Raw genomic sequence first — 124,633 nt, 5'->3', positions numbered from 1 at the left:
TGTTATAGGGTAGGGAAATGTTTTGGAGATATTATAAAAAAGAAATCAAGTTCAGATCTGAGCTTCCACAAGCAGGTGGATAGAGACAGCCCATTTTGAGACTCAGAACACCCTTAAGACTCCTGTGACTTCTTAGGGACCATAAGAAATGGAATTGTCCTATCTGGCTTCCTGACTGCCTTGTAACTCCTCTGTAGAGATAAGGCACATTTCCAAGTCCTAATTTCTTTCATATACCTTGCTCTCTGACCTAAAAAATATCTTTGAAACATTAATAAGACATAAATACGGTGGCCATGTAATTTATTGTCCAAACCAAGACACTTCTGAGAGTAAAGGAGGTGTTATTACTAGTTATGTCTCTTCATCCTGTTCTTCCTTCCCCTCATCTTGCCTTCCTTCTTTATTTATTTACATTATTGAGTACCTACTTTGTGCCAGCTACTGTATAGGTCCTCCCTAAGGCACACAATGAGCTGCAAAAATAACACCATCGACCCTCATGCAGCTTGCAAGTTAAGGAGAAAGTTGCAGACACATTCTTTTAACACATAGTTCTTGAGTGTCTACTACATGTCTGGTGCTCTTTTAGACACTGAGTACCACTCAATGATCAAGATAAGTAAAGTTTCTGCACTCGCAAAACTTAGAGATGAAAATAAAAACTGCATAACTACCAACTATGATTAATTCTCTGAAAGAAAAGTATACAATGCTAGGATGACCAAATAACACCCAGCCATAGAGTGGTGGTTTGGCATGACTATTCTGAGAAAATGATGTTTGAGTGCAGATGTGTGCAAGGGTTAACTAGATGAAGGGGAGTAGAAGGGGAGAGAGAGATTTTTTCAGGTAGAAGGAACAGCATGTGCAAAGGCCCTGAGGCAGAAAGAAACACGTCATCGTCAAGGAGCTAGAAGACAGCAGTGTGATTGGAGCACAGGTGCAGGGTGGAGGTGTGTGGATGAAATGAGATGAGTCTAGAGAAGGCAGGGGACAGACCTCGTAGAATTTTTTAGGCCAGGGAAAGGCCCTACTTTCCACTTAGGTTGCCCAGGGATGTGGCAGGTCCTGAGATAGTTCCTAGGGTACGACAGCAGGGAGGAGGTCAGCAAAGCAGTTGCATAGAGTGCTTAGGAAGATGATCTTGAGTGTAGCCTCACATGCAGTCTACTGCTTGATAAGACACAGAACAGTCCGATGTTTTCCTGTGTGGTCACGCATGGAAAAGGAAGCGCAGTGAAAACTGGTGGGACAGAGGTCTGTGGTCATGATAAAAAGATGTGGGCTCCGATGAACTGGCATAGACCGTGTCAGAGGGCACTGTTTATACTTACACATTTATTTAGTTTTATTTGTCGAGTCTCTGTAATGAGCTAGAAATCTTGTCAGTCATTGAAGAATTAACATTTACCATAATAGAGGCTATTTCTGCACCAAAGTAATTGCACGTTACTTGACAGACTAGGTCTATGCACTATATTTTAAGAGGGACTGTGAAAACTAGAGTCCAGACCTGATAAATGTGATAAGATGTCTAGACATTAGAGCCCATGAAGAGAGTTGAAGATTAAAGGTCAACATGAAAATTGTCTTCCTAATCTCCCTAGAAGAGAGTGCAGAAGTATTCTGCTTTATTTTAGGAGATGCGACTCAAAGTAGGAGAGCATTCTAAAGAGGTCTGTTCTGGTATGTAAAATAAGGATACTCTTTTCACAGATAGAAAAGTCTTGGGATGCAGTAAGGTCCCCATTCACAGGAAATGCTTAAAGTCTGACCTAGTGACCATCCATGATAGATACTGTAATAGGAACTGCCCATAGGACAAGAAGGTGGTCTGGAAATTTCGTCTACTAAGGGACACAGACATATACATGTAATGCAAAGAATGACATTCAATAGTGGGGAGCAGTGAGGACAGATATTTAATAGTGCAAGATGGAAGGCTCAAGCTTCCTGATTGTACTCTGGCTCACAGAGCCTTGCAGGTAGCAAGATGTCCTCTCAGGTTTGGGAACAGGAAAGTATTCTGACCAGATGTTCTGCTGCTCTATTAACTCCTACTTGGCTGGTCAATCAGATGCAAATCTCTTGGATCTGACACCTTTCAACTATAAAATTCTTTACTTTTAAGACTCAGATTTTACTAGCTAATGTTTAAGCAGTGGATTCTGCTCCTTAATGAAAGCCTGATGATAAAGTTCATTGGAGATTTTTGTTATATTTGGTACTATTCTTCATCATCCAAGGCTAGCCTTTGTGAAGGAAATATGTTCTGAAGTCACTTTGGGAAGACAAATTCTTCCATCCTTTTTAATGGAGATCTGGCAAGGAAAAGAATTGCCATTGTGAAAAGGATTTACTGTTGATGTGCAAATTTTAGATCGTTGGATGAGTGTAGCTATTTTTATAGTTACTGCCATTTGAGAAATGAGAAACCTGATGTTTAAAGGAGCCAGAGTTTTGCTCAATAATCTGCAGAAAGTGTTTGTATTCATCAGGGTAGACTGAATTATGTGGCAGTAACAAACAACCCCAATGTCTTTGGGACACCAAATAATAAAAGTTTACTTCCCTCTTACGCTACTTGAATGTGAGATTGAGAGTCCCTGGGAGGTTGGCTCTGCACAATCATGTTCCGCACTCTGGGGCCCAAAGCTAACAGGGAAGCAAGAATTGGCATATTGGGTGTCATAACAGCAAAAGAAAGAGGATGCATCTGCTCTTAAATCTGTCATTCAGACGTGACTCGCCTTACTGTGTTCACATGTCATTGGTCAAACTTAGGCTGCAACCCAGGAGCGAGAACCAGACTATCTGTGCACAGCTTTAGCAACTGCCATAGTGCTGGGGGGTGGGATTCCAACTCATTACCTCTGTCTCAGCAAATTCATGTCCTTCCCACTGAGTTCATTGCCTCTTCATGCTAAGTATGGAATCAGGACTGAAGTTGGCATAAGCAATTCAACTAGCTGGAAAACTCCTTCATGGCTTTCTTGACATTCATCTTTTCATCTTTTGGTTTCTTTTATTTTCCCAGAGCCCAGCCTTTTGGACATTAACATAAGTTAGTTTCTCCTCTCACGCGGCAGCGTGGTCTGGCAGGAAAACACTGGACGGGGTTCTTCTGAGAAGGTTTAACTATTAAAAACCTTGTTAGGTTTTCTCAAATGAATTGTTCAAAGATTTACCTGGAACACTAGTTCAAAGGAATGATAGTTATTCTCTCCACAGAGGAAACACATTCCATTTGCCGCTGAAACAACCTTCCAGCTCTACCACCAGCTTGCTCACAAAACCCTGGAACATTGTCCCTTACTGCTCCCAAATGCCATTTTTGATCCTGTGGACCCTGTGTCTTCAAGAATCTCTAGTCTGGACTGCTTTACTTTGTGTTTTTAAAAAAATAATTTGAATTATTACAGACAAGAGAATCCTAAAGTCTCTCATTCCTCCAATCAATTAGTCCCAGTATTTATAGTAGCAATGGCAGTGGGAGACACAGTGGCAGCTGAGAGAAATCAAACGTTTGCTAAGAACTTACACAATGAAAACAGTAAATAAGCAAGAGAATATTGCAGCAAAATGAAAAAATGTAAATGGCAATAACTTTAGCCTGAAGCTCCTCTTCCTTTGAACCTAGGAGTTTTCACTAGAAAATATACAACCAATGTCCTCTTTGGTGCCCTGGATGTCATAGATATCTAGATGAGATGAGTACACAGACAAAATTGTCAAGTAAATGGATATGTGTCTTTGTTGCACCTTGATCTATGGCACCTTGTGCCACAAAGCACCTTGTGCGTTTCCTCTGCAATGAGGAGGAAGAGCAAACATAAACTGGTCAGGGTCAGCGCTGGGTGGTCTACATATATTAACTTATTTAATACTATGCTCTCCCTGTAAGTTAAGTTTTACTGTCCAATAAAGAAGTAAAATGAGGATCAAAGAGGTTAAGAAGCTTGCCTAGGGCTACACAATTAGCAGAACAAGAATTTAAACCCAGATCTGGCTGACTTCAAAATGCAAGTTGTTTTCGTTAGTTTCTTTGTTTTAACACACAATGCTATATCTTGCTGGCCACAGGCTCATCCCTGAGAGGGCTAGCCAACTATTTAAACGAAATATAATTTTCTAAAGAAATGCCAACAAGGCTTAAAACTGAACAATCTCATCATGCAAGAGGGCCCAATTCATTTAATGTGGCGGAAGCTTCAGTGGCATATTGTGGCATTCTAAGTTCAGGTGATCATTTGCTACAAAGGAGGGGCTTGGAACAGGATCTCCACACAGGTTCCGTTGTGAATGTACGTAGAGCACAAACTACACAATTTTATGTGGCAGTTTTGCCTGGAAAATGATTGTAAAATGTGGGCAGCATTTAGCTTTTCAGGGATGGGTGCAGTCTAGAGCTAGCAAAGTACCAGGCCTCAGCCAAGCCTTTTGAGTTGAGAGCCGGACTCTGTTACCAACAAGATATAAAGTGATAATGAGGGAAGAGAGTAAAAATTCCTTCATATACATGAAGTAAATACGTGTAGTATAAGAATCCAGCATTTTAGATGGTAGATTGATCGTTGCTAAAAATGGAAATGTTTAGTTACTTGTATCTGGACAAATCTGTAGGTGAGAAAATGGCCAAAATAGATTATTTGCTAAGCTTCTTGGATATGGTGACATCTGAACTTAATCTTGGAGGACATGTGTGAGTTAGGCATGAAAAGTTGGGAAAGACACTTCAGCAAAAGTGAGAAGTATGTGCAGAAGCAGAAAAACAAAGATGTGTTTTGTGTATCTTGCTGAATACACAGGTTTGAAGGTAGAGAAGTTGCAAGGGGCAACTGTTGGCTGAACAAATCAAGGAACAATTTCTATTATGTGAGAATTTACACACTTAATGCTCCCTATTCAAATAATATGTAGTTCAATATGACAGAAGGAGGCTGTGCTGAGACATGACACTAGAAGGGAGGCAGGAGGCAGATCATGAAGAACCTTTTATGCTATGCAAAAGAATTCAAACTTTATCCAAGGGCAACAGGAGGTCAAGTCAAAGTTTCAAATAAAACAGTAACATAATCGAATTTGTGGTTTATGTAGACACCTTCACCATAGAAAGGTAGTTGTTGGAGATGGGAGAGAACACAGACTGGGACAGGGAAACCAGTTAGAAAATTTGTAGAAACCCAGCCCCCCAATGGAGTAATGCAATGGGTTATAGGTAGGAAGAGAAAGAGAAGGGTGAAATAAGAATTTAAATCATCATCTCATAGGCTCTGATGCTTCATAGGTAGAGAGTAGAGGGTTCAAAGATGAATCCCACATGTCTGGCTTGGGAGAATATGATAAAAGTAGTACATTCAAGCAAATAAAGGAAAAAGGAGGCCGGGCACAGTGGCTCACACCTGTAATCCCAGCACTTTGGGAGGCCGAGATGGGCAGATCACCTAAGGTCAGGAGTTCAAGACCAGCCTGGCCAACATGGCAAAACCCCGTCTCTACTAAAAATACAAAAAAATTTAGCCAGGCGTGGTAGAACATGCCTGCAATCCCAGTTACTTGGGAGGCTGAGGAAAGAGAATTGCTTGAACCCAGGAGGAGAAGGTTGCAGTGAACCAAGACCATGCCACTGCACTCCAGCCTGGGTGATAAGAGTGAAACTCTGTCAAGAAAAAAAAAAGGAGAAGGAGCAACTTGGAGGATGGAAGGAGGGAATGTGTTAAGTTTAGTTTGGGGCATGCTAAACTTCCTTGGGGTTCTAGAGTGGATACGTACCATAGAAAGTTATGCATATGAGTCTGTCGTCCATGAGAGAAGTATGGAAATTTGTATGCCTAAGATAGAGTTGAGATTCATCCAGGCACAAGCCATGGTTGAAGCCACAGCAGGGGTGAGATCATTCAGGAAAAACATGCAAACTGAGAAGATGGCCAAGAACATGACCCCAGGGAATACGAGTGTGTGCAATATGGGCAGAGAAAAAGAATTCTGGCAGAGGAGTTATAGAAAGAATGGTCAGAAAAATAGGAGAAAGGCCAGGAGAGTAGAACATGATGGAATGCCAAAAGAAGAGAGAGAGCAAGATCCAAGTAAGGAGCATGCAACATAATTAAAGGTTACAGAAAAGGCAAGTAATATAAGGACTCAACAGTTGTAAGTGCAGTTGATAGGGGCAGAAGCCAGACTGTCTGGAATTGAGCAAAAGATGAAGACATTGAGTATAGACCAGTCTGGTATTTCCCAATCTTTCTAAGTATAAGGATTTTGTTTTTAAAACTTAAGTATGTAAATTCTTACATAATAGAAATTATTCCTTGATTTGTTCAGCCAACAGTTGCCCCTTGCAACTTCTCTACCTTCCACCCTGTATATTCTGCCAGGACCCCAGATATTTACAGTTCAGAGGCTATAACTCATGGGGTGGCTGTTTTTTGTTTGTTTCTTTGTTTTTTAATTTGAGATGGAGTCTCGCTCTGTCGCCCAGGCTGGAGTGCATTGGAGGGATCTCAGTTCACTGCAACCTCCACCTCCCGGATTCAAGCAGTTCTCCTGCCTCAGACTCCCAAGTAGCTGGGATTACAGGCACCCACCACCATGCCCGGGTAAGTTTTGTATTTTTAGCAGAGACTGGGTTTCGCGTGTTAGCCAGGATGGTCTTGATCTCCTGACCTTGTGGTCCGCCTGCCTCGTCCTCCCAAAGTGCTGGCATTACAGGTGTGAGCCATGATGCCTGGCCGGGAAGGCTCTTTTTTAAGGTAGAGTCCATGTGAGGGAAAAGGAAAGGAAAAGGTTGCATCTGAAATGTTGAGTGTCTTCTTTCCCCCTAAAGATGGAAGAGAATGCTTATATAATTGTGGTAATTAATACTTTTATTATCATTGAAACCTGAGATAGATTTTCCTGTGATTTCTACAATTCTCATGGCTATAAGGGGAAGATAGTATCATTTATGTTCCTTATTCCCTGTCTACCAAATTCAAGTAGGAAGATGGGTTTCCACAATTGTGGTTTAATGTGAATAACTATGTAAGATAAAATGTTAATTTCTACTTCTATCAATAGCAACCGGCCAGGCGTGGTGGCTCATGCCTGTAATCCCAGCACTTTGGGAGGCTGAGGTGGTCGGGTTACCTGAGGTCAGGAGTTCAAGACCAGCCTGACCAACATGGCGAAACCCCATCTCTACTAAAAATACAAAATTAGCCAGGTGTGGTGGCACACGCCTGTAATCCCAGCTACTCCGGAGGCTGAGGCAGGAGAATCGCTTGAACCCAGTAGGCGGAGGTTGCATGTGCCAAGATTGCGCCATTGCACTCCAGCCTGGGCAACAAGAGGGAAACTCTGCATCCCTCACCCCCGCCCCCCCAAAAAATAAATAATCAATCATGCATTCAAGTGCATACAAGTAAACACTTGTGTGTAGAAAGTGCTGAAATAAGAGTTAAACTATCGAAAGTTATTTTTAAAGAGTTTTTAGTTAAAAAGCCTCAACTACTCATTTCAGAAAAAGAATAATTACTATTTTCTGACCATGTCTGACCATGGTTGTTCTTAGGTAAACCAGGGAAACTGATTAGGAACTAGAAAATACTGCATTGCCTCCTCCATATACATCCATTAGTGTTGTAGGGGATATAGCTTTGACAGCAGATTCTCTCCTATTGGAGCCTCAGTTTCTTCATCTTTAAGTGAAGTTATTCTTCCTACTAGGATTGTTATGAAGGGTTGTTAGCACTTCACCTGGACATAGTGGGCATTTCACTGATGACAGCTCTATTAAGTGTTTATATTGTGACTAATTGTTCACTGTAAAAGCAAAATGTTAGATTTATAATGGAGTGATCAAATTTAACATCAGTAACCATAGAGCAGCTTGACATTATGTGCTTTCTGTAAAGATATGGAATACTTAGCATCATCATTAAAGTATTCTTTCAAAAAACCATATTTAACCTGAATCCAATCAAGCTTCTATTCTTAACTTCTAAATAAGAGGAAACACAGGTAGTTGAGAAAACAGCTAAATGATGTCACAGAGAAATTCTGAGGCAAATTCAGAATGTAGATCTATTAGAAAGCAACTGATCGAGTCTCTTCAGTGAGAGGGGCTTTTGTAGAGTAAAAGGGACACGAGACATAAAAACCAAGAAAAATGTGTGAGCTTCATGGATCCTAGTTTGAAAAAAAAAATCTATAAAATTTGGTGTCAACTGGAGAAAATTTAAATATGGGTTAGTTATTAAATGATGTAGGGAATTGCTATTAATCTTCTGGATAAAATAATGCTACTGAGATTATGTAAATTAATGCTTTTGTTTTTAGGAGATGTGGGTTGAAATATTTAGTGGTGAAGTATCATAATTCCTACAATTTACTTATAGCAAAAATATAAATACATGTGTATATGTGTATATAGAGATATAAAATAAATATGGCAAGATAATTATTGAATTTAGATGGTGAATATGTGATTGCTCATTGTACAATTTTTCCAACTTTTCTGTGTGCTTGAAAATTTAGTAATAAATGTTTGGGAGAAAAATGGAAAAAAGTGACTTAGTAAGATGACAACCAAACTGATTTAATTAAAAAGTAGCAAATTTAGCAGCAGAATCACAACACAATATCCATAGCACAGAAAGATTTTTGTAAATGTTTATATGAATATGGAATGCTAAAATAAGAGATGTATAAAACAAAAAGTTTATCATGTACTATAAGCAGATTCATAAATGATTTAAACAGAAATATGTTTGGCAAGCCAAAGACTTATCTGGCGAAAATTTGAATTTCCTGGCTTTGCTCAATTTGCAGATCTTGAGAACTATCCAGGTGATAATAACTCTATTGCTCCCTCTTTTGGATAGTAATGTAGGTTTGTCTCCTTTTTATTTTTTATAATTTTGACTCCGACCATCATGGCAAAATTGGGCAGTCATTTTTAATCTATCCATCCATTTAGCCATCATTCATTCACTCAAGTCACTGAGCTCTGGGGATACAGAAATGCACCCAGCGTTGTGCCTATCTCAAGGAACTCTCAGCACAGTGTGGAAAACAGACATTTGAATAAATCACCACAATGCAGTACCATAGAAGATATTAGGAATGGCTATTAAAATGCTTTAGGATACCACAGAAGGGATACCCTATTCTGGTTAAAGAAGCTTGAGAAAGTTGAATGTAAAAATCAGTTAAAGGAGAAAACAAGGGACATTATATGTTCTCCAAATTTATCATATGAAAGCAACCTAAACATGTCCATTAAATATTTGTCTGTGTATAGACAATTCTAAGCCATAGAAAAATGAAAAATTCTCTTGAATTACTACTCACTCACTCACAGACCAGATAATCACAAAGCATCTACTATATGCCATGTGCTATTACAGATGATACAGATGAAACCTTGGGTGACAAGTTTCCTTTCTAATGGAGTTTACTTTCTAAAAGGAAGAATAAGAAAAATACCATAAATCAAGTCAAAACACAAGAAAATATGATTAACTCTGACAAAATTAAAGTGGGATATTGCAGTAGAACTACTATAGATTAAGTGATTAGGAGCAGCCTCTCAATGAAATGATATTTATTTCGAGACCTATAGGACAAGAAAAAGTCAGCCCAGCAAAAATTTAGAACACTCTAAGAAAGGGTATATACACAATGGAATACTATTCAGCCATAAAAATAATGAAATACTGTCATTTGAACCACATGAGTGGAACTGGAGGACGTTATGTTGAGTGAAATAAGCTGGGAACAGAAAGTTAAACACCACATGCTCACACTCATATGTAGAAGCTAAAAATGTTGGTCTCATAGAAATCAAAAGTAGAACAGAGGATACTAGATGCTGGGAAGGATTGGAGGAAGAGAGGGTAGGGAGAGATTTCTTAAAGTAAACAAAATTATAGCTAGATAGGAGGAATAAGTTGTAGTGCTCTATAGCACTGTAGGATAACTATAGTTAACAATAATATATAGTTTCAAATAGCTAGAAGGAGAATATTGAATGTTAAATGATGTATGTTTAAGACGATGGATATGCTAATCACCTTGATCTAACCATTATACAGTATATGTATTAAAACATCACTATATATCCTATAAATATATACAACTATTATGTGTAAATTAAAAATAAAATAATAAGGAAATAGTATAATAATCCATAGTCAGGAGTTGGCTTGGCAGGTGTGAGCATAGAGGACCAGCACGGACTGAGAGCAGTGGAGCAAGAGAGTGGGCCTAGGTGGATTAGGAGAAGGGAACAAGCTCAAATGATGTAGGGCCTTATAGGTTAAGAAGTGTGGATTTTGTTCCAAGAACAATGGGTGATTTTAAATAAGGAAGAAGACAGGCTCAGATTTATGTTTCAAAAAACTCACTCTGGCTGCCATGTGTTGAGAAGCAGAATGAAATTCTGAAGAATGTCAAGGGCTAGCATAGAGGTCCACAAGAGATGATGGTGACTTAGACGGGAATGATGATGGGAGACTGGTGTTGATGGTGGTGGTGGCGAGAAATGAAAGGGATGTGGGAAGTGAGAGGAAGTTGAGAATAAGTATGTCATCTGGTTCTAGGCTTGAGCAGTTGAGCTTATAGATGGTTGTATCATCAATGAAAATGGAAAAGCCTAGGGGACAAACCATTTGATTGCAGGGTAAGATATGGAAAAAAGAGTTCTGTTCTGCCCATGTTAGTTGGGATACAAATTACACACCCAGATGAAAAAATTTAAAAAAGGAGTGGGCTGTATAAGCTATAGTAAAGATCCCATTTATACTTGAATTTAAATTAATTTGTCAATATCCACTAAGAAAGTAGAAAATCCATATGCTCTAAGATCCAGAAATTCTGCCTTTAGTGATTCCCTACCAAAGTTCCTGCACATGTACACCAAGGGGACCTGAACAAGGACATCCATTGCAGCACTGTCTGTAATAGTGGAGAACTGGAAACAACTGAAATGTCCATTAATAGGAGAATGCATATATAAATTGTGCTATATGCTTGTGATGGAATTCAAATGTAGCTGTTAAAATGAACTAAGTCCACATGTATCAACGTAGGTGTATCTCATAAACATTATATTGAATGGGTGAAAAGTTGCAGAATCATACAGACTATACGATAGCATTTAAAAATGTATTGGGGACACATATAGATGTAATAAAATTATAAACATATGAAATAGGATACACAGTAAATTCCTGAGTGTGGTAACTTAGGGAGAGAGGAAGAGAAGTGAATGCTCTCGTGAAGGGTAACAAAAGGGACTTCAACTTTAACTGCAGTGCTATAGTTCTTTTATTTAAACAAACAGAAGCAAGACAAGAAACAACAACCTGACCTGGTCAGTTGCTTCAACTGATCAAATGGGGCATTGCGTGGTATTATGTGGACATGTCTAACAAAAAGGATTCAGGCCACAGAGGAGTTCCTATGGCAGAGTCCAGTCAAAGTCTCAAATTCCAATGACTGATTGGAGCCTCTGACCTAAGTTTCCTTGCCAAGGCATTTGCATTGAACATGAACACACATGTGTAAGTTAGATATATTGCTGCATCTTTTTGCCAGAATTTTAGCAGAAAGGTTATATTCGGTCTCACTAGCTGAAAACACAAATAATTCCAGGATTGCAAATAATAACATTCAAGGGGGGTAAATCTGCTTTCTCACAGAAATTTAGGCAATGCCAGAGTAATTTAATTCATAAATGGCTCCTGGTTGTGATTGCATTAGGGCTGTGGAACGTACCACAATGAAATGCCAATGACTGTCTGCTAAAACGAGAAAGATGGGGATATGGCCTTTCTTGGTATTTATATTACATCATGATGAAAAATATGTGATCTTTAAATTGTTACACAACAAGTAGAGCCTTGGTCAAAATTTCACAGGGCAAGTAGTTGAAATTTTCTACTTTTGATGTTTTATCTTAATTTTGATTATTATAATTTTTTGGATTAATTTTCCTTGAGGATATCAGAACAGTATGATGGTAACTTGGGATGGGTATTATATGATGTTGATGGGGTGAGGAGAATACAGAATAGTTGGTTCTGTCCAGTAAGCCCCTCTCTCCATAAGGAGAGTACCCTCAGGTAACTGTTATAGTAAAAATGTCTCCATTTTCAATCTTTAAGCATCTTGAGATTTTTTCACTTGATGCTGGTGAATTTAATTTCCTACTTTAAGTTTGTGTAATCATGCCTAGTACTCCTCTTCTCTCTCCTCCATTTTTTAAAAGACCTTGAGTCACAACTTTGCCAGCCTAATCAGACTAGTATGGACATCACATTGTCTAAAAGGTGCTGCCCTGCTGGGATTTACATTGTGGCTCTTTTTGCCACCCTGTCTGCTACTGGTTAAAGAGCTAGCAAGCCTGGAGGAGAACTGACCAGAAAAATAGAAGAGAAATAAAACCCAGTAAAACTAGTTTGACTGTCCAACTTAAAAAGATAGACACCGAACTGAATATTTTGTGTGTAATGGGACTATATTTTGATAATACTAGGGCAATGTGCAGCAATTTTTTTTTTTTTTTCATGGTGAGCTCTTGTTCCAGGTTGGCTTGTACCTTTCATAACTAGTGTCAGTCCTAGACAATTAGAACAAAGGGAGTAGAAAGAACTCACGATATGACATAGGGGACATACAGCAGTTAGAAAATAGAAGATGTGGGTGGAGATGAGTCAGAAATATCCAGATAGACATGAAAGAATTTAAAAATATGGTGGGAGGATGTAGAGAGGAGACAGTCACCAGCAACCTTGGGGATAGTAGAAGAAGGTCATATGCTTTCAGGGTAAGTCTCCTCACAAGGCTACTTTCAATATCGTGTGGGGTTATACAGAGCAGTGATGACTGGGAGGAAATAAACAAGTGAAAGATAGGGCTTTCTGCAGCTATCTGTCAGGTAATCAATCCAGAAGTTTCCATGAGCCTCGCTGAGGGGATACTGAGAAGCTGAGAGACAGCACTGTATTTAGGGGCTTTCCAAACAGGGACATATGACCACAACCATGGATTCCAGTTTTCAACAGCAGCACCTTGCTCTAGATGTGGCCAATAACACCTCAGCAGTGATCAGTTCAGGTATCAGAACAGACCGGACTCTTCCCAGTAAAGATAAGAGAGGATCCAGGGACATCTGCTGGAACTTACACCTTTTCTCTCTGCTTCGAGAGTGTGCAAAGAAGCCTTGCCATTGGATCCAGAAATCATCTCAGGATAAACAACAGGGAGGGTTCAGGACACTATAAGATGAAACACTTACCTAAAGCAAAAGAGCAGCCAGAAATAAAGAAAACTTTAAGCCATCCTGAAGAGGAAGGTGAACTTAAAATACATCCAACATTACCGGCCGGGCACAGTGGCTCAAGCCTGTAATCCCAGCACTTTGGGAGGCCGAGGCGGGCGGATCACGAGGTCAGGAGATCGAGACCATCCTGGTGAACACGGTGAAACCCCGTCTCTACTAAAAATACAAAAAAATTAGCCGGGTGTGGTGGCGGGCGCCTGTAGTCCCAGCTTCTAGGGAGGCTGAGGCAGGTGAATGGCTTGAACCCGGGAGGCGGTGGAACTTGCAGTGAGCCAGGATCGCACCACTGCACTCCAGCCTGGGCGACAGAGCGAGACTCTGTCTCAAAAAAAAAAAAAAATATATATATATGTATGTGTGTGTGTGTGTGTGTGTGTATATATATGTGTGTGTATATATATCGCCAACATTTTATCTGAAAAGAGACTAACATGGAAAAAATATTGAGATACTGTAAATTTCTAGTTCTAAATTTCCCAGCTACCTAGAGAGCTGTGGGAGGGGAATTCTTGAGAAAGAACAGATCATGAGACAAAGAGTTTCCCTTTTCTTTGAATATTTTAGTGTAATATGCAAACTTTTGACTCTACTAGATGTTTATGGCTAGGGTTGTACCTAAGTTTTTTTTAAATTGGTGGATAATATATACATATGTGTGTGTATATAAATATATATATATACACACACATACACATTCACAGCTCTCTTCATGCGCATTTCATGACTTCCAAAGAATATAGAAGCTCTCATAAAGCCTAAACATTTCCACCACTCAAGAAAGTTTCTTCATGCCCCTCCTCAGTGAACTACTGTACCCTCTTATCTGAGGCATTGATCTATTTCCTATCATTACAAAAAATGTTGTTTATCATTTCATGTAAGTGAGTCACACACTTTGTACTCTTGTGTGTCTGACTTCTTTTGCTTAGCAAAATGTTTTTGAGCTCTATCCACGTTATTGTGTACATAAATAGTTCATTCCTTTTTATTGCTGAGTAATATTCCATTAATGGATGTTTGAGCCATTTCCATTTTAGACTATTATGAATAAAGTTGCTACGAACATTCTTAAACAAATATTTTTATGGACATTTGTTTTTATTTCTCTTGGGTAAATACCTAGGAGCGAAATTGCTAGATCATAGAGTCAGTATACATTTGGCTTTATAAAAAACTGACAAACAATTTTCTAAACTGGTTTTACCACTTCATACTCCCACAAGTAATATATGAGGGTTATTGCTGCTCCATATCCTCACTAGTATTTGGTGCTGTCAACATTTTTATTTACAGCCATTCTAATGGGTATGCAGTGGTATCTTATTGTGGTTTTGACTTGTAATTTCCTCACGAATAATGATGTAGAGTAATTTTTTATTTTCTTTTTGGCCGTTTGTATATCATCCTTTGTGAAATATTTACTTCTTTTGTCTATTTCTTTAAACTGGATGATTTGACAACCATGGGAATTTGCTGCTCAGATCTCCTTTGAGAAAGCTTATTTTGGGAAATATAATTGACTGACAGTTTCCCATTGCTGCTTTCAACCAGTGCCTAAGTACTGGGGAGTGCAAGTCTAACCTATGTCCACCTAACAAGGATTCCTCTAAAGGGCAACTTTTGCTTAAAGATTGTTCATCAGCCTGATAAAATATTCTCATAGTGTGTTGCAATTTGAGGCTCTTCCTAGGCAATTTTTTCTTTCCTTCTTATCTTGGACAGGTATCAGAATTGCCCTGGGTTAGATGTCTTGCCTTGTTTGTGTGCCACCACTCCCCCACCAGTTTATCTTCACAGATACTTCAACCAATACATCTCTAGCAGTTCTAATCCATTTTGGCATCTGGAGACACGTTTATTTTTGTTGTTGTTATTGACTTGTATGAATTCTTTTTATTCTCTGGATACAAGTCCTTTGTCAGAATCTGTATTGCAAATATTTTCTTCTGGTGTTTGGTTTGCATGTTAATTTTCTTAACAATGACTTTTTATGAGCAGCAAGTTTAATTTTGATAAATACAATTTATTTAATGTTTTCTTTCATAGTTCGTGCTTTTGGCATTTTAAGTTATTACATTTATTGGCACCATGCTCATAATATTTCATTATTATTGCTTAATATTTGTAGAATCTATAGTAATGTATTTCCTTTGTTCTGATATTGGTAATCTCTTTTATTGAAGATCCTATTTTCTTGATATTGGATATTAGGATTTTTTCCTGAATTAATCTACCTAGGGGTTTATCAACTTTATTTATTTATTTATTTCAAATAATATATTTTTGCATTTAGTGATTTTTCTCTTGATTTAACCACCTCCTATTTCATGGATTTCCATTTTTCTTTATTATTTCGTTCTTTCACTGTCTTTAATTTTCTCTCTCTGAGTTTCTTAGAAATTCTAGAGCTTTAATTATCAACTTTTCTTATTTTATAATGTATTCATCTAAAGCTATACATTTCCCTCTAAGCAATGTTTTATCTCTATTCTGCAAATATTGGTATGTTGTGTTTTTCATATCATTCAGTTCAATATACTTTCTCATTTCCCTTGTGACATCTTTGACTCATGGTTTGTTTATGAAGTGTGTTAAATTTCCAAATATTTGAATATTTTTCAGATGTCTATCATACTTAATTTATTGCCTTTTATTTATACCCATTTAAAATAATTTTTATCATTTCACAGACACATAAGAAACTTGTAATAAACGTAATTACATTTACCATTCCATCATTTCTGCTACTGTTGTTGTATCTTTTACATCTACATATGTGTTAAGACCCACAATATACTGTCATCTTTCTTTTTTTTCCGAGATGGAGTCTGTCACTCGGGCTGGAGTGCAGTGGCGTGATCTCTGCTCACTGCAACCTCGCCTCCCGGGTTCAAGCGATTCTTCCGCCTCAGCCTCCTGAGTGGCTGGGATTACAGGCGCCCGCCACTAAGCCCAGCTAATTTTTTGCATTTTTAGTAGAGATGGGGTTTCATCATGTTGGCCAGGCTGGTCTCGAACTCCTGACCTTGTGATTTGCCCGTCTCAGCCTCCCAAAGTGCTGGGATTACAGCCATGAGCCACCGATCATCTTTCTTTTAAAAAGTATTTTAAAGCAATTCAAAGAAAAAGTAGTGTTTTGTATTTATCAACATATTTATCATTTACAATTCTTTTCATTTCTTCTTGTAGGTTTGAATTTCAATGTGGCATTAGCTTGAAATCTTTTTAACATTTTTTTTTTGTAGTGCATACCTACTGGTACCATATTTTCCTAGCTCTAACTTATCTGAAGATGTCTTTATCTCATCTTTATTTTTGAAGCATATCTAATTCTAGATTAATAGGTTTTGTTCTGTTTTACTTTTAGTAGTTTAAATGTACCTTTTTCTTACTTTCTGGCTTGTATTCTTTCTGATGTGAACTCAGCAGTGAATCTTATTATTGTTACCTTCTAAACAGTGTTATTTTATTCTCATTGCTGTTAAGATTTTCATTTATCTTTGATTTTCAGAAATTCGACTATTTTATCCTACGTTTGTTTGTTGTGTGTGTGTTTATTCTTCCAGGCATTCACTGAATCTCTTGGATCTGTGGTTGATATTTTCATTTGCTTTTGTGAAATATTTGATCATTTAAAAAAATTTATGTTTCTTCCCTTATATTCTGCTGAGACTCCAAGTATACTTACAATAAGAATCCACTTGATATTTTCCCACAGATTACAGAGGATCCATTTTTTAAAGTATTTTTCACTCTTAGTTACTCAGTTTGGATGTTTTCTATTAATCTCTCATCAAGCTTGCTGATCTGTCCTTCTGTAGTATTTAATATGTTATGAAGGTCAGTCAGTAAACTTTTCAATTACATTTTAATTACAGATGAAGGTCATTCAGTAAACTTTTCAATTACATTTTAATTACAGATACTGTATTCTTTATTTCTAGATTTTATTTTCCTTTAGCTCCCTTTTACAAAATAATTATTTTGATTGGCTGAGATTCCTCATCTGTTTATTCATCATGCTCATCTTGTACTTTACAGCTTTGAGTACATTTATTCTAGCTACTTTAAAGTCCGTATCTACTCCATCCAATATATGTGTAATCTATTTTCTTTTTCTGTTTACTTTTCCCCTCCCTTCATTTATGGTTTATATCTTCTGGATCCTCTACATGACTAGTAAGTTTTGATTATTTAGATTTTGTGGTTTCTACATTGTTGACAGCCTGGGTTTTGCTGTTTTCCTTTAAAGCCTCTAACAGCCTCTCTCTCTCTCTCTGTGTGTGTGTGTGTGTGTGTGTGTGTGTCTGTCTGTCTGTCTGCAATTCAGCTAATTCACACACAAGCAGATCAGCTAGGTCTTGTCAAGGCTTGATATTAGTTCAGATGCGACAGGCTTTCAAGTAATCCTTACTCTATGATTAAAGTAGTAGCACTACCCCCAACATGTATCTTTTCTGAAGATTTACATTCATGGCAACGGTGTTCACTGAGGACAATCTACTCTGGAAATATGATCTCCATCTACTGTGTGACCTCTGTGATTGCTCATCAGCTCACAGTTTGCATGTAGTTATTCTATGCCAGTCCTTGGTGAATCTTGCCATTTTTTGTCTGTCTGTTTGTTTTTTGAGACAGAGTTTTGCTCTGTCACTCAGGCTGGAGTGCGGTGGCACAATCTGGGCTTACTGCAACCTCCGCCTCCCAGGTTCAAGTGATTCTCCTGCCTCATGCTCCTGGGTAGCTGGGATTACAGGCATCTGCCACCATGCCTGGCTGATTTTTGTATTTTTTTTAGTACAGATGGGTTTCACCATGTTGGCCAGGCAGATCTCAAACTCCTGATCTTAGGTGATCCGCCTGCCTTGGACTCCCAAAGTGCTGGGATTACAGGTGTGAGCCACTGTGCCTGACCAAATCTTCCCATATTCACATACAGATTAGTATTTGGGCAAAGACTTAAAGAGATTCAATGGAAATTTCTGGAGGTCTTTTTGATACAGTTTTCTTATTTCTAGTACCTTGCCTTATAAATTCTAGCTGCCACAGCAGTCTGAATTCTGATCTCTGTTTCCTTTCTCTAGTGAGACCGATGCTTCCTGTTTGGGGTCTACTTACATGGAATATTTAAAAATATTCTCATGTAGGAACACAATATGAATGTGGAACTTACCTTGTGTGTTCCCTGCTCTCAAGATTATAGCTTTGCACTCTGTTGTCCAGTGCCTGAAAACGATTTCTTCATGTATTTTTATCTTCCTTTAGCGTTGCTTACAATGATAAGTGTAAGAATGATGCACATTAATTCAATATGGCTAAAGTCCATGACTATTGTAAAAGGTTACAAGAAAGCATTGCCATATCTATCTATTTATCTATACAGATACATATGCATATATCTTATATGTATATATGTATGCATACTATATACATGATACAGTACGTGATATGCATATATGCATGTATGATATATATGTTTATTCACATACACACAAATGTATACCAATGCATTGTTTTACACTTCCCTCAATGTATTCTTTCAGAAAGACGTTTCAAAGGGGTCCTATTTATTCTTCACCCAACTTGAACCAATCTGTAGAAGTAAAAGATGAAACTTTGGGAGAATTTTTCGATGATGCCTTCATGACTATGGGATAATGTCTAAACCCCTGACAGGTTTATGTTGAGCAATCCTCACACTCTGGCCTCATTTCCTGCCATTTCATATTCCACTCTAGTCCCCATACCATTTATGGCCCCCAGTGATCTACTTGTGATTTCCTAAATATATCATCCTCTTTCACACCTCCATGTCTTGCATATGCCATTCTCTCTGCCTGGAATGCCTTTTGTTCCTTCTTCTTTTCTTTCTTTTTTTTTCTTTAGAAAGCTGTTTCACCTTTTCTGCAAAGGTTGTCTATTCTCCACCAGAAATACGAATTATACTTTCTAAATTCTTCCTCTGCTATTTCGTATATCTCAGTGAATTGAAAGTATATTTTAATGTGTCAACATCCCTACTTCCCATCCCTATTATATTATAAAATCACAACAGGAGCATGTCTTATTCATTGGTGTATCCTCATCACATTCACACTGTCTGGCACATAGTAGGTTCCCAATGAGTGTTTCTAATTAGATACATTAATTAATATGTGTGCAATGAAAAATAGATATTTCTATTTTCTAATGATAATACTCCTAACCCCTAGATGGTAGAATCTAAAGTCCAAGTCACATGTTTCCCATGCTGTCCAACATCTACTCTGCCTCCTGGTTGCAGATCTGAATTGTGTTATTTCTCAAAGGCCATTAAGAAGCCTTCAGAGAAAGCACATGAAATTACCTACAGTCCTGGTTTGCAATAACGTCCTTTTGTTCTCAGATACTCTCCAGTTGACAGCTATCAAGGTTGTTCTAATTTGTGTCAAACGGGCCATCTACAGGGAACATTTTGGAATGGGGAAGGTTCAGGAGACAGAAAAAAAGTAATGAATATAAAGTGTAAATGCCATAGTAAAGTAATAGAGACATATAATAACAGCAAGGGAAATTTGACCTTCTGGCCGAAAACTCGATCGTGAACCAATTGGAGAACTTTAGAAAATTGGATCAGGCTCAGTAGTCACAGAGTAAACATGGGAAGTGCAATCCAGTCTTATTAAACATAATGCACACTTAATGCATAATTTTATTGCAACCAATTTCATGCTCCTGCTTTAAATGAAGCTGGGTTTACTTCCATTGCACCAGTCCACTACCATTAGTGCCTCTTAAGAGAATGGGAAGGCCAGTAAACTGTCACTGGGCTGATCTCTTCCTCAGCCCATACTTTCTGCTTCATAAATTCACCCTGCTCCCACAGCTTGTACTGAAATCTTGTCTCCATTCAGTACATGGCTTTTGAAACACTACACTGTTTTGGCAAGTTGTTTGCATACGGGAATGTTACAGCATTTCCATTTATACCAGCACGTAAGGCACTGAACCCTTGCTTTGGGAGAATGTTTGTCTGAATCCCAGACCTAAGAGCTGGGGTTCTTATTATCTGTAAATTCAGTCTGGGGAAAACCTAACATCTGCATTGTGATAAGAAAGGAGATGTGATTCTGAATCAAAAAGAGAGAGACTAAAACCCACGCGATGCGTCTTGTCTATATCTTGAGGCTTGGCTTACTTTTTTCTGTCCGTGTTAATTTCGGACAGTATGTCCTCAAATTCTGTTTGACTTCCTCTGAGGTCTAGTCTTCGCATACCTGAATATGAATAGGATAAGGTGAGGTGTTGAAAAAGATAAAATCTAGAGCCTGATGCTTGACTTTGAAGTCTTGGTTCTGCTACTATCTGTGTGAGCTTGGCACATCACTGCACCTCTCTTAAGCTCAATGTTTTCATCCATAAAATGAGGTTCATAGTCATCTTGTGATGAGGGCAGGCTGAAAAAGAACTTTATAAACCTGAAGGTGGATGCATATATTATTGTAATTAAAGAAAAACATCAAATGTGATAAATTATGAGCAAACCAAATTCTGTCAAAGTCACAATTATTTCTAAAACGTAATAGGCATTAAATTTCTAAAGATATCAAAAACACATTGCATATATTTTAATTCCTTCACAAAATTCTGAATTCCCTTCTTCAAAAAAACAAAATCTAAATAAAAATTTTGTATTGAAATAAAATTTCTGAAAATATTTTCCAGCTGCTATGGGATGAGAAAGCAAATAGTTCCAAAGCCTATGAAGACATCAGTAGCAGAAGGTCTTCACAGATCTCTGGGGCTCTTTAAATCCTGAACAATGCCTTGCTTTCCCCTTGAACAACTCACTCCCCACAGGACTCCCTTGAAAGTGCCTGCTCTTCGGAACCAGGAAGAGCTCTGACACTGGGGTTTGTAGTGGCCTCATAAGGGGCGCTCTTGAGGTGGCCACAGGAGATCCAGAAAGAAAATTACTGATCTGCATTCTGAATTTTGGATTCATCTGTGTTTCAAAGAACATCTATAAAAGAACGCAACTGCTCCCAGATAGTTAAATGCTAACCCCAGCCAAAGTTTTCTACAATTCCCAAAATCTAACTAGTGTTGTAAAGGGGAACCATGTTCCAGTTGTACATCATGAAATGGCTGCTCAAAAACATTAATAGAAGTCATTTCAACACAGGATAGAGTTGGAGGCTGTGTCACTGGGGAAACTAAGCTTAATTTGGGGAAGGCGAATCTAATTTGGGGAAGGCCAGAGTAGGTATAGACAATAGTCCTTCTACCCCCAATATAACAACATTCTTATATTATTTTTTTAAAACCCCTTATATGTGTATCAAAGAGAAAACAAATTGTTCTACCAAAAAGACATATGCATGCATATGTTTATCACAGCATTACTCATAATATCAAAGACATGGAATCAACCTAGGTGTCCATCAATTGTGTATTGAATAAACAGCATATACATATATACCATGGAATACTATGCAGTCATAAAGAAGAACAAAATTATGTCCTTTGTAGCAATACGGATGGAGCTAGAGACCATTATTCCAAGCAAATTTGTGCAGGAACAGATAAACAAATACTACATGTTCTCATTATAAGTGGGAACTAAATATTAGGTCCTCATGGATATAAAGATGGCAACAATAGACACGGTTAGAACTAATAGAGGGGGGAGGGTGTGGGGCACAGTTTTAAAAACTAACGGTTGGATACTATGCTCACTATCTAGGTGACAGGATCATTCATCTCCCAAACCTCAGCAGCAGGCAATAAACCCATGTAACAAACCTACACATGTACTCTCTGAATCTAAAATGAAAGTTGAAATTATTTGGAGAAAAATTCCCTATATGTGTACTCTGTCCAGTTCCAAATGGAATTAGAGGTTCATTGATTCATTTACCAACAAACATCACCTGAGTACAGGATACTGTTGGCTAGCCCTGTGCTAGGCATGAGGGATACAGAGATGATCCTGCACTAAAGAACTGATAATCTCTCAGTGAGATAATCCAGACATGAAAACAGCATACAACAAGATAGGGTGAAATAAAAGCCATAAGACAGATAAAATTCAAGGTTAGAGAAATCCAAAGAGAGAGAGTAAGAGAGAGAGAGGCCACCCCCATCCAATAAATATTTATTGTATACTGTATCAAATTTAGTTGTAGTAATTGATCATGATGATAACAATCTTTAAAATGCTTTCCAGATTTGAATTATAATTTTAAAAAACTGTGCAGCACACATCATCTGGTCTTGGGCACATGGAGTATCTGTCCAAATGCAAGGTACAGCATCTATGGTTCAAAAGCTCAATGTTAAGTATGTTAGTAATGATGTTACAGCTGATGGGGACACCATAAGATATCCCCTGCCACCTGTTGGTGGGTTGAAAGGATCTGTCAAATCTGGAGTTTTAATGAACATAATCTTTACTGGCAAAGTAGCTAACTTACCTCCTGGAACTTTTTCTGCAAAATTGGAAGTTATTGTCCTGCTTCTCCTCCTTTACTACTTTCTACTTTACTACTTCTCCTCCTCCTCCTCCTCTTTTTCTTACTCTAATTTCTCCCTTTTCTTCTCCTTCTTCTTCCTATCCTTCCCCCTCCTCTCCCCTCTTGCTTCTCCTCCCCTTTCTTCTCCTCCATCTTAACATTTTAAAATTAAGGTGTAATTCACATAACAGATGAATGATATGTGAAACTCATCATTTTAAATTTTACAATTCAGTGTTTCTAGTGTATTAATAAAAAAGTTGTGCAACTATCGGCTCTATCTAGTTCCAGAACATTTTTTTCCTCACCACACCCTCCCCCATAAAAAAAAAAAAAAAAAAAAGCCCACAGCTTTTAGCTATCACTCTCTAAGCTGGTCATCTCTGCCCTAAACATAAACTAACTTGTCTTTATGGATTTCCCTATTCTGGAGATTTGTATCGGTAGAATCACACATTGCAGGTTTTTTTGTTTTTTTTTTGTTTTTTCTGTCTGATTTTTTCACTTAGCATAGTATTTCCAAGGCTTATCCATATTGTAGCATGTATCAGCACTTCATCTCTTTGTATGGCTGAATAAAATACATCACAATTTGATTATCCATTTATCAGTTGAAGGACATTTGGATTATTTCCACTCTTTGGCTATTGTGAATAATGCTTCTACAATCAGTTGTGTACAGCTTTTTGCGTGAACATATGTTTTTATTTATCTTGGGTATATACCTATGAGTTGAATTGTTGAGTTGAATGGCAACTCTATGTTTAACCTTTTGAGAAACTACCAGGCTGTTGGTCAAAGCAGCGACATCTTTTTGCATTCTCATCAGCGATGTAAGAGGATTCCAGTTTCTACTCATCTTCATCAACACGTGTTCCTGTCTGTCATTTAAATTAAAGCCATCCTAATGGGTATGAAGTTGTATTTATCTGTAGCTTTCATTTGCATTTCCTTGATGGCTAATGATGAACATTTTTACATGTGCCTTATTATCTATTTGTATATCTTCATTGGAGAAATGTCTATTGGAATCCTTCATCAAGTTTTAATGGGGTTTTTGTTTTTTATTATTGAGTTCTAAGACTCCTTTCTATATTGTAGATACAAGTCTCTTATCAGATATATGATTTGCAAATATCTTCTAATCTGTGAATTGTCTTTTCATGTACTTGATAGTGTTCTTTAAAGCACGAATATTTTTCATTTTGACAAAGTCCACTTTATTTTTTTCTTTAGTTGCTTGTGCTTTTGGTATCATACCTAATAAGGCTTGCTTAATTCAAGGTCATGAAGATTAACTCTCATATTTTCTTCTAAGAGTTTTATGGCTTTAGCCTTTACATTTAGGTCTTTTGCCCATTTGGAGTTAATTTTTGCACAGTATATGGTGTGACATAGAAATCCAACTTTATTCTTCTGCATGCAGATATCTAGTTTAACCAGGAGCATTTGTTTAAAGGACTATTCTTTCACTTTTAAATGGTCTTGGCATCCTTATCAAACTTCATTTTATATCTTGATCAATGCAGGATGTACTCACACAGAGACTTCGGAGAAAGCTACCATGCCTTTCTAGATGAGGAATCTGGGCATCCAGCTAATCCTGGTAATTGTATTATATTGGTGCAAAAGATTAATTTGTGGGTTTTGCCATGACTTTCAATGGCAAGAACCGCAATTACTTCTGCACCAGCCTAATACATTCGTTATCAGATTCGAGAAATAATGACTAAGCAAGAAGTAATAAGCAAAAAAAAAAAAGTATGGCAGTTCTCTGTGAGTGAGTCCAAGTTTTTGTTACATTATCCACTCTAATACTAAGCGTATGCTACAGCCTAGAGGTTGGCATGTAGCAAAAATCTTAGTGAGACCTGAAGTAGCATGCAGAGCTTGTGCTCCCAGCAAGAAAGAGTTCTATGAGTTTTTTGGGATTGTGTGAGCAGTACTAATTTCAGAAACATTCCAAGTGGAGAAAGGAAGGGAGGTGACTTCTCTCTTTCTTAGTATCCATAGTCGAACAAGATAGGCAGTCACAGACTGAAATGACCTGTCATCCCTATGTGGTCTACAGATTTAATGTTATTTTATATGCTGATTTTAACATGATAATTGCCACAAATGTATCTTTTGTTAATTATTTATTTTTTATTTTTATTTTTTTATTTTTATACTTTAAGTTCTAGGGTACATGTGCACACAGTACAGGTTTGATACACAGGTATCTTTATATACTCTTGTATAAAGATTAAGTAGCAAAGGGACATAGGCAAGATACCACTTGTTCTGCATGACAGACATTCTCAGGAATGCTAGCAGGAAGTCTTCTGAAAGTAAGGTTATGTGCGTGGCTGATGAAACTCAAGGTATGTCCCTGGACTTTGGAAAAGCTGATTTAAGAATTTCAGAGAATGACTAGCTATGTTTCTACAACATGCCACTCGGAGCAGGGAAAGTGGAAAGAAAAAGTGAAGCAACAATCAAACAGGCAACTCTGACTGTAAACTTATAGAGGATCCCAAGAGGGAAGGAGTCAAGGAGTAAAAAGGGCTGTAGCAAAGATAGAATAAAGACCATATATCAAAGGACAGCATGAAAAAGAATTGTAGAGAAAATTCAGGATGTAGTGAAACTGTTAGAAAGTATGAAGAAGACTGGAAAAGGTTAAGCAAACATGGCTGGAGGAAATCAAAGCCAAGCCATGGTTTCCACTGTGCTCCACATCATGTATCTGCTTTCACATCCTTACCTCCCACCAATGCATCGTCCACCCACAATATGGTCTGGCCCTGCCACCTTCTATAAAATTGCTCTATCCATGATCACCAGGGACCAACACAATTCCAAATCTTGCATCCTTTTTTTCAGTGCAAACTTTGCTCATCTTCTCCATAATGTTGAAGAGATCAAACATTTCTGCATTTTGACATTCCTCTCTTGGTCATTCGCTTCCTCCTTCCTCCCTGATTGCACCCTCTTTTTCCGTCTCCCAGTCCCTTGAAGTCAGCCTTTCAGCATGTCCTGCAATTCACTCACACTCTAATGAGTCTTCTATAGTTTGTCCTATAATGAACTCATTATGTTTTCTCAAAGGTTGTCATCTTCTTCCAGCATAGATTGTTACTATAAATGCCAAGCTGGTCTCCCAGATTCAGCTTCTCCCTTCCCTATTCTCTCTAGGTTCGTTCTCACTGGGCTCTTTCTCCACCATATTTGGGACCATCACTCTCTAGTGCCTTCACTGATTCCCCATTGTTGACAGGATCAAGCCTAACACAAGGCTCCATTTCTGTTTCTGTGTCTTTAGGACAAGTTTCTTGGTTCTTAAGGTCTGAGCCCCACTGTGGACTGTAGCTTTGGGATTTTCTGATGATCTTCCTACTCTGGTCCTGATTGCCTTCTCATGACCCTACTTCTTGGATCACAAATAAAGCCATTGGCTCTTCACTCTATCATTGCATATGAAATATTATCCATTGGCTCACACTGCTTATCAGGCATTGCATGATTTAACCCAGGTGACTTTGTCAATATGCTATTTATTCTCTCTGACACACTTACATGCACACACACAATATCCCTTTTAATTGACCTGAAAACCATTATTTACCCAAATATACCCAAACCATGGTAAACCATTATTTACCTAAAATACCTTTGCTTGTATTAAACATGCACACATGTGCACATGTAAACACACACATAGCTATACATAGCTATATAAATAATGATAACTTAGCTTTGCTAGATGTGAAAAAGGCTTTCAATGGTGGTCTCTAACCTTTTTTGCACTAGGGACCAGTTTTGTGAAAGATAATTTTTCCATGGATCATGATTGGGGGATGGTTTTGGGACTATTCAAGTGCATTATATTTATTGTGCACTTTGTTTCTATTATTATTACATTGTAGTATATGATAAAATAATTATATAACTCACTATAATGTAGAATCACTGGGAGCCCTGAGCTTGTTTTCTTGCAACTAGCAATCCCATTTGGGGGTGATGGGAGACAGTGACAGATCATCCACTCTTAGATTCTCATAAGGACAATGCAATCTTGATCACTTGCATGCATAGTTCACAATAGGGTTTATGCTCCTATGAGAATCTAATGCCACCACTGATCTGACAGGAGACAGAGCTCAGGTGATAATGAGAGCGATAGAAAGAGGCTATACAGATGAAGTTTTGCCTGTTCGCCCACTGCTCACCTTCTGTTCTGTGGCCCGGTTCCTAACAGGCCATGGACTGGTACCAGCTTTCAAACTTCGGCCTTAGAAATTATGGTGACCAAGAAGCAGAATACGAATCAGCAGTGAGATGAATTTGCCAAAAAAGAGAACATAATCTTGGTTTGAATGGAGAGAAATAAATCATGCATCCATTCAACAGTCTTATCCATTTGTCTATTCTATGCTGAATACTCCAGATACAATATAGTACCTGGCTTTTTGCAGTTTAATGCCTTTTGGGAAAATACACATTAAACAATTGTAGCCATAGAAATAGTATAGAATTGTAAAGCTTGAGAAGTTCTATAAGGAAAAAGAACAGAGTGCAGGGAAAGGGTATAATGAGACTTAGATTAGGAGGTGAGAGTAGACCTCTCTGGCGAAAGTGACTGAGAACTGAAGGGCAGAGCCAGGAGATGTTTGAGAGGAAAAGAAATCCAGGTGGAGTGAAATGCCTGACAAAGCCCATGTTAAAGAGTTTGAATATTATCTTAGATTTAATGGGGACCATTGAAGACGGGTGTTGGTGGATAATCATCAGTTATTTCGTGGTGGTCACGCCACAACAGTGCAGAGTAGGCATTGCACTCTGCTTTACAAATAACCTCTTTAAGGTTATTATGAGTTGGAACTTCATTAGAGGAGCAATGTAAAATGAAGAGAGCACCTGAAAACCAAGAAGAAAATAAAGGTGATTAACTTGGAGAAGAGAGAATGTCAGAAAGAAGAAAGGAAAGAAAAACAATATTGATTGAGCATTTGCTACACACTAGTCACTGTGCTGGGAATTATCACATACATTATCTTATTCAATCCTTAGTGCAATCATGAAAGGTAGGATTAGTTCCATTCTACAGATGGAGATATTAAGAGTGAGTGAAGTCTAGAGACTTACACAATTAATAAATGGTAGAACCAGCTTTCAAACTTCTGTCTACTTGAAGTCGGTGCTCTTCTACTGTCTCATTGTCACAAGACTACTATTTGCAGATCTCAAATAGGCTGCCAAATTTTGGAAATACAAGGCCCCAGATGCCCATGAAAAGAGGACTAAAGGCAGAGAGTGCACCTGAAGGTAGAAAGTTTTATTTTGAAGCATTGTTTGTGGAGACAGGGACCACCACGGAAGAGTTCATATCAGGCAAATAGACCAGGAGGGCCAGGGGACAGTAGACAGTGTAATTCAGCTGAGAGTCTGGGAGGTTCAAAGGAGGGTCAGGGAGCTGGAGGGAGCTACTCAATGATTGAGAAGCTATAACAGTGTATGTGCACTCCCTGGACTCTGTCTTACTCCCTTTGGGCTGCTATAATAAAATATCATAGATTGGGTACCTCATAAACAACAGAGATTTATTTCTCACAGTTCTAGGTGCTGGAAATTCCATAATGAAGACATAGGCAGATTTGGGGTGTGGCGAAGACCCATTTTCTGGCTCATAGGTGGCATCTTTTTGCTGTGTCCTCACATAATGTAAAGGAGAAACATACTCCCTTAGGCCCAAGACCTAAGAGCCGTAATCCCATTCCTAATCACCATCCACAAGGCTTCACCTCCTAATACCATCACCTTGGAGGCTAAGATTTCCACATGTGAATTTTAGGGGTACATAAACATTCAAATCATAACCTCTGGTAGAACCAGCTTTCAAACTTCAACTTTTAAATTTCATCTTTATGTTCAGCACACTAAACATGGCAATATTACTGGAACCTGACCTTTTCTGCTCAGGGAATCTGTTCTAGAGCTTGGTCCTCTAAGACTTCCTCAGATGGGTATTGCACCAGAAGCTCTCCCTACCCAGTCTGTCTGCTTCCCAGAGAACCTGAATTGACATAGACTAAGAAGCTAGAGAAAAACTAGGAGCCAGGCCATTGCCCCATTATAGTAATAAGTAGGTCTTAGGTAACACTTCTTATATGCCAGACGCTGTTCTAGAAACTTTGTGAATATGAACTCAGTTAATTCTCAAGACACTAGGAGTGAATACTACTATTAGGACCAGTTATAGGTGAAGATCCAGAGAAAAATACAGAACCACTTTAAAGTCTCACAGCTAGTAACACTAACTGTATCTACACAGTCTGAAATGCAGTTGGTGTTCATAACCCTTACACTCTTTTCGGGCAACCTGCTTAAGGGGATTATAGACAAGCTTGAAAAACAAAGGAGGAAATCCTTGTAAAATGTTTGAGTGATGTATGGGGTAGCTTTCCTGACCTCTCTTCCCACCCCACCTTCTGCACTCTGCTCCATCCACACTGACCTTCCTTTCTTGCCCAGAACTCTCTGGGCTCTTTTTCTTCAAGGCCTTCACGGCAGCAATTTTCTTAGCTTGGAACTCTCCTTTTCACACTCATCTAACTTCACTGGATCAAGGTCTGCTCGATCACCACGTTCTTGGGGAACTCTGTTCTGACCCCAAGCCTATGTTTGATCCCTTTGTTACATTCATGTAAGGCATCTAGTTCTTTTCTTTTAGAATTCCCATTACAACTTCAATGAAGTAACTAATTCTGTAATGACTTATTTGATGTTTGTCCCTTTTCACAGGCTTTCTATTTGTTTTGCTTTCCAGCATATTCCCAAGTCCAGCCCCAGGCAGGTGTGAATATATCGGCTGGATGAGTCTATCCTAGCAGCCTGGGTCTCAGCCAAGTAGGAGAGAGAGGGTAGACAGAGGCCAACAGCAAACATGCATCCGTTCTCATTTAAAAAATGTGTTTGAAAATGAGATCAGGATGGTCTAGACGGGCATTGAGTGTGCCATCGCCAGAGGTATAGAGAGGATAGTGGACACTTGGTGGTGATTTTGTAAAGGAGTCAGTATAACAGGTTTGATTACAGAGCCAGTTGTATAGTACTCACATTGCTATAAACAAATACCGGAGACTGGATAATTTATCAAGAAAAGAGGTTTGATTGACTCACAGTTCTCCAGGCTATAGAGGAAACATGGTGCCGGCATGTGCTTGGCTTCTGGGAAGGCCTCAAGCCTTGAGGAGCTTTTACTTATGGTGGGAAGTACAACAGGAGCAGGTACGTCTCATGGCGAAAATAGGAGGAAGAGAGAGATGGGGAGATGCCACATACTTTTTTTTTTTTGATATGGAGTCTCGCTTTGTCACCCAGGCTGGAATGCAGTGGAGTGATCTCGGCTCCCTGCAACCTCTGCCTCCTGGGTTCAAGTGGTTCTCCTGCCTCCGCCTCCCAAGTAGTTGGGACTACAGGCACGTGCCACAACCACCAGCTAATTTTTTGTATTTTTTTTTTTTTAATTTTTTTAGTAGAGACGGGGTTTCACCCTGTTAGCCAGGATGGTCTCGATCTCCTGACCTTGTGATCCGCCCGCCTTGCCCTCTCAAAGTGCTGGGATTACAAGTGTGAGCACCATGCCCGGCCTGCTACACACTTTTAAACAACCAGATCTTGCGAGATCACTATTGCGAGGACAGCATTAAGAGGATGATGCTAAACCATTCATGAGAAATCCATCCCCATGAGCCATTCACTTCCCACCTCGAACATTGCAGACTACAATTTGACATGAGATTTAGAGGGGACACATATCCAAACTATATCACCGTTCTATCTCTCAGAGTCCCTGAGTGACTTCTCCAAGGCTGCATCATCCACGGGTGCCCTGCCATCACCCACAGAATGTGATATTTGGTCCTATAATGAGACAGCATAGTGTAGGGAAATAGCTGGCTGAAGAAAATAAAACATTTTCTATGGTTTTGCTTTGGTCTTTATTCTTGCACTGCTGAAAATAAGGCCCATCTTCTCCACACCACCTGTCTTGTTTTCTTAACTGAGAAATTAGGAGCTAGACTAGATCATCTCTAAGGTCCTTTAATTCCAAGAATTATAGGCCATATTTCTTAGGATGATTGTTCCACCGTTTCAGATTCCCACCCTCTTTCATGTCATAGGCTTTTATCCTTCCTTATTGGTAACATGGAAACATGACCCTTGTTTGTCACGGGAACAGCACAATGGAAACATGACCCTTGGGGAACAGCACAGCACAGATTGAATATTCTTGCCTCATACAGCTATCGCTTGAAAGAATTACACTAAGAAAAAATACATTTTCTACAAGACTTTGAATTTCATAAAACTGTTCCATAAAAAGTATGTCTTTTATCTCTCCCAAGAATTGTGTGACACAGGTGTGATATTATTTCCACTTCACTGATGATGAAACTGAGGTTCAAGGGGGAATGAGATAAGCCTAAGGTCTTAGCCGGAAGCATTTCTGGGGCTTGAACCAGCTCTGAAGCTCGGCAATGTTGTTATTACTGCGTGTCACCTAATGAGATCAAGTATTAATACAAGAGACACATATTTAGCAGTATTAGCTGCTTGTTTGTACACAGTGAATGTGAACATAAACTTGGTCATTGGCTTTCTATATGTAAGCTATCAGGGAATTGAAAATAAATTGTTTCTGAAAACAAATTCATTAGGAAATGTTTATTTGTGAGACTGTTGAATAAGCGAAAAACTCATACATTTTTGTGTAAGTATACCTAACAAAGGGAAAAAACCCAAGGACACGTTTCAACTATCATTAGGTTAAAAATTCCATGTATTTCAGCTTTTATTAGTAGCCACAAAGTAACGTACGTAAATGATGGAGAAGATAAAGAAATTTCAGAAAGAAAATGATTTTGACATAAATCTTTCAAGGAGTTATTAAAGACAGTTTTTAAAAAAAATTCTGAAAAATACCCTTGGTCTTTTCTCTCTTGATGGCTGAACAGACATTATATTAGAATGGAGTTGAGGTGAGGAATATTTTTCTCAAAAAGGCAACATGGTTGAAGAATACAGGTTGTGGCTGGAAGGCAGCGGACTAGGTTTTCCATGTCTTATCACTGGTTTCTGGGATATACTGAATGAGCCATTGTTACTTGTCTGAGCCTTTCTTGCTCTATTTGTAAACTGGTAGCAACTTGGCAAATGTTTAGACATAATGGCCAACATAGACACAATTATATTAATCTTTTCATGTAAGATTTAAGAAATTTTCAATACTTCCCTATGCATTATCTTATTAATTTTCTCCCAAATCCTTGTAAGGTAGGTAAAAGAGAAATGTGTATATCCCTTGAGTAGATAAGAAAGTTGTGCCTAAGCGAGGTAAATATTCTTGCCCAAGGTTGCAATGCTAGGATGGTGTTGAGCCAGGATTGGACCTCAGTCAGGTCTGATGCTCCACTCTGCTATGTTTTTCTCTCCAGCACAAGGCACTGACTGGCACAGGCAGGCCAGCTGAACAAAAACTCCATGTTTCCTTTTTAACGTACAACTTTGAGGAAGGATGTGAGGTGCCTGAGCCTGGTGAGAAAGGCATTTATGTGTAAGAGCCCTCTGTGCATTAATGCTGTGAGTGAGAAGTCGAACTAACACCTAATTTTAGTATGCAGCTAGCGCAGTGTGCCTGCTAATCGTATTCAGTCAGGCTGACTGAAGAGGAGAAAGGAATAAAATAAACATTTCACTTAACCTTTACAATTCGTATATTTTGATCATCCCACCAGCTTTAGAATACCCTTCTCTATGTAATCGTCAGCCATTTTCTATGCTTTCCACATACTTGACTCCTCTGTTGTCTGTCTTCCCTTCTCCTCCTACCCCTATCATGCTTCCCACTCCCTGCTTTCCACCCCCTGGCACTCCTCACATCACTGCCTTCAGCCCTGAGTCCCTGTCCAGCTTCTCTTCTCTTACCCTATTTGTGGACAGGAAGCAGGCTCCAGAGGGGCTGAAAGGGACCTTAGGCACGATCTGCTTGACATTCTGCATGCAAAGACCTCCATAAAGAAGAGGAGGCATGAAACTCCATAAACCATGGAAGAAGGAAGGTGACAACATCTTCAACACAAAGAAAGAGGAAAAGAAAATAATGAAGCAGTAAAGCAAAAGAATCCTTTTATCCTAACATTCTCACTTTACTTAAGTAAAAACACAACACCACCACAACATGATGCAGTCAAAGCTCTGAAATTGGAAATACGTTTTGCATTATTGTCTTCAAGATGGTAATTACCAATGCAGTGATTAAACAAGAATAATGCAAGGAAGTTGGGGTGGACAAGGTTGTGGAGTTTAATCCACAGGCATTGTCATGGTGCATTTCCTTGGTGGGCAAGTAGGGAGTTATTTTCAGGTTGATCTGAATCAGGAAGTTACATATCCCACTGAAATGTGAGCAACATGAAAATCTCTCTGTTACCATAAGCAGTTGGTTAGAACCCAAGGCCCCTAGAACAGATTTGTGCTGTGCTGTTTAATTTACTAGCCACTAGTGACATGTGGCTTTGGGCCCATGTAATGTGACCAGTCCAGATTCAGATGTGCTGTAAGTATGAAATATACACCATATTTTGGACACATAGTCTGACAGGGAAAAAAGAAAACATTCCATTAATGATTTTTGTGTATTGATTACACACTGATATGTTGGATACTATATATAGTTACATAAAATATATTATTAAATTAATTTTACCTTTCTTTTTAATGTAGCTACTAGAAAATTTGAAATACATATGTGGCTTATATTTGTAGTTCTCATTATATTTCTATAGAACAGAACTAGATTAGAGTTTCAGAGTTGTAATTAGGAGCAAACAGAAAGAGAAATCCTTTCCGGAATAATAATCAATATACTCAGTCTAGACAACACTGGAGAGTATTTGAGGGAGAAAAGTGTCTTCAGATTATTGTTGATGAAATCTAGATACTCCAAATGAACTTTGAGCAACTGTAGTTGGAACCGGAGAAAACAGGCCAACGTTAGTAGCCCATGGTAACAGAAACAACCACTTGGTGAGGAATTTGCACATGGGAAATCCAGGTCAGGCCAGCCAGAGACTTCTTCTCTTTTGCCATCTTTGTCTAAGGATATTTTTAGTTTTAGAGGAGGAATGGAAAGTTCTCATGAAAAACCCATTGTTATCTGTGTATCACATAAGGCACTGCATACATTGAATACAGCAGGTTATACTTAACAAACTAGTTAGTTCTGCACAGACCAGGCCTTCTGTGATGCTCAGTGAATCCTTTTGCAGACTTCATTAAGCTCCATTTTAAGGACTCTCTTCGGGTATTCCCATGTCTCTCCATCTCAAGTTGAATTCCACAGACCAGAGTGTCTGAAAAAAGTGAGCTGTCCCTCTTACAGAATGTGGCATCAACCAGGCCCATCTAAGCAAGAGATGCTTCACGGCCTATTAACATTCCTGTCCACTTAAAAGAAATCCCAATTTTTCAAAACCCAATGTAAAACAGAGTCCGAATTTAAATAAGATCTTTGCAAACCCAGCATTTCAAAAGGAAATGCACACATCAAGCCATCAGGGTAACCATGTAAGTGCGGTTTGCTCGCATAGAGGGGATTTAGTGAGGATTTCAACTACTCCTGTGTCCTGGAGTTACTATTTACAGTGATTGTGGCTCTAGACCAAGCTGAGTTCCCTTGGGTTTTTAGTTAAAAATATAATAATATTTGTTTTAAACTAATCAAGCAATCTAATACCAGAAACTACTCTCTTCTTCGTCTTTAGTCTTTACTGTTTCCAAATTGCAATATAAGAGTGGAAGATATGGCCGTTTTCAAACCTGGGAGAGAATAGATGACTGTGAGTCTTTTATATGTCTAACATAAACACAAACTAAAGGAAGCTCTTACAGAATGAAACCGAAAAGCCAGATCTTAGCTCTCAACTGTCAGATACAACATAAGAGACTCAATTCTTTTAGATTCTCTCCAGAGATACTCAACCGAGATGCCTTTTTTCCTTGGAGGTTTAACAGGGGAATACTCCAGGTAGGGGCTAGTCCCCATCTCTAGGTACTTGCTGCAAGCATTATGTATTACAGTTGCCTGATTCAACTATGAGCAAACCCTTGTTTGTATTGACCATTGAAGATGTCTGCCACCTATTGTTTTTCTTCTCTGTTCTGTTTTACAAAGGTACAGATACAAACACATGGTTTTCTACTTAGGCTCATCAACATAAGTTACTGAGATTTGCAAACTTTCCATTTGATAGGGTTTTTTGGTTTGTTTGTTTTTGAGATAGGGTCTCATTCTGTCACCCAGACTGGAGTGCAGTGGTACGATCACGACTCACTGCAACCTCGACCTCCTGGGCTCACACAATCCTCTCACCTCAGCCTCCTGAGTAGCAGGAACTACAGCATGTGCCACCAAAGCCGACTTTTTTTTTTTTTTTGTAGAAATGGGTTTTTGCCATGTTGCCTAGGTTGGTCTCCAACTCCCAGGCTCAAGGGATCTGCCTGCCTCAGTCTCCCAGAACACTGGGATTACAGGCATCAGTCACCATGCCAGACCCATTGGACAGTTTTTCACAGAATTCATATCATGTTCTGACCTTAGCATTCAAGTTTCTTATTTGTATTACAGGCAATTGAGTTTCCGATCTCTACCTTAAAAGCTGTAAGATCCTGGGCAGGTTGTATAGTCATTCCGAGACTTAGTTTTACTTATCCGTAAAATGAGGATAATCATATCGTGCTCACATGGAGACTGGATGGGTGAGACATGGTCTGCATAGTCACACATGGGACAATTTTCTCACTGTCTGTAATTGCCTAGCACATAGTAGAGACGCAAGTCATAACTGCCGAATAGCCACTTCTTAGACACGCTTCTAAAAGGCTATGTTACGAGACAGATGCCAGCAACTTCAATTTTCTCCCACAATGATGGGAATGCTATGTGATGTTGCCACTCATACCAACACCAACTCTGAGCAGGGGAAGTAATACTCAGGAGGGCTTTGGGTTGGTTCCTCTAAGTCAGAAACCCAAGGAATAATTGCTAAAATATGTTTAGCTCTCAGTGTGTGCTATCTTATCCCAGAGCTTTATTTTACAGGATGTTGGCTGTTGTTGGGACCCAGCTTAAAAATAGACTGTGCTATCATCTTAATATTGCTCAATTCATTCATCCTGTATTCATCAAAAAAATGTATGAAGCTCTGGCTGGGACTAGTGGCTCACACCTGTAATCCCAGCATTTTGGGAGGCCGAGGCAAACGCATCACTTGAAGTCAGGAGTTTGAGACCAGCCTGGCCAACATGGTGAAACCCTGTCTCTACTAAAAATACAAAAATTAGCTGGGCGTGGTGGCACATGCCTTTAATCTCAGCTACTTGGAAGGCTGAGGCAGAAGAATTGCTCGAACCTTGGAGGTGGAGGTTGAAGAGAGCTGAGATGGCACCACTGCATCCCAACCCGGGTGACAGAGACTCTATTTCAATTAAAAAAAAATGTATGGAGCTCCTACAGGTGACAAGCAGTGTCTAGTAACTGAGGCTCCTGGAGTTTCCATTCTGGAAGGAAACTGACATTAAAAGTAGTTATCAAAAATAAAGTCACAGACAAGGCCCATGATAAGAACAACATAGACAAAGCATATTACCTTGAAACCTCATAACAGCCATCCAGCAAAGCAGGTACAGGTTGTTTCATGTTACATGGGGATGAGCCTCTGAGAAGCCAGTAACCCCACCAGACTGCTAGGAGACAGGAGCAGAGGTGAAGTTCCGCTTTTCCATGTCCACCACACTGCTTCAGGGATCATGTGGGGGCTAGTGGTGCAAAATAAATTAATCCTCAGTTTCCTCATGGTAAAACGGGGAGAGTTCCTCCCTGTTCGGGTCATGAGGATGAAAGAAGCTAATAGAAGAAAAGCACTCAGAATTGTACCTTACACTCAAGGTTCATTAGAAACACATGGTAGCTGCCGTCAGAAAGTCCACAGAAAACAAATAGCTACAAAATGGGGTAATAAAAGTACTAAGAAAAGGTGCTAGAAGCTTCCGGAAGAGAGAGTGACTAACACTCGTTAGCCAGAGGAGAGAAGGAATCTAGATGGGTTTTGAACACAGAATAGGAGTGTGCTGTGGGCGCCAGGGCATTATGAGGAGAGGAAACAGCATGTACCATGCATGAAAGAGCACGACTCCTGGCGGGGGGTGGACTGTAATTGCTTCTTATGGCTGGAATATGACTGCCCTGGAGGAGGGGCAAGAGGTGAGCTGGCTAAGCCCAGAGAATAATCCCTCTTTCTATGGCTGTCAGGAGCTCTGGGAGGTGATGGGAGAATTGGAGAGCCAGAGAAAACCTCGGAGGCCCAGGCCCAGACGCAGTGGGCCATTTGAACCTCCATCATCTGAGAGGTAAACCCCAATCGTGTGCCAAATTGCCTCTTCAGGCTCCAGCCTCTCCCCACTGTGGACTGTTTGCCTGTCTGGAATGAGATAATTTGTCAGACACCAGCTGCTGATCATTCTTTCCTCATGGGCACATTTATTATTATGTTACAGTGTGCATGAAGAATCTTTACCATCACTGGAGTGAAAATGATTAAAATGTGGGGTTTTGTTGTTGTTATTGTGGGGTTTTTGTTGTTGTTGTTGTGTGTGTGTGTGTGTTTTTTTTTTTTTCAGAAATTCTCAAGTCTTCCCTCTGCCAGGGACAGCATCATCGGTCATGAACCGTGTTCGGGTAGCAGGCTGTGGGGAGTCATTGTCATAATTAACAAAACAACAAGCAGAGAACCCCAGGGTGTTGGGCTGGGGAAGGAGGACTGTTTGGAGCCTTTGTGATCAGAGCAGAAGTTCCGCAGCCACGAAGCTGGGCGACACGTCTCTGAAAGAGTGCCGAGGATGGGCTAGCTGGCTTCTAGAGCCGCACCATGTCTAATTATGTACCAGGAGGCAAGAAAAGGTGTAGGTCTGTCTTTCCAGTTCAGAGGGAGAAAAAAAAATCTGTGGTGTCTCGAGTCTAAGAAACGAACAGGCTGACCTTTTCAGAGCGTCTGAAAGAAAAAACCAGATGTATTTCTCAAGAGTCACTGTGACTGAAGGCTTGCATTGTGCACTCACATAAAGGGAGAGCTAACCAGAAAACAGCAGCTGATGATCTGAAGCCAGGCTGTGCTATTGTCCGGCACACAAATGTTCTACAAGGACCCAGACCACCATGCAGTTCTCTGTGCACAGACTATGGAGGTTGAGGGGGTGGGGGGGGTGAGGGCTTTTTTCCCCCCCTTCTTTTCTTTCTTCCCTTCCTGAAACCTTTTCCTTCCAATCCCTCTACAATCGCTCACATTCAACTGCTAGCAATTATTCCCATTGACCCTCTTTGCTCTCCAAATGGGGTGTGGGTCTCTGAAGGTTTTCTCTTTGTACCTGACAATCCCCTGTTACAGGCAGGCTCCAGGGAGGAGGTGAAGTCTCAGCTCCCTGGGGACAGTGACTGGGAATTGAGTGTCTGTGATTTATTTTCCATAGAGCAAAGTCAAAGCAAGGCAAGTGTGTGTGCTGGGAGGCAGACAGGAGGATCCTCCAGCCTCATCAAGGGCTGCTTCTCTATTGTCCTTGGGGAGGCTAAGGGCAAACTCTGGCATTGTTGGAGGGGGAAGGGAGAAGAAGCAGCAAGCTGAAAAAGAGTAGGCAGCCAAGTGAGATGGGGAAGCGAGATCCTTTTTCCATTCCAGCTCAGTGTTTTCAGGCTTTCTCCTACAGCATCTACCTTCCTTAGCATTAGTGGACACATTTCGACTCTTCTGCAAACTGTAATGTTCTTGAAGGCAGATACTTGTCTTCCCCTCCTTCTTGTCTTTCCATTGCCTTCAGGGTTATATTTGCACCAAGCAGTTTACTCAGTAAATGTTACTACATGGAATTAACCCTGTGCCCCTTCTGACTGGATCTGGCTCCTTCTATTCAGAGAGTACCTCCTTCTAGGAGCAGCCTTCCTTGACTGATGTAAAGTGGCTTCTGCTCCAGGAACTCTTGATCACTTAATTTAGCTGATTTTTTTTTTTTTTTTTAGGTCATGTCTATAGTTACTAATACACCATATTTATTAGCTGGTAGGTAAAAAGTAGTTCATCTAGCAAGATGAAATCATAGCTCTCTGTTCTTTTAAGTGGTCTGACTACACTTTTATAAAAGCCCACAGGAGGCAGACTCAACAAAATTCCAGAAACATAATGTTACTACTTTTGTAATTGGGATCAGAAATCCTACTACTCAATGGTTGAACACAGGACCATTTGGGTTCAGACCTCAGGTTGCTGTCCCTAAGGCTACAGGTTATAACTTGTTTTATATTTGCCATAGCACTTTGTATTAGAGATAATTCTGATCATATATATGTTTGCTTTTTGTCTCTTGCCTCCACTAGACTGTAAGTTCTATATAATAACACCAGCAAGAAAAACAACAACTAATATTTATGGAATGCTTAGTGTGTGTTGGGTACTATTTTAAAAGCTTTACATGGATTATCTTTTTCAATTTTTCATTATGTGAAAGTATTCCCTGTGTCAAGAAGAGTAGTTGGCACTACATTGAATTTAATAAATACTTGTTGAACCAATAGAAGGAATGAATGCTATACCCTTCCAAGATTGCAACTAATAAGTCAAACCAAATCCTAGAAAAAGAGATGTTATGAGAACACGAGCAAGTCCAACAAGCATCCTAACGCATTCTTGAAAATACAGGTAAGCCTTGCATTGTGCAATAAATTGCAAGGACCCTGGATTTGTCAGAATTTATTCTTAATTGAAATGCATCAGGGAGTTAACCATTTTGAGAGAATCCTTTTACAGGTTCTTTTGTTAAGCAAAGAATTATTTTATAATGCAAATAAATTATCCTCCTCCTCCAAAATAGTAATCACTGGCAAGAATGTCACAAATTAGCATTCTTCAAAGTGCTTTCCTATATATATATATAGCCAAGTGCTTACACATAGGATTTTTGTGTCACTAGAGAACTCAGTGTGTTGAACATCCAGTCACTGACAGATCTCTTAAATACTGTAAGTAAATATTCCCATTGAACACATAAGAAAACGAGGTTTAGGGAGAGGATGAAATTTGGCCAGAGAACATCCCTTTGATGACTCTATGTCTGAAGGGTCCTCTCATGACATGGGTTGATTGGAATTCAGAATTAGTCTGACTCCTTGGGTTGCTCCCCAGCCACGGATGCCTGTTTCATGCCTAGAATCGTAAGTTTATTTAAAATCATTTATTGAAAGACCTTTATATACCAGGAACTGCTCTGGAAGCTAAGAGGTATGTCAAAAAGCAAAGGGGAAAAACACTGCTTTCAAGGATTCATCTATTACCACAAGGTCCAAATGGTAGCCACTAGCTACATGTGGCTATCTAAATTTAAATTAAATTAAGAAAAGTTTTAAAATTAAAAATGCATTTCATCAATTTCACTAGGTGATCTCAAGACTCAAATACTTGAGTGTTAAGTACTTTTGTTGCCACCATACATCTACTAGCTGCTGTATTGAGAAGTATAGATATAGGGTGCTGCCTCTACCGTAAAACGTTCTATTATATTGCTCTAGATAGAAAATAAATAAATCTATAATGTGTCTGCTGGTGATAAGGGCTGTGAAGACAATTAAAGCAGGGTCAGAGGATGAACAGAGATGGACAGGGCTCATGTTTACAGGGTATTAAGGTAAGGTGCTCTGAGCCAGGGACTGAATGAATACCAGGAGCAAGTTCCATGGCTATCTCGGTGAAAAACATTCCAAGTCGGGGAGTACTTAGTACAAAGACCAAGAAGTAGCTTCTCAGTTGGAGGAGTAGCAGGGAGGCTTCTGTGGCTGGAGCAGGAATCACTGAATGTGGGAGCAATGATTGGAGATCAGAGCAGAAAGCAGGGCTGGGACAGAAAAACTGAGGCCTTGCAAGTTGCATTAAGCTTTGGATCCCCAAAAGACCTGAGCAAAAGTGATTCTGAGTTTAGTCTTTCTTCTCTCCTCTTCTTTTCACAATCTCTCTCTCTCTCTCTGTTTCTCTCTCCTCTCTCTGCACACCTCTGTACCTTATCACTCATGCCTTTGTGATAAGATAGCACCTTTTTGTCTGTAATACTCTAGGAAGTCAAAACACAGAACAGCATTTTGCATCAGGTAGCATCAAGTTCTCTTCTTAGTCCAGGACTCTGAGTCTGTGACTGTAGGACTTGGCAGGTCTGTTGCTTGTTGAGTGAGCATGACAACTGGGAGATCTGGGCTCTGTTGAGGTTTGAACCTTATGGCTGGAGAAACAACATGGGTAATGAAGGTTTCTTAAAACTAACGCTGGAGTTTATTATTCACGGGATAAAGGTGATATAGTATTTTTCTTTCTTTCTTTTTTTTTTTTTTTTTTTGAGACAGAGTCTTGCTCTGCCACCAGGCTGGAGTGCAGTGGTGCGATCTCGGCTCACTGCAACCTCCAACTCCCTGGTTCAGGCGATTCTCCTGCCTCAGCCTCCCGAGTAGCTGGAATTACAGTCATGCATCACCATGCCCAGATAATTTTGTATTTTTAGTAGAGACGGGTTTTCCAGGTTGGCCAGGCTGGTCTTGAACTCCTGACCTCAGGTGATCCTCCTGCCTCTGCCTCCCAAAGTGCTGGGATTACAGGCATGAGCCACCATGCCCGGCCAATATGTTTCATATTAATTCATTTAACACATTTACTGAGCACTTAATATGTACCCAGTGGTTTGTCCAGTAATGAGGGGAAATTCCAGGACACTGGACTTTCTATGCTAAAACCAGAAAAGTGCTGGACAAATTCAGATGAGTTGGTCAGCCTATTTGTGGTGGACATCGCGACTGCAAAGATAAGAAATAGTGTCTGCCTTCCAGACAGCATAGCCTGTTACAGAAGACAGACCATACACAATTCTCAGTGCTTTGATTGAGGGGAACACAGTTATTCTGGCATGTTGCATACCTGCAAGGCCCCAGTACAGTGAGGATAATGAGGGAAGACATCCTGGAGGAGGGGAATATCTGCTTTAATTGTTGAGGATGATTAAAGATGCCCACCTTGTGGCCCCAACTCTTAACACCTTCCCTGGGTCTTCTGTGAAGGTTCGTAACCAGTAGGTCAATGTGCACCCATATTCTCTTCTTGTTGGAGAACCAGATCACCACTGACCTCAGAGATTCTACTGCCCCCAAATGCTTCATATCTGATTGCTTTGTTTGATTAGGAAGCACTAGAAAGGAAAGGAATGACTACATATTTGTCCATGGGAGTATCAATATTTGGGCAAAAGGAGGTTGTTGATCACATCTGTCATTCTCTCCTGGCATAACAAGAACTAGAAGGCATCTACAAGAATGTATATTCATCTAAAGTCGTGGGACAGAGGAGTCAGGCGGAAAGGCTTTTCAAAGGCATGCTGCATCTTGCTCAGTGAGTGCGCATTTCTCAATTCTTTCTCAGAAGCAGACATTAAAACCTGCAGCACAGTCATTTAGAATTTCAAAGGTTTCTTCTTCAGGGGGTGGGACACAAAAGACACCACCGTTATTCACATAATGCTGGGATGGTGGGGAACAGCAGCACACCATTAATGAAGACGGTGCAGCAAACCTTTATGGAGAAAGGCAAGAGCTATTCTGCCAGGATAAAGAAGATGCCTCATTACAGTTGCTTTTAAAAAAGATTATTATCATTATTCCTTTTAAAATTCACTCCTGCATTCCACCTAGGTTGGGAGAGCTTAAGAGGGGAAAGACAATTTTTAAAAGTAGTTCATAGATCACTAAAGAATCACAAAACACTCAACATTCAGTACACACATCTCTCTCTCTCTCTCTCTCTCTCAGTGGAGGGTGTCAATCAGAATTTGGAATAAAAGCAACATCCAAATCAAGAGATTTTTTTTTTTCTTTCTTAAGGCAGGCCTCTTATGGTATTGCTCTGTGTGGTTTAAATGGTACCAAAATCCTACCCAATGGCTTGAAGGACCAAATAAGATGAAGCTTCTCACACATAATGCTGCAGGTCCTTCAACATTATCTTGCATAGCTTCGCCCTTCTTCTCCCTCTCCTTTGTTTTGGAATTACAGAAGGCAAATGCCACAGATTTCAGTTGGAAAACCAGGAGCCCAAGCTGCAGGAACAGCCAGCAGACAACATTGTCTGTGAACTGCTATTGTTTCTATTTTAGCAGCACATTGAGTGATTAGCTTGGGTAACAGTAACATCGCATTACCTTGCAAAGGCTGGAAATGTCTTTCAATAAGGAGGCAACACCGAGTCCATGTGATACAATCCCGTAGACAGAGCCAAGTGGAATACATCAAAGAGAGCCTTGATGCAGATGTTTCATGCAGAAGAAAATTAGGTCAGAGACCACTTCAATTTCAGCTTCTGCCAGCCTCGTTTGAGAGCTTCCAGTGAATTCGTAATGAATAGCTTCTAGGGCACTTTTCTCTCATTCAGTCACAGGCTGCCACAGCCAGATGAGCGTTCCATGTGGAATCTTCTCTCATTATTTAAAACTGCTACTTTGTGTTCTAAAATTCCAGAACCCTTCCAATGCACCACAACTATGGGCCTGAAACAAAAAGACTCCAAAAATACAGAGAGCCATTAATCTGTATCAGATTCTTGCGTGCTCTCTCTCTCCCCATCCATCATATACATGCATGTTTTTTAATACATCCCCAAGCCCTTTTTTTCATCTGCCTATGCAGGTACATAAACCGTTGCTGAGGAATATCGGAGATGTCGGGCTTTTTTAATCTTACTCAACTCTGAAGAAGCTGAGTGGCCTATAGATGACCAAAATGCTTTGTTGGCTTCTTGCCGGGAGTGTGCATGCGTGAGTGAGTGTGGCGTGCATGTATAAAAAAAAGCTTTTCTCTGAAAAGAGCAGAGAAGGGCAGTGTGACCTCGATGAAAGTGAATGATGCATCTTTTCCCTGCCCACCCCCCGCCCCATCTCACATGTTATTTATTATATTGGAGGGTTAGAATCTGGGGCACCCTGGTATCTTCCTGTATCCTGTGCTCTTGCTACCTACTCTTTTGGGGGTTCACACTGACAAATCCTTGCTGACTGGAGTCAGGGTGTGTGGAGTGGATCACTTCAATTCATGCCAGGAGAAGAATCATTAGATTCTAAATGCATTCGGAAGAGAGGGGGCAGAGAGACAGACTCGGAGGATCACAGAGGCTCCTCAAAGCTGGTGACGCTCCGATTTCCCATGGGAAAGGAAATGAAGTGGCAGCCCTAGCTTCAGCTCCCCGTGACACAATTGCTTTGTCTTTGCTACCTCCAAAGCACCAGGGCATTCATTAATTGGTTTTCTCAATTCTAGGTTTTGCAAAGCTGTGGCAGAAAGCCTCAGAAAAGCACTGGAAGGCTGGCTTCTGCTTCAATCCATCATGAGAAGCCATCAAGAAGATGTTGCCTTTCTTGTACTGCCATTAAAAATGCAATATCTGGCTTTAAAATATACTGGTCTTTCTGCCTTTCTTTCCCAACCTGGTCTCCTCCCTGTCAGCACTCTCCTGCAATCTTTTTTTTTTTTCTCTGTCTCTCTCTCTCTCTCTCTCTCTCACACACACACACACACACACAAACTCTCACACTCACATGCTCAATTAAAATTTCTGAGGAAGGCAGAAGTGCAAGAGAAGAAGTGGCAGTGGCGTAGAAAGATGAGCTGACAGACAAACCTAGATTTAAGCTCTAACTCCGGGTGAGTTTGGCCAAGCAGCTCTCTTCTCTAGGTTCAGTGTCCATACCTGGAAAAACATGAGTGCTACTCCCTGAGCCCCTCACAGCTTTGACAATAAATAATCTTTCTCTTGTGTTGTAGACAACTAATATCATTCTTGAAATGTCTGGCTATGAGTTGTAGCCACAGATCTACCTATTAAGGTGCTCACAAAGGTCTCGCTCATAGGATTAGCGCCGAGGCATTAGGGGCATGTTCATATCAGCAGGATATTCTGATTTTTTCCAGACACGCTTGCAATGGGATGCAGCTCGATGTAGGAGAAATAACATTGCTTTTGAGTCAAACAGACTTGAGTTTGAATTTAGGATGTCACTTCCCAGCTGTGTGACTGCAGGTGAATCACTTAGCTTCTCTGATCCCTAGTTTCTTCTACAGTAACATAGGAATAATACCCGTAATGGAAGGTTGTTAGAAGAGTAAATGCAATCATATGAAGGTAGAGAGCTTGGCATGGTGCCTGGTACATGGCACGGCAGTTACTCAATACACAGTAGGGTGATTTTTTTTGCTCCTAAAAATGAATACTGGAGACATACATGCATACATGCAGAAAAGGCACATAGGACCTAGAGCAGTGAAAACAATTTAACATACTATTTGAATTGACTGTTGCTGCTCCATATGGAGAATATTCTAAGACACACACACACACACACACACACACACACAGAGTTCAGCTTCTAAAGGCAGTAGCAACCAATCCTAATTTCCTTAAGGTAATACACTTAAAATGCTGAGTAGAGATTTTGGTACATAAGTTCTCAGTAAATACTAGTTATACTCATTTTTATTTAAAATATCTTTCAATATAGTAAATTCCAGTTTATTATATACCTCTTCCCCATTCTCCTCTCTGAAGAGGCCTGGTTTTTTGCTTTTTTTTTTTTTTTTGAGACAGAGTCTCACTCTTGTCGCCCAGGCTGGAGTACAGTGGCGTGATCTCGGCTCACTGAAACCTCTGGAAGAGGCCTCTTTTTAAGAGGCAACATGGGGCACAGAAAATCTCTATAAGTAGGAGCCTCAAGCCATCAGTCTGATGCTGAGTTCTTAATCACAAAATCATAGCACTTCAGAGCTTGGCTGGTAGAGAAACTGAAACAGAAATGGTTTACGTGATTTGACCAAGGTCGTGGAGGAACCCCAGTTCTCACAGAGTTCTCCTCATGTTCTTTGCCCTCGTAAGTTCCAACTAAGTCTATGAGAATGAAAATGCTTGACAAAGTCCAGGTGCTTTCCAAATGCCAGAGGCCCCTCTCCTGCATCTGCCAGCTCCTACACCAGCCTTGGCAGAGGGCCACGGCCACTGGAGGTATTTAAGGCTGTCTGCAGCAACCGCACCACTGTCAAAGTAGAGCACTGCTGCCCAAAGCTGGCCTTGGTTTCTGTCAAGGCATGGAGCACAACACCTGGAAAGGGACTCCAGGACCCTCATGCTGAGCAGGCTGTGCCAGCATCAAGGCAGAGGGTAGCCCAGTTGGAGCTGCCCAGAGTTAAACATTAGTCTGCCAAACTCTGGCTCTGTGTGCTGGTATGTGGCCATGGGGATGCACAAAAGCTAGAAAGGCCAAAAGAAGGAAAGAAAAACATCTCTTTTTCTTTTTCTACATTTATTCATTCACTCATTGCTTAGTCATTTCCTTATTCAGTTTTTCTTTTTTACTATCACGGAGAAAGGGCATGGCTAAGATTTCATTATTTAGTAAAAGAGACACAAATAGAGATACAAATAGAGATACAAACCAATTATAATTCAATATGGCAAGTGCTCTAATAGCAAAATACTGTGGCAAAGGAGAGGGAAGCATTCAATTTTCTTGGTTTCCAAATATTAACGGAGTAGAGATTGTGTAATAATCAAGGTTTAATCAGAGAAATAAAACTAATATATGTATATTCATAAACATATACATGTATGCATGCATACATTAATGTATACATAATACACATATATACATACACATGAATGTACATACATATATACACACACGTGAATGTACATACATATATATGCACACACGTGAATGTACATACATATATACGCACATGCACATTTAGGGATTTGACCTTACATGATTGTGGAAGTTGGTTTAACAGCCTGTATATGGTTACTGTCTTTGCTCAGATCTGGCAAACCTTTTCTTTAAAGGAGCAGACAATACATATTTTAGGTTTTGGGAGACATACAATCTCTGAAGCACAGAAGCAGCCTCAAGCAATTAATAAACACATGGATCTGGCTATGTGCCAACAAAATTTCATTTACAAAAACAGGCAGTGGTTTGGATTTGCTCTGCGGGTCATAGTTTGCAGACTACTGACCATCTTTGCCACTACTGGTTCTGGAGCCTGAAGTTAGTAGGGCAGAGAGTTGGGCAAGGAAGTTGATATGAAGCGTGAGAGAGCAAGGATGAACTGGAGCCTGCAAAGATGGAGAACAGCCTAGAATCTGCCTCAGTTTCTCATTGTCTTCCAGCCTCCAACTTTAGTAATGTTTGAGTCCTGAAGAGGTGGTGTCTCTTCATGCACTAAATTCACATGCAAGCCAGGAGTTAAAAAAAACTGAAGAAGGATCCAGTGGGAGGTGGAATTGCTGCTAGTCTGGCTGTTGGCCCAGACCAACAAGGTTTGCAAGCAGATAAGTAGCAATGGACATGGTTTGCAATAGCACCTGGTGTTCCTGCATTGACCCTTTGAATGTTAACTAACTACGGCTTCTGCTTTAATTCATCCTTCCAAAACTCATGCAAAATGTCTCCTATGACCCATGCTAACTTGAAACAATGTAAGAAAGGAAATTCTAGGAGGCATAAGTCTACTTGAACTAAGTTGACCCAGTAAAGTCCATACAGATGAGGAAGGTTTCAGACAGGAGCTTACATTGGAACTGGACCTCAAGTATGAATGAGCATTTTTACCAACTGAAAGACACCCCTAGAATCCTCAGAAAGCATTCTTTATGGGTGATCTGTTGTCACATGACTCTAACACAGAGTTTATAAGGAGAAACAACCTGTTCTTTTGCTTGCCAAGCATTTGAATAATTTATGTCCCTTTTTTTTTTTTTCACTAATTGACTACTTCCATTAAAATCCAGATGTGAGCAGGATGGTGACTTCTGTGACCATCTTGGCTCAAATTTTTCCATGAAAGTCCAGCCAGTTTGTTTGTCCATACCCGGCAGGAAAACCTACCTCTGGGAAAAAGAGGCTGCTCTGTCTAGGCAAATCATTCAATGCTCAAGCATATTCACATTTAACAATGTTTTAGCAGATAATTCCCATAAAAATTTTTTATTCTGTGTCACAGAACTGACTTCTTTCCCCCATTTTTAGCGACCTGTTCTTTCTTGTGTTTTTCTTTATTAACGTCAGATTTTACTAGATGTTCCAGCACCAGATGTTATATTTAATTCCTCCTTCTTCCAGTTCTTTCATGTTTTGAGCTTACCTCCACACCTCTTGCAATCATCCACTCATTCATTGACTTTCTATATATCCATCTTGTTATCCATCTTTGTGTTTATTTATTCGCTCATCTATCCATCTATCTCTCCATTCATTTGTCCATCCATCCACTTATCCCTGCATCTCCTTTTTTTTTTTCCCCTTTGGCTACTACCCTGAAATAGGGTAGATAGAAGACTGAAATAGTCTTCTATCATCTCATTCTTAAATGATTACAAGGCCCAATAAACTGGTTTTCCTGAGAGGCTTAGTGAATGCATAGGATGTGGAGTAACATGGGCTTACATTTGAATTCTGTCTCTGTCCTTTACTAACTCTATGATCTTAAGCACATAATTGAAACTCTCTGGGTCCATTGAGGAACTAATAATATCCACATCTCAGGATTGTTGTAGGCGTTTATTGAAAAAAGGTTTATAAGGCAAGTAGTACAGTGCTTGGAACATGCAAGACACTCAATAAATGCTAATTCATTCCCTCCTCTCTATTTCTTATATCCTAACTACTTTATAATGTTTTTTTCATACATCTTCACAAACCCTTGAAATTGTCACCTAACTCTTGGGCTTTTGCTGAAACCATCCTTCTTCCAACAACTGTGTCCACCCCAATTCCTAACTTCCTATTGAGACACATCACTATTTCTAACTTCAGGTCTTCAATCATGTAAACTTTTCTTCTTGAATTATCTGTCTTCCTATTTCTTTTTGTAGAAAATGGATCTGATTTCTTGGACTCTATCCTTCCCCCATGAAAATGCTACCTCTTTCTATAACCTTCTTGAATCCCCCAATTTAAACCTTTACCCCCACTGTATTACTGTAAGACTTTATTTGCAGGTATGAGAAAAGGGATCTTCATTTCTGAGCATACATTGTTGAGTGTGGATATACTTGTTATGTGCTTTTCACAGCAATTTCATGAAGCAATTAGTATCTTTATTCTTTTTTAGTAGAAGAACTTTCCCAAGGTCACTCAGTTAATAAAGACCATAGCAAAAATATGAACCCAGGTCCAAATATCTTAATTCAAAATATCTTCCATTTCATACTACCTTGCCTTCCATCCTCTATCATATATAGTAATAATTCTGTAAAAATGTTAAAAAACATAATTCTGACATTTATCAAAGATTATGAAAAATGAAAAGCTATGATTGACCCCATAAATAAATGATATTAAAGGATAGGGATAGTGTTTTATTTATTCCTGTATCACCTTCACTGTCCTGGTGTAAAAAACCTACCAATAGGCATATGGTAAACGTCCAACTGAAAGACATCAAAAGCATAAATAGGACCTTTCACCAGAGTCGTATTCTTGAGATTCTGCCTCAATTTCAAATGTTACAAGTGATCATAAATCCTTCAGCCATCATATTGTCAGGGTAAGGTCAATTTTGGTGTTCTTTCTTTTTTGTAAGAATGTCTGCAACAAAAATGGAATTATTATTGTTCAATTCTTATCATAATAAGACTCTTCATAAATTAGAGTCCTTGGCTATTTTGTGAAAATCCTTGGCCTGATTCCTGCAGCCAGAAGGCAGCAAGCTTCTTTATTTGTCTCTCCATAGCATTAGTAACTCTGTACAAGTTAAATTTGTTTTATTTATAGGTTGGACGAGCTTTCACCCATAAGGAGTGCCGAATAAATAGACTTTTTCTATCATTCTCCAAAGAGGTTGGAAAGGAACTACTCAGGAGGAAAGCCTGGAGGGTACAAATTGTCAGAATGAAGTATAGTCTTTTGTTCAGAATCAGAAGAGTTAACCACTCAAATCATAAAATACCAGATGAAGCTCACTTCACCCAATAGGAGTGAGCAAAGTGAGAAGAAGGAAGACATGGTGACACAGAAAACCTCCAAGGAGTAATCTCTCCAGTTTGAGTCAAGACAAGTTCACTTGGGATCCTCAAGGTTATATTTTTGCCTAAAAGGCCAAGGAAGTATGCTTTCTGATAGCACAAAAAAGAGTTATAGTTTAAAAAAACAGAGATTGAGAGGGCAATGCAGAATAATCTGTTGATCTGTGGAGTGTCTATGTCTAGTTATTTTTACTGGAGTGTGAGAAGAGCAACTCAAAGTTATTGAATTGAAGGAGTTCAAAGATCAATGCAACATGATTCAATAATCACATTGTGAATTAAATAAACATAAATAATCATATTAGACCTTAAATCTGCTATCTCTTTGGAGAGAAATGAGATGGTTATCATCTTTGATAAACCCCCAAATTCTCTGTTGTCCTCATGAAAGGAACATGCTGCTGTTTCACTGTGAGCTTTGAGAACCTTTCGAAGAGAAAGAATGGGTTTTTGTTGCTCAGTACATACAAACTTGCCTGGTGCCCCTTCTAATTAATGGCATTTATTTCCCCCAGAGAGTTGCCTAAGGCTGAAGGCAGGGATGTGGCATTGAGACAGAACTAACCTAACTGGCTCTCATGGGGATTGATCACATGCATTGACCTTCCACTACAGTGTTCTAAGCATTTGAGTTAACTGAATGTGCCTTCCCTACAAATAAGTCTCAGTCACTCCATAGAAAAGAAGATGGGATTGTCAGGTATCAGGTATAAAACACTGTATCTTTAAGACAGTGTGAAGTTTACTTTCAAAGCAGGGTGTGGAACTTTCTAAAGAGAAGCCCTGCACAGTCATAAACTATTCATGAAAGTTCTCATGTTTCTAGAACTACCTACTTTCTAGTTCCCTTAACTGGTCTTATTACTACCTGACTCATCTTGCTGACAACTCTGACCTCAGATCTACCTTTAATTTATTTTAATACATTCCCTTTTTTATCCTGGACATACGTGTATAAATTGTTGATATCTTGTCCATTTGATACCTGACCTTGACCTTCCTTGACACCACTGTCCTTACTTTTGCTAGAGATGTCAGTGTCAGACACATTTCTCACTGCCTGCTCTTGATATCCCATTCCTACCCCCATTTTTGGCTTTGCTTTCCCTGTGAAAACTTTACAACTGAAAGAGGTTCCACTCCATGACACAAAGCCAAAGGCAGGACAAGGGACTGCAAAGGCTCCCACAGCAAAGTCTTCAGTGTCATAGGCCAGAGGGAATGAGCTCCATCACCCTTAGCACGTAAGCAACAAGAGGCCTGGCCTAGTTTCATACACCCCAGAGAACCCTTAGCTAAGCAGGTGGTCACACCAACTTGAGACTGTGCTTCAACTGTATCCATGTCCTGGGAAAAGCCAACCACGTCATTTTGCATCAGCCAATGCAGTGCAATAGAATAGTACATGCTTTGGAGCCAGGGCTACTTGGGTTGGAATCCTGGTTCTACTCCTTGCTAACTGTGTTACTTCAATCAAGTTTCTTACCTTTTCTAAGCCTCAGTTTCCTTACCTATAAAATGGGGGTAACTGTACTTGCCTTTCACTGTCATTGTGAGAATTTAGAGATAATAATTATAAAATATAGGACATTGCATATAACATACGATAAATAGAGTTTATTATTATTTATCTTTCCTTGCTATTTTTGTCATTATTATTATTGTTATGACAGGGCTTTAATGTCTAGATTCTGGCAAGAATAGCAAACATTTCAAATATCCAGGCAGCTCATTTCTTGAGAGATGGACCACAGGTTTCCTCACAAACTAGGCTGGTTGCTCAGTGTTGTAAATCACCACTTGGCTTCCTGCCTGAACTTTTAATCTTGTCCCCATCTCAATTTAAAGAGGGTGAGAAAGCAGAGACATCAATCGTTTCCTTGTCAAGGACAACAGCCCCTTCCTTCTTCCTTGGATCTCTCCTGGGGACCCATCTGCCTGGTGCCAAGGGAGGGGGCTGCTGCTGAATACAAATCACCATGTGGTGGGGGAGGCTTGTGCTTCTATATCAGCCAAGAGCCATTTCGCCATCTCTGTGTGAGACTCCAATGAGCCCAACCCAGTCCTCCCACTGCTCCTGGGGTTAAGCGCCCCACTGCTTCACAGTCACCCTGGATAGTGATGTAACCATGAAGATGGCAGTTACCCAAGGTACTGGGACACAGACTTTATTGATTTGTTCTTCTAATGCATTAGGAGGAAACAGGAAACCTCAGGAAGGTCATAAGCGACAATTGTGCATTGACTGGCACAGACATTGACTTCATTCAGAAAGGCACGACTCAAGAGGCCTTGCTTTCAGAGAGGAGGGGGGCCATAGAGGCACGACTCAGAAAATAAAGACAATAAGCACGGGCTGGATCACAGGGAATCAGAAGGAACTGAAGAACCTAACGCTCAAGCTCACACTTGAGGGAAAGTCTTTGTTCAGTTCCTGGTAGAGCCAGATGTTCAATCAATGTTACTAAACAATTGGATGAAGGCATAAACCAGCAAGGGTGAGCCCCTTAGAACTTCCTCTATCGATTTTCTGGGCACCTCTGTACCATTTTCCCATTTGATTCTGTGGTTACATGCCCTTCTTTCCATCTCTTTTTCATGATCTTTAAAGCTGAGCACGTCAGAGAACTTTTAATGGACTCCCGCTGTTTCCTTCAGCTTTCAACCTCTTGCGATGCGCCCTGTAATCACTGACCACTGCAAAAATCAGAATGACACGTTTGAAGATCTCCTGGCCCTCCTGTACCCTCTTTTCTTCTAGGTCTGTGTTCTGGATATTTGGGGTCTGCCTCTCAAAAGTTTTGCCTTCTCTGATGATTATATTAACGAGAAGTGCCATCTTTCTTCAAGGGTTCTGGTTATTTCAACTTTATCATCCAATTCTCACTTTCTTGTGAGCAATGATTCCAGATGAGCATTTGAGTTAACTGAGTGTGCCTCCTCTACAGATAAGTCTCAGCCACTTCATAAAAGGGAAGTTGGGATTCTCAGGTATCAGGTTTAAAACACTGAATCTTTAAGACAAGATGAGTTTACTTTCAAAGCATGGTGTGGGACCTCGTAAAGAAAACTGTCTGTGAAGCCACATCTTTCCAAATGTTTGGCTTTAATCAATTCAGCGGACTTTTGGATAGGATCCTAAGGTCTCTTCTAACCCCATAACTACAGTCAAATCATTAATCCAGAACTCAGTGGAACATTGCAGTTTTTGTAGAAACGGTTCTCTACTGATTGTTAATACCGAGAAACTATAGACCGCCAAGCAGAGATGGAACTTCAAACCATTCTTTTGTTTAGGCTTTTGTGGGCTCTGTACAGGCATCAGCTCTCTAGTCCTGGTTTTAGTATCCATGTAAAACATCATCTTGGCAGAAGGAGACGCAACAGAAAAGTGATATCTCCAATGAAAGACGTAATGCAGGGGTTTACTCATAAGCAGCGTGGAGATTAAGGACAAAGACTTCTGTAGAGCTCAGATTCTAACACAAGGAGGTGATTAGTCCCAGCTCTGCAAGTTACTCTCTCTGTAATTTAGGCACATGACTTAAACTTTGTAGCCTCATGTTACATTTTTACTAATAAACTAATAGTAGCCTCAAGCTTAAAAGGGATTACTAATAAACTGATTTGGGGGTGCTATGAAGATAAGTAGACCATGAATTTTCAATAGCCAAGCACATAGTAACTGCTCAATAAACAATTGTAGGTTTTTTCCCTCGTCACCCAAGATTCCAGTGAGTTCTGGACTAATAATTTGGCTTCAATTATAGACCCACGGGTTTAGAAGGAACCTTAATATCATATCTTAGGGTAAAACATCTATATTTATTAACCACTAACTGTGTGCCAGGCAATGTGGTAAGCAACTTGAAAATAATATTTTATTTATTGAGATAACAGATATTATACTCATATTTCAGATGAGAAAAGTGGGGCTCCCATGTATTAAATAGTGTTCCTTAGGTCATGCACCTCATCATTGATAAAGCAGAGGTGCACATCTTGGACTTTCTCACTCAAGAGCCCATTCTCTTAACCACACTGTTGTAAGAACATTTTAGAATGAGAAAGCAGTGGTATGACTTTAATAAGCTAAAAAATCAGTGAACTGTAGAGTCCTTAGGGAAATAGGGTTTGGAGAGTGGAGGTGGAAATGCACTAAAATAATAGATTCCAGTATCGATCTAGTGAGCGGAGCTGAGGAGACAGAGATTAGTAGGATTTGTAAAGTTGTTATTAGTATTTGCCAAAGATGTTTGCCATTGCCCATGTTCTTCTTGGGAATGTTGCCTTTTGAATATTACTCTGGAAAACAGGATCACATAAAAATCCTTTCTTTCCTGTGTCCCAACATGCTTATTAAGTTTTCTCAGTACTGGGTACCATGATAGGCAGGGAGAGAACAGAGATATCAAACACAGGGCAAGTTTTGCATTTGATGTGTTTCAATTACAGATATAAGAAGCTATATCTGGAAAAAAATGTGGGGCAGCATTTGGATGAGCTTTGAGTCTACACTGAGGAGTCTTGACTTCAGCAACAACCTGACATATGGAGTTATTTAGGAGGGGACTGCTGTGAGAGCTGCAATTTCTAAAACTCACCCTGGACCAGAGATGATGCTATAGTTTGTTACTTGGTATCCCTGAACACAAAGAAGTCCACAGATGTGATGACATGAATACCTTAAATTTGTAGGTGAAAAGCCATGTCTATGTGCACATGAGCTTTCTTTTCTGAAAAGAATGTCGAAAATGTGATTCTCAAAGAGTCAGTGATGCAAAATTATTAAGGTCAAATACCACTAGTATTGGCTCAGAAGGAAGAAAAATTAGAGGAAGATACATAAGGGTTGGTGAAGAATACAGTTGAGAGATGAAGATGAGCAGAGATAGTGTCATGGAGATGGAGCTGGCAGATATAAAGGCTATGCTTCCTAGGACCTAGGAATGACACCTGAAATGGGCAATTAATCAGGTGTGGAAGGTAAGAGAAAAAGGAAAGATGAACCTCCAATGCCTCTTGATTTTCTAGCCTGGGAGATGAATCAACATACCAAGAAAGAAAATATAGAAGATACTATAAGTGTAGGGAGGAGATAATAAATTTAGTATTGGTATTGGTATAGATTGCTCCTTGGAACGTAATTATGGAATTGCAATTTTCTCTATGAAGCTTAGAACATATGTCAGAAAGTGTAATTTAACTCACTGACATACCACACCAATGAAGATGAACTTGTTGGTTTGAGATTTGTAATGCAAACACAAAAAGGATTGTTTTCTATAAAATTTGGATGTATACCTAAAATTGAAGGTATGACCCCATCTCCTATTTTCACCTCTCTCATTCCCCCACAGCCTCTGGGACAAAGGTAGTAATTCATAATGGCTTAAAAATGTTTACACAATGCCCAATGTTTAAATAAATTCTTAAGAATTGGCACAATCCAGATCTTTTCCAAACTAGGTAAAAGAACAATCCAGTTATTGCCAGAATTTTCTTTTTTTATAAAGATATTTGGTATTTTGTAGACATAGTTCAAATTATACCAATGCCTTGACCATCAAAAGTATAAAACCTTACAAGGAAGATTTTCAGCAAATACTGTGTGCCAGTACTAGATCTCTTTGTAAATGTTAACCATTCTAGGCAATTAACATATTTTCATTGCATCAACCCTATGAGGTAGATATTATTTTCCCTGCTTTACAAATGAAGAAAAATAAGAGCGAAAAACTAAGAAACTTGCCCAAATGTGTCAAAGTAGGAACTGGCAGATCTTTTCTAATCCCTAGTCTATATATTTTCTGACTACATCTGCACCTCTGGGTCATTGAGCCCATTCCTTTTTAGTGTTCCCATCCCCTTTATGCCTTCCTTTCACTCACCACTCAGCTTAGGTTCCAGAATCTGAAGCTGTAATCATCTTGCAAATCCTCACCTTCCTCGCCCTTCCGTCATTCTCAGCCAGTCAAACTCAGTCCTCAAACCCAACCATGCCTACCTCGTTCCTACACCAGGGTCACTGATGGTGAACTGGAGAAAAATACTCAACCATATTGTCTGGTCTAACCTCAAATTTGTGACCACAAACCTCAAGTGGACTTTCTATTTTCCCTGGCAACTTTGCCATGTTTTTTGATTCTCTCATTATCCAAGACAACCATAATGGAGTCTTCTCATTTCTCAACCTTCTTACTCTGCCCCCTTCTTTTTATTCTCAGATGATGACCTTGCTTCTTATCCAGCTAAGAAAAGAGTTGTGATCTGAAGATAAAAACATGTATTCTCCTTACCAGTTTTCCAACCTATCTGCATCTTAACCTCCAGAGCCAGCTTTCTCCTGTTTATATATTTATTCATAAGGATTGTTCATGCTTCTACTAAGACCAACCCTTCTCCTTGTGCACTAGATCTCATCTCACTTCTTTCTTTTGGACTTTGTTCCTGTAGTAGTCATCCCTTTGTCCTCGTGATCATTTTTTCCTTTTCTGTTGATCATTGCCATCAGCAGACAAGCATGCTATTCTGTTATCCTGTTTCCCACGTTAAGAAAATGAAATCCGCCCTTGACTCATATTCTCTTCTAGTTCTTGCCATATGCTTTTCCTCTCTTTTAAAGCAAAACTCAAGAAAAGAATTGTCCATCCATACTTGCTCTCTCCACTATCTCACTGCTAGTCCTCTTTTTAAAATGTGCCAATCAGGCATTAGTTCTCATTCTTTCAAAAACATTTTTTGAAAACTGTTATTATCAACGCCATCAAACAACGACATGTTGTCAAATCCAGTGATCAATTATCAGTGCTACTCTTAAACTCTCAAGTGCTCTGACAAAGTTATTCACTTTTTCTCTCCTCAATACTCTGTTCTCTTGGCTTCTGTGATAGTCAGTTCCAGATTTTCTTCTCCTTCACTGGTCAACCCGTCTTAGTACTTTTTTTTTTTTTGCTGGCTCCTTCATCCCTGCTCTGACGATTCAGTGTGTTTCTCTACTGTCTCCTCGCCACCTGCGTTTGTTTACGGATTTTTTCATACAGTCTGATAACCCCCAACTTTCTGTCTCTTGTCCTAAATTCTTCCATGATATGTGGGATATCAATTACCTGTCAAACATATAGAATGTCTACTATTTATCTTATATGTAATACGGCTAAAACAGAAATCCTGATCTTTTCTTCCCTCTCAAAATACTCTGATTATTTCCAGTCTTTTTCAAAATACAGAAATCATTATTGATTTCTCATTTCCCCTTATTTCTTACATCTAAGCTATCAGCAAGTTTTGCCAGCTTTACCTTAATCTCACTTCCCTCCATCCGACAGTTCTGGTCTAAGTTACTACGCTGTCTTTGTTGGACTACAATTGCCTACAAATTGATCTCACTGCTTCTACTCTTCCTTCTTTCCTCTCCTCATATCTCTTCTCTACCTCAGTAGCCAGTGTTCCTTTTAAAATGGATTGTGTTTCTGTCTCTAAAATCACTTCAATTGCTTTCCATTTTACTGATAATGAAATTCAGACTTCTTAACGACCCACCAGGCATTACCTGATCCAGTCACTGCTTACCTCTCTAATCTTATTTTCTATGACTTTCCCCATTGGCCAATTGTGCTGTATCTACATTGGCATTTTGACTTTCTTCTAACCCATACAACTCATTGTTGCTCTAAGGGTTTTGCATTTCTCATTCTCTGGACTCAAATGCTCTTATCCCAGATACTTATGAAACTCTTCCCATTAAAAAACATAGAACATCTTATTGCAGCACTATTCATAATAGCAAAGACATGGAATCAACCTAAATGCTCATCAACAGCAGATTGGATAAAGAAAATGTGATACATATGCACCATGAAATACTATGCAGCCATAAAAAAGAATGAGATTATTTCCTTTGCAAGAACACGGATGGAGGTGGAGGCCATTATCTTTCGCAAACTAATGCAGGAACAAACCCAAATACTGCATGTTCTCACTTATAAGTGGGAGCTAAATAATGAGAACACATGGACACATAGAGGGGAACAACAGACTCTGGGGTCTACTTGAGGTTGGAGGGTGGGAGGAGGGAGAGGATCAGAAAACATAACCATTGGGTACTAGTACCTGGTGATGAAATAAGCTGTAAAACAAACCCCTTTGACATGAGTTTACCTCTATAACAAATCTACCCATGTACCCTTGAACCTAAAATAAAAGTAAAAAAAAGAATGTGAAGAAGGTGACAATGTGACTAATAAAATAAAAATTTGGTCAAGACAGCAAGAATACCATAATTAGTATAAAACAAAAAGAAAACCACACACACTTGGCCGGGCACGGTGGCTCATGCCTGTAATCCCAGCACTTTGGGAGGCTGAGGTGGGCGGATCACGAGGTCAGGAAATCGAAACCATCCTGGCTAACACCGTGAAACCCTGTCTCTACTAAAAATACAAAAAATTAGCCAGGCGTGGTGGTGGGCGCCTGTAGTCCCAGCTACTTGGGAGGCTGAGGCAGGAGAATGGCATGAACCCAGGAGGCGGAGCTTGCAGGGATCCAAGATCGCACCACTGCACTCCAGCCTGGTCCAGAGAGTCTCAAAAAAAAAAAAAAAAAAAAAAAGACACTTGAACTACTTAGATAAAATTCTGCTTGTATTAATGTGCATCATATATTAGTATAAAAAGATTTATTTTTATACGAACACCCAGTTAAATATGTTAAAACAATCCATTGTTAATACTTGCCTGTGTAAGTTGTGACTTTTTGTTGTAGGTTTTACTATCAAAGAGATTGTTAACTAAAAAAATGTAGAACATCTTTTTAAAATTTTATTTATTTATTTATTTTTTTGTTGAGATGGAGTATTGCTCTATCACCCAGGCTGGAGTGCAGTGGCGTGATCTCAGCTCACTGCAACCTCTGCCTCCCAGGTTCAAGCGATTCTCCTGCCTCAGCCTCCTGAGTAGCTGGGACTACAGGCACGTGCCACCACGCCCAGCTAATTTTTGTAGTTTTAGTAGAGATGGAGTTTCGCCATGTTTCCCAGGCTGGTCTCGAACTCCTGACCTCAGGTGATCCACTTGTCTTGGCCTCCCCAAGTGCTGGGATTACAGGCTTGAGCCACCATGCCCTGCCCAGAACATCTTAAAAGCCTAGAACTTCTGTTAGAAGAGCCTTAGAGATCTATAACACAAAACTCATTTTTGCATTTTAGAGCTGAGAAAAGTGAAGCTTAGAAAGCTAAGAGACTTGCCCAAATCCAAAAAGGAAGTGATCAAGCAGAGACCTCCATTCCTCTGTGACCAATTCCCTTTGCTTTAAATTTTTTAGGAAAGCTAATTACTCTGTGTATGGCACTATTCTTGTTTTCTACTCACATTAACTGTTATTAGTTATAAACAATAGCACAATTTGTGTATTAGGATTATATTCTTTTGAATTCTTTTCACAAACTCTTTCCTGGTGCAGTATGCTTATATGGGCAAGATAGATCAGAGAAAAGATTATGGAAACTCAAGGATGATAGTATTTTAACTTAATAGATGTATTTGGCTTTTTCTCTGTGGAAATCAAAGTGCTTCACTCAGAGGTGTTAATTCTCCTGTGATCCCTCTGAAGCAACTTACAAAGACCATTGCACAGATGAGAAAACCGAGTTTACATCCCCTGTCTACACTACTGACATCAGCTGGAGGGACATTTCTAAAATATATGACTGGCTGCTTTATTCCTCTGCTTAAAATCCTTCATGACCTCCTTTGCCCTCAGGATAAATTCCAGACTCTTTCACCAAGCTAAGCAGCCCTCATAACCCATACTCTCACAGTTAACCTCTACCCCTTCCACTTCCTTTGGTACACCCACTGCTATTGCCCAGTGGTTCTTAACGCTTCAGCCACACATGTCATGCTCATTGTCTCTCACCTCCAAGGCCTTTACCCATTCTGTTTTCTGCTCTGAGCGCCCTTACATACCTGTTCTTTGTAACGAGGAACAGGTGTTACCTCTTCTCTGTATCCTCTGAGGCAGTGGCATTTGCTTTCTCAGTATTTTAAACATCTTATGCATGACCCTATTAAATAATTTATAAGAGTATGAAGGGTTTTTGTTTGTTTTGTACTTCTCACTTCTCTTCTAGCTTGAGCTCTTGATGGACAAGCATTGGGCCTTATTCCTTTTGGTCTTCATGGAACCTAGTTCAAGACTAGGCTCATGGTAGTATCTGAAAAGGTACTGGATGAATGAGTGAATGAGTGAATGTGACTAGCACCCTGGCAGGAAGTGAGAACAGCCTCCCTACAGAATGTTTTAATGGATTCTCATCTGCCACTGCCTTGACTGCGCCTCTTCCAATTCCACTGATATTTCACAGACTTTAAAGTAATCTCTCCCAGGGTTAAAGAGAGCAATTACTCTTGCCAGGCTCCTGGCAGGCACTGCCAACGGCTCTTTAAAGGCCTTCTTGAGCCATCTCTGAGACTCCAAACGTGGACACATGCTATGGAATTTACATCCATTTGTTTAGTGCAGTACACTCACCTCTAGTGTTATACAAGATGATTTCTAGGTGATTTGTGGATGTTGTAAAATAGATATGCTATGTCATTTAAAAAGAACTCTTTTTTGATTGATGATCGCAAGTTACAGGTTCTGTTTAAAAATTATTTAGGTTTAAAATGAATAGATTTAAAGAGAAATATTAAGTTCAAAAAACACAGGTGTATGGCAAAACCTGTGAAGTGGTGCCTGAATGACTAATGGTAGAAAAATAGCTGATTTCACTCCTGTAATCATTCACATACTAATTCATCAAATGTTTATGGCACGTTGCATGGTAGACCCTATTCTAAGTAAGTGGGATATAGGCAGTGAACACTTTGTTTTGGTCTCTGTCCTTTAAAATTTAGACAATTTCCTTGGGCACATTGCACATTCCACTACTGGCAAGAACAATTCGCTAGTGTTCACATTGGTGTGGGTTGACTAGATTGGATGAGAATGACATAATCACTTTCTGGAAAAAGAAAAATATATACAAATATACATGTACATCTATATGTATGTGTGTGTACATGTGTGATCTTGTGATCTGGATTACTGTTTTGCCAATTCTAATCAACAGGATATGCCAGTGGGTATATACATATACACTCACCACACAACCACCCGAATATTAGAATTGTTAAGTCACACTGCATAGGAAATGGAGCTGTAAAACAACTTGCCAGGAGTGGAGTTGAAAGGTAGACAGTGAGTAATAGGAACAGAACTGACATTGGCATCAGATCAGAATTCAAATATCAGTTTTGCTATTTACTTCAAGACTTTGGGCATGCTCACAACATTCAAGGCCTTAAATGATTAGTTATGCCTAGCATGGATGTGGGAAGGTGAATTGGATGATTAGTTATGTCTGACAGCAGCATGAAAGGGGAGAATGGCAACATGCTTGCTGCACTGCATTTACTGTTTCTGAGCTGGATAGCTTTGAAGAGATCTTTGAAGGCTAACTTTATGCAGTTCTGCAAAAATCAACTTCTCCATATTTTTCAAAAGAGTAAGTAGTGAGTGAATATGGCAAAGATGGCAGTGATGGTGCTGGTGGTAATGGTGTGGAACAACTTCAATTTACCTCCACAAAACTGGTGGTAGGAGGCCTCTAAGATAGCCCCCAATAATCCCCACCCCCTGCTGCTCCTCCCCATCTGTGATTCTCTGTCTTTCAATGTGAAAGACTTATCATTTCCCTTGTAACAAGTAAAATACAGCACAAGTAATGGAATGTCATTTCTGATATTCGGTTATAAAAAGTCTGTGACTTCTGTCTTGGGTTCTCTCTCTCCCTCTCCTTCTCTCCCTTTCTCTTTCTCTCTCTGAAGGAAGCTAGCTGCCATGTTTCAAACTGTTCAAGGGAGAGGTCCAAATGGTAAAGAGCTGATGTCACTGACAAACAGTCAGTGAGGACATGAGCCTGCCAAAAGCCACATGAGGAAGCTTGGAAATAGATCCTCTCCAAGATTACTCTTGAGATGACTGCAGCCCTATCTCACACCCTGACTATACCCTTTTGAGAGATTCTTAGTTACAGACAAACAGCTAAGCTCCACCTGGATTCCTGACTCACAGAAATTGTGAGATTGCATATGCTTAAGTTTCTAAGTTTTGGAGTAATATGTGGCAAAAGAAAACAAATACAGAACTCTAAGTTTGGCAATCACTAAGATGAGTCTTGATGGTGGCCTGAGTCCTATATTTTGTATATTAAGAATTACCTTGAGCTCAGATCTCTATTTGGATACAAAACCATCCTCTGCACATATAGACACTGGGGGACCAGAGTCACACGTTGCTGTGAGCTCCAAAACAGTATTCCAACTTCCAACTGGATATCGCTTAAAGAATGTCTCCACATGTAACGTTCCTAAATTCTCTCTAGTCCTGTTCCTCTACTGTTATTCTCTATTGTTAGGCTCAAGTCACAAACTTTGGAATATCAGCGATTCCCTCTCACTCTCACTGACTATAGCTTATCTCTAGAATCCTCCCCTTACTATCACTGTTCAACTTCACTACCAGGATCTCATACCTGGATTAGGGCAATAGCTTCCTGTCTATCTTCTCGCTTGTCCCAAGACTTCCTCTTGCACTGTACCCATTACAATCCTTTGTCCTTTTATCATTGGATCTGTAAATTTGTAATATTTAATGTGGAAACAAGCATATAAAAACAAAACTATCTTGAATTCCACCATCTTTAATCTGATTTAATTTCTGTACAGCCTTTCAGTCTCTGTCTACATGCAAAAAATATATCTCTGTCTATATGCAAAAATGTATATCATTTGATGGTAATAATATCTATATAATTTGTGTGTGTGTGTTTTACTTTTAACCATTTTCTCAATTTGCCACATTTTGTCTTTGAAATTATTATTGCCAATGACTGCACAATATTCCATGGAGGGGATATCCCTAAGATACTTAACTATTTCCCTATTGGACATTTGAGGTATTTCTAATATTTATTATTATAAGTGATATTGGATTATCTTCCTGTGAAAAATTGTTTTCCCCTTGTCAATTAGTTCATTATAGTAAATTTTCAGAAAGATAATCACTAGGATAACCATTCTGAAAACTTTTTGTTATTAGATAGATGTGCCTCATATTTTTCTGAGAAGATTGAACCTGGGGTATTTTGTGCCAAAAATGTAAAACAACATCTTTTAATTTCCAAATTTTTTGACATAGCAACATAATTATTTTAAAAATTCCCATTATAAGTGACTCATTTGACAGCATCAAAAAATTCCCATAGTAATGTGGACAGATGAAAGCATTTAGGAGGAAGGGAAGAGCAGAAGTACTTTAATTAGGACTGGACATATTTTTCTCCATTCCAATATGCAAGCAAACAAACAACTCTCACTCTATTTATTGACCTCTAGGAATGTAGATGCCTATTAATTTTCATACCAACTTTGTAAACGTAAGCCCCACTCTCAGTACTGTGCTCCTCCCCAGCGGGTGACAAGGCAGCTGTGCATAGAACCCACAGACCTCTCTTTCTTCAGAATACCCTGGGTACCTGGAATGCCAGCATACTCGGCCCAAATGGCCCTAGCCCAGATTTTCACAATCATAAACAATAAATTTAACTTTTATTCTAAATCTTCCTCCCTGTCCTATTCTTCTCCTTCCTTTTGTTCTCCCTCTCCCCTTCATCCTTCTCTCCCATCCCTCCTCATTCTTTTTCTTCTTCCTCTTCTATTTATATCAAGCTTTGTGCATAGAGGCCACACTAGTATAGAAATCAAGAGTGAAGACTGTGAAATCAGACCACCTGGGCTCACTCTCAGCTCTTACACACTTAAGCAGCATGAATATAGATACAATTGTCTCACTGTTCTTTGGTTTCCTCATCTGAAAAATGGGGATAACCTGACTGCTTCCTCCTGGAGTTGTTATGATGATTAAATAAGTCAATATATACCCGGCAATTATAACAGTGTCAGCACATGGTGAGTGCTCAGTAACTACCAGCCACTATGACCGAATCCTTTCACATCATTTCCTTAGAAAAGGTTTCCAGAAGGGTAATTACTGAGACACGGGGTAATAACACCTTTTATGCTCTTTTCATGCTTAACCTCCTGAAAGTGCAGCACTGATTTCCACTGGATGGTGACAGTTTCAAGGACTCCACCTCACTCAGGGCTGGAGAGGAAGGCATGGAGGATAAATGATTCACTGTGGCCTGGCCTGATGTCACCTTAGCAGTGGGCAGCCAGGCTTGTGTCTGAGGAAAATGCAGCTAGACTCACCCACATTATACAGTTGGCTGTGCAGTGGTGTCAAGCAACAAGCTGATACTGGAGAGAAGTCAAGGAGAAATACGATTGCCTCAGGATAGGCACTGCTCTTGTCAAGAAAATTCCTAGGAACATGAAGAGAGACGTGCTTAAACGGTTCTGTGAGTCATATCCAGGAATTTGTAGAACAAAAGGGCAATCACTCCATGGCCACGCAGGGCTCCTGACAGAGGGCTTTCATGGAAGGACCAAGGAGGGCCAGAGAACACAGAGCAGACCAAGTCATTACCTCCCTGGTGATTCCTGACCCACATTTACAGGAGCCGGTTTCCCTTTCTTCTTCTATGAGGGACATTAATAGTTCAGTTCTTTTTAGTAGACAGAGAGGTTCTGGGTATCTGAGGGGTTTAAGAAAGACTGACACACAGGACTGCAAGAAACTCGACGCACGCTGACAAGACCTGACTTCCCCAAAATAACTTACTCACCAGATCCTTGTTGCTGGTAATTTAGCAGCAGTTGGGGCGTTTTCATGGTTGTGTTGAAAGTCAGGACACTGGGTTGATGCGACTGCTACTGACAATGATGAAAAAAGGTGAGAATGTGACAATGATGATAATGAAAATAATGAAGAGAATGAGAAACTAATATGGACTGAGCATGCCAGTGCTGGGTGCTTTCATATGTTTTATCTCAACTCATTTTCATGACCTCCCTAAGAGGTGAATATAATTATCCCCATTGTACCTTACAGAGGTTAGGTATCATGCCCATGGTACCATAGCTGCTATGTGCCCACCAAGGATTTAAATTCCTGTCCACATTTAAAATCCTGGGTTTTTTCCCCCAAATTCTATGCAGTAGATAAAAACACCATGAAACAAAAACAAAAAACAAACCACCCAAAACAGAACAAAACACAATCCATCTTGGAGAAATACCCCCATGTAACCTTTCTGAAGGGCATTGGACTTTCTGTAATTACAAAACTAACTTTGCTGCATGTCGTGTACTTTGTGTTTTCTGCCTTAAAGCCAATTAAACACATTATCCCTGCCAGGACCTCAGACTAAAAACCAGTTCCAGATTTGTGAGAGTCTGGAGATGTGGGGATTAAAGCAGCCTGATCACAGAGGGTTAGACTATTTGAAGGGTGAGCAGCCTTCACCCAGCGATCCTAGCGACCTGGTTCGCCTTATGGGGCAGCCATCAGATTTCTCAGCAGATCAGTTGTTCCCAGCTGACTTGCTCATCTGAGCAGCCACAGAGCCCTCACGGTTGCCCACTGAGAGCACACCTGAGACTGCCCGGCTTGTCAGTGCCCGGCAAGTTTGCTGACCTGATTAACCTATGATAATTATTTTGTGAAGCTACACAGAAGGCAGAAGGTACTAGACAGACAGCTCTGTTGGCCAGGCCTTCACAGTTCATTTCCACAGGGCATTCCCATTTAAGTCTCTGGACATGAGCTAGATTCATCCCCACATATTTCTTTCCCTTTTCTGCTTGTTCTCTTCCCTGCCCTCTATCGTGCACATACCAGGGCAGGGTCAACAAGTTCCTTGTATAAAAAGATGCAGAGTGAGGAAAAAAAGAGAAAGGTGACTAACTCATTTTCAGGACAAGCTAAGCAGTCTAATGCATATTTAATAGAACAGCTTTGCAAAGCAACAGTTGTGTCTCCCAAGAATTATGGAGTTTTTAAGGCAAATGACAGAAGGGAATTTCCCGAAATGTTCCTCAGTGGAAAGAGCAGAATGTTGACTTTTATGGAATCATGATCTCCAGGCATGGTGACTGAGACAGTTTTTGTTGGTTACAAACCTGGTTTGAATCTTGTTCTTGAACAATTCTGGTCTTATGATTTTGCACTGAGTTTTTCATTTCCTGGAACCTCAGTGTCTTCATCTTCCAAGTGGGAATAATAATAGTCAGTCATAGGGTTGTTATAAGGACTGCATAAGAAAATATAGATAAGAAGCTAAGCACAGTGCTCAACACAGAGAAATACCAAATAACTGGAAGCTGTGATGATAACACATGTTGTTACTTGGGGTATCATATCTAAAGGAGAGTCCAGGAAACAAGGTCATACAGTCCAGGTACCATGATGCAAGGTAGAATCAGGAGTCCAAGAATCATGGAATGAAGGGATTCCTGAAGGGGTTCTCTTAAGAAGGCTGGAGATGTCTCTTCTGCTATAAAGGGGATTGACTAAATGTGCATTCAGGAGATGGTATGTGGAAGAGTAATTTTCTTTGGTCCCAGTAGACTGAAAACCAGAACTTCTTTTAATTAAACCACAGAGGCTGGGCACGGTGGCTCAGTCCTGTAATCCCAGCACTTTTGGAGGCCGAGGTGGGTGGATCACAAAGTCAAGAGATGGAGACCATCCTGACCAACATGGTGAAACTCCGTCTCTAGTAAAAATACAAAAATTAGCTGGGCATGGTGGTGCATGCCTGTAGTCCCAGCTACTCAGGAGGTTGAGGCAGGAGAATCACTTGAACCCGGGAGGCGGAGGTTGCAGTGAGCTGAGATCACGCCACTGCACTCTAGCCTGGTGACAGAGTGAGACTGTCTCAGAAAATGAATAAATAAATAAATTAATTAAATAAATTTAAAAAAAAACCATGGATACCCCTTGAGAATTATGACTTCATTCTTTTCTTGAAGTCAGGCTCAAAGAGCAGCTGTCAAATTATATCCATCCACTTCAAGACCTTGATCTCTTTCAGAAAGTTGCAGGCAGGGAAAGGTCATATCACATTCTAGGCTCATATTATTGAGGTCTGGTTTTCTGTTCTTTCATATTTACTCTCCCTTTTGCTCATGCAAGAAGACTAGATGTCAAATCATGCAAATAATCTGTTAGTTAAAATTTTTAAAGGGAAGAATGTAATGACACTAAAATTTGGAAAAAGAAAACAAATCATTCAAAATCATTTTGTGTCATCTCCTTTTATTTACTTTATCTGAATCCACTTAGACTTTAGGTAGTCATAATGAACTTTTAAAATGTTTGCTTCTTTCCCCGATACTTATATCATAAGTGCTTTGTGCTTTTCATTTAGTCTTCATGGTTATCACTGCAGATCGTTCCATAGTATTATTGTCCCTAATGTTGGATAGCTAGGGTTTTTCACGTTTTTTTTCCTCCTTCGAGTTAATGCTACAAAGAACATTATCCTGTATAGATTCATTTTATTCTTTTTAATGATCTCTTCAGGATAAATTCCACATTTGGAATGATTTATAATTCTTGATATGTTATCATATTGCTTTCTAGAAGATCTATACTAATTTTTATTGTCTCCAGAATAGAACACTTACGAAATTACCAGACCTGGATGCTATTTTTCTTAATTTGCTAATTCTTTTTCTGATGATTTGTTAACATAGTCATGTTCACAAGACTTATTAATTGTTTACAATTCCTCTCAAATTATCTGCTTTTACAAAAAACAAACCTACCAGGTATCCTAAGTGTGACTGTGATGGGTCAACCCTGGGTTCCCCGAGGCTGGACCCTCAAGAGGCTATAATAGGTTGGATTGTCTCAGAAGCAGATCCTGATATAGAGAGTAGCATGGAGAAAATCTGCTAGGGAGGGCTCTTAGGATTAAGACCTTGGAAGGGAAGAGAAGAAAGCAGGATCTATTGGGCAGAGAGAGAAGTCAAGGTGTGGTGTAGTCTTGATGCACAGGAGTTCACAATGTCCCACAGGAAGTTGTGAAGATGGGATGACGGCTTTTGAGAGCTATCGAATTTTAGGTTGAGAAGCTTGAGCATATAAACACCCTGACAATCAGTCACTGGATGCAGATGGCTCTGAAAGAGTGTGTGAACTTGGGTCAGGTCATCTCTTCAGCTGAGACCCTGCAGGGGCTAACAGTTGAGGGCTAGCTTCCCACAGAAATCTTTCCAGGCAGTGACAAATTCTTGATTCCTGAAGGGGTACCTGGGCAACCAGTCACAGTGTGCAGGGCCGCATAAGGAGTTTAGACACAAATCCACTTCAGTTGCATTTTTTGCTCCAGCATTAACAGAGGTGTTATATCTCATTCCACCGTGGCCCTGAAAATCTGAGCATCTGACCCTGGCCTCCTGCTCAGTCCACTTCTCAAGGCACTGTGGTGCTGGGGATGAAGGGAAGAGAGACTGAGCAGGTTAAGGGGCACAGTTTAGTAGGGGAATCAACAAGTGACACACAGTACTGTGCAGGGAGTCTCCAGAACCAAATGGGGAGCTTAGGGAAGGCTTCTCAGAGATAAAGCTTAAGTTAACATTGGAAGGAGGAATAGGAGTTTATGAGGGGAAAAACAAACAAACAAACAAACATTATAACCATCTGCCCCTCATCCCTCCACTCCTCTACATTCTTACATTCTTAACAATACTTGAGCCTGCTCATATTGGTCTGCCACGAATGCTCTTCTTCATCCTCATCCACTTGCTTAAGTCTTACTTATTCTTCAGAGCCCATCTGAAATGCACCTCTTCCCTACAACTTTCCCTGCCTTAGTCCAGAGGTACAGGTGACTCCAAAGGAGGTTCTCTCTCCCTGCATGTCCCCGCCCACAGCACTTAGCATCCATGTCTGCCACAGCCTTCATCACATGCTTTGCCTCCTCCACTGAACCATAAACTTAGATTCTGTGACTTCTTTTCAGGCTTGCCACAGAGAGAGAACTGGGAGACTGCTGGACCATGGTAAACCAATTGAAAGATCATCTCTTGAAATTCAATCCTAAATGCCATTGCTGGAACTCAGTAGCTTCTCAATAAAAAATACACACTGAATAAATTTACATATTCAAGTTCATTTTCCATTAGCTTTCCTTTAAGGAAATCACTTTTTTTTTTCCTCAATGGTATCTGGGAGAACGTCCACTTCCTAATACGTGTGGTTTTCTCTCCTGCTTGAGAAACCTGAGCCTTCCTAAAGATCATCAGTCCACTCCACCAGCCCCACCTACCAACGAGCAGGCCAATGCATGTCTCCTTAATTAATACAGAGCCTTTTTTTTTTCCTTGTGAGAATGCCAAACCTACTCTCCTATCTGAGATGAATAACCCCAACTAAAATAGAACCCACTGAGTCTTCTAGCCAAGGAAGTGGCTGGCAGAGATGGGATTGGGGGGCTGTTGGGGGGATGGGTAGAGCACATTTTGAAGCATAAATTTCCCAGGGTCAGGACATTTCATTAGGAGACTTCTAGATGTGTTTTTCTCTCTAAAGACTCAAATGAAAGTCCAGAGAATTTACCAACTGCAGTGAAACATTCTGGTGCTTTAAAACCCTTTCTTTATCACCAGGAGCCCTGTTGCCCATTAATTGTAAACAAGTTTGCTCGTTGATCTAACAAATGCCTATTTATTTTTTTAGGTTCACCCTGTTTCATTTTTAATTAAAATTGTTGCATTGATTTGTTTTTAAAATAATAGCGAAGACTCTGACTTTGTAGGTTGAGAAATAAATTATCATTTGAAGGATTAGAGTGGCTCTTCTTTTGATTTTAATAAAGATTAGAAGAAGAAAAAGAAGCACAAAGGAATGAATGCAGCTCCCCCAATATAATGAGTTAGACGGCTTCCCCCCTTGATCAAACAAAAGAACAAACATATTAAACAAAGAGTATAGATTTGACAAACCATCTCTGCTCTGGCAAAGGATTTTCAAGGGGATTTGGAAAGTTGTAGCCTGCCCGTGTTCTGTTATTTCTGAGTATATTAAAGCCAGTACTCTGTTAGCTTAGGTATTGTTTTTGTGTGTGCTTTGCTTCCTGGCAATAGAGTCTTTCTTTAAGAAAAGCAATTGGGTGATACCCTGGTCCTGGTTAATCTGTTCCCCTTTTCACACACAGACCATTGTCTGTATATGCTTCCCAAGAGGCACAGGCATTATGTCCTGGGCCCCCTCTCCCAAGTCGGCAGCCTGTACAAAGGAACAGTACATCTTGAGAAGAGCCTGCTGGATTTCCATTTGACACTGGAGCTGTTTTGCTTTGTGTAAACCTCAATGCAAAATATGCCAGTTCCCAAGGAAAAGCAACACCACCAAAAAAACAAAACAAGAAATAAATTTGGCTGTGGTTTGTCAGGCCCTCTACTCCAAAGAAGAAGAGTTCGGGTGGTTCCTGCTGTCTTCATGGGTGACTTCAGGGCTCTGAATAACATCCATCCCCCATGGAGGTGCTGAGGGTCTGGCTGTATCCCTAGAATAGGAACTTCTGGAACTGCCCCTTTGTCCTAATGTCCACTGTGGCTTTCCACCCCAATGTAAATGTCAGGGGAGCTATCTACACACCTATCAGTCAACTCTGACAACTGAACTTGCACAATGGCTGCCCTTGTCATGTTGATATTTAATTACTCCCTGTTTACTAGTTCTTTTTTTCAGGTTATAAATATGGCCCCAGACAAATACACATACACACACACACACACACACACACACACACACACACACACAAATGCCTCTGATAACTCTGGATCTCCCTCTCCTTCTCCTTCCTTCTTTCTCCATTTTAGTTTCTTAAGAGTGTGCTATATTTGCTATCTCCTAACTCCAACTTTTGCTTGCTCCTCAAGTTCCTGCAGTGTGGTTGCTGCCCTTCACTCTCAACCATGATTCCAACCTGCCTGAGATCACTAGCTACTGCCATGTTCTTAGGCACTTGCTTATTTACTTCCTCTTCCTCCAGACCATGAGCAAAGTCAGTGTTGGGGTCATACATTATTTATCCCTGTGTTCATAGCATCATGGGGCTCAGTGCCTGTAACATGGTTTGGCTGTGTCCCCACCCGAATCTCATCTTGAATGGTAGTGCCCATAATCCCCACATATCATGGGAGGGACCCAGTGGGAGGTAATTGAATCATGGGGATGGTTTTTTCCCATGCTGTTCTTGTGATAGTGAATACATCTCATGAGAACTGATGGTTTATAAAGGGCGGTTCCCTTGCACATGCTTTCTTGCCTGTGGTCATGTAAGATGTGCCTTTGCTCTTCCTTCACCTTCTGCCATAATTGTGAGGCCTCCCCAGCTGTGTGGGGCTGTGAGTCCATTAAAACTCTTTTACTTTATAAATTACCCAGTCTTGAGTATTTCATCATAGCAGTATGAAAACAGACTAATATAGCCTGTTTAACTACATGGATGTATTTCAAAACTATCACATTGTCACAGTTTCTTCTTAAATTATGGAAAGAAAAAACATTTCCTGAGCGTTTTGCCTATAGTAGGCATAATGCTGGGAACAGCCACATACATTTTCTCAGTCGTCTTTCCTACAACAAGATATTTTGCAGATGAGGCAGTGGAGGCTCTGAGAGACAAATTAACTTGCTCTAGATCACACAGCTAGTACATAGAAGATAGTAAATCTAGGAGGTTGTGTTTTAAAAGGAATTTCTGTTCTTTGGGATGGTTTAGATTTTGGTCCAAATGTTTCAGGCATTGAGAGCACTTCATAGAAATGAAAGACTCATCTGAGGTGAGTGTGGGAGTTTCAAATGCTGAGGAAGTGGGGAGTCATCTCCTAGCTGCTATTATGCCTACGAGACAGATTCTTCTCTTGGGCAGTGCATGGCCCACTTAATTGGAGAAAGGATAATAGCATCAACAAATAATACTTAATGAGATTTCTGCTCCGCTATAGCAATAGCTTGTGTTAAATTTTTGAATTGTATGAACTCATTTAATCCTCAAAATAATCCTAGGAGGAAGGTACTCTTATTAGTTTAATTTTATTGATGAGAACCCTGACAGACAGGTTAGATAACTTACCCAAATGATTAGATAAATTGCCCAAGGTTGTATAGCTGGTAAGTAGTGAAAGTAGGATTCAAACCCAGACAGCTATCATTCCACTGTCCAGTACTGTAACCACCATATTATCCCAGGTAAATTATCCCTGTCTTAAAAGTCCTAGGGTTTCTATATTTGCCTGGGGGTGGGAATATCTGGAATTCATTTCATTGATTCTCCAAGCTAAACATGCTGAGTTTTTTCATCGTTTCTCTATATGGTGACATTCTGATACGTTACCATCTTGTTTTCTCTTTGGGGATCGTCTTTCACTTTATATAGCTTCCTCTCAAAGCATAAACCCCAAAACGGAGCAAGATGTTCCAGGAGTTGTCTGTCTTCTTGACGTAGCATAAAGTCACTAAAGTACCAGTTTTTGTGGTCCTGTCACATATAATGATTTATGCTGTTCTTCCTGCTAACCAGACTTCCTGAGTCTTTTTTCAATGAGCTGCTGGGACATTCTTCCTCACTTATTTGAGGGTACTTTTGGCATAAATTCAGACAGTACCTTAAATTTATCCTTGATAAATTTCACCTTGTTAGATTCCTTTAACCCATAATTTTTGCATGTGCTTTCTTTAAATCAGCTACCAAGTTGCTAACCAGACATACTAAAAAGTGCATGAGATTTGGAATTGGGAAACCTTGAATTTAGAGTATGGTTTGTCACTTAATGAATTATTTTATCTTAGGCAATTTTCATTAACTGCTCTTGCCTCAGTTTTCCCATCTGTAAATTAAGTCTAATGGTGTAGACTCAAAGGACTGTGAGAATTCATTGAGAGAAAGGCTTTAAAAATAAAATCTTGTTATCATTATAATTATAAATATTTCAATCCTCACCGACCATTCAAGAGCCTATCCAAAAGTCAAAAAAAGTCCCAATATACATTTTAAGCTTTTATTTTTGTTCATTTGCATTTATGTTACAAATGTAACATAAATAATTCCATGCAATGTTCCTAGGGTTTTGCATTAATTTTAAAAAATGCTTAGTAATTGTTTACACTGTTTTTTGAGAAACTAGCTGTGAAATATGAAATATGTATTCTTAGAAATGCTTCTAATGAGCTCTAGTATTTGTATAACAACTGTAGTAACACAGTTACCTGCACAAGATGTTAATAGAGCATTATCCTCTTCTGGAGATATAACTAGAGCTAGGACACATCAAGCAGAGCCTGATGATTTTCTGCCTTAGTAAGAGGCAAGGTCATCTTTACTTTCTGGGCTTCCTCTAAGGACTCAAGCAAATAGCCTCAGGAGGAAATATGAGAGAATAAGAGAACAGAAAAATGATAATTAATTTCTGATCCAGATCTCATTCAGAATTGCACCTTGATAATACTAAGCTCTCTAACCATTTGAACCACTAAATTCTGAACATTTTGCTAGTCTTGACTTTCAAAGTCACCCCAATCCTTCGCCATTTTACTGACTTCTCAGATTCTTCCATGACAGGCTCTGATCACTGATATTAGCCTGAGCTTTCCAGACTTAAAGAACTGGCCCATCACCTCTTCTGACATCAGATGCCTGTCTAACCCTTCAAGTCTTCCACATTCAGCTGGGCCTACACTTTGAGCTGTAGATCAAATTCTGCTACTATCAGCAAGAAAAGAGCTATAAAATACATTCTTGAAAGGCTCTATTAGGTCTTCAGGATGAAAATAAAATATTTTTTTCCTACTCTCAGGCAGTGTAAACCTACACAGCTGATTCAAATTGGATTTCAGTCTAATGGGACAGGCAATACATCTTAGTGGTTAAGAGGGTGAGACAGACCTGGGTTTGAATCCTAGTGATATCAATTGTCAGTGGAATGTGGGGCAAGCTCTTTCCTTCCTAATTCTCAGTTTTTTTACCTGTAAAATGAAGATACTGATTCCTATATCACAGAATTATTAGAAGAATTATATTAAATAATATATAAAGTGTTTATGATACTGCTTTGTACATAATAAGCACTTCATAAGTACCAGATACTAGTTTATAATTTGATGTGGTGCACATTCTACAAAATTCTGTCCAGTCTGTCTGGCCCCAAGTCCCATGCTTTTTCCACTGTGTCAGTGGCTTCAATTTATAACCTCAAATTTATCAGTCCGTTGGTCTTTTGTAAACAAAAGGTCTTCGTTTAGTTGTAGACTGTCTATTGAATTTTTTATTTCAATAACTATATTTTTCATTTCTATAAGTTCTAATTAATTTTTTAAGTATCTATTCTTTTCTCAGTGTCTCATTTTTGCAACTCTTTTTTATGCCTTTGAACTATTTAAATATACTTGTATAGTCTCTGTGAAATTGGTTAATTATTGGCGTTCCTTAGGGCTTAACTCTGTAATTTTTTTTTCTGCTCATAGCCACTCACAATAGATCAATTGTTAACGTGTTTTCAGTTTGGGATTGAGAGTTTATCTTGAGTGAGTTATTATCCATAGGAATCATGTTCATTTTTGACTGAAAGTATTTGTCCATAAGAGTGGTATTCCAGATTCTCTAGGGATATTAAAAGCCTAGGACCCATTTTGTGTAATATTCTAGCTTGGAGGTTCCAGGATTATGTAATATAAATTATAGCACCAGGCATACATGTTATTCAAATTGGTGTTTACAGATTTCAAGAATATATTATCCTAACCACAACCTAGCTGAGAGAGATAAACTTTCTTCTTATCTGTCTTTGGGGATAGGCAGCTCATTTCTAGTGTATCCTTTTATTGTATGTGTCATTCTTCATGGGTCCTGGTTTTACGCAAGTGTGTAAGTTCTGACTCTCCTCACATTTCATAAGCACAAGACTTCATTTCCTTTCACAACATGGGCATTAAAACCCAAACTCCTAGACTACCATGAGTGACTGTGCCTGCCCTCTGTCACCTCAGGGAAGCGACAGCATAAGCACACATGCTTACAACTTTGCTTTTGAGTTCCTTCTTCATTTCTGACCTCTGACCTCGGGGGATTTCCCTTTCTTGTGAGCTCAGCCATGCATCTAAAAGGATGTTTGTTATATTTTATCTAGCATTTATATGTGGAAGGAGTTTTTTCAGAATATCTGCTGTGCATATTGCTGGAACCACAAGTACTGCATGGAAGACTTTCTCCCATTGCTAAAGACTTCCCATCCTTTGTGCTTCCTTTAACATGAAAGTCTCTATTGCAAGGATAGTGCTCACAGGAGCTGAGTGGCTCTAGGATTGTTCTTTAAAAATACAAGAGGTCTCCTTCAAGCCTTTGTGGTTTAACTATTCCCTTTCCTTTAGGCATGACTAATCCTTAAAGTGGGCTTTGCCACTTTGACTAAAATTATAAGGTGATAAGCAATATCCTAGATAATTTCCATTTCATTCAATTTGCATGTTCCTGCCATTGGGAACATTTCCCCCAAGAGACTAAGAGAGGTACCTGATTATAAAAGTATATATTTCCTATGCAAAGTAATATACTTTCAGAATTTAAGTCTGAAGAGAAGAGAGATACCTTCATTTGCTGGAATACATGAATCTTGGAAGAGACAGTTGCTTTTATTACTTTGGCTAGTGACATCTAATTTCTCTCCACAAAATGATTGGTCAAGCCCACTGGGTCTTTTCTCACCAAAACCAAAAAAACTAGAATCGTTTGCCAGAGCAGGAACTAAACATGTGCCAAATGCACATATATACTGCCACTTCCCTTCACTGCTTTTTGTACATAAATGGGCCTCAGATCTCAATAAAAGTTATCCAGTCTGTGCAGTCCAGATAGCCTTTCTTTGGCCTGGAGATGTGTCTGTTTTGTTTCATATCACCTCATTCTGCAGTAAATTGTGACTTCTGGGGCATTGGGGCAGCATAATTACTGAGCTACTCTTTAAAGGGCTAAGGCTTCAAGACTGAAGGAGCAAAATGTTTGCTGATTGGCAAAAAGCCACAGGATTATTTTATTTTAACTAAAGATACATGAGGCATGGAAGAATGAACATCAGCTTTGGAATCAGTTGGAAATGAATTCCAGTCTCAGTTCTGTAACTCACTGACAGTATATTTGGCAAGCTACTGAACTTTTCTGAGTCTCAAATATATGAATTAGAGACTATTTTCAAGGCATAGGAAACTAATATTTGGGAAAGGCTTAATTTAGGGGTAGTGTGGTATAGAGGAGACGACTTTAGAGCCATCTAGATACAGGTTCAAATTTTGGCTGTACCCCATTCCCTTTTGTCTAAAATGGGAACAACGATACCTTCCACTCAAAGTTGTTGTGAGGATTAAAGTCAGTAGGAAAACCTCACTCAGCACTTGGTTCACCATATATATTCTTTTCTTTCTCTCGTTAGCATGGTCTTTGGCTCGAAACATACCGGTGCTAGCTAACCCCTTGCTCCCTGAGAGACTCAGGAATTTGCCTCAGGTCTACCCTCGGAGTACTCTCTGTCCAGGATGAGGCCAACTGCTCAGGTTTTTACCTAAGTAAGATGACCCTTTCATTCTCCTTCCCTTGATTTTCTAGACAGAGGGGTTATTGGAAGCTGGGGATGGCTCCAGGCCAGCAGGCTGCTTCCTGCCTGCCACCTGGCCCTCCCACGGAGCTTTCCATCTTTCAACCGCTGGGGTTGTGACAACAGGACCCAGGCAAGAGGCCACTGGTCGAGGCTTGGCCTTAGACTCCTGAGAGGCCCCTGGAATTTTCTGGAGACAGACTGGGCTCTGTCAGCAGACCACAGCCTGGAGAAGAGCGAACAGGGGTGTATGGGTTGTTACTCTGAGCCTACTCCCTCCCAGAGGCTTGTGGTTTTAAAGCTTTAATCACTGAGATCAGAGCCATCCTATTTTATTACAGTGCCAAAAAAGGCCATCCTGGCCCAGCACAGGAGATGGCGGCTCTTTCCAGAGGCCATCAGCCTGGCAGAGAGAGCCATGGCTGCCAGGTCCCAGAGCTTCCTGCGGGGCTTGTGTTTCCCTTCCTATTAAATCCTCCCTGTGCTCAGAAGGCCGCTCCACTTTCCCATCTCTCCAGTTCTGCCTCTGGCTTCTTTAAAGGCTTCAGTGTTTCCTCAAATTAAGAAACCCAGCTGCTCGAGGCCCTTTGTTCAGTGTCTCTAGGATGACCTTTCAGATAATTCGTCCCCACTTGCAGGGGCTGAGCTTTGCTGGTATTTAGACTCAGAGCTTCCTTGGCTAATCGGAATTTATTATCCTCTTTGTTAGGAGACTATGAGGTTCTTTTTCTCCATGGAGGGCTGTCTTCTGGGTGAATGATACATGGGCTGGCCTGGCTCTCTAATCCTGGCAAGCCCTGTTTCCAGGTTGTGTCTCTATGGGCCCCAGAGACTCTGTGTGTGTGTGTGTGTGTGTGTGTGTGTGCATGCACGCTCGCTTCTATGGAAAATAAAGATTTGCAGGATCTCAACATCATTCTGAGATAAAGGAATCAGATTACAGTTGAAGGAACCTGGAGTCTTCACTTTAACCTTCCAAAAGCCCTCCTATGAGTTTTACTATGCAGTTGGCTTTACGGTAGCTGTTTAATTATTCTGGCAGATCTGATTAAACCTTGTTCATTGAGTGTTTTTATTGTGGTAGAGTATGCTTAACATAAAACTTAACATTTTGATCATTTTTAAGTGTACAGTCCAGTAGAATTAAGTACATTCACATTACACAAATTGTTGCTATGCAACCATTACCACTGTTCATCCACAGGACCTTCTCATCTTCCCAAACTGAAACTCTGTACTCATTAAACAATAACTCCCCATTCTCCTCTCTCCTCAGATAATCACCACTCTGTTTTCTATCTCTATGAATTTGAAGACTGCAGATGCCTCATGTAAGTGGAATCATGTGACATTATTTGTCCTCTTGCTCCTGGTTTATTTCATAGCATAATGTCATCAAGGTTCATCCACGTTCAGCACATACTAGAATTTCCTTCCTTCAAAAGGCAGCATAATATTCCATTGTATGTGTACACATTTCATTTCTCTATTTACTTGTTTGTTGGTTTTCGTGGGTAGTTTCCACCTTTTGGCTGTTGTGAATAATGCTGTTATGAATACTGGTATACAAATACCTGTTTGGGTGCTTGCTTTCCTTTTTTTTTTTTTTTCTGAGACGGAGTCTCACTCTGTCGCCCAGGCTGGAATGCAGTGGCGCAGTCTTGGCTCAACACAACCTTCGCCTCCCAGGCTCAAGTGATTCTCCCACCCCAGCCTCCTGAGTAGCTAGGATTACAGATGACGACCACCACTGCCTGGCTAATTTTAGTATTTTTAGTAGAAACAGGGTTTCACCATGTTGGCCAGGGTGGTCTTGAATTCCTGACCTCAAATGATTCACCCACCCCAGCCTCCCAAAGTGCTGGGATTATACACATGAGCCACCAAGTCCGGCCTCAATTCTCCTGGGTATATACCTAGAAGCGGAATTGCTGGATCATGTGGTAATTCTATGTGAATTTATTTGAAGGAGTCACTACACTGTTTTCCACAGTGGGTGCACCATTTTACATTCCCTGAACATTCCAATTTCTCCACATCCTCACCAACACTTGTTATGTTCTTTTTCTTTTTTAAAAATAGTCATCCTAATGGGTTTGAAGTGGTATGTTTGTTGAATTCTGAGGATAAGAATGAGAATAACTGCAATACTAATCACATATTAAATTGATACTATGCACTAAATATTTAACACGTTTTCTCCTTGAATCTTCAAAACAACTCTATGTGGTTTGTTGTCATCTCTAATTTATAGAAGGGGAAACTGACACCCAGAAAAGTTAGGTAACTTGCTTAAAATAAAACAGCTAAAAGTTAGCAGAATTGAGAGTCAGGTGCAGGGTTGTCCATTGTGTCCATGATCTTTCAACTATGCAACTGGTTTTCTAATCACGTAGTTGTGCTTAGATAAAAACTTGAGATTTTCCTTCTGCTAGTGCATTGCTAATTCTAAAAGCCTTCAATATGTAAAGCCAAAGGCTTCCTATAAACGTTTGACTTTAGGATGTTGGCCAGTTTCCTGGAAACAAGCCACATAGACACATGAGCATACAAGCCACTGAAAATCTAGTTACCTGGGACGCACTCCAAGGCTTCTTTGAGCCCTTGTTAAGCATAATGTTACTGTGCTGGATCTGGAGGCTGGGGTGAGGCATGGACCCTTCCTTCAGGCAGCACACAGTCTAGTGGGGCAAATACCTTCTAAGGTAGTTACAGTACAGTGTGCTGTGGGCTGTGGTACAGGAGATGATTACAGTACAGCCTGCAGGGTGTTATGACCAAGGAATAGGGAGAGGGCCTTAGGAGGACAAATGATGAGAACGATGAACTCCATCCTTAGATACAGGACACTAGGCAAGAATTCACATCAGAATCATCATGTGAATTGACCATAGGAGGGTAAGCTGCATGCAACATGAGAGCTGGAAGAATGGTGACAGTGGACAGGGAAAGGTATTCTGTATGTAGAAACAGCAAATACAAAGGCTTAGAAGAGGGAGGGAATGTGGTTTATGTGTAGTGGTGTAAATGTTTCTGTGGAATAAAGGGCACGTTAAGGAGTGGCAACAGGATTGGACACAGAAATACAGGATATCCATTCAAAACCTTTTCTGTCCTACAAAACATCTGGATTGGTCTTGTAGCTGATGAAAAGGCATGGAAAAATCTATGTTTTAAGCATGAGAATAACTTGGTCAAATCTGTGTTTTAGAGAATTCACTTTTACATAAACTATGGTGAATGAATTGATACTGCAGTGAGATGGGAGGTGAGGCCTGAGTCTGGCAATAGGAAGGCTAAATGTAAGAATAGGTTACATAAATTAATTGCTATGTGCTAGCACTGTACAGAAACATTACCTGCGTTGTTCATTGGATTACCACAACAACTCTGAAAAGTCTATTGTTATCCCATTTTACAGATGGGTAAACCAAAGTTAAGCAGATTAAATAACTTGCACAAAGTCACATTGCAGTAACAGTGGGGCTGGCATTTTAACCAGGGTTGTTTTAGTCCAAGGAAGAAATGCCAACTGAAATTAGGGCAGTCATAGTAGGATAAAGAAACTGTGACTGATATGTGTGGTATTTAAAAGGTAAAGATAACTAAAAAGGGTGGATGACAAGGAAGTAACTGAACATGATGAATGGCTAGATTTAGGGAATAAAAGAGAATGGGGCATTTGTGAAGACTCTCAGGTGTCTAGTTTGGAGGACTGGGCAATTGATCATGTCTTTTACTGAGAGTAGAAAGACCATAAGACGGTGGAGGGAAGAGACGGTGGGCTCTTTCTGGAAAAGTTGTGAAGCCTGTAGAAATACTGTATTGATCAAAGAAACATTTTGAAATATGGATTTATATCCATTATCATTAATGATGAATCTTTTCTTAAGTTCCAGGATACACATGCAGAACGTGCAGATTTGTTACATAGTTACATGTGTGTCATGGTGGTTTGCTGCACCTGTCCTCTAAGTTCCCTCCCCTTGTCCCCCACCCTCCAACAGACCCTGGGTGTGTGTTGTTCCCCTCCCTGTCTCCATGTGTTATGTGTTCTCATTGTTCAACTCCCACTTATGAGTGAGAACATGCAGTGTTTGGTTTTCTGTTCCTGTGTTAGTTTGCTGAGGATAATGGCTTCCAGCTTCATCCATGTCCCTGCAAAGGACATAATCTCATTCCTTTTTATGGCTGCATAGTATTCCATGGTGTATATGTACCACATTTTCTTCATCCAGTTTATCATTGATGGGCATTTGGGTTGGTTTCATGACTTTGCTATTATAAATAGTGCTTCAATAAACATACGTGTGCATGTGTCTTTGTAGTAGAATGATTTATATTTTTTGGATACATACCCAGAAATGGGATTGCTGGGTCAAATGGTAATTCTGGTTCTAGATCCTTGAAGAGTCACCATGCTGTCTTCCACAATGGCTGACCTAATTTACATTCCCACCAAAAGTGTAAAAGCATTCCTATTCCCCCACAGTCTCACCAGCATCTATTGTTTCTTGACTGGTATGAGATGGTATCTCATTGTGGTTTTGATTTGTATTTCTCTAATGATCAGCGATGTTGAGTTTTTTTTTCATATGTTTGTTGGCCGCATAAATGTCTTCTCTTGAAAAGTATCTGTTCATACCCTTTGCCCACTTTTTGATGTTTTTTTTTTTTCTTGTAAATTTAAGTTCCTCATAAATTCTGGATATTAGACCTTTGTTAGATGGGTAGATTGCAAAAATGTTCTCCCATTCTGTAGGTTGCGTGTTCATTGTTTCTCTTGCTGTGCAGAAGCTCTTTAGTTTAATTAGATCCCAGTTGTCAATCTTGGCTCTTGTTGCAGTTGCTCTTGGTGCTTTTGTTATAAAGTCTTTGCCCATGCCTATGTCCTGAATAGTATTGCCTGGGTTTTACATTTAAGTCTTTAATCCATCTTGAGTTAATTTTTGTATAAGTTGTAAGGAAGGGGTCCAGTTTCAGTTTTCTGCATATGGCTAGCCAGTTTTCCCAGCACCATTTATTGAATAGGAGATCCTTTCCCCATTGCTTGTTTTTGTCAGGTTTATTGAAGATCAGATGGTTGTAGATGTGTGGTGTTCTTTCTGAGGTCTCTGTTCCATTCCATTGGTTTTGGTACCAGCACCATGCTGTTTTGGATACTGTAGCCTTGGAGTATAATTTGAAGTCAGGTAGCATGATGCCTCCAGCTTTGTTCTTTTTGCTTAAGATTTTCTTGGCTATACAGGGTCTTTCTTTGATTCTATATGAAATTTAAAGTAGTTTTTTTTTCTAATTCTGTGAAGAATGTCTATAGTAGTTTGATGGGAATAGCATTGAATCTATAAATTTCTTTGGGCAGTATGGGCATTTTCACAATATTGATTCTTCCAGTCCATGAGGATGGAATGTTTTTCCATTTGTTTTTGCCCTCTGTTATTTCTCTGAGCAGTGGTTTATAGTTCTCCTTGAAAAGGTCCTTCACATCCCTTGTTAGCTGTATTCCTAGGTATTTTATTCTCTTTGCAGCAATTGTGAATGGGAGTTCATTCAGGATTTGGCTGTCTGCTTGCCTATTGTTGGTGTAAAGGAATGCTTGTGATTCTTCCACATTCATTTTGTATCCTGAGAGTTTGCTGAAGTTGCTTATCAGCTTAAGGAGTTTTTGGGCTGAGATGATGGGGTTTTCTAAATATAGAATCACGTCATCTGCAAACAGAGACAATTTGACTTCCACTCTTCCTATCTGAATACCCTTTCTTTCTTTCTCTTGCCTGATTGCCCTGGCCGGAACTTCCAATACTATGTTGAATAGGAGTGCTGAGAGAGGGCATCCTTGTCTTGTGCCAGTTTTCAAGGGAATGCTTCCAGCTTTTGCCCATTCACTATTATATTTGCTGTGGGTTTGTCATAAATAGCTCTTCCTATTCGAGATATGTTCCACCGATACCTAGTTTATTGAGAGTTTTTAGCATGAAGGGATGTTGAATTTTATCAAAGGCCTTTTCTGCATCTATTGACATAATCATGTATTTTTTGTGTTTGGTTCTGTTTATGTGATGGATTAAGTTTATTGATTTGCATATGTTGAACCAGCCTTGCATCCCAGGGATGAAGCCAACTTGATCATGATGGATAAGTTTTTTATATGCTGCTGGATTTGGTTTGCCAGTATTTTATTGAGAATTTTGGCATCAATGTTCATCAGGAGATTGGCCTGAGGTTTTTTGTTGTTGTGGCTCTGCCAGGTTTTGGTATCAGGATGATGCTGGCTTCATAAAATGAGTTAGGGAGGAGTCCCTCCTTTTCAAATGTTTGCAGTAGTTTTAGAAGAAATGGTACCAGCTCCTCTTTGTACCTCTTGTAGAATTTGGTTATGAATCTGTCTGGTCCTGGGGTTTTTTTGGTTGGTAGGCTATTAATTACTGCATCAATTTCAGAACTTGTTATTGGTCTATTCAGGGATTTGACTTTTTCCTGGTTTAGTCTTGGGAGGGTGTGTGTGTCCAGGAATTTATCCATTTCTTCTAGATTTTCTAGTTTATTTGTGTAGAGGTGTTTATAGTATTCTCTGATGGTAGTTTGTATTTCTGTGAGTTTAGTGGTGATATCCCTTTATCATTTTTTATTGGGTCTATTTGAGTCTTCTCTCTTTTCCTCTTTCTTAGTCTGGCTTGCAGTCTATTTTTTTTTTCCCCCAAAAAATCAGCTCCTGGATTCATTGATGTTTGGGGGAGGTATTTTCATATCTCTATCTCATTCACTTCTGCTCTGATCTTAGTTATTTCTTGTCTTCTACTAGATTTTGAATTAGTTTGCTCTTGCCTCTCTAGCTCCTTTAATTGTGATGTTAGGGTATGATTTGAGATCTTTCTAGCTTTCTGATGTAGGTATTTAGTGCTATAAATTTCTCTCTTAACATTGCTTTAAGTATGTCCCAGAGATTTTGGTATGTTGTCGCTTTGTTCTCATTGGTTTCAAAGAACTTCTTGATTTCTGCCTTAATTTTATTATTTGCCCAGGAGTCATTCAGCAGCAGGTTGTTCAATTTCCATGTAATTGTGTAGTTTTGAGTGAGTTTCTTAATCCTGAGTTCTAATTTGATTGCACTGTGGTCTGAGAGACTGCTACGATTTCTATTCTTTTGCACTTGCTAAGGAGTGTTTTACTTCCAATGATGTGGTCAATTTTAGAATAAGTGTCATGTGGCATTGAGAAGAATGTATATTCTATTGATTTAGGGTGAAGAGTTCTATAGATGTCTATTAGGTCCACTTGATCCAGAGCTGAGTTCAAGTCCTGAGTATCCTTGTTAATTTTCTGTCTCCTTGATCTAATACTGACAGGGTGGAGTTAAAGTCTCCCACTATTGCTGGGCATGGTGGCTCACGCCTATAATTCCAGCACTTTGGGAGGCTGAGGAGGGCAGATCACCTGAGGTCAGGAGTTTGAGAACAGCCTGGCCAACATGGCGAAAAGCTGTCTCTACTAAAAATACTAAAAAATTAGCCAGACGTTGTGGTGGGCACCTGTAATCTCAGCTACTCAGGAGGCTAAGGAAGGAGAATCGTTTGAACCCAGGAGGTGGAGGTTGTAGTGAGCTGAGATGGCACCATTGCACTCCAGCCTGGGTGACAAAAGCAAGACTCTGTCTCAAAATAAAAATAAAAATAAAAAAAGTCTCCCACTATTATTGTGTGGGAGTCTAAGTGTCTTTGCAGATCTCTAGGAACTTGTTTTATGAATCTGGGTTCTCCTGTATTGGGTGCATATATATTTAGGATGGTTAGCTCTTCTTGTTGAATTGTTCCCTTTACCATTATGTAATGCTCCTCTTCGTCTTTTTTTTTGATATTTGTTGGTTTGAAGTCTGTTTTGTCAGAGACTAGGTTTGCAACCCCTGTTTGTTTGTTTATTTTTGCTTTCCATTTGCTTGGTAAATTTCCTCTCTTGGTAAATTTCCTCCGTCCGTTTCTTTTGAACCTATGTGTGTCTTTGCATGTGAGATGGGTCTCGGTCTCCTGAATACAGCATATCAATGGGTCTTGACTCTGTTCAATTTGACAGTCTGTGTCTTTTAACTGGGGCATGTAGTCAGTACATTTAAGGTCAGTAGTATTACGTGTGAATTTGATCCTGCCATCATGATGTTAGCTGGTTATTTTGCACACTAGTTGATGCAGTTTCTTCATAGTGTCGTTGTTCTTTATATTTTGGTGTGGTTTTGCAGTGCCTGGTACTGTTTTTTTCTTTCCATATTTAGTGCTTCCTTCAGGATCTCTTGTAAGGCAGGCCTGGTGGTGACAAAATCCCTCAGTATTTGTTTGTCTGGAAAGGATTTTATTTCTCCTTCACTTATGAAGCTTAGTTTGGCTGCATATGAAATTCTGGGTTGAAAATTTTTTCTTTAAGAATGTTGAATTATTGGCCTCCAATCTCTTCTGGTTTGTAGAGTTTCTGCTGAGAGGTCCACTGTTAGTCTGATGGACTTCTCTTTGCAGGTGTCCTGGTCTGTCTCTCTGGCTGCCTTTAACATTTTTTCCTTCATTTCGACCTTGGAGAATCTGATGATTTTGTGTCTTGGGGTTGTTATTCTTGTGGAGTATCTTAGTAGTGTTCTCTGTATTTCCTGAATTGGCATGTTGGCCTGCCTTGCTAAGTTGTGGAAGTTATCCTGTGTAATGTCCTGAAGTGTGTTTTCCAGCTTGTTTCCATTCTCCCGTCTCCATCAGGTACTCCAATCAACCCTAGGTTTGGTCTTTTTACATAGTCTCATATTTCTTGGAGGCTTCATTTGTTCCTTTTCATTCTTCTTTCTCTAATCTTGTCTGTATGCCTTATTTTAGCAAGGTGGTCTTCAAATTCTCATATCCTTTCTTCCACTTGGTTGATTCAGCTATTGATACTTGTGCATGCTTCCTAAAGTTTACCTGCTGTGTTTTTCAACTCCATCAAATCATTTATGTTCTTCTCTCAACTGGTTATTCTAGTTAGCAGCTACTCTAACCTTTTATCAAGGTTTTAGCTTATTTACATTGGGTTAGAACATGCTTCTTTAGCTCAGTGGAGTTTATTATCCATCTTCTGAAGCCTTCTTCTGTCAATTCATCCATCTCACCCTCCATCCAGTTCTGCACCTTTGCTGGAGAGGCACTGCAATCATTTGGAGGAGAAAAGGCACTTTTGGGCTTTCAGTGTTGTTTTTTCTCAATTCTTTCTCATCTTCATGAGTTTGTCTAGTTTCGATCTTTGAGGCTGCTGACCCTTCGATGGGGTTTTTGTGGGGGATTTTTTTGTTGTTGTTGATACTGTTGTTGTTGCTGTTTGTTTTTCTTTCAATGGTCAGGTCCCTCTTCTGTAGGGCTGCTGTGGTTTGCTGGGAGTTCACTTCAGGCCCTATTCATCTGTTTTGCTCCCAGGCCTGGAGATGTCACTCAAGGAGGCTGGGGAACAGCAAAGATGAATCTCTGCTCCTTCTTCTGGGATCTTTGACCTCGAGGGGCACCAACCTTATACCAGTGGGATCACTCCTATCTAAGGTGTCTGGCAACCCTGTTGGAGGGTCTCACCCAGTTGGGTGGCAGGGGGAACAGGACCTGTTTAACGAAGCACTTTGACTGTCCCTTGGTGAGGGGGTGTGCTTCACTTGGGGGAAACCCACTAGTCTGGGCTGCCTGGCTTCCTCAGAACTACCAGGAGAAAAGGCTAAGTCTGCTAGTCAGCAGAGACTGTGGCCACCTCTCCCCCTAGGGGATCAGGCCCAGGGAGATCAGGGTTCTGTCCCTGAGCCTCCGGCTGGAGTTGTTGGAGTTCCTGCAGGGAAGCCCCGCCTAGTGAGGAAGGATGGGTCAGGGTCAGGCCTGAAGACATGCTCTGGCCGCAGTCTGTCACAGTCGGTGTGTTAGCCTGTGGGGGACAGCTCTTGGGACCAAGTTATCCAGCCTCCCTGGCTCCAACAAGGGAATAGTGCAGCCTGGAGCTATAGAGATGGATGCCGCCCTTCCCCACTTAGTGTGTTAGACAGTTATGTGTCCCAATGCTGGCTGCTGCCCCTTCCCCAAGGAGCTCAAATGGCTCAGACAGCAGGCAGAGTCTGTTGAGAATCTGCATGGCTCCAGGGTTGGGAACCTAGACCCTGGTGGCAAGGGTTCACAAGTGGGATTTTCCTATCCATGGGTTGCACAGTTCCGTGGAAAAAGCATGGTTTCCCCAGCTGGGTAGCACACTCACTTACCACCTCCCTTGGCTAGGGAGTAGGGGCTCCCCTGCCCCGTGTGGCTCTCAGGTGGGCCCACACACCACAGCTCTCTTCCCTCCTCTCTGTAGATCATGCCAGCCACCTAGTCTGTTCTGATGAGACAGCATGGATACCTGGGTTGGCGGTGCAGGATTCACATGCTGTTTATGGTTCTTTTTGATGGGAGCCTCTGATCGCAGCTACTTCTAGTAGGCCATTTTGGTCCTGCCCCCCGAGAAATTGAAACTTTTCTTGATATACCAGCCAATGATAGGCACATATATAATATACATATAATATATATGTGTATAATATACACTATATACACATTATATATCTATATTATATATGTATTACATACATACTATAGTATATATTGTATATATTATTATATATTATATATTGCATATATATTATATATTGCATAAATATATAATATATAGTATACATACTATATATTATATGCATATATTTATATATGCTATTTATAGTACATATAATATATAGTACATTATATTATACATATATGATATTTTATTCCCTGGTCATATTTTAAATTCCAACAACTTACATTCTTACCAGTATATATTATATATGTACAATACATAATACATTTTTGATAAATATCATATATATTTATGATACATCATATTATACATACATTGTACCTATATATTATACATATATAAAATATGATATTTTATTCCCTGGTCATATTTTAAATTGCAACAACTTACCTTCTTCTAGAATTAACGCTATAGAATTAACGCTTCTCAGGTGATGCGGGGACCCACCTGAGAGTCACACGGGGCAGGGGAGCCCCTACTCCCTAGCCAAATATATTGTGTATTACAACACATAATATATTTTGATAAATATATTTATTATACATCATTATATTATACATATAATACATTGTACCTATAAAATGTATTATACATATATATAAAATATGATATTTTATTCCCTGGTCATATTTTAAATTGCAACAACTTACCTTCTTCTAGAATTAATGCTATAAGCCCATTCTCTATAGAGTCCCTGGAGAGACCCTTTCAAGGTGGAACCCATCCATGTCACTTTTGCTGCTTAACTTTTCCCATTTGCCTCAAGAATACCTGCCAGAGTCACTTGCAGCTGCACTGTTTACCCTGTGATAACCTTTGCCATGAAATATGTGGCTTTTATTATCATTTTTGTCTCACTCTAGTATATTGACTTTGGGAACAAAAGACATCCCTCTATTTATAGCACTCTGTTTTTAGTAGTGGTATTTCCATTTACAAAATTTAGTAATTATTGATCACTGGAAATGTCAAATCCTAGAAAAAAATAGCATTTCTACCTGTGATGTTAATTAACATCGTCCTCAAACAGTTGTTGGCCGAAGATTCATTTGATGAATCTGATTTATCTGAAATAGATGATTCTGATGACTCAATTTTTATATTCATTTTGTCTGAAATAACTCAAAGAATGGTTTTTATGTTTTTTCACATTGAAAATCAGTCAGATTTGCTTGACCCTCAAAGAGTGTATTTATGTAAAATTAAACGAGTGCTGGCAGTGAGCTGCACCTTTTTTTTTCTAAATGGGAAAAGGGTTAAAATCTTTCAGTGGCTCGATATTGCCCATAAGGCACTCAAGGCCTTGGTCATCTGTGTCTTTTCCTCTTCTCCCACTGCCAGCTGCAATGAGATATTTATGATGTAATAAACAAGGCGTGCCATTTCATAGCACCATGTTTTTGTGCATGATGCCCAACATACCAATGTGGCTTTCTGTTCTTATTGATTTGGAAATTGCCTATTTATTTTTTTAAATGCCACTCTTGTTTCCTCTAAGAACTTCCCTCCAGTTCCCAGCACAGTCTATTGCTATTTCCCCCAAATATACAATATACATATTTATAAAAATACATTTGACATCTGTTTTGTGTCATTGGCTATGAGCTACTTGAGGGTAAGGACTTTATCTGTGTATCTCTGTAGCTTCTCACAGTCCCTTATAACATGCCAAATACGCAAAATGTTTCCAAAGTTGGTGAACTAAATGAATGAATGAATATTTATTATGAGAATTAAACATTATTCTTATGATCATTTATTATAAGAATTAAATATATACACATATATAGCTATTAATAGAATGCCTACCACAGGCGCCAGTAGTCCCAGCTATTCGGGAGGCTGAGGCAGGGAAATGCTTGAACCTGGGAGGCGGAGGTTGCAGTGAGCCGAGATCGCGCCACTGCACTCCAGCCTGGGCGACAGAGCGAGGCTCTGTCTCAAATGCCTACCACATAATGGGTGTTATAGAAGTATTTTCTATTATTATTCTCCTGCATAATTTCTGTCCATATTTCTTTCCATTTGGTTTTGCCATCCAAGCAGATTAAAGGAAAGAAATGTCACATTCCTGTGTAACACCTTATATAAGCATTTAATGAACTTGTCCATACATTCATCAAGAATTTGTGATTCCCACAGTCCAAATCTCTGTGAATTTTCTTTCTAGCCATGTGTGGCATAGCTCTCTCTCTCACTATACTCTAATACCCCACCCCTCTGTAGCATGGGTATATTTACTTTGTTTTTGTTTGTTTGTTTTTAGATGGAGTCTAAAACACAGCTCTGTTGCACAGCCTGGAGTGCAGTGGCGCGATCTCAGCTCACTGCAACCTCTGCCTTCTGGGTTCAAGTGACTCTCCTGCCTCAGCCTCCTAAGAAGCTGGGATTACAGGCACGTGTCACCACACCCAGCTAATTTTTGTATTTAGAGATGGGGTTTCGCCATGTTGGTCAGGCTGGTTTTGAACTCCTGACCTCAGGATCCACCCACCTCTTGCCTCCCAGAGTGCTGGGATTACAGGAATGAGCCACCGAGCCTGGCCTATTTCCTTTCTTTTCCCCACGAAGAATCCCCAATTCCTATTGCTTTTCTAGCCTTTTCAATGGGGTTTTCAACCTCTTAGGAATCTCAGAGGTTCTTTGCAATAACATTAATCTTTATTGCACAAGACTGCCACATTATTTTGCTTTGGATTTATCTTTGCAGATTCTGCCCCCATTTAAATAAATACAATGAAATGACACATTTCTACAGCTGAACAGTGAAGTTTGTTTTTCTTCTATGAGGCTGAACATTTATTGATGAATCCATATTGTACTGACAGCAACTTCTTCAATAATTTCATGGGTTATATAGCAGTTGGTAATAGTGCATGCACGTGGGCAGGGAGAACTATGCAAATATCAATAATAATTATGCTTGGTGTATGCAAATTCCAGCAGGTATTTTCAGAAATTAATCTTCCAAATTACTTTTGCACAATTCAGGAAAATTGAAATGTGCATTTAAATAATTGTAGAAAAAGGTAAAAGCAATCTCTACTCATTTAAATCACCCAGTTAAGGTGCTATTGTAAACAAAGGGATTGTAGATATTTCAGACACAGAAGCCGTACTGTCAAAACAGAATTATAGAGATCATGAGAGCTTTGCTTTATTTGTAGACAACTTACCAGGGATGGCATTGTTTGGATTAGTTTGTTTTGTTTAAAGCATTATTATTAATATTCCTCAAAAATCATTAGTAAAAAGAAGCAATATTGTTTTGCTTGTTTATATACTCACTTATATGTTTCATGCATCACTGTGTCCATTTATCAACCCATCTATCTATCAAATGAATGTTTATTAAGCATGATTATATGCCACAGACTGAGGTAAGTAAAGTTATGTGAGTAGGAAGACCTTTTGACTTGTGCCTCCAGCTCAATAGGGGAGCCACAAGTTTACATAGTTTAGCCATTTTGGGGTCTTTTCATTTCCTCCATGAGTTTAATATCAATTGTAACTTCATATGAAAGCTAGAATATGGGGCCATAATTAATGCATTTATATAAGCAAAGCACTTTCAGTGTCTTCTGCTTTCATGCAGTTTTAATTCATCAAATTATGGCCAGAGGCTTTAATTGCTGAAAGTAACCCTAGGCTTCTCTGACTTTCTTGAATACCTAACATGCATTTCTCAGGGAAAATACTGAACTCAGAGATAAAGGCTAGAAAGATATGCAATCCTTGCCCTTAAGAAGCTGACATCTCATAGGCATCTGGGACAAGGAGCATTCGCCTATTATTAATGGTTGTGACTAAAAGTACTGCTATCGGAGTCCACGGACATTTCGGGAACAAAAGGTCTCCTTCCAGGAGTGATCAGGACACTTTTGGGATGTCCTTGAGTTGTGCCTTGGGAATGCATTTTACAAAGGAAAATGGTGGAGACAGCTGTTGAAATAGGGAAGTCCAGGGTTTTGGACCTAGGTTCAGCAGCTATAGGACTGTGAAGTCTTAACAACTAGCCTCATCTGTAAAATAGGGATGAGGACACCAGCCTCATAAAGATCTCTGGGAGGATTTAGCTAATGTTTGCTAATGTGCTCATTAAATTATATGAAGCAGGGATTCCTAGGTAGAAGAGATGGTCCAGGGTAAAGGCACAGAAGGGAGGAAAAAAGACATATTAGGACCCTGGTGATAGCCAGTTTGTCTACTAGTTACGGTTCTTCTACTGCCTCTGCTTTTCTTTCTAGAAAACCACAGGCAGTAACCACAAATCTATTTGTCTGTTTTGCCAGGTTGAATTTGTGACTTGACTGTTTTAACTGTTTTATCTTTAAAAGGAATCAAGAAAACTCATTTTATGCTGCCCCAGGTGGTGGGAGGTAAGATGACAGATATAGTACCTGCAAGTAAGGCTTTTGTGTTCCTCTTCCAGTTGGTGCTCTCTATTCATTTAAGTGTTTCTTATCAGCTTCTGCCCAGAGAAAACCTTCTAACAAAAATACACATTTCCTTGCCTATATGTCACAAGTCAGCTGTTCCTTTAAAGGACATACCTATGATCTTGAACAATGGGTTCAAAATATATTATAAACCAGTATAATATTCTAGTTTTTTTTTTTTTTTTTTTCCCCGAGACACAGTCTTTCTCTGTCACCCAGGCTAGAGTGCAGTGGCTTGATTTTGGCTCACTGCAACCTCTGACTCCCAGGTTCAGGCGATTCTCTTGTCTGAACCTCCCGAGCAGGTGGGATTACAGGTGTGTGCCACCACGCCCAACTAATTGGTATTTTTAGTAGAGACAGGGTTTCACCATGTTGGCCAGGCCAGTCTCAAACTCCTGACCGCAAGTGATCCGCCTGCCTCTGCCTCCTAAAGTGCTAGGATTACAGGCATGAGTCACCACGCCAGGCCCTATTTTTCAAAATTTTTATTTTGTTGCTGTTGTTGTTGTTTGAGGGAAATACTGAAACTACAAATAAATTAGCAGTCATCACCAACTCATTTGATGAAAACCATTTATTCTAATTGTAACTGGTAACCTGCCTTTGTGCCCCAGATCAGACGATCCATTGTGTTTTCCTATGTTTTTGAGTGCTGCTTAGTTTTTCTTATTTTTTTTGTTTGTTTGTTTCCCATGGATCCACCTGTGATCCTACACATAGCATACTGATAACAGAAGGCAAACAGGTAGAATGGTAAAGAAAGAAGGTTGGGAGCAGAGAAAAATGGAACAGTGTCTTTCTTGTCTTTCACTTATTTATTTACCAATTACCGCTGAAACTGTGGTGGAAGCCATAAAGACAAAGTCTAAGAAGGTACCACTTGTATCTCTGAGGCACTTGGCAGTTGAGAGATAACAGTAATCGGACCATAACCGTGATGACCAGTACTTCAATGGAGGATATTCAGATGTTCCAGAAGCATATAGGTAGGAGTGACTAACTGGGCTGGGAGAGCTGGAGAGGCTTCACAGAGGAGGTGATATTAGACTGAATCATGAATGTAAAAAAGAGTCTGGATGAAGGACATTCCAGACAAGGGGAATTATTATCTCAATGATTAAAATCTATGTCAGAGAAATATTAGGCCATAGAAAGATATACAGCGCTAAGGGATTCAGAAGACAGAAATGTTACATTTCATAAAGAGATAAAGAGAGACACTTCAAGGAAGAAGTAATATTTTAAACGGGCCATGACATTTCAGAAGGGATAGATGGAGCTAAAGAGGGTCCTTGAGATGGAGGAAATAGTACGAACAATGACATGGAGGTAATAAGAGAGTTCAATGTGGGACTTACGGAACATGAAAGAGTCATGTATGCTTAGAGTGGAGGCTGGATGTAGTTAAGATGAGAAGGGTCAGGTGGGGTCAGATGGGGAGAGTTCCAGATGCTGATGTGAGGGCTCTGTACCTAGTACTATTATTTGGTAGGATTCACCAACACTTTATTTGGGAAACGATAGTCCATTCAGTTTAATTCCTCCAGTATTTTTGGAGACCTTCCTTGCTCTGAAACAGGTACTGTGATAGATTCTCGGGACACAAAATGAATCAGACATGATTCCTGACCTTTTGAATCTTTCATCAAAATATTTATCCATGTTTCTGTCTAAGTCAATGTCCATGTCGATGTTCACGTCCATGTCCATGTCTATGTCTAAGTCAATGTTTATGTCAATTTCTATGCCTATGTCTATATCTGCATCTGTCTGCATCTGTATCTAGATTTTTAGACAGAGATTAATTTGACTGTGGTGTGTAGGATGTGTGGAAGCAGGGGAAGAGGGGCGGGAGAGGTGAACGGGCAGCAGCCATCCACATGGAAAGGGCTGAACCAGTCCAGATGGGACGGCCTGAACAGGGGCAGTACAGCAGGAAGAGCACTGTCTTTGGAGTCTAAGGGATTTGAGCTTGAATCCAGGCTCTATCACAAACTCTCCTTGAGAGTTTATTCAAGTAATTTCCTCAGCCTGATTCTCTTCACCTGTAAAACAGGGAAAATAACACTTACCTTTGAGGGTGGATGAGAAGATTTAAGGTGATGTATTAAGCACTTGGCACATGGTCGGCATCAGCAATCGGCAGTGATGAAAGAGGCTGCAATGCCTTTGATTTGCCACTCCCTGTTCAGAAAGAAGTCAACACTTTTACCCCAGTGAAAGAGGCAGGTTTAGTGGCTCCAGGTAGGGAATGATGACTATGGCTTTAAACCTGCCCTTTGACCTCTACATCTGTTTCTCAGGTAAGGCGCACAAATATCCCTTGCTTGGCTGGCAGAGCCAAGCTCACCTTGGGAGGTCCTTTTGGGGACTGTTCTTCCCATCCCACTAATGAACCCACTGACTCAGCCACTGAGAGGTCTGGCAGGAAGCACGGCTATAGCTGTGACCAGGCCAGGTTGCTCCATCTCCAGCAAACATTTAGAGTGGCTCAGTGCCTGCTGCTCCTGCCTTGACACAGAGGAAGCTGAGAGCCAGGCCAGTGAGTGGCAGCCAAGAGGATGCTGCCAGCATGGCAGTCAGGAGCTACAAAGGCCCCGAGCACTAGACGGTTTTGCCATCACTGTGGGGAGTGTCCCCAGCTGTCAGTGCCACCGGTGGGGATGCAGCTTCTCCCAGGAGCTAACCTGAGCATGTAGGACTATTGCCCGGGGCCCTCGCTCTCCCTGGCTGATGCGAGGTGGTTTCCAGGGGCGACAGCACTGTGGTGAACAAGGAGGAAGCCAGGATACAGTGAGGAAATGTGGAAGAGCATTTCCAAAGGCTGTTTCTGTTGGGGATTCTTGTTTGTCCAAGACTGTGATTTATCTCCAGGATACTTAGAATTTGTTAGCAGCAGGGTGCTAGTAGAGGTTTAACAACCGGGTCTGAGAACGGAGGCAGGGAGGGAGGGGGAAAAGGAGTGTCCTGATTTGTAGTTTTTGATGATTTCCATGGAGTAAAAATTTCCACCACAGAAGATGTCAAGGTACCAACATGGTACCACTGAAGTGAAGTTGAATAAGAGATGGGAAGTGTCGCATCATTATGAAGTATTTCCACTATAGATAGACAGTAGATACAAATAACCTCACAACTGTTGTTGATAATAGTAAAAGATAGTAAAATGATTAGGAAGTGAGGATTTTGAGTATTTATTGTCTGTGCCTTTAATATAATTTTTTTAATTTTAAGTTTACATACTTTAACATTTAACGATGGGCTAACTTGACAACAGCCTCTCAAAATTCCTCATCACTTTTTGAAGGCAGTGCAGAGTGTCTTGTTTTTACCTTCTCTGGAGAATAAACCTCCAATCTTTTGCTTCATTTGCAAGGGAAAATTCCCTGGCTGACTGGTGGGTGGTAAGAAAGCTGGTCGGGGGGGTGTCTTTTTTTTTTTAATTTATTGAGGTGGCATTCACATGACATAAAATTAACTCCTTTGAAGTAACCAACTCACTGACATTCAGTACATTCACAGTGTTATGCAAACACCAACTCTATCTAGTTTTAAAACATTTCTATCACTCCAATACAAAATCCCTGAGTTAGTTTGCTAGGAATGCTATTAAAAAGTGCCAGACACTGGGTGGATTACATAACAAAAAATCATTTTTTTCACAGTTCTGGAGGCTGGGAGTTCAAGATCAAAGTGTTAGTAGGCTTCATGTCTGCTGAGGGCCATGAGGGAGTGATCTGCCCCAGACCTCTCTCCATGGCCTGTCAATTGCTGTCTTCTCCCTGTGTTTTCATGTGGTCCTCCCTTTGTATGTGTCTGTGTCCAAATTTCCTCTTCTTATAAGGGTATCTGTCATATTGGAGTAGGGCCCACTATAATGACCACATTTCAACTTATCTACCTCTGTAAAGACCCTGTCTCCAAATAGAGTTACCTTCCTAAGTACTATGGGTTACAACTTTAACATATCATTTTTTCTTTTGCAGGAGGTATTACAATTCAGCTGATAACAACTCCCTAACCACTAAGCAGTCTTCCTCTATACCCCCTTACTCTCAGTCCCTGGCAGCCAATAGTCTGTGTTTTGTCTCTATGGATTTACCTATTCTGGATATTTCATAAAAAGAAATCATATAACACATGACCTTTGTGTCTGGCTTCTATCACTTCAAAATATTTCCATTTTCATGTGGTTCACAGGAGTATCATTAGTTTTGTGTGCTGTGGTTTAAAAAAAAGTGAGGAGCAGATAAAGGGCTACCAACAGCAATTGCTTCCAAGTTAAGGAATTCTCTTAAAGACCACAAAACTGACCAGCATTTGGTAGATAATTTTGCCTCCTACTTACAAGAATAGAGACAAGAAGACTGATCAAGAGACCACTGGAACAGCTGATGCAAGACAGTTCTAAGGCATAGACTTAGGGAAAGGGTGAAAGGGATCAAGAGGAAAAGGTTTCATCAAAGTGATTAGAAAATGCAAACCACTTTCAAATGCTTAAACATTACATATTTTAAAAGTATATGAAAGCTTAAAGAAAATAAAAGCCACCTACGATAGCACAACTCAGTTATACAAACTGTAAATATTTTGATATATCTACTATTTTTATCAAAAAATAACATGTACACAGGAAACTGCAAAAGTGATAAAATTTTGGAAACTTAAACACCCAATTATCCACCTCACAGGTCACAAAATGTATCCTAAAAGCCTTCCTCATGCCCTCTACTACCAAAGGTAATAATTACTTGTTTTAGCCCTTTCTTTTTTTTTTTCCTTTTTTGAGACAGGGTCTTGCTCTGTTGCCCAGGCAGGAGTGCAGTGGCACAATCTTGGCTCACTGCAATATCTGCCTTCCAGGTTCAAGTGATTCTCCTGCCTCAGCCTTCCAAGTAGCTGGAATTACAGGCGCCCACCACCATGCCTGGTAAATTTTGGTATTTTTAGTAGTGATGGGTTTCATCATGTTGGCCAGGCTGGTCTCGAACTCCTGACCTCAGGTGATCTGTTTGCCTCAGCCTCCCAAAATGCTGGGATTATAAGTGTAAGCCACCATGCCTGACTAGTTTTAGCCTATTTTTGAGCCAGAGAGAAAAAAAATAAAATTACACTTTTATTTTTGGCTTATTTTCCTCACATTTTGTGAAATGGATCCATGTAGTTGTGTGAAGTAGTTGCTCTTTCATTTTCCTACTATTCTATGATATGAATATGTGAAAAATAACTAAACTGATTTTATTATTGGTGAGTATTTGGGTTATGTCCAAATTTTAGATATTGTAACAATGTTGCTATCTTGTCTTTTGTGCTTATATGGATACCACATATTTGCACATATGTATCTGGTGGGGTATGTCCTCCCAAGATTTCTTCTTGTGTTAAATATGATCTGGGAATGGAACTGCTGGTCATCAAGTACACGTTCAGAGTTAGGAGATGCCCCATCAAAGAGTCATCCACAATGGTTATACTACTGTACACTCTTACAGACAGCATGTGAGGGTTCCTGTTCCTCCATGTCTTCATCAACACTTGATAACGTCAGTTAATTTAACTTCACCATACTGGTGGGTGTTGTTTGGTGGTATGCAATTGTGCTTTAGTTTGCATTTTCCTTATAATTTATGATGATAAGTTTTTTACATGTTTACTCAACATTTTAATAGTTTCTTTTGGGAAGAACCCATGCATTGGGTTCTCTATTCTATTTCTGGGCTTTCTATTCTGTTCCATTGGTCTATATGTCTGTTTCTATGCCAGTACCATGCTGTTTTGTTTAATGTAGGTTTGTAAGTTTGTAATATACTTTAAAATAAAGAAGCGTGATGTCTCCAACTTTGTTCTTTCTGATGATTACTTTGGGTATTTGGGCTATTTTGTGGTTACATACGAATTTTGGGAAAGTTATTTTTTCTTTCTATAAAGATTGACATTGGGATTTTGATAGGGATGGCACTGAATCAGTAAATCACTTAGGGTAGTATGGACATTTTAAGAATATTACTTTTTTCCAATCTATGGCCATGGGAAATCTTTCCATTTATATATGTCTTTAATTTTCTTCCTCAATGCTTTATAATCTTCAGTGTCTTTAATTTCCTTTATCAGTGCTTTATAATTTTCTTTTTCCTCTCCTTGGTTAAGTTTATTTCTAAGTATTTCATTCTTTTTGTTGCTGTTGTGAATGAAATTGTTTTCTTCTTTTTTGGATAGTTTATTGTTTGTATAGAAATGCAACTGACTTTGTGTGTTGAAATAGTATCTTGCAAATCTACTGAATTCATTTATTTGTTTTAACAATTATTGAGTCTTTAAGGTTTCTACATATATGATCATGTCATTTGCAAAGAGACAATTTTACTTCTTATTCAAAAGATGCCTTTTATTATTTTTTCTTTTCTAATTACTCTGGCTAAGACTTCTAGCACTATGTTAAGTAGAGGTCTTGAGAGTGAGCAAATTTGCCTTGTGCCATATATTAGAGGGAAAGCTGTCAGTTTTTCCACAGTTTATTATAATATTAGCCATGGGCATTTTATATATGGCTATCATTGCATTGAGGAAAGTTCTTTTTGTACTTATTTTGTTGAAGCTTTAATTATGAATGGATGCTGAACTTTGTCAAATACTCTTCCTGTACCTATTGAAATAATCTTGTAATTTTTTTCCTTTCGTTTTGTCAGTGTGGTATAATATGCTGATTTACATATATTGAACTGTCCTTGCATCCCAGGGATGAATTCCACTGGTCATGGTGTATAATCCTTTTAGTGTGCAGTTTAATTCACTTTGCTAGTATTTTATTGAGAATTTTTACATATGTTTTCATCAGGGATATTGGCCTGTAGTTTTCTTTTCTTATTGTGTTCTTGTCTGACTCTGGTATCAATCAGGTGATGCTAGCCTCATAAAATTCATTTGGAAGTGTTTCCTCTTATTGTTTGGAAGAGTTCTTAGCTAGTTTTTATTGATGGCTTCTTTTTGTTACTGTTTAGTAAAAGTTTGTTACTCTGAATGACTCCCTCATCATATCTTCATTTTGTAAATACTTATCTTTACCAATTCTGTAGTATGTCTTTTAATTAATAGGTGTTATAATTTTTTTCTATAGTCCAATTTGTCAATCTTCTCTTTTATGGTAATGCTATTTGTGTCTATTTTAAAAATCATTACCTATTCCAAATTCATACAAATATTTATTCTGTTATATTGTAAAAGTTTTATTGCTTTAACTTTTGTATTAAGCTATCTAGATCTATGTAGATTTGATTTCTATGTATGTTGCAGCACAGAAGTTTCTTTATTTTTTCATAAAAACATAAAACTGATCTTGCGCCACTTATTAAGATCATCCTTTTCCTTTGCTGTGGCATTTTAGTCATAAATATTGAGATTGTTCATGTGTGGTGCTGTTTTTAGACTCTTTATTTTATTTTATTCATCTCTTTTCTAACCTTCATATCAATATATCTTACTCTAATTTTTTAAAGAAGCCTTGCTGTCTAGTAGGGTATGTCCTCTAAAGGTTTTCTTCTTAAAGATTATTTTTTGCTATTATTATTATTGCTATTCCAAGCTATTTGCATTTCTGAAGAAATTTTAGATTAATTTTGCCTATTTCCCCCAGCTTACTAGATTTTGCTAAAAATAAGTTTTATTGATTTTTTTTAACTGATGCGGAGGTTTCAAATTTTTGTAAATGTTTTCTCTGCATTATACGAAGTAAATGACATGGCTTCTCTCATGGTGGTGAATTGCATGGGCTGATGTTTGTTGCACTGTCCTATTCTTGAAACATATCCAATTGGATCGCAGTGTGCTATTTTTTCATAAATATTTGCTAATATTTTTGTTATTTTAATAGATATCTATTAGTGTTTTTACATGTATGCTCATAAATCTGAGATTTTACTTTTTTTGTAATGTTCTTATCAGATTTTATATCAGAATTATTCTGGATTTATAGTAGAACATAGAAGTATTTTCTCTTTTTTCTATTCTTCTGAAATTTTTTTTTCGTAAGATTGGTGTTATTCCTTGAATATTTATAAAAATTATAAGTGAAGTTTCTTGGGCTTGGAGAACGTTCCATGGAAACGATTTTATTTGTAGATTCAATTTCTTTAATAGATGTATAGGTCATTCGGTTTTTAAAAATTCTTCTTGATTTAGTTTTGATAAGTAGTGTTGTTCCAGATATTCATTAATTTTAACTGATTTTCCAATTTATTAACAAAGTCTTTCTTAATAGTCTTTTATTATCTGTTTAAGGTTCATAAAGACTACAGTTATGTCCTCTTTATATTTCCAATTGGTAATATATTCGTCCCTTCCTTTTTTTTTTTTTTTTACTTCATTAATCTTATCAGGGCTTTATCAGTATTAGTAATTTTTTACAAAGAGCCAGCATTTAATTTTCTTAATTTTCTATTGCTTAATTTCTACTTTGCTAATTTCCCTACTCTAAAATTTATTTCAGTTTACTTTTAGTTTTGATTTCTCTTCTTTCTCTAACTTCTAGAAATTGGTACTTAGATAATTGTTTGCAGCTTTTTTCTTTTCTATTATACTATAGGCATTTAAAATAATACATTTCTCTCGAAGAACAGCTTTGGCTATATCCCTTAAGTTCTGCTATATAGTTTTTTTTACTTGTCAAGTAGTTAAAAGTATTTTCTAATTTTCATTGAGATTTCTTTATTGACTTTTAGCTTATTTTGAATAATATTGTTTAAAATTCAAATATTAGGGAATTTTCTAATTTTTTTGCTATTTGTTTTCTAGCACAATTCCATTTTAGTTTGTAATCTTCTTCCACATTATTTCAATTCTTTGAAATTCATTGAGACTTTATAGCTCAGTATACGGTGGATTTTGGTAAATATTTCATGTGCTCTTAAAAGAAAGTATATTCTGGCCCCGCGCGGTGGCTCACTTTTGGGAAGCCGAGGCGGGTGGATCACGAGGTCAGGAGACTGAAACCATCCTGGCTAAGGCGGTGAAACCCCGTCTCTACACAGAAAAAAAAAATTAGCAGGGCGAGGTGGTGGGCGCCTGTAGTCCCAGCTACTCGGCAGGCTGAGGCCTGTCTCTTATACACATCTAGATGTGTATAAGAGACAGGAGTGAGACTGCGTCTCAAAAAAAAAAAAAAAAAAAAAGAGAAAGAAAAAAAAGGAAAGTACATTCTATAGTTGGTGGTTGCTGCATTCTATATGTGTCAATTAAGTCAAGTTTATTAATTTTGTTATTTGGATCTCATAATTTCTTACTGGATTTTTCATCTTTTTCTTTAATCATTTATAAAGAGCAACAGGCCAAAATCTTAGCTCTGATTGTTGATCTTCTATTTCTCCATTTTGTTCTATCAGTTATTGTTGTATATCTTCTGAATCTATGTTTTTGGGGCAAACAAGTTAAGAATTGTCAGTCTTCTTGGTGAATTTACCTTTTGATCTTTTTGAAGTAATCACTTCAATTTCTGGTAATGATTTTTGCTTTAAACCTTTCTTCATCTGTTGTTAAAGTGCTAATATTGTTAGGTTCATCTTTACATGGTTTACCTTTTCCCCCATCTTTTTACTTTTGAACTTTCTCCATTAAGAATTGTTTCTCTTAAGTATCATGCAGTTTGATAATTTTTTCTTTTTGTTGAAATACTTAGCCTATTTTTATTTAATGCAATTATATATAATACATTATATATATTTATATATTATATATAATTTATATATTATATATATAAATATATATACATATATTTTTTTGAGGTTTGGTCCACAATCTTACTATTTGCGTTTTACTTGCTCCACTCACTTCATATTTCTTTTTCTTGACTTTCTTTTCTTTTGGATAAGTAATTTTTATTATTCTATTTTCCGTTCTATTAGCTTCTTAGTTATTACTATTGTTTGAGTAGTTATCTTTATACAACATTCATCCATCATTTATTATAGTCTAATATAATATATATGAGGCTTTTGTTTTGTCTTTTACAATTTCCCAGGAAGTATAAGAATCTTCCAAGAGTTTAATTTCATTTGACCAACTCCTTTGTTTCTTTTGTACGCTCTTCACACCTCATTTTTTTCTTGTATTTCTATCTGGGACAGTTTTTCTTCTATCTGAAGAACCTCCTTAAATATTTCTTTCAGTACAAGTCTACTGGCAATGAATTCTTTTATATTTAGTCTGGAAATGTCTTTGTTTTTCACTTACCCTTAATATTTCTATTGAAGTGTACACATGTACAATACCTGTACAACTCTAATGTATAACTGCATTTTGTTTTGCAAAATATATATCTATGTAATCACCTAGTTTGATCAAGGTATTGGGTATTATCAGCACCTCAGAAACCTCCCTCTTACACCTTCCCAGTTAATATTCACTCTAAAGGCAACCACCATTCTGATATCTATCACTATGGTTTTGATTGTTTTTAACTTCATTTAAGTGTATTCATTTAGTACATATTTCTGGTGTCCAACTTCATTTACTCAATATTGTATCTCAGATTCATCCAAATGTTTGAGTATAGCAGTAACTTCTTTTATTTCACTGCTTTATGATAGTTTACTGTGTGACTATGCCATATTTACTTATTCATTTTAAACTTGATTGACATATATTTTCCTATTTTGTGACTATCAATTACAAACATTGTTGTACATGATTTTGGTGCACATGTAAGCACATTGCTCTCAAGTATATACTCAGAAATGACAATGCTGAGTCACAGGACATGCATATAATCCAGCTTTAGTAGATACTGTCAGTTTTCCAAGTTATCAGTTTACTTTCCTATTTGTAGTGTATGGATGTTTCAGTTCCACATTCTTGCTAATATTTGGTGCTACCACCTTTTAAAAACAATTTAGCCACTCTTGTGGTTGCATACTGACATCTCATTGTAATTTTAATTTGCATTCCCCAGATGACAAATTATTTTACATACTTTTCACATATTTACTAGCCACTTAGATATCATTGTTCTTAAGAGCTTGTTCCAATTTCTGACCATTTTTATGTCACTGTATGTGTTCTCCCTCATTTGTAGAATATTAAAAACGTCTATTCTGGAATATGATAATAAAAGTCATTCAATTTGTATTTCATTTATTTACTTATGAAGGACTTTTTTTCTAGGCATAGAATTGTGGTAGGCAGTTAATTTTCCTTCAGCTCTTACAGAAAGTTATTCCATTGCCTTTATGGCTCCCATTGTTTTGGTGGGAATTTAGTTATAAATCTTATGTTTGTTCATTTGAAGTTAATGTTGTTCTCTTCTCTTAAAAATCTTAAAAATGTATTTTGTATTTGTTCTTAGTTTTAGGCTGATAGGCTGAAATGTGTGTGTGTTTTTTAAATCTTGCTATTCTTAGTGCTTCTTGAATGTGTGGTTTAATTCCTTTAGTCGGTTTTGAAAAATATATTGACATTATCTTTTTGCTTCTATTTGATTCTTTTTCTATTCTCCTTCTGATAATTAATTTTAAAATATATTCAATATTTTTATCATGTCCCATTTATCCCTTAGGGTATTTTATGTGTTTTCCGTTTCTTTTGCTCTTTATAATTCTCTTGAATATTTTCTAATCATCCATTTTCTAATTTATTAATCCTTTTGATTTTGTCCAATTTTTATTTTTTTTTATTTCATGTATTTTATTTATTTTGAGATGGATTTTTGCTCTTGTTGCCCAGGCTGGAGTGCAATGGCGCAATTTTGGCTTACCGCAACCTCCGCCTCCTGGGTTCAAGCGATTCTCCTGCCTCAGCCTCCTGAGTAACTGGGATTAAGGCATGCGCCACCATGCCCAGCTAATTTTGTATTTTTAGTAGAGATGGGGTCTCTCCATGTTGGTTAGGTTGGTCTCGAACTCCCGACCTCAGGTAATCCGCCTGCCTCAGCCTCCCAAAACGTTGGGATTACAGGCGTAAGCCATCGTGCCTGGTCTAGTCAACTTTTAAATCAAATTCTTAGTTTTCACGACCACATTATTTTTAGTTCTGGAATTGCTATTCAATTAATTTTTTATAGATTCAGTATTTTTGGTGAAATTCTCCATCTGGTCATCAATTTTCTTGAGCTATTAATTAGAGTTTCATGTCTGGTAAGTACAGTGAATTGACGGTGCATATCTCTCGTCTACTTTTTTTTGGTCCTGTTCTTTGATATAGCTGACATTTAAAAAATTGAATTCCAGGCCGGGCACAGTGGCTCATGCCTGTAATTCCATATATATGCACCATATATATATATTCTTAAAATAATCTATTTTGGGCCAGGCGCAGGGGCTCACGCCCATAATCCCAGCACTTTGGGAGGCTGAGGGCAGGCAGATCACGAGGTCAGGAGTTCGAGACCAGCTTGACCAACAAGGTGAAGCCCTGTGTCTACTAAAAATACAAAAATTAACCAGGCATGGTGGCACACACCTGTAATCCCAGTTACTCAGGAGGCTGAGGCAGGAGAGTCACTTGAACTCGGGAGGCAGAGGTTGCAGTGAACTGAGATTGCACCACTGCACTCCAGCCTGGGTGACAGGGTGAGGCTCTGTCTCGGGAAAAAAAAAAAAATAGAAAATTAAAAAAAATAATAATCTATTTTGTTAACAATTTCTAATTTATTAGCTGGCATATTTGCCATTTTATTGCATAGATGTCTTTTATATTTTGGGTTATAATCCCTACCTGTTTCTAATTTAATTTCCTTGTGTATCCTATATTTTATTATTTTTTCAAGAAATAGCTTGCAGATGGCTTTATCAATATATTATTGTTTTAAATTAATTTTATATTTATCTATATCTATTTCTTCTTCATATTTTGCCAGGATCCTGATTTCCTATTTCAAGCTTCTAGAACTAAATAATTAGCTCATTTATTTCCATTCTCTTGTGCAATGATAAAAGCTTAAACAGTCTTTTTTTATTGATACACAATAATTTTACGTATTTATGGGGCATATGTGATATTTTGATACATTCATACAGTGTGCACTGATTAAATCAGTAACTGGGATATTTATCACTTCAAACATTGATCATTTGTGTTGAGAACGTTCCATATCTTCTCTTCTGGCTATTTTGAAACATACAATACATTATTGATAACTATAGTCCCCGTACTGTACTATTGAACACTAGAACTTACTTATTTCTAACCGTATTTTTGCAACCATTAACCAGTCTCTCTCTATCTCCCCTCTCCCCCATACTTCCCAGCCTCTGGTAAACACCATTCTAATTTCTACTTCCTTGAGATAAACTTTTTTAGCTCCCATATAGGAGATAGTACATCCCATTTTTGTCTTTTTGTGCCTGGCTTATTTCACTTAAATAATGACCTCCAGTTCCATTCATGTTGCTGCAAATGACAGGATTAAATTCATTTTATGGCTGAAGAAAATTCCATTGTGAACTTTTCTTCTTGTCACAACTTTTGACTGGATCCTGTGAACTGGTATATGTACTGGTTTTATTTTGGCTATTTAAAAATAAAGTTTAAAAAGTTTTTCTTTTATATTAAAAATTATTTAAATTAACATTGTTACTATTCCAAGTGACTGGGCTATTAATATTCCTCATTATTGATTATCAGTTTTATTGCATTCATAAGATAGAATTGGTTTGTAAAATCTTAAAATATATTAAGTTCTTCTTGGGAGCTTATAATTAACATTTATAACTGTTTCATAAACCTGTGAGAAGGGTTGCATTTTCTACTTGTAGACTTACATTTCAATATGTGGCTATAAGAAGAACTTTAATCCCATAAATTAGATATTCTATCTCCCATTTAAAAAGGTATGTTTATTCTTTAATCTTTAACAATTCTTGTTTTATATTTTAAGACTTTTTGTTACCAAATTCATTAGATTCATAGCTATTATATCTTTATCTTCATTTATGCACTTTGTCAAAATATGTTTTCCATCTTTTTAATAAGTTTTGCTTTGATTTCTAGAACATTCTATTCCAGCATTTTTTTACCTGTATTTTCTGATATTTGACTGCCCATCCTTTAAGTTTTAGTCTATCAAAAACACTTTTCTTTCTGAATATCCAATGCTTATAATTGGAATTAGTTTTTTTGCCCATGTTGGAGAATTTTTGCTCTTGAAATATAACTGAATTATCCCATTTACAGTTATAATTAGATTTTATTTTACTGTGCTTCCATTATTTTGATTTATATTTTACATTTTAAAAAGTTTTTCTATATTATGCATGTATGTAGATATCTTTTCATTATTTTATTTAATAATTCAGAAATTTTAGAGCACATATGTATTAGACAGGGTTCTCCAGAGAAGCAGAACCAATAGAATATATATAATTATAAGGAGATTTATTATAATTGGTTCATGAGATTATGGAGACCAAGATGTTCCATGATATGACATTGGCAAGCTGAGGACCTAGTAAAGCCAGTGGTGTGATTCAGTTGAGTCCAGAGGCCTGAGAACCAGGGAAGTCCATTGTTTAAGTTCTAGTCTGAAGCTACGAGACTGAGAAAAGGGGATTGCGGTGCTGGTATAAGTCGCAGAGTCCAAAGGCCTGGGAACCAGGAGCTCTGATGTCCTGGGGCAAGAGAAGATGGATGATCCAGCTCAAAAAGAGACAGAATTTGCATTTCCTCAGCCTTTCTATCCTACTCTGTTCCTCAATAGATTGGATGATGCCCATGCACAGTGGGGAGGGTGGATCGTCTTACCCAGTTTATGAATTCAAATCTCCTCTGGTAAGCACCCTCACAGAAACACTCGAAATAGTTTTACCAGCTACTAGGCATCCTTTAGCCCAGTCAAGTTGACTCATAAAATTAAGTATCACAATGTCCTTTATTCTATCAGTGCATGTGCCCCTGAGTAAATACAGCGATGTGACTTGGATGTGCAATTGTGCCTTGGACGTGCCATGCCACATGATAAATAAGGCACATGCCCTTGAATTATCATATATATGTTATATATATAAAATATATAATATTCACATATTATATAATATTAAGCATCTATATCTTATATACAAGCATATACAGAAACATACTTCTGAAAATAAACCCTCCAAAATAACCAAAATGTATGTTAATGCAATGAGAGGAGTGCTGTCTACCTATGTGTATATATATGTATGTATGTATATATAGGGATACATATATAGAGTCAGTCCTCATCATTCACAGATTCTGTATTTGCAAATTTCTCTACTCACTAAAATTTATTTGTAACCTTATAATTAATGCCTAACAGTGCTTCATAATCATTCACAGATGAATGGCAAAAAATTTGAGTCACTGAACTTGCACGTTCTCAAGTGAGATCAAGCCAAGCAATGCTCTGCCTTCTTGTTTCAGCGATCATAATGTAAACGTGTCCTTTTTGGGGTACATTTCATGGCACATTCTTCATTTTTCTTATGTTTTTGTTTTTGTTTTGTTTTTGTATACAAGCATGTATGTATGCTTGTATATAAGATATATATTATATCCACATATAACATATATATGTCCATATATAATTCATTAATATTTAACTCAAAGCCAATAAGCACTGTATCATGCCTGGACAAAGCTAATCTAACACCCGTGTTTCTCTGTAAGGCACACCACAACCTTCTTGCACATAGAAACACTAGACAGCACTTTAGCATAATGCTTAGGGGCCATTTTAAACAGGGAAATCACCAACAATTTTTGCCATTCATCTGTGAATGATTGTGAAACACTGTTGGGCATTAATTATAAGGTTACAAATAAATTTTAGTGAGTAGAGAAATTTGCAAATACAGAATCTGTGAATGATGAGGATTGACTCTATATATGTATCCCTATATATACATACATACATATATATATACATAGGTAGACGGCACTCCTCTCATTGCATTAACATACATTTTGGCTATTTTGGAGGGTTTATTTTCAGAAGTACGTTTCTTCTGTTACTCCTCCCGGTTTTTTTACGTGGCAGTATTTTCTATGTTAATGTTCTTTCTCTTCATACTGTACCTTCATCCAGTAATCAGCTCACTTGGGTTTGTGTCCTTCTCTTCCCTTAGATACATGTTCACTTTTCTCTGCTATTAGGAGTCCTTGACATGCATGGGCTGTGCTGACCCCAGGAAAAATGACTTGTCCTTGGTTCCCTTTCTGCCTTTGTGTGGTGAGTACAGCCCTTCTTTATATCTTTAACTAGTAGGCAAGTTGATGAGCACAATTCCCAGTCTACTTCTCATTTATTAGCAGGTTTTCACTTTTTGCAACAGATCACAAACTCTAGACTTTAACGCTCACTTGAGAGGAAGCGTTCACTAGTCCATCTAAATATTGAAAAAAATGCAGGCAATGTAAGAAGAATACATTTATTCAATTCTTTGAGATAATTTTTCCATGCTTTTGTTAAGTTCTTAACAATTTGTTGTTACTTTTAAAATTACGTTTACTTGTAAAATAAAATAAATGACAACCCATTGCTGAGTCCTAAACTTTAATTTGAAATTGTATTGATGTATAAAATTAGGAAGTCTAGATATAATGCACTCTGTTCTAGGAGTGTAATATCATTTCCTTTGTTCAACCACCTTTCTCCTTGTAAAGAAAAATAGATATAATAATAATATTTATGTAACACTTATATGCGGGGGCCTGCCTAAGCACTTGACATATATGACTTCTTTTAATTCTCACAATAACTCTGAAGGTAAGTACTATTACTCTCCCCATTTTACTGATGGAAAACCAGGGAGAGAGCTTCAAGGTCACCTAATGAGCAGATTCAGGATTCTGGCACAGGCAGTCTGGTTCCTGGGTCTACCCTCCTAAATACCACACCGACTTCCTTATTTATCAGCGTTGCACTTAGACTGCAGTTCTCACCTTCATCGTTGTGCTCTTCTTTTTCCCACTCCAGCCCTAAAATTTATGGCATTATTTAGTTGCATTTCCAAACATGTAGTGTTGCTGTCATTCCTACTGATCTTTCCATTCTTGCCCTGTTTCCAAACCATTCCTGTCTTCCCTGAAGAAATAAAGAAGGTCAGAATGGGAAGGTAGATGAACACGGGGAAAGGAATACAATGTTGCCTGATTCTAAATACAGTATAGAGCAGAGAGAGCCCCCTGTCCATTTCCTGTTTTCTTGAGATCCTGAGTATCTCATTCTAACACTATAGAGAAGACACAAAGTATCATTCTATTTATTTTTAGGTCTCCTTTTTGCAAAAAGCAATATTGATCTGTGCCACGCACTTAAGTTTGAATATGTTTTACTCAGTCCATCTCATATGTCTTATAGGGCCAATAAATTTCATAATTTGAAACATTATTTCTCATTTTTATCTTTTAAGGCTGTTTGGTTGTGTGTTTGCTTTTTATTGTCTTTATGAGCATGTTGGTGAAAGCTGTATTAGTCAGCATTTTAAATTCCAAGCAGGTACTCCTTAATTTTGTTTCCTCTCTTTGCTTCAGTAAAGTTTTTCTAAAAATAAGCACTTCTTCTGAATCTTGAGTGATGTTTTTCCTCCTTTTATTTTGCAGCAACTTTTCACTGTTTCCATTTTGGTTCTGTCTCTGTTCAGTGAAGTCAAAAGAGGATACATTTTATACAAGACTGATGTTTTCTCATAAACAGAATGAGTGGATCATTCCTGATTTTCTCTCATCTGTTTTTTCCCTTCATTGTTTGGCTGCTAGATGCCTCCTTTCAGATCCTAAGCTAGGTTAGCAATTTTGCCAGTTTTCTGCTGTGGTGCCCTGAAGAGGGAGGGATACTATCCTACCTTCATCTGTGTTGGATGTTCCTGCCATGCTGAGAACTCAGTGTCTATCTCCAGCTTTCTCTGTCTTGGTCACTACAAGCACACATGTGCCCTTCCTGCCTCCTGCCTTCTGCTGTTGCCCATGCATTATGGAAAAGTCTCACTGACCGTTTTTGGTAGCACCTCTGCAAACTGCTTTTGGAATGTTGTCAATCTGCAAATGTGGATGGAATTCTCAGTGCATTATTTCCTCTCTGTAGCTCTGCCTGCCTGTGCCTGAAGTTCTCCTTCCCTCAGACAAGACAACTGCCAGGATTTCCTATGTCTGATAACTTCCCTCCCTCCAGTCCAGCTCTATGAGAAAGTCCTCAAAGTTTGAGGAATGTGATGAACAAATTTCCTGAGCTGTCAATGCCAGTGCAGAATTGGTATTTTTATATCCCTTTGCTTATTTTGGTGGGGATCAGAAGGGGCCTTTAAGAGAATTGTACTCAAGTTCCTATCTTCCATCAAAGTCTTTTAACTGATAGTTACTATTTTTCAGGTATTGTGCCAGCTGCTTTCACTTATGTGGTCTCATTGAATCCACCAAACATCCCTTTAAGATAGCTCATTGTCATCCCTGTTTAACAGGCACGTAAACTGAGGTTCAAAACAGCATATTAATTTGCTTAAGTTGGTACAGCTGGTTAGAGAAGGATACATGCAGGAATTAGAACCCCATCTTCCCAGTAAAATGTGCTGCTTTACTACCAACCTGCCTTGTTCCCAGCTAATTACTAGGTTTGTAGGAGTTCAAGTCCAGCCTTTGATGGCACTTGGCTCACTTTCTTACTTTAATTGACCCAATGTCACACAGCAAGAGTGTGAGTTTCAGTTTCAGATTCAGTAAAATGTAAATAATAACATAATTGGTTTTAGAATTAAGAACAAAAGTTCTTTGAAAAGGAATTTGGAGGAAAGATACTTTTTTTTTTTTTTTTTTTTTTGAGAGGGAGTCTGGCTCTGTTGCCCAGGCTGGAGTGCAGTCGCGCGATCTGGGCACACTGCAAGCTCCGCCTCCCGGGTTCACGCCATTCTCCCGCCTCAGCCTCCCGAGTAGCTGGGACTACAGGCGCCCCCCAGGTTCACGCCATTCTCCTGCCTCACCCCGCCCCGAGTAGCTGGGACTACAGGTGCCCGCCACCTCGCCCGGCTAGTTTCTTCTATTTTTTTTAGTAGAGATGGGGTTTCACCTTGTTAGCCAGGATGGTCTCGATCTCCTGACCTCGTGATCTGCCCGTCTCGGCCTCCCAAAGTGCTGGGATTACAGGCGTGAGCCATCGCGCCCGGCCAGGAAAGATACTTTATTCCTGGGAACAGTTTGCAAACCGAGGAGATGCAGTTGCTAATGTAAAAGGAAGGTGTATTCCAGAGAACAAAGGGAAGGCTCCGGTTTTATAGGAAAGATCCCACCCGGATTCCCAATTAGGTCTGTTCATCAAAGTGAAGGATGGAAACATTCTTAGTTCTGCCAGGTTGGTTAAGCTGAGCTCTAATTGGTCAATGCAGCTGAGCCATGATTGGTCAAGGCAAGTGTGCCCTGAATGGTTCATTCAGGTGAGCTCTGAAAGTCCTAAAGATAAAAAGGTTCTGGTTTTCAGGGAACTCAGAGTACATATGTGACCCCTAATCAGTAGATGGCTGCTTGACCCTATTTAAAGTTGGCCGTTTGCCACTGGGGATCCATATTGAAGGATTGGCTCTTTCAAGTTCATATTTGTTCACAGAATTCAATGAGAGAGCACATGACAGAGTTTCAAACTAATTGCCTTTAGGCATGTAGCAGGTAGCATAAATCTGTGAGGTGGCCTTGTGTGAGACTATAAGGACTGATGGGGTTTGTCAAAGCTGCAGATGGCTTGTTCTGCAGACATGAAATTCTACCTGTTAAAACTCACTGGGCTGACTATATACCCATGAAGAGGGCTAAAAAGAAAAGAAAAAATACAGGAAAAAAAAAAAAATACCAAGTGTTGTCAATGATGTGGTACAACTGAAATTATCATAAACTGCTGGTGGGAATGTATAACCACTTTGGAAAACTCATGGGTGATGTCTACTGAAGTTGAATATACACATAACTTTGACCCAGTATTTCAACTCTTGAATATACATTCAAATGAAATGAGTACAGGTACCCACCAAAAGATATGTTCAAGGACATCCATAGCAGTGCTATTTATAAGAGCCCCAAACTAGAAACCTATATCAACATTACAATGAATCAATATATTATAAAATATTCACACAATGGAATAATACAGAATGAGAATGAATAAGCTACCCTACCTGCAACAATATAGATGTATCTTATGAACATAAGGTTGAGCAAAAGAAGTGAGATATAGAAAAATATATATTGTATGATTCCAAATATTTAAAACTAGGAAAAATGAATCTATGTTGTAGGAGCCAAGATAGCGAGGGGTGGCTGAAAGGGAGTTTGAGAGGAGATTTTGGGGTGCTGCTACCGTTCTGGTTCCTGATCTTTTTTACTGGTGTCCATTTGTCAAAAATAATTGAGCTCTCCACTTAAAAACTGTTTACTTTCTTTGTGTATGCATGTTACACTTGGGTATACAATTTTTTCAAACAATAATAATTACTCTTCTTCTAAACAAAGTGATAGTGACAGGAGGCAGCCAAATGCCTGGGCAGATAGGAGCGGTATGCAGTGAAACTCCACCTCCAAGCTGAAGACAGTTTAACTCCTGAAAGCCAAGATACAAGCTAAATCCTTGGATTGGATTGAGAACTTGTCTTCCTGTTTAGTGTGCTTTCTTCTGATTGATCCCCACCGTTTCCCTATTTTACATATATCTACCCTTTCCTAATTGGTGTTCTACACTGTCATGCCCACCTTTGAGTGGTGTCTTCACTTTAACCTTTTCTGCATACTCACAAATCAATCAGCATGCACTCCCCATCCTGTGCCTATAAAGACCTCAGCAGACTCAATCAGTAGAGGAGGAGATGGCCTGACTTTGCGGAAGAGACAACCTAACTTTGGGGAGGACAACCTGCCCTTCCCATCTCCTATCCATCCCCCCTCTCCATTAGGAGCCATTTTCATCACTCAATAAAACTCTCTGCCTTCACCATCCTTCAGTCATGTGTGACCTCATGCTTCTTGGATGCTGGATAAGAGCTTAGGACTCACTGAATGTGGGTACCCAGAAAAGGCTGTCACACTGGTCCTTTGCCTTTGTTGGCAGAGGGCAGCCGCCCCACGTGACGAGGCAGGGGGCCAGTTGAGCTGCTAACACACCGCTGTCCATTGGACTGTGGATGGCAGAACTAAAAGAGCACTGTAACACCCCCTCTGGGTCTTTGGGATCGGGGACACCCATGCCTGGGTGCTGCCATATTCCCCTCAAGGTGACATGCCATCTGACCGCAGGCACCAGACAGAGCTTGCTCCTGTATTAGCACCTGGAATAGCTGGCTAGATCTGGCACTTGCTTGCTTACATGCTCCCTCCTGCAAGGGCCTGAGTGCAGTGGGCCTAGAAGAAAGGGCACCCCTGCTGCAAGTCTGGTGAAGGGGCTGAGAAAAATCCTGCATCAAAAGCACTACACTGACCATACCTATATGCTAACTGGCCATGTTTGTTACTTACTTTTTCTCCCTTTATGTTCCCACAATCCTTTCTGTCCCTTGGGATTCTGTTCTGTTCTGTAGCCAAAGCTGGGGAGAAGCTGCTGTCAATGTAAAAGGAAGAGGCCTTCCAATGCTGGCTACAGAAAAGAACAGAACAGATTTTCCTTTTTTCCATTGTATAGGTTTTTTTTTCAAGTAAGCAATGAGAAGGCACAGATGTGGCAAGGGTGCAGGATGAAGGCCGAAATATTATAATAAATGCAGACACAGGTCTTAGTCATTGTGCTGGCTCTAGTGCTTTGGGGTTCCCCTGATATACTTTGGTCTGCTTTTGTTACTCCAACTGTGTATCGGGTGTGGAATCTGAGCAGCAATCATCCTGAACCATTCCTTAGGAAATCCTGGATTCTCCTACTTCCTTGGAGCAGCATGGGGATGCAGGGTGTTGGGGGAAGTGAGTGAACACATGTCTGTGCAAGTGCTTCCTGAATAACAGTGAGCTGTTTCCATCTCTGAGGAAGAGGTTTCTCCTGGTCACTAAAGTGTCACACTCAAATCAAGAATCTCAGTTAATTCCAACAACAGAACTGAGGCTGAGATCTTACACCTATTTTGCAGAAAAACCTAGATAAATGAAATAATTTAACTACACTCTGCTGAGTGACAGTGTCTGAATTTGAACTCAGATCTTCTGAATCTCACAGTGGGGTTCCCATGTAAAGGAAACTGGAAGCCTCACCTCAGGGCATTTCCTCTTGAAGCCATGCAGGCCTTATTTTCCTGCCCTGCCATCATTTTGAGTAAGTGGGAGACAGGCCCTGATGCTGTGTAACATAGTGACAAGTCTTCAAAGAACTTCCTGTGGCTGCAGAAAAGGCAACTGCTAAAAAAACTTGGCACCATACTTTGTGATTTCCTTTTCTCAAACTAACCACTCTGGAAAACTTGGTTGACTGGATCCCACTGCTTTCTTAACAAAAGCTAATTAGAAGAGAGACACTGGGGCTCCATCAGTGCCCTCTCATGGAGGGACCATCTGCTTCCCTCCTTAGCAGCCACTCTGAGACCTGGACCTGGTCCAGCTTTGCTAAAGAGAAAGGAGGAAGTCTGGGAAGTGCCAGGGTGCTGACACAAGAGCAGGTGCTTTGAACAAGCAGAACTGAGTTCGAATCCTGACTCCTTTATTTCCTAATTGTCTGCATCTGCCTTTTTTGAGCCTTTGATGCCTCAGTGGTGAATTTAGGGTTGTAATAATAATTGTAAAACTATTTGAGGGAATTTATAAAACTTAGTATATACAAGGTTAATACATCAATTTGATGTTTTAAAACTGCGGTCCAGGTTTCCTCACTCAGAATCCTGCAGATTAAAATGCAGATTCCTGAGTCCATTCATGCCTTATTGTCAGAATCTCTTAGGGGCTGGGCTTGGAAATTTATATTTTAATAAGCCTCCAGGGAGGAGACAGTTGTAAAACAGAAATGTAGGTTCTGTGGTAAAATAAGCAAAGAAGCCCAGGAAGCATAAAATAAGGTCCCCTAAAGGGTCAACAATCACTGCCCATAATGCTTGAGCTGAATCTCTTAGGGTGTATAAGAATTGGTGTGAGAATTGGCCTCTTTAGGAAACAGGCTGACCTGCCAAATCTTGTCACCGGAAGTATGAATGTAAAATCCACAGGTTCGACTGGGCGCGGTGGATCACGCCTGTAATCCCAATACTTTGGGAGGCTGAGGCGGGTGGATCATCTGAGGTCAGGAGTTCAAGACGAGCCTGACCAATGTGTTGAAACCCATCTCTAACAAAAATGCAAAAATTAGCCAGGCATGGTGGCATGCACCTATAGTCCCAGCTAGTCGGGACGCTGAGACAGGAGAATTACTTGAACCCAGAAAGCAGAGGTTGCAGCGAGCCAAGATTGTGCCTCCAGCCTGGGCAACAGAGTAAGTCTCCATCTGGAAAAAAAAAAAAAAATTCCACAGGGTCAATGGTCAGGAGCAGTCGGAGGGAAAAGAAATGGTTGAGAGACACAGGCATTGGAGAGAGGAGAGTCAGAAAGAAACTGATTCAACACAACAAGCAATGCTTCTGAGTAGAGTTATGAGACTCTCACTTCAGCTCATCTGCTCTGGATGAGCTCACAGCTAGTGTGGTCTAGGGTGGTTGGTGTCCAGGTATCCTTGAAACCTATCGAATTAGTTTCTTGTGCTTTTCTATTTCCTGTGTATCTCTTCAATAAATGCTAATTACCACTTGAGTGTGGTATGGGTTTCTTGCCACATAAAAATTTACCAATACATCATAATAAGAGGTTTAGACTTTATCATGTAAAAAAAAAAAAAAAAGAGTAGCTGGGGAAGATACTAGTATTTGTTTAAAACCAGTCGTTCTTTGCTGCACCTTTGCAGCCATCTGCTGCTTCTTTTTTTTACCCCACTGAGATGGAATCTCGCGCTGTTGCCCAGACTGGAGTGTAGTGGCATAATCTGGGCTCATCCCGATTATGAGCAACCTCCGCCTCCTTGGTTCAAGCTATTCTCCTGCCTCAGCCTCCTGAGTAGCTGGGATTACAGGCATGTGCCACCAGGCCCAGCTAATTTTTGTACTTTTGGTAGAGACATGAGATTTCACCAGGTGGGCCAGGCTGGTCTCAAACTCCTGACCTCAAATGATCCGCCCCCCTCAGCCTCCCAAAGTACCAGGAGCTACCTACTTCTTTTTTACTGACACAGCCCATCTCCCACTGTGGAGGCTGGACTTCACAGATTCTCACTGTCCCAGACTCAGCTGTAGCAAGCTGATCTGTGACTCAGATCTGGCCAGCAAGGCATAAGGTAAATTTCTGGAGGATTTCTAAAAAGATTTTCCTCTGTGATAAAAAGAGAGAGACAATGTCTCGATTCCTTCATGCTTTTGTCAGTGTATGACAATGTGATTTTCGGACCCACGGCAAACATCTTCTGTCTAAAGATAGAAAACAAAAAGACATTCAGAGAAACCAGTGCAGGGCTCTGACATCACTAACTGCTAACTGACCAACTTGTCAACTGGCTAGCTTTGGATCTATTATTTGCAAGAAAATAATTATCTTAATTCTTCAAGACATTTTTACTCTGAAAGAAACTTCACTAACATAAGATCCATGGAGAGGTTGCAAGCAAGAGGTAGATATGACAAGTTTTGTGTTTTATAAAGATTCCAAGTTGAGGTACGAAGTATGTTTCTGAATAGGAAAGTGAGAGACAGAAGGCAGGGGGACCAGTAAGGAAACTTTCGTAGTAATCAAGGCAAAGGTAATAAAGATCTGCACACAAATTGAAACCTTCTATGTACTAAGCCAATGAACTGCAAATATCAGTGTTTCTTGTATCATATGTAACTTCTTTACTAGGTAGTTTATTTTCTTCAAATGACTTCCTTTTCAAATTAGGTCACAATGTGCTAATTATTCTTCTAAATACACATTAAATAAGTAAAAATTTGTCTCCACTTTTGACAGCGGCCAAATAGCATTTAGGGACAAATGTTCCTGTTGAGAATAACTAGTAACCTGGGTACAAATACTTAAAAGTCACTTGTTTGCAAGCTTCGGGAGCTACTAAGGCAGCCAGCACTTGAGGGTCCAAGGATCTTGAAGGAAAGGGAGCACTGAGAAGCTGATCAGAACTTTCCACAGTCTCGGATTTGATAAGACAAAAAGTCAGAGTTCAGGGCTACGAAAACATTATGAGTTTTCAGTTGGGACCACTAAAGGTTCAAAAGTATAAGGTTAACCAGAAATCAACCAGCTCTCTCAACGGCTAAACCCAGCATCAAATCAGCTTAATATCTATTGGCAATAGATATCTATTGGCATTCCCAGTAGTAGCCTAACTAATGTTAGTTGAGACTCTTGTCATTTTGCGGGGGGATCCTGCAAATCTACTTTCTCCAGAGAGGCAGAGGTATGGTGAGAAAAATAACTACAGGGATACCTACCACTTAATAAGCATTTATCATGTGCCAGATTCTTACTACTACACTGTGAGAGAGATGCTGTGATAATCCCAGTTATCTATTCAGAAAATCGAGTCTCAGAGAGTTAAATAATTTGCCTAAGGCCACAAAATTAGTACATGAGAGAAAGCAGATCTGAATCATTTGCGGCTCCAGAGCCTGCCTGCATTCATCATACCAGGAACCTTTTGTCTTGCCAGTTTCTGGCTGGCCTTGTCCTACAGGCAGCTCAACAGGGCTGCCTATCTACAGTCACAGTAGCTCCTGGTTTGCATGGACATTGAGTGCCCAACTGTCAGGTCAAAGCACTTCCTCTTTTAGGCAACAATGGTCAAACTTAAGTCCCTGGAACTAGGTAATAATTCCAAGGGTTCACCTTGGTTCTGTCTCTTTCTTTCAAGAAGAATTTTTTTTTTTTGAGATGAACTCTCACTGTTGCCCTGGTCAGAGTGCAGTGGTGCGATCTCAGCTCACTGCAACCTCTGCCTCCCGGGTTCAAGTGATTCTCATACCTCAGCCTCCAGAACAGCTGGGATTACAGGCATGGACCACCACCCCCAGTTAATTTTTATATTCTTAGTAGAGATGAGCTCTCACCATGTTGGTCAGGCTGGTGTCAAACTCCGGACCTCAAGTGATCTGCCTGCTTTGACCTCCCAAACTGCTGGGATTAGAGGTGTAAGCCACCATGCCTGGTCAGTTCCCTCTGTTTCTGAGGATTCCTAGTACATGCGACTTTACCTCATCCCACTTTATTAGTTGTTTCTTTCTACTGCAGGACCACAGCACCAGCAGTCCTTTACATTCAATCTTTTCTTTGCTTTCCATAAGACAACTATCTTTCCTGAGTCCATTCAGTTAATGTTTCTGACATTTATTTCAATAAAATTCAGTGCATTTGATTCCATCATTCAGACTAAGCTCTAGGCCAGGGATAGCAAACTGTTTTCACCTCAAATTTTCTCTCCAATCAATTGATAGTGGCTGCCTGGAGCACTGTGGTTAAAAGAAAGGATTGTGAGGCCCATTCACACTCATAGTTAGAGCCTGCCATGCTTGATTAATGATGTCTGATATGAGCACAGGTTGGGAGGGAGGGGAGAGGCAGCCTTTACACCACATAGTGGTGTCTATCACTCAGTGCTCTGGACACTGTTCATCTTCACACCCTCCCTGATTTTAATTCTAGAAGGACGACCTATGTTTTCCAAGTTGAGGAATGAAATACGTTTTTGAATGGTACAGTGAGAGGCAGAGGGCAGGGAGACCAGTAAAAAAACTTCAGCAGATGCTGATTTTGTTGGGATTCTTTTAAACTTGATACTTAGAGAGGTTCAACTGCCTGATCTGACAATTTTTTTTTATTTTGATACAAGAAGCCTAGCAAAGTTATAAAAATGGAATCACATTTAGTTACACATTTAATGAATCACCTTCTTTACTGCAAAGAATCAGGTTACATGAAATCAGGATGGTCCCTGAACACCAAGAACATATATTTTGCATTAAAAAAATGTGTGAGAAAGAATGATTTACGTCACTCACCTGACAGTGGCTGTGGACACCTTGAAGCAGCTTTTCTTTTTTTTTTTTTTTTTGCCTCTGAGGTGTTTTTCTTTACAAGTCTCCCTTCCTCCTTGCCTTCAAGTTCCTCTCTAACAAATTTCCCCTATGTGTTCAGTTTCACTTTTTCTGCAACTTCAATTACCTTCTGCTCTCTCAGTGAGGAGTTTCAGTCAAATTTACAACTTCTAGCCCTGGAACTGCAGAAAAGTAGTTTTAATATTTATAAACGGACTTTTCTATCTTTAGACCAGGAAAATGTAGCTATCACTTACCTACACTACATAGTATCCTATATGTTAATCTATTTGTGAATAGATGGTGCTTACAATTATACTGCAAATGATAAAGCTTTGGGAAGCTGGAATGGGAGGAAGCGTAGAGGTCATGTAATCTTACTTTAAATGAGAGCACAATGAGTGAGATTCAGAGAGTTGAATGGAATGTTAACATTACTTGACAAAGGCTGGGATTCAAACCCAGGTCCCGCATCAAAATCCAGGGTGTTTTTGTCTGTGCCATTCTATCTGTTATGATCTCTGATGCTGTTCACTACAGCATATACCTTGCAAATATACATTTGTTTTTAGATTTATAGATTACATATTGCTGTTTTGGGATTAGGTTGAGCTATGAGTAACAATAAACAATGACAGAAAAAACACAGAAGTTCATTTCTTTCCTTTTTAAAGAAATCTGGAAGTAGCAGTAGAGGGCTGAATTAACTGCTTCATCATCTTCAGAAACCTAGGCTTTTGTTAGCTCACTGCTTCATTCACCCTAGAGTGATCCTCACCTTCATGAGGAAATATGGCTATAAGAACTCCAGCCATCACATCTTCTTTCTAGGCAAATATCTTTTAAGAAGGCTTCCCGGAAGCTGTTACGTGTCATTGGTATCTCCACGTATAGGTTATTGGCAGAAATTTAATCACGGGGATAACTAGCTTTAAAGAATCTGAGAAATATAGTCTTTGTTCCATAGGTGCCATGTATCCAGCTAAGAATTAGGGGTTCAAATGCTAAGGAAGAAAATAATAAATACTGAGGGAGGTCTCTGTTTCAACATCAAAGCACACTTACTGCTTCAATGACATTTAATAGGTAAAATGTACACTAGACACATGGATCAATTTACTGACATTTTTTTAACCCATTGTTGCATTTAATCCTCAGATCGAGTTTATGAGATACGTACTTTGTCTCATTTTATTTATTTATGTTTATTTTTAATATTTCAATAGCTTTAGGGGTACAAGTGGTTTGGGGTTAAAGGGATTAATTGTGTAGTGATGAAATTTGGGATTTTAGTGCACCCGTCAACTGAGTAGTGTACATTGTTCCCAACAGGTAGTTTTTCATCCCTCACTCCCCGCCCAACCACCCCCTTCTGAGTCTCCAGTGTCCATTATATCACTCTGTATATGCCTTTGCATACCCATAGCTTAGCTCTCACTTATAAGTGAGAGAGAATGCGGTGTTTGGTTTTTCATTCCTGAGTTACTTCAATCAGGATAATGGCCTCCAGTTCCATCCAAGTTGCTGCAAAAGACATTTATTCATTTTTCTTTTTTTTTCTTTTCTTTTTTTTTTTTTTTGAGAGTGTCTCGCTCTGGCTCTGTCACCAGGGCACGATCTTGGCTCACTGTAACCTCCTCCTCCTGGGTTCAAGCGATTCTCCTGCCTCAGACTCTCGAGTAGCTGGGACTAAAGGTGTGTGCCACCACACCCAGCTAATTTTTGTATTTTTAGTAGAGATAGGGTTTCACCATGTTGACCAAGATGATCTTGATCTCTTGACCTCGTGATCCGCCCACCTCGGCCTCCCAAAGTGCTGGGATTACAGGCATGAGTCACTGTGCCCAGCCCATTTTATTCTTTTTTATGACTGAGTAGTATTCCATAGTGTGTGTGTATATATGTGTGTGTGTGTATATAAACGTGATATATATACACACATATATATCCACTCATCAGCTGATGGGCATTTAGGTTCATTGCATATCTTTGCTATTGTGAATTGTGCTGTGATAAACATACACATGCAATACATAATGAATTCTTTCCATTGCTGGATCAAATTGTAGATTTACTTCTAGTTCTTAGAGAAGTATCCATACTGTTTTCCACAGAGGTTGTACTAAATTCCCATCAGTAGTGTATAAGTGTTTCCTTTTCACCACATCTGTACGAACCTCTATTGTTTCTGGCTTTTTCATAATGGTCATTCTGGCTGGGTTAAGGTGGTATCTCATTGTGGTTTTAATTTGCATTTTCCTGATGATTGAACATTTTTCCCATAAGTGTGTTGGCCATTTGTATGTCTTCTTCTGAGAAGTGTCTCTGTATGTTTCTTGTCCACTTTTTAATGGGATTATTTGTTTTTTTTTCTTGCTGATTTGTTTGAGTTCCTTGTAGATTCTGGTTATTAGTCCTTTGACAGATGAATAGGTTGCAAATATTTTCTCCCATTCTGTAGGTTGTGTGTTTACTCTGATGATTATTTCTTCTGTTGTGCAGAAGCTTTTTAGTTTAATTAGGTCTCATCTATTACTTTTGTTTTTGTTGCATTTGCTTTTGGGGTCTTAGTCATAAATTCTTTGCCGAGGCCAATGTCCAGAAGAGTTTTTCCTAGGGTTTCTTCTAGAATTTTCATGGTTTCAAATCTTAGATTTAAGTGTTTAATCCATCTTGAGTTAACTTTTGTATATGGTGAGAGACGGGGATCCAGTTTTATTCTTCTACAGGTGCCTATCCAATTTCTCCAGCACCATTTATTGAATAAGGTGTCTTTTCCCCATTTATCTTTTGATGTGCTTTGTCAAAGATCAATCGGTTGTAAATATTTGGCTTTATTTCTGAGCTCTTATTCTGTTCCATTAATCTATGTATCTACTTTTATACCAGTACCATGCTGTTTTAGTTACTATAGGCTTCTGGTATAATTTGAAGTCAGGTAATGTGATGCCACCAGATTTGTTCTTTTTGCTTAGGATTGCTTTGGCTATTCAGGCTCTTTTTTGGTTCCATATGAATTTTAGAACTGCCTTTTCTAGTTCTGTGAAAAAATGACAGTATTTGATAGGAATTGACTTTAATATGTAGATTACTTTGGGCAGTATGGTCATTTTCACAATATTGATCCTCCAATTCTGTGAATATAGATGTGTTTCCATTTGTGTCATCTATGATTTCTTTCAGCAGTGTTTTGTAGTTTTTCTTGCAGAACTCTTTCACCCCCTTGGTTAGCTGTATTCCTAGGTACTTTTTTATAGCTATTGTAAAAGAGATTGAGTTCTTGATTTGATTCTCAGCTTGGTTGTTGTTGTATAGCAGTGGTGCTAATTTGTGTACATTGATTTTCTAACCTGAGACTTTTCTGAATTCATTCATCAAATCTAAGAGTCTTTTGGGAGCATCTTTAGACATAAGATCATATCATCAGCAAACAGACAGTTTGACTTCCTCTTTTTCAATTTGCATGCCTTTATTTCCTGCTCTTGTCTGATTGCTCTGGCTAGGACTTCTCACACTATGTTGAATATAAGTGGTAAAAGTGAACATCTTTGTCTTTTTCCAGTTCTTAAGGTAAATGCTTTCAGCTTTTGCCCATTCAGTATAATGTTGGCTGTGGCTCTTATTATTGGCTCTTAGATGGCTCTTATTATTTTGAGATATGTTCTATCTATGCCTATATCTATGTCCATGTTCATACCTCATAGAACATATGTATAAGATATGTTCTATGTTTGTTGAACGTTTGTATCATAAAATCATGCTGGATTTTATCAAATACTTTTTCTGCATCTATTGAGCTGATCATATGATTTTTGTTTTTAATTCTGCTTATGTGATGAATCACACATACTGACTTATGTATATTGAATCATTCCTGAATCCCTGGAATGAAAACCCACTTGATCATGGTAATTTTTTCTCTTGATGTACTGTTAGATTCAGTTTGCTAGTATTTTGTAGAAAAATTTTGCATCAATGTTTATCAGGGATATTGGCCTCCAGTTTTTTGTTTTGTTATTTCCTTTCCTGGCATTGGTATCAGAGTGATATCAGCTTTGTAGAATGAGCTAGGGAGAATTCCCTCCTCGATCTTTTAGAATAGTTTCAGTAGGATTGGTACCAATTCTTCCTTGAATGTCTGATGGAATTCAGCTGTGAATCCACTTGGCCCTGGGCTTTTCTTGTTGAAAGGTCTTTTTTGTTTTGTTTTGTTTTGTTTCTTTGTTTTACTAATTCAGTCTCACTGCTTGTTATTGGTCTGTTCAGGATTTCTGTTTCTTCCTGATTTAGCTAGGAAGGTTGTATGCTTCCAGGAATTTATTCATTTCTTCTGGATTTTCTAGTTTGTGTGCATGGGGGTGTTCATAATAGTCTCAAGTAATAATTTGTATTTCTGTTGTCAGTTTTAATATCCGCATTTTCATTTCTAGTGGAGCATGTCTGAATCTTTTTTTCTTGGTTAATCTAGTTAGTGGTCTATCAATTTTGTTTCTTTTCAAAGATCCAACTTTTCATTTATCTTTTTTTTGCGGGTTTCAATTTTATTTAAGTCTGCTCTGATCTTATTCCTTTCTTCAGCTAGCTTTGGGTTAATTTGTTCTTGTTTCTCCAGTTCCTTGAGGTGTGATGTTAGGTTGTCAATTTGTGATATTTCTGACTTTTTTTGATGTGGGCACTAAATGCTATAAACTTTCCGCTTAGCACTGCTTTTGCTGTATTCCACAGGTTTCGATAACTTGTGTCACTGTTATCATTCATTTTGAAAAATATTAAAATCTTCATCTTGATTTCTTTGCTAACCCCAAAGTCACTCAGAAACAGGTTGTTTAATGTTCTTTTTCTTTTTTTTTTTAATGAAGTCTTACTCTGTTGCCCAGGCTAGAGTACAGTGGCATGATGTTGGCTCACTGCAACCTCCGCCTCCCAAGTTCAAGTGATTCTCCTGCCTCAGCCTCTTAAGTAGCTAGGATTATAGACACACACCACCATGCCTGGCTAATTTTTGTATTCTTAGTAGAGGTAGGGTTTCACCATGTTGGCCAGGCTGGTCTCAAACTCCTGACATCAAGTGATCCGCCCACCTTGGCCTCCCAAAGTGCTGGGATTACAGGTGTGAGCCACTACACCTGGCTAATTTTCATGTATTTATTAGTTTTAAGCTCTCTTTTTGGAATTGATTTATAGTTTTTTTCCACTGTGGTCTGGGAAGATACTTGATATAATTTCAGTGTTTAAAAACGTATTGAGATTTGTTTTGTGGTTCCTTATATGATCTATCTTGGAGAATGTTCTGTGTATTGATGAGAAGAATATATATTCTGCATTTTTGGGGTGAATGTTTTGTAAATATCTGTTAGGTTCATTTGTTCTAGAGTACAGTTTAAGTCCAGTGTTTTTTTTTGTTGACTTTCTGCCTTGATGATCCCACTAATGCTGTCAGTGGAATATTGAAGTCTTCCATTACTACTGTATTGCTGTCTGTCTCTTTTCTTAGGTGTAGTAGTAATTGTTTTACGAATCTGATAGCTCTGGAGTTAGGCACATGTATATTTAGGATTGTTATATCTTCTTGATGAATTCATTCTTTTATCATTATACAATGATTTTCTTTTTTCTTTTTTTCTTTTTTACTGTTGTTGCTTTAAAGTCTATTTTATATGATACAAGAGTAGCTACTTCTGCTTGCTTTTGGTTTCCATTTGCATGGAATATCTTCTTCCACTCCTCTACCTCGAGTCTACAAGAATCTTTATGTGTTAGGTGTGCCCTTAAAGACAGTAAATAATTAGTTTGTGCTCTTTTCACCCATTCTGCTAATCTATATCTTTTAAAGCGGACATTTAGACCATTTATATTCGTTAATATTGAAACATTAGGTACCGTTCCAGATATCGTGTTGACTGTAATTTATCTCAATTTATAAGAGCTATTTATGACAAACCCACAGCCAATATCATACTGAATGGGCAAAAACTGGAAGCATTCCCTTTGAAAACTGGCACAAGATAGGGATG

The 124,633-nt window shown here is 39.2% G+C and overlaps 1 long non-coding RNA gene across 1 annotated transcript; it reads right to left on the bottom strand.

Moving 5' to 3' along the window:
- Positions 1-48,524: 48,524 nt before the first annotated feature.
- LOC105529264 lies at positions 48,525-93,817 on the bottom strand. The gene is made up of 3 exons (XR_001004484.1): positions 93,705-93,817; positions 64,795-64,882; positions 48,525-49,566 (listed from the first exon to the last, which is right to left on the bottom strand). It is a non-coding gene; the product is annotated as an uncharacterized LOC105529264 (long non-coding RNA).
- Positions 93,818-124,633: the final 30,816 nt, after the last annotated feature.

This window comes from Mandrillus leucophaeus, unplaced genomic scaffold (genome assembly GCF_000951045.1).
Source record: "Mandrillus leucophaeus isolate KB7577 unplaced genomic scaffold, Mleu.le_1.0 Scaffold76, whole genome shotgun sequence".
In the NCBI taxonomy this organism is placed as follows: Eukaryota; Metazoa; Chordata; class Mammalia; order Primates; family Cercopithecidae; genus Mandrillus; species Mandrillus leucophaeus.
This window is presented reverse-complemented; position numbering and strand designations above follow the sequence as displayed.